Here is a 144,179-nt window from a genome sequence, read left to right on the forward strand (position 1 = left end):
AGGATATTTTATAAGTATTGGTATTTGAGCAGAAGCTGAAATAGTTTCCTGGAAATTCACTTTGTAAGAATCTATTGCATTAACTAATGACCAGTAGTCATTTTGGACAATTCCATTAAATCAATTTTTTGCATTAGTGACTAAAATCTATTATATTATAAATTTTTAGTAGAAGGGACTTGTAAGTTGAACAGCAGAAAGAGTTTGGTCGTTCTCCCTGTTTCCCAGCTTGAAGCTCTGCTTTCACCTTTCTTTTGGGTCCTGCCTCTAGGAGATGCCACTGAACGATTGACAGTGTAGTGCTTTGCTGTCCTGGACCACATTTTTTTTTCCTTCATACCTGACCCACCACCTGTTCTCTCCTTCCATCTCTGTTATGTCTCGCCTTATTCTCCTAGAAGCCACAGACTCTCTATTGATTCCCCATCCTGTGCCATCTCCGTGCTCCAGCAGTTTGCTGAGAATGAGCAGTGCTGCTGGCTGGAAGTAACAGGAGAGGCATGGAAAACGCCACCAGCCAAACTAAGGAAGAAGATAGAATGACATGAGCCCATCAGAGCTCAGCCACGTTGTGTGGAGAAGCACATAACTCCTGTTGCTGACATTTCAGTATTGTAATAGTACTTGTCCCTGTTAATTCTAGTCCTGTTTCATACTGCCTAGATTTAAAATAGTGCCACATGACTGTCCTGCTGCCTATTTAAATTATTGATGAATAGCTGTATTTAGGAAAGTGTTAGTGTGATGTTTAAACAGCTAAAAACTGTTTCAATGCCTCATCAATTTTTTTCCTTTTTGCAGCAGTATTTTGTAGTTCCCCCTTTCAGATGCTGATAAATTGCCTTTTTTGAATTTTTTTTCTTTGATTTCATGTTACTTGGGATCATTGTGACTTGTTTCTGCTTTCAGGTGCTGACTATGAAGGTATTGGTGCCGGCTGTGGCAGTGTGGGGACAAATAGCTCCCTCTCACAGTATCACTGCTATTATGATTACAGATGACCAGCAGACTGTAGTCACAGGAAGTCAAGAAGGACAAATATGTCTTTGGGATCTTTCATCAGAGCTAAAGGTTTGTGTCCATTGCGTTACAGTCTGCCAAGCAGACAGACTGGGGTTTTATCTTTTATTAACAATGGAATTATCCAGATTTGCACTTACTTAGATTAAGTTTTAAAGATAGCATCGTATTTTTTGTAGGAAACATAATAAGTAAAAAGTGTTTAAATTCCTATACGAGCAGCCTGTTATTTGCAGACTTGGGAAAATTTCTCACAGGTTATCATGACCTGTGGGTTATAATCTGGCATTGTGTGCTATGAGTAGTGGCAACAAGTAAGCATACCCAATTGTCATGATTCCTATCTCATAAAGTAGTCTCTTTTTTTTTATATAAATCAGTTATTGAGTAGGGCCTGTTAATTAAGAAAAAAAAAATCTCTTTATATAACCAGAGCACTCTACCAGGTTAATGATGGAAAACTTTCTAGAAAGATGGAAGAAGATCAAATACATATTTTTGATATAATTAAGCTGCAAACCTCCTGGCATGTTATTGCTCTTACTAACTCATATTTATTTTCCTGAGAACGGAACAGAGACGAAGCAGTCACAAGTTTTTATTCTGCATTTTATGCTTCTGTTCTTTTTTGATTTGGCTGCACCAGTTGTGCTTAATTATAGCTTGAAACTTTAGTTTGCACTTTCATGGGGCTAACTTTTCCCATGAAGGTATTTTGCACGCAGTGAAGCTAATCAAAGGGATTACTTTCAGGTGTCGTATGAACCACATGCTTAAGAGCTTTGCTGTATCAGTTCACTACTTCACTCTGCCCCTTTTGCTGCGTGGTGAAGGCCAGAGATATTCTACACATTTTATAATGTTTTATAACATTTGGTGCTCCGTACCTTCTTCGGAAGGTGCCATTGTTAGACTGCAGTGAGTACAAAGACTGTGCTTTATGCAAACACATCTTTGTACATTGCAGAAACATGACTGGAAAACATAAGCATATAAAGCAGATTGACAATTAGTCATTAATAACAATGTCTACAAGTAGTATACCTTTGCTTTTAGATTTCCTTTGTTTATACAGCAAATACGATGTTTAAGATATACTGTTGTGTTTTTCTCCTAGATTTCCTCTAAAGAAATTCTCTTTGGCCATACTGCTTCTGTAACTTGTTTGGCAAAAGCAAGAGAGTTTGAGAAACAACCATATGTAGTAAGTGCTACTGAAAATGGGTAGGTAACTGAATATTCAATTACTCATTTCTTAAATCATGAAATGTATGGCAGGTATAGGTCAGATTCTGCATATGACAGGTGGTTTTTAATCCACTTCTTCCATAATATGAAGAGGATAGCAGCTACTTAAGATAATGACTGTATTGCTTGTATACAACAGTCTAACAAAGAGCTCATCTCTTGGACAACAGAATGGTTTGGCAGATTCACATATCCAGTTAGTAGTCAGGAGAATTAGTTGTTCAGAAGGTCAACTAGGCCCCATTCAAAGGTACAATAACTGGCTACTGGAGGGAACTGGCGGTTTCAGAAGCATTTTAATACGGTGCTTTTCTCTGTTCCTTTCTGAGCTCAGTCTTGAGAACTGTATCAGTAAAAGAGGCTAATGTACTCTGATCGAGGTTATGCTTGCTCAGTGAGTGTGTGTGGAAGCACAGAAAAGACTGCCCTTGAAAGGCATTTATAGTCCTTGTCTTTGTTTCAATCTGACTTGCTGTTTTGGAGTACATCCTTTTCAGAGGCTTCTGAACTTGCAGCTTTTCTCCTATTTGTTTGTTGTGACTTGGCCCATCACTGTAGGCAAACTAATTTCTGCAGTTCTGCTTGGTTAGCATTCAAGAAATTTTTTCTCTTTGACTATGTGATAATTTTTCCTGCTGGGGTCCGAAGCTCATCTGTTCAGGATTTCAGGCCTTTCCATAGACAACTTTGTCTCTCAGCTCTAATGATATCGTCCTCTCATTTTGGGTTCATCTTTTCCAATTAACAAGACAGCTCTGTTAAAAACCTCTTCCCATGAACAGTGCCTGTAAATTGTCCTTCTATAAGGTGCTGGGAAATGTAGCTGAAGGCTACTACTTTCTCACTGAGAAGGTTTTTTATCCTTTCCAGCTGCTAGGATCTCTGTCTCATCTCTTCCTCTATCATGAATATCCAAGAAGGGATAACTTGAACAAACTGCTTCAGACTTCTTAATTTTCGAAGGCTAGACTGCCCCACTAGCTTGTGGTAAAAATTTCTGGTCGGTACATGCAGAAAGTAGGGTGAGAAGTCTACAGAACAAGTTCTGTATTGGCCTCCTATGATTCAAGGGTTCAGAGGTGAAACTATTTTTCATTTTAATTCTAAAGTTCTGTTACTGCAGTACGGTTTTGAGATCATAATGGGAGAAAAGATACTGTATTTCAAAAAAGCTGGACTGAAAGGCATTAAACAAATGAAGTTTTTTAGCTATAGGTGTAGGGAGACATTCATATCCTAGAGGTTCTGCCTCTGAAGGGATCATTTGGCTTGCTTGGGATGTGTATAGGTAGGACTGAATAGACTTCTGGCCCCTTTAGATGTTCACTTTTACCAAATTACTGCTGACTTCTCATCTGTATTACGTAAGGGCAAAGCATCCATCACTGATCCCTAGAAGGTCACAGCATGAAGTTGAGATAATTACAAATAGGAAGCCTCATCTTCAGGAGATGCAGTGTTTGTCGAACTGCATTTTCTGGCTTGTGAATCATTCACTTCTACCATTTTCAACCTTCCAATTCTTTGTATTGACAGTGACAGAAATTGTGGAAGATCCTAACTCTCCTTCTATTCCATTTCAGATTCTCTCAGGTGTTTGTATAACTGACTTATTCCAGAAGGATGACTATTAAACAGTATTCTTGCACTTTTTATATGGAAATTAAATTAATCTATAATGATTCAGAAGCTCTCACTGATGTCCTGTGCATGCGTATAGTATATGCTGTAAGGATAGGTTTATCAACATGTGGTATCGCTTGCTCCTTGTTAGCACACATAGTAAATTAATTACGACATGTAGAAGCTTAAGTTATATTCTGGTCTAGTTTGTGCATGTTTGCATGTACGTATCACAGTAAAGTAGCTAAAACAGTAAGGTTCATTGTAATTCTGATATAAACAAGGAGAAATTTGCTTCCTTGAAATGTTTAACAAATGTGATTAAACATTTGTTTTAATTTATGACTTTTTCTACAGTAGGGATATGTAGATTTCACTGCCCTTGCTCAGCTGAAAAAATGTAAATTAAGTAATATCTTTACATTTCCATACAATGTGAAAGCATGTAGATGAAAATGTAAATCACTAAGTATTATTTTTGATTATGATGAACTCTTTCCCCCACCCCCTGCCTTGTGTTCTTTAAGTCCTCATAAAGAAAATGTCAAGTGTAATATATAGTGTTATTCAGAAATTATTATTTCAGTTGTGGAAATGACGGCTTGCTGTTTAGATAAAATCTAAAAGCATCCAAGTTTAAAAATCAATTGCTGAACTGTGACAACATACCTCATACAATCTTATTTACAACGTTTAATTGGATTGCGTTTCAGTTGTTCTGTAGTTCCGTAGCGTGTTGCATAATGCCTAGATGAGGAAGGCTGACTAAGGCATTGTTCTCAAACATGAATCTTAAACGTAGTTAACTGTAGCTGGAACCTTGCGCAGATGTTCGGTTGTCAAGAGGCCAGAGCCATATTGCTAAGAGGTCTCAGGAAGAGCCTCACGGTGGCACTGTTTATTCTTAACAGAAGTTGTGGTCCCTCTGAGGAGCTGAAGTCTCTTGCTGCAGAAAATGCATTATGTTTTTTGAAACGTGTGGTTTAAGTTCAGTGAAATGAATCATTTTCAGGAGGATGTAGTTCCAACGACAGATAGTTACAGTGACGCGCTGATGAGCTGTAATGGCAGTATACCTACAATTTGTTGTAGACCAGAGTTGGCCTAAAGTCAGGTTTGTTGCGAGGCGACAGGGTATAATTACCAAAACAAAAAGAAACATATACTGTATGTCATCCCCTACTAATGACCACAACGTTTTCTTACCCAGTAATCAGTAACGAAAAGCTACATAAACGGCCAGACTGCACTTAAGTACAGCACTAAAGAAAATCTTGGTGGCACAAAATAATTCCTGCCAATTGAGTGGAAATTACAGAGAATAACATAAAGTTATCTTTGGCAGGGAGATGTGTGTTTGGAATGTCACTAGTGGACAGTGCATTGAGAACGCAAAGCTTCCTTATAGGCATACAGCAATCTATGTAAGTATAGCAACTTTTCATGGAATATCTCTGTTCTTTACATAAGGAGTTTTGCTCTATTTTAACATGATGTTTTTCAGAAACATACAATTTTAAATTTAAAGCTCGTAACATATCTAATAGGAGAAAAACATGTTGCAATGTAAGTGGTTCTATATCTATTGTTTTTTCTTTTTTTTACTTCCCTCTAAGGAAAGAGGGGAGACTTTTACGTTCCTCTGAACTCCTTAATTGAATCAAACTGATTATTTATGAGCTGCAAATGCCTGGAAAGCTGTATCAGTTAACTTATTGTCAAGTCTGGGCATCGGGTAGTGAAGTTGAAACTGCTTTAATCTTTACGCTTGTCCTGTGTTAAAATTGCTTGTAAACATCAGGTTTTTTGCTGGTTTTTTGATGACATATTTTAGAAGTACAAGCAATCTAGCCAAATAACTTGAGACAGTCATTGAAGATCTTGTTTTTAAATGTTTGAAAGGTTTTGATGGCTAATTACTGACGTCCAAAAGACTGCTCTGCCCCAGTTCAAAAAATACACTTTCATTCATTGCAGAGCTTGGGACAGATCACTTATTTTCTGGGCCAATTTGCTTCAACTATAGATTACTTCAGATAACTTCAAGTGTCTGCTTTGGACTCTGTCTAGATACACTGAATATCTAGATGTTGGAGTGTGGGGGTGCATTGAAATACGTGTGCGTGTGTATGAATGAAGAGCCTGATGTGTAGATTTGATTCAGGGAGATGGCTTATTTCTGGATATATTAGAAGACAATCTTAGGGCTCTTAGGTTAATTAAAGTGCTGTTTTTCTTCAGTGAGGGAGTCTAGGGTAGAACTAAACTTCCAAAGGATAGAAATATGACACCTCATGTGGTTCAAACTGGACAAATTCAGAATTCAAATGTTTTAAAGCTTCCAGAAGAAACAGTATTTTTCATAACACTGTTTTGGTTTATGTGATAGATTCAAACATAGTTGTTAATGTCAAAGAGAAGAGAGAGAACTTGGGTAAACTACCAAATAAAAATTAGAATAATTTATTAATAATATGTTTTTCCATATACGTGTATATATAAAAAAGCATAGATTGTTAAGAAGTTCTTTTTCTATAGTCTTCACTTTTGTATGTGTTTAAAGCTGATATATTCTTTTTACATATGTATGTATATAGCACACAAAACAATACTTCAATTATAATGTAATGGAGGTTTGTTATGATCTGTGGTATTACTTAATTAGATTTTAATAGCTAAAGTTATGGAGGAGTTCTGAAGAGAAATAGGCAGATCTGTCCTATCTGACAATCTTTGGTTTTTGTGGGGATCAGAGGCAGTATCTTCATTCCTATGCTTCAAGCAGGAGAAGCAAATACTTCTAGAAAATTTCTTTATTAGGAGAAATGAGCTAAACCTAATTTTGGCTAGGTAATGATTATCTTGGGCAAGATGGCTAAAGGAATATAGGAATGTCCACCAGGAAAACTTTCTTGAGAAAACATAATGTTGCTAGGAAGGGTGACTAGACTTAAAATGCAACCTTCAGATATTTATAATAAATAGAGGGATTTTTTTTTGTGAGGGTTATTTAGAGGTTGGAGGGGTTTTTTTGTTATGGTGGGGTTTTTTGTTATAGAAGTTTTTTCTTCCATGGGGAATGATTGCTTGTGGCACAGTAGTACCTGAGAGTATATAGATTCCTATAGAACGTTATTGTCTTGGAGGTTTAGTGCATGCTGATTTTGATAACTTCGCCACTGGTAATTTTTGCTTTACTTTTGGTTGATGTTTTATTAGGTATTAATTAAAGTACCGGCCTATCTGGTCTAGTATGTTCCTTTTATTCAGTGTAGGGATTCAGTTCTAAATAACAAATGTCAAGCAGTACCAACTGAATATTTGCCATTTGAAATGAAGTTTAACACCACGGTCAACTCTTAACCATTTGTGGGTCTTAACCAGTGTGGGAATTTCTCAGGACTGATTGATGATACAAATATCCCAGTTCAAGCCTAACTTAAGAGTGACAGTATTTTATAAATTACTTGTAAATTCTGTTCAAAGTGGCTGCTTATGCATTTATAGTGATTGTGTGCACAATTAAATTGATACTACACAAAATGTGAATGTCCTTGCATGTCTAAAACACCCAACAAAAATAAATCTTCATAGTCACTCAGTGCTGCTGTTATTTCTGTTCTTTAGTTCTTTGTTATATGTCTGGTTTTTCTTTTCTTTACATGATTATTGAGAAAGAATGAATCTCCTGAACACTAGGGCATTTAATATCAAAACAAGAATATCTTCAAGGAGTAGAAATTCTTCCTGGAAAACAATGGGAAATTCATTATGAAAATATTCATTATGTATCTTCTGTGTTCTCACCTGATGACTGAGGTTTATCAAGTAGAGGTATTTGTAGAGATCAGGCTTCTCAAGAGAAGAAGTCCCAAATTGTTCAGCAATTTATAATGAAAATTAATACCTTGATTGTGTCCAACCCCCCTAATATTTTGGCAGGCTCTAGATACTGCTTTCAGTACAAAGCCTCTCATACTAAGCTGTATGCCTGTATTAAATTGTTATAAATGCGTATGACTTGCTTGCACCACCAGCCAAATTGTGTGTGGTCACACCATTGCAGTAGATTTTTAGTAATGCTACAAGTGTTGATTATAATTCCATGTATGACATGCTTAATGTGAAAATTATGCACGCATATTTGTGTAGCTTGGTATGCTGACTCTGTTCTTTCCACTTGTACAGTATTACCATTGCTCATTCCGAATGACGGGTGAAGGCTGGCTTCTTTGTTGTGGGGAATATCAAGATGTTCTTATTATTGATGCTAAGACTTTAGATATGCTTCACACTTTATCATCATCTCAGTCTTCTGATTGGATAAATTGTATGTGTATTGTACACTCTGCAAGAATTCAAGGTATACATTGTAGACCTATTTATGTAGAACATTTAAATTATGATAAATTTTTTCTGTACAAATACTACAGTCCTACTAGATTTAATGTCTAATTATGTTTTACAGAGCTGTTACGTACGAGGTGTTAACATTTCATTGACAGCACCTAAAAAGGTGTTTTTAGTGCTCCTACTGTTGGTCATACGTTATTTGATATATTTATTAAAGAGAAAACCAAGCAGCCTCTAGACTGCTTGTAAGCAGCTCATTTCTTGGATATGAGTATAAATGAATTCTGTGATATTAGCAAAATTAAGGGCACATACCCACCATTCTGTACCTTATAACAAAATATGTCTGATTGAGGAAAATAATTATTCACTATTTGCTTGCATGTTTTGTATTTCTGCATACCAATTAGTTATTTTTGTGTAAAATCAGTATTTCATCTAAACAGAGTTCTGCAGAATCCATGTTTTAGTGTTGTATAGAACATCAGTATCTATGCCAGCGTTCTCTCAGTCTTAGGCACTGTTTGAACTTTGTTTCACGCTTAGTGTTTCACTATTGACTTTCCACAGAAGACTCACTGGTTGCAGTGTCTGTAACGGGAGTTCTCAAAGTGTGGGACCTGTCTTCATCTTTGAATAGCATACAGGTCAGTTTGTATGAAGTGTGAAACAGTGATTTGAACAGTAACACGGACGGAGTAATAATCTCAAGTTCAGGATAGTTTGAAGCAGAATATGAATAAATAAAAATATTTTGGGTATGTATTAAATGGGATTGATTAATTTTGTCACAAAATTCTGAAAACGCACCCTCGTGTTGCTGTTTAAAGTTAGTTGAGCCATCGGAAAGCTCTTGCCTTGACAACTGCAATATCTCTTCTCCCAGGCATTTTGTTTTTCCATATTCCATGTTGCTGAAGTTGCAGTGTTTTCCTGCTGTCATGATAATGTCACTCCATTCTTTGAACTCCTTCACTTCATCCTTTATAGTCAAAGTACTTCCTCTTCACCATTGTTACTTTCTTCAGAAGGTCCTTTACACTGTTTTCCTTGACCTACCTCCTATAGTGCTTTCTTCACTTGGCAAAGGCTCTTGCTGTGTCAAGTGCCCAATTTCTCCATCTTCAAACTTGCTTATTCCGTGCAATTTCACTTGACATGCACAAGTATTGGAATTGGAATATGATGGTTTGCGTTTGAATTAAACTCTTGATGACTATACACCTCCATGAGGACTGTAGAGCAGACATGAGGGAATGGGTCCGTGGCTAGGAGGGAGCTGGACTCGGGAACTGGATTCAGGAAGCATCGATCCAGGACAATCAGGAGCAACAGACAGATGAGGTCCTCGCTGGATGTTGGACATCGTAGAAGTGGGACGAGACCCTCGTGATCTCTGTTTTAGACAGAGTATGATGTGTATGGGATAGAATGCTTTGTTGGTCAGTTTAGGGTCACCTGTCCTGTCCTTGCAGGTGTGGCTGTGTTTCACCAGTTTGAGGATGGCCTTGGTTAGGAATAAGTGTACACATTGGCCTTTCTGCATACCAGTGCCCAGTGTTACCACTTCTGGAGAGTAACACTGTCTCACAAACATGCAGTTAACTTTTAGAGAATGAACTTGCTTAGAGCAACTGATTTCAAGTCACAAAACTGACTCTAATTTAGCTCAAACCACAACGATGCTGAAAATACCTTTGTTTGTTGTTGGTTTTTTTTTTTTTTAACCATCCATCCATACAGCAATAAAAAGCTAAGAAAATGAATTATTCTTCCACTACTTTTTAGAGGTGTTAAGTTTGTACGAGATATATGGCAACACTATTGATCTCAGATTGACCTGGTTATGTGTACAAATGGAAATAGGAAAGCAGAATATACATCAGCCCTTCTGAATCTCATACTGCCAGTTTATAAGTTGTAGGTATCTTTTTGACTGAGGAATACTTGGCAGATACCCATTACAGCAGATGCTATTTATGTCCTTCTTTTAGTCCTTCTCTGGATTCATTATCACTTTAAGTGAAGTCAGGGTCTGTGCCACGCTGAATGTCTTCTGTTTATGTGGTACTTGTTTACCCTTCTGTCTTCCTATCTCACTTTAATTAGGAATTATATGTTGCTTTGCATTTTGAAAGTGTGTATTAACAAGATGATTTTCAGTGGTTTGTTTTTACCCTGAAATTAAAAGCTCAGCTATCTAGAATAAATCTTATTGCTTTTTTCCACTGTGCTGCGAAGGAGAGACAAAGTGTGTGCGAGAAGGAATCAAAATCTCTGGACTGTATGAATTGTCAGGCAGTACGGTTTTGTACTTACACAGAGAGGCTCCTTCTAATTGTGTCCTCCACATGCTGGCAGGTATGTTACTGAGCATTGCAGGTTCTTTTTCATTTTGTTAATAACTTTGAAAAGCTAATGAGATATTTACATGCAGATAATTTTCTTTAAGAAAAAGCATTCGGTAATATAATGGTACACTTTATCCCTTCTCTGCTTGACTGCCTGACTGAGATGAAGTGTTTCTTTTTAAGGATGTATTTCTGCTTTAGAAGTTTAACATGAAATTGGCTGAGTAGAAAGGGGATTGCTTTACGTATTATTAGTCAGTTTGAGAGCATTGGGCATATCGTAGTCCCCTCAATTCATTTCAAAGGGAGAAAAAGATGTGCAAAAACTGGTTAAGTAGGACATAAATAATCACAGTTGGCAAGTCCTCAGTAACTAAAGGTCTTTGTTCCATCAGGGTGAACAGCCTGTGTTCCACTAATAGAAGCCAATGAACTAGAGATGCCAAATGGTATCACTTTTTCTTATAGCTATAAGAAAATATATGCATTGTGTAGTTACTGAAATTGTTATTAGTTTATTTTTAATTTTAGTCAAACTGAACTTTGTAAAAATTCTGTATTTCTCTTTCCTAACATTATGACATTTCTCTTAAAATAACCCTGAGGTGTAAGTGCAACTTGTGTACCTGATCCAAACGCTGCTGCTCTTGGCAGGGAGGAGCAGAAATTTCACATACACCTGAATCAACTTTGAATACTACAGTTGTAGAGTATCCTTGAGGTTTCTCTTGGACTGTTTAAAAAGTTTGTACAAGCCCACATATAAAGAAATTCCATATATAGTATGGATAGGTTTTTACAGAAAAATCCATGTAATATAGAGATGAATAGAAAACAATGCATGTTTTTCCACAAGAGGTGTATGTTTACTGTAATATCTCCCTAATGCATTTGAATTTGAATATTTTACTGCTTAATGCTTGAAGTAGTTTTATAGATACTTAAGTCATGTTGGATTTTTTCTTCTATGTTTTAATGAAGATACAGCTTTAAAATAACAATGATGGCAATGATCTTAGTCTTCACTGAGAAAGCCTTGTGGTATGTAGTGTAGGAGAGATTCACATGTGTGTTTGAGTGGCTTCTTAACCCACTTGTATAGTAACGAAAATACAGAGTGAATTGGCTAGAAACTAGGTAATGAATAGATTAGCTACAAATAATTTATAGAAATTCTTACTATGAAATCTGTTTCCTCATACCACTGGAATAAGCGATAAAAATGTGGCTATGATTACTAGGAATGTGAACAAGCAGGCAGTATCCTAGATTTCCCTAGTCATATCCTGTTTCAGCTTAAAATGGGAAGGTCGGAGGAAGCAAACAAGTCATATTTTTTTACCAGCTCTAGGAATGGGAGAGAGAAGAATTCTTGCAAGCAAAGAGGATTGTGTGTTTTTTGCTTTCAATTAATTGCAAAAAAGAAAAATCTCTGTTGTTCCCCAAAGGAAAAAAAAATAAAAATCTGCTTTAAGACGTGTGGTGATTACACCAGCAGATTGTCTTTGAAAGAATACAGGCAGAAGCATTTTATAGACTCTATTAAATTCTTTGTTGTAATTATGTGCTAAATTAGTTTCCTACCTTTTCATAAGAAGTTAATATTCCAGTAAATATTAATAATGAATGCAAGGCAAAACAGAGCAAATCCAGTCTGAAATCTTAGCGCAACAGAAGCCTGTAATGCTGCTTTTTTTTTTAATTTTCAGTTTCTTTGTCTTCAAAACATACAATTCGTTTCTGACTTGGTTTGGTAGCATGGAAACTGCTTTGGCTTTCAAAAAGGAGTCGAGATAATGTTCTACTTATTGCCCCAAGCCAGCTTGAATTAAAATGAATGTGCTAATACTATTTGTTTTGTATTTGCTTGTTTTTTCTGATCTTAGGTCTATGATTTCTGTGATTTCTCCTTGCTTTGTACTGAATTCTGTAAAAGTGGCCAGTACTTTGCTGGTGGAGAAGTGCTAGCAGCTTACAGACTTATCATCTGGACAGAAGATGGCCACAGTTACATCTACCAGCTGCTAAACAGGTGGGCTCAGATGGGAAATTCACACAAAAAGTTCAGGTACAAGATGAACTTTGGGAGGTTTATTATGAAAAATCTCTGCATGTTGCAAATGATCAAAAACCAGAACAAAACCACTTTGGCACTCAAAGATTTACCCTGAGTTTGACAGCCCTCAGTCTTTGTTTGACACAGCGGGGGACGTAGGAATAAGATTAGCCATGTAGAACGTGGGCAGCTGGTGCTGTGGTTTCAAAAAGTCGCTTGTAATTACTTATTCGGTAACTTTTAATTGAACTTGTGAATCAGGGATGTTACTATTCTCCTTTCTAAAAAGTATGACTTTGTAAAGCTTTTAATTTCTTTTTTTATCTCACGTGATGCAGTGGGCTTTCTAAGATCACATATCCTGCTGAGGGAAAGGTGCTGAAAGAAACTGTTTATCCTCATTTACTCTGCTTTACTGATGTGAAGGAAAATAAGGTAAATTCTTAAAGGTTGACAGTGAGTTTCAAAAGTTCATTCATTTGCAGTTATTATCCCCCCCAAAAATATATTGACAGTTTTAATTGTTCTATGAAGGCAATGAGTAAGACTTAGTCGTTCATTTTAAACTTAATTACAAACTCAGAGATGCTCATAGCATATTTTTGTCTTAAATTCTGGTGATGTTTACTTTTTTGCAGGGGAGAAAACCCTGGATTTTCAGCTATGGATTAACTAATTTAATCGTTGAAGTGCTTTTTTCTAATATTGGCTAAAAAAGGGAGGGCTTTTTGTTGTGATGTGGCTTTTTTCTTTGGTTTTTTTTGTTTTTGTTTTTTTTTTTAGCTAAGTAGCCTAAAATAGCTTTAGAAGCTTTTACTTTGAACTCTAAAAACATAAAACTAAACAACCCAAAACAATAGATAAGCCAACCCACAAGCAAAATGTAAGCAAATTGCTTAGTTCATGTTTTATTAAGAACTGTATGCATGTCTCAGTGCAACTACATAAATAGGTTCATTCCCATGTGCATCCGTCCCAAATCGAAGCAATTTGAATCTGTGATGTTTCATCGAGAATACTGTTATCTTGAGTCTTCGGAGGCATAACTGCATGCCTAACTTTCTTATAATGTGAGCAGATTGACAGTACCCACAGCGCATAAAATTAGACACATGACTCTTCAGGGCAATGGTCTCTGCTTGAAGAAGCCTCTAAGGCTAAGGAAAGAGGAAGCCTTAACAAAAGTAGGTCATCTTTATATTTCTGATTGAGAATTCACGTATAGCAGAGCATGTCGCACCAGCTTCAAATTTAGAAGTTACCACTTAGACAAAGTAGCTCAAGCGGTCTCAGCTATGTTGGAAAACTTACATCTTTACCCACTTTTTGAGTAGTGCTTTGTGTGACCACAAAGAAATAGGTAAGGAAAAGTAGTTGATTTCAATTGACTAGAATACTAGAATTAGGAAATAGGAGGAAAAAAAAAGTGGCGGGTGTTCTTTGGCAAAAATTGAACCAAAACTTAGATAAAAAAAATTTCTGTGGAGCTTTGGTTCTGGCTTTAAGTCTTATTGCTAAAACTGTTTATGAATAGTAGTTGTTGGAAGGTGTGAATTTTATTCCTGCTTGCAGTTGCGTTAGTTTGAGGTGTATTTGCATGTGAGCTCAAGCAGGAATTTAAACAGCTTCTGAAGATGTACAAAGAAGACATTTTTATTTTTATCTGACTAGAAATACTGTCAAATATATAGGTTTTCTAGTGTTCTTTTTTCTTTCGGTTGACTGTTATAGGCTCTTAGAAAGTATTTTTGTTGCATACTCTTGCAAAGCCTGACATTTAATTTTCAGTTGAAGGGCAATAGCACAAGCCTTTCAGTTTTCCCCCAGAATGCTGTGATCTTAAAGCAGATAGGATAACTGCTGAAGGATGCCAAAAGGTCAGATATCGTCAGGGAAAAGAAATAGCTAGAAACCCCTGGCTTAGTAAATAATAGGGTTACAGCAGTAGTAGGAAGCTTTCCCCAAAATTATGCAATTTTTTTATAATGTCTCCTGCCCTTCTCGAATATTTATGGCTTAATATTTCCATTACTACTTGAAAAAAATTGTATAGCAGACTTGTGAAACTGCAAGGCTGCTTATGTGACAACCCATTTTGATCTCTATTCTTAAATTATAAACTGAACCACATTACAGTGCAGTTGGTTATTGTGGAGTCTACTCCCAGACTTCAATGCTGTAAATAAAAAAGATCCAAAATATGAAGATGTTATTAAAATGTCTTGTAGGAGAAAACAGAGTCAAGCTGTATCTACGTTGTCTAAGAAGAGGTGATGGGTGGAACAAAACAGTTTGTGCTGATGATGTTTCATCCACACTTTCTACAGTGCAGGGTGTGCTTTGGGTGTTTTTGGTGTGGCTCCTGCACACTTCTCCCAGTTTACTTCCATGCAGGAAGAATCCTAATCTGGTCCTCCAAGACAGCTTCACAACACTACCCTAAGCATTCACTTCCAAAGTACATGCCTGACATAAACTCAAACATGCTAATGCAGACATACCTGAAGATTCCAAATTTTCTTAACTTTTGCAAAGGGTTTGAGCAATTAGAAGCTTCCCTTTAGACACCGCGCCTGTTGTAAATCATTTGATACTAGAAAATGAAGCTAATATAACAACTCAACAGCTAATATAACACCAGTACATTATTACATAGTTTGCATGTTACTGAAGGAGTCCTAAAGTATTATTTGTGGTAATGTATTGACAGGCAAAGAAAACCTACAGGCTTCTGGTCTTCATGGTTGCCATTCTTTTTTTATATGTTGATGATGCTATTGATAGATTCTCCATTTAGAGACAGTAAACCTAGGGAGTCCTCCTGTTCTGCTTTTCCATTTGGGATGTAGGCTTAGCCAAGGATGCTGGCAAAGCAGAGGTGATCTTTGAGGGCCTTGCAGTAGGCAGAGTAGACCCACTCTGAGCAGAACTTAATGACAGGTGAGGGTTCAACCATTATTTGTTTTATATTCCTGCAGCTTTTGATGTAAAAATCCTTTGCAATTAATTATTACATTATGTCCTCTTTTGTATCAGAATATTGATTTACTGTTCTTCTTGGCAGAGTTTTCCATTTGTTATGGGCTTCATGAATGAAAGAAAGGAACCTTTCTATAAGGTTCTTTTTTCTGGTGAAGCTTCAGGAAGGATCACTTTGTGGCACATTCCTGATGTCCCTGTGTCAACACTTGATGGTTCACCAAAAGGTTTGACACTTCTGTACTCTTGATACTGTCTCATTAGTTATCTCTAAGCCAACTTTCATGGGAACTTAAAATTGTCATGAAAATATTTTCACACTAGGAAGTGATGCTCATTCGTTCATTGGGTGATGATTGTATGTAGTTAGGAGCAAGACACTAACCAAGATGAGTGTTTAGAAATTCTTCGTGGAACTGAACAAATAGATGTTCCTGATTCCTTACTCTTTGTCCATAAATGCTTCTCTACCAAATGTCATCAAAATTTACTTAGTTGATCCTGCTTTTGGTTGTTCGTAAGGAGGTATAAAAGAAAGGATTTAGTGAGATGTGCTCGAGTGTTGGAATAGCAACTGCTGACTTTCCATTGCTAGGCTGAAGAAAGGTTAAGTTGGGGCAAGTGATGAAAAGATGAAAATGTGTGGTTTGCTTTTGTTTGCATTTTTCTATTTTGAAAAGAAAAACTAAAAGTTCCTGACTCTTTCCCCCCCACCCTCTAGAGATCCCAATTACAGCAACGTGGACACTTCAGGATAATTTTGATAAACACCGCTCAATGTCAGAGGGCATTATTGATCATCTTTGTGCATCTAAAGATGGAATTGAAAGTGCAGTTATCAGTTCCTCTGTATATATACCCAGTCTCGATAAGCTTGTGTGTGGATGTGAAAATGGGAGAGTTTTTGTAACACAAGGTTTAAAATCTGCAAGAGCAAGACTTTTAGAAAACATATCTTTGCTTAAAGGTAAGTTTTGTCCAAATTTGTCCAAATGCATCTTGGTCAAGCACAGAAGACTGTATGCTTCTGACGTCCCCTCCAGAGATCCCTGTGAAAGTTCTCAAAAAAATAGGGGTGATGATCAGGGATTGAATGAGGAAAATAGAAGATTATAATCGCCTTTCTCCCTCTGTAGCTGATCTGTCAGATGGCAGCTTTAGAGCTATCAAGGTGCTTTGTGCTGTTAGGAGTCTAATGGCTGTGGAGATGGAGTCACCTCAAAGGAGATAGATAGGATCTTATGATTGGACAGTAGTCACCTTTGTCTTTTTCTCCTCTAAAAGATCTTTCTGCTGAAGGAATAAAAGGGTATATCTCCGTAGTTGAATCTCAGAGTACTGACCTTTGACCTCCCTTTTAGGAACACGTACAGAGTTGTTTGATCCTATGTAAAAAAATTGTGTTTAGTCTTTTGAATCCCCTGACTTTTAGCAAGTGTACTGCAGAATATGGAACCTCTACGCTTAAAGAACTGAAATAATTTATGTACTATTCTGTTTCAGGTAATTTACCTTATAAGGTTCTGAATGGCCATAGTGGCAGAGTCACTTGTTTACTTTATCCCCATGATAAATCAGTAACATTTGATCCTAGCTGGCTGTTATCAGGGGGCCAGGATTCTATTGTGATCTGTTGGGATATATTTACTGGAGATATCATACATCAGTTTAATCTGCAATCTGGTCCAGTGACTGAGCTCTTGCAGTCTCCAGAAAACTACAGAGTAAGTAAAAGTGTAATAAATGATGTTTAAAAAAAACCCAGAAGTATCTCTGTGTGTGTGGATATATCTGTGTGTGTGGATATATATCTGTGTATATATATGCAGTTGCATACGTTCTTAATGCTTGTAAGGCTCTCTTTGGCCCTTTTTCTGGAAGCTAGGTAGGATTTATTGCTTGCTTGGATGGTGTTCAGTTCTTTATACAGGGCTGAATTTTTCTATGGGGCGAATTCCTTCATGTGTCATCAAAAATTGCAAATACTTCTGTTCCTGCAAAGCAAAATCAGATCCACGCGGTGTGAAATGAAATTATAACATACCCATTTTTTCATTAGAAGTACATTGCTCCTTTTTTTTTTTGTCGTGAGACCTGACATAATTTTGTATTGCACAAAGATCAGTTTGGTTTAAGGTTATTTTTTACTGCTTTTTCTTCTAAGACAACTGCTACTGTATACTTGGTTATATAATCAGTGTTTTGATAGGCTAAGTATTGTGAACAAGTGGTATTTAATTTTTTTTAAGGGAAAATCAGAAGAGATCATATGTTTTCCTATCAGATCAGTTGTTCAGCTAGCCTCTTAAAAGACATGTTGGAGGTGTAAGCGGAAACGAAAAGTCATTTTCTAAGCTGAGTACGTTATGGGAAAGAAATCAGTGGACATCTTTCACCAGGCTCATTAAAATTATGTGGCTATGACTGTGGTTACAGTGTTGAAACTGAAGTTTTTTTCTGTTTTGCAGTTAAAAGATGATAGCATAGTGTGCTGTGTGTGCAGTGATCACTCGGTAGCAATTCTACACCTTCAGAAGAGAGTATGTCTCTTACATGCCAGAAAACATCTGTTTCCTGTGAAGAAGATAAAATTTGACCCTGTTGAAAATCTGCTAATTGTTGGATGTGAAGACGATTCAGTTTATATTTGGGAAATTGAAACAGGTAATAACACAGAGAAGTTTTTTTCTTCCCTTTCCTTAAGATTTGCTTGACTCGTGGTGTTATACAAACCTAATTTATAGAAGACCAAAGCAGAAATACTAACTCATTGAATATGTTAATTAGAGTATAAGTGTTTATATAAACAAGCAAGAAATAAAGTGTTCGTGTGGTTCAAGACAGGTAAAATACTATAACTTAAGTCAGATCCTCACAATTAGATGATTAGCTGGCATTGCAGTGAATTGAGTAGAATATTTCTGGAAGCTATAAATAAAATGTAAGTTATTGTCTTCATTAAAAAGAATTAAGTTTTCAGTCCTAACAATCCCAAGTTAGAGCACGAAGTTCTGCTTTCTTCAGCAAAATCATAATCTGAGAAACCTTTTGAGTTAATTGATATTCAGTTAATAGTGGAAGATAATTAAAAAGCTCACTACTGGAACAGCTGCCCAGGGAGGTGGTTAAGTCGCCTTCCCTGGAGGTGTTTAAAAGACGGGTAGATGAGGTGCTTGGGAACATGATTTAGTAGTAGAAAGGTACGGTTGGAGTTGATGATCTCCAAGGTCTTTTCCAATCTGGTGATTCTGTGAAGTGACTCATCAGGAAAACTAAAGCAGAGTGTTTCACTCTAAACTGTAGATTCCCAGGTGATTTGAATGTCTAATACTGATTCACTAGGGTAATAAATGTAGTTATTCGAACTTTGACAGACAGAATTATTAGAAGCTGTAATGGTACTAGATGTTACAATACAGCTTTTCCATGCAATTCACAGCTGTGTGTCCTGGCAGGGTGGAAGTGCCTAGTGAGCCTAGAACCACTGAAATGTAGAACGTATTAATACTGTATGAAAATGTAGTTTTACTAATGTAACACTGACCATAATTTATTTTACAAGTTATTATAACACACTGCCTAGGCTGATGGCTTTGGACAAAAATGTCCCTTGTTTTAAAGTACAAAATATCTATGCTTAATGAGTGACTTGGCAAAATGAGTACAGCATAATTTACAAGCCTGTTGTGTTAGTGAGCTCTTCAATATCATTAAGCTATTGGCATAGGAAATGCCTTCTGGTACATATTCTTTTCCCAAATGTCCTGAGATGCTGCCTTAAAGGAAAAGGTTTAGGGTAAAATTAAATTGAGCTAACAGTTCTACTTGGTGAATTCAGTGCCGCTGCTGTGTGTGCTTGACAACAAGGAAAATTAATTTGACTCATTAATTTTATAGAGGCGTTAGGCCAAAATGCAGATTGCTGCACTTGACAATATAAGACCTAACAGTTTCTATCGTAGTACAATACTCAAGGCAGCCCAAAGGAGTTAAGGGTCTGGAGGCAGAAATACTTCTCTAATGCAACTTTATTTAGTGCAGCTAGACAACTTCACACTGAGGTATGGTGAATTCTCTGTAAAGCACTGACATTTAATAGCATAGAACTGTAGAGACAAAAATCGGAGTATACTTTTAATGGTCTCTTCTTTAGCCATAAAAATGCTGCCTATTTAAAAGCTAAAGATGAAGTAAAATTTATGCCACTACTCACGTGTATCACATATTCAGGAAGAATGCAGATGGTTATAAGTGAGGGGTTTTAATTACTGTTTCTGTATCTTTTGTTACTAGTCTCAACCAAGAATGGAAGCTACAGTCTGTACCTCTTAAGGAACAGCCAGAACACAATAAAAACATTTTTATTGCTGCATGAGCAATTAACAAATTAATATTTTTCCATTGCCATTATGCATTGGTGACTAAACGATGCCATATAGGGTGAATACCTGGGAAAGCCTATTAGGGTATACTGTAGTTGGTTTAATGTGAGTTATATCTGTATTGCAGAAGAACATGAGAGGTCATGGCATTGATCCTTGAAATTGGCCTGACCTAGCTCAAGAGCTGCATAGATACTTCAGTGCCACTTGGGCAAACAAAGCATAGTTCAGATGTATGAGAAGGACGTACACAGCGTCACAGACAAACCTCTGCAGAAACAAAGTGGCTTTTCATTATGATTTTTCATGTGTTGGCAAACGGACAGGCAGCCTTGCACAGTACTGCTTGCCTTAACAGTTACCTGTGAGCATGTTCCCTGACTCAGTTAAATAGGATAAAGTCTAAGTGGTAGCCTTCTGCTTGGACTCCCATTACAGAAATGGACGTAAGATAAAGTCTTTGTTGCTTCTGTCGCCAAAAAATGTGTTTCTGTATTTTTTTTTCCAGCTATACAGTTAACTTCATGACGGAAGCTTTGCCTGAATGAAAATCAGTGGAGGACCTGAGTTTGTCAGGCTCATATATCACTGTTTGCAGTTTAAAATCTGAACAGTGCTACTGTACTAGAGTTAATGGATAACTGGGAAAACAGCCAGTCTGTTTATGATTTCAGGCTGTGGATTAAGGAATTTCCTTGAATATTTCAATATTTACGCTGTTGTAGAGTCAGCAATAACTCAGTTGAATCTGACAGATGACTTTTCAAAAGTTTAGGGGCATCTGGTAGCTATGACTCTCTCAGTTATACCAATTTAGTTCCAAAACTGTCCTTCCATCGGGTAATTAAGAGGGTGACCCTTTCAGCAGATGAGAGACTTCATTATGCATAACAGCAGTTCATCATCCATTTATCTGACAGAGGCTGACATACTTTTTCAAAAGCATTCTGAAGTTTTTCAAATATTTGAGTTATCTTTTAGCAGGCTTTCATAGCAGTTCTTACACTTTATGAGGTGGGATAAACATTGTCAGAGATTAAGATCTAAGCCCGTACTACTTCATGTACCTTGTCATTGCCAAAGTCACCTTATTTTATATAGTCAATGAGTAGTTTCTTGAGGACAATGGGCTGCCTTTATTCCAAATAAATAGACATTTCAGCATAACTATACTTTTGGTATTTAACCCATTTCAACTGAAAATGGGTTAAATACCAAGAGTATAGTTGACTTCAAGTGGAATTTGCCTTATCTCACTTGAGACTAACTATACTTAAGACCTCTAACTCTGACATAGTAATTCGTTTTGGTTTTGTAATGAGTGGAAGGAAGCAGAAATAAGTATAAGTCTGTCTTTTCCCATTGACTACAAGTGGAGTCTGAAGATGAGTAGGAAAAAAAACCTCAAAGCTAATTGCCTGCTGCTGTTACAGGTCTAGAATGTGATAAATTGAATCCTATTCTTTCAGTCCTTTGGTTTATAGAACAAAGTAAAATTGTTGTTATTGCATGTGCATGTGGGTAGAGATACAGAAAACAATGCAGAAGCCATGAACTATTGAAGTAGTTTAAAGTATTTTGCCTAAATTTTAATATATGGATACAACAGCTTTCCATTATGGTGGAATATCTTTCCATGACAATAAATATTGATCTAATAGTACATTTGGAATATTAATATACCATGTGTACAAGATATGTTCCAAAGTTGTGTGCTAGAAGACAAATATGAAAATCAATAACAAATTTTATTCTAATTAAAGTGCAGAATATGGTTTCCAGTAGCCACCACTTGAAATCCACTTCAAGAAGGAAATGAGCTGTTATCTATATTGCTTTTGCATATTTAAAAACACTTCGCTTTTTTAAAAATGGTGCATATCAGTACAATAAGACATAGTAATAAAAGCATCAGTGTGGGGTTTTTTTCCTCATGTATACAGCACATGGCAGCGTGTCTACTGAGCCATATTTCTGTCTAATATGTATTTGAGAGTGGGGAAAGACTAGGTAAACTTTAAAAAGCAATCTTCCTTGCTGAGAGGTAGCGCTCTTCATTTATCAGAGGTAGATTTAGTCTTTCAGTTAGTACTAGTTTAACATGAATTTATTCCTCATTTAGTAATTCACTTTCTCCAGGCTTACAAAATTGCCTGTAGGGTCCTGTGCTTCTGGTCAGAAATTCAAGTCATTTATACGTTTGTAGGAGTAAGATGCAGTAAATATGAAATGGTTTTGTTAGTAAGGGGCATTATGTCGATCTCTGTGCAGTTCGTGTGGGTAGGCCAATGAACTTTAAGTGATGATAAAACCATAAATCTTCAGAAGCGTGAAATGGCCTAATTGTAGAAAGTGTTACTTGTAAGAAATGCCTATGGACTTGTTTAGTGAACTACTCTTACACATTTGGATAGTAAAAATGCAAAATGTGTTAGAAAGCTTTTGAGGAGATGCAAGTCTTTGAGGAAGACATGATATATGACAAGTTTTCATTAATATTAGGGGGTTGTGTATGTGTTTTGTTTGTTTCTCCAAGGAGCTCTGAAGTTTGACAGGACTTGTCTTAAAACATAATGTTAGGCTGAAACAAGAGAAATTTTACTCAATCTGTCTTGTACACACACTCACAAATTCTATACATAATTAGTTTACACTCACGCAATATCTTTGCTTTCCTTCAGTTTGGAATTGCACAATAAAATATTGGTTAGCAATTTGTTTACTGAACAGATTTATCTTCAGTTAGGTGCATTCAGATATGTACCTGGAATATGGGCCCTTAAGTCTGCTTGGTTGTAAAATAACACTTTTGTACTCTTTCTCTGATATTAGAACAAATAGGTCTTATTTGATATTCCTAATAGTGATCTTTCAAACGGTTATATTCCATGTAATTCCATCATCCCTTGTGACGATATTAAGTGTAGCCCTTACACAACTATGCCTCAAATATTTAGTACCCTGTTGCATTACTAGAAGGAGTTAATTGAAGACTCTGAAAGGCTTGGGTGTCCCCTAAAGGGAGCTTTTTGTATTTGGAAAAAGGCTCTAACGATTTAGCTCGTGTTCTTAGGTCATGGTCTGACCTTCAACATTAATAGTCAGGGCAGACACCATGTGGGTTGAGATCTTCTTGATTTCTCTCTTCTCTCCACCTTCATACTTAAGAGGCATCCTTAGAGAAAGGGAGAACCTGCATGGAGTGAGTTAACCCAGCTGTGCACTATTGACCTGAGACAAGATAACTTCTTGGGCCAAGGGTACTGTAACATTAAATAATTAACACTTAATATGACATTAAACAATTTCTGGTGTAGACAACCTTTCTCTAAGAAAGCAGTTCTGTGAAGAGATTCCAAGTATGTTAAAGGAAGCATACCCGATGCAAGCGGTAACATTCAGTAAGATGGCAGGTTGCCATTGTACTGTAGTTTCTCTGCACATCTTATGCTGACACTTAAGTCCCTTTCTAAAACACATAAAGGCTGAGGAAACATGTGCGGCATGTTTCAAAAATGCGAGTGATTCAAAATAATTAATGAGCATGAAGATAGATGCTTTGTGGAAGTTTAGCATTTGGCAGGTCTTTTTCTTTGTTTCAATTTATCAGCCTTAAATTAAAACAATGTTTCACCTTTTTCTTGTGGCATTTTTTTAATATATGTGAACCTTAGGTCAGTCTGTAGCTTGCACTTGAATATTTCATAGTTGTCTAAACCTGAGTCATTGTTTAGTAACTACTTATTCTACTTATTAATGTAGAATGATGAAAGGTAGTGGACCTTGGCAAACTTTGTCTCAAAAAAACCAAAAACCGCAAAAAAAGCCATGTCTTTTTGCCCAGTCTGCAGAAGCTAAGGAAGCTGTTTTGTACTCAGAACATTGAAATACCTTTATATTCGTCTTTTTAATGCGCACATACTTTTATGTACTTTGTGTTTACTAGGTTGAACATGTATGAAATTTAGCTGTATGTGTGTTTCTTATGGCTGATGGTTGATCTTCCCTTTGATTTTATTATTAATAACAAAGTAAGAGTGTATATATTTAAAATTAGAAATTTAATTGGAAATGAGAACTGATTGATAAGGTCAGTGCAGTCAGATAGAAGACTTCATATCAGGGAGGCTTTTCATTCTATATGTTCCTTTTTATTTCCATTCTCATTCCATATTTTAGATGGCAATAAGGAAATGGAGAGAAACTGCTCACATCTCTTGCATGTTCAGAGTTGGCCCATTCCTCCACTCAACCAAGTTTAGCACATCTACAGTATCTCAGCAATTCCTGTTACAGGATTATTGTTCTTTGCTTTTCAGGGTAGCTTAGATGGAGCCAGTGAAAGAACAGGGGAATTATAATGTCCCTGTTTCAGGGAGTTGTCTGCAGCAGAAATCCTGACGTGAGGACTGGCTGCATTGGAAAGCTGCTCCTTTTACCTACATATGTAATTTTTATTTGCATTTTATTTGATTTATCCTGTCTCTATTTGTTAGATTGCGTTTACTTTTGCCTTGATATTGGTGGGAAATATATGTGCTTAATGCAGTGTTTGTTCCGTGTTTTAAGACATTTGATATTGGACTGGTAGCGCTAGCAGTTAAGAGAAATTTTTCAAGTGACATATTTGACTTCTGTCTTGGAGCAGGAGACTTGTAAAATTCAAGCATCTTCTAGTGAGAAACATAAAATTTCTGTTTGCCTGGCTCTACCAGGGTAGAAGAAAGTGGGAGGGAGTTTCTTTTCAGATGAAATAAGTATTTACAGAAAGAAAGATCTTTTCAGAAAGTAGAACAGATCTTGACAGAAAGTGAAGCAGCCAATATTACAGATGCTACTTGTTCTGAAAGGTGAGGGGTTTGTTTTGGCTAGGAAAGAAAATGATTTGTTCTTGACCATGTGCTCTTTTAAATAAAATCAATTCTGAAACCATTTTTCATTCAGAAATCTCTATTATACTATAAGATTTAGCTGAGTTACTAGGTCACGACAGCACTGCGGTATTGAGGATTTTCAATACTTTAGCTGTGACAGCAGACAGAAAGCACTGGAGCTTGATGATATGGCAGGTCATGTGATGTCAGTGGATACTCGTCTTAAGGCAGGATAATATGTGTGACCTCCCCAATAAAAATGCATCATTCAGTAAAAGCAGAACCTGGAGAACTGTGTGGACAGCGCTAACACCAAGAGACACAATTTGTAGTACTTGGACCAGAAGAAGAATAAGATGTTGTAACAGTCTCTAGCTGTTCACATCTGGTGGTCCAAAGCTGCCCAGGAGAGAGAAATACTCCACTTGTCTATTCCTGAGACTTGGTTGCCATGGTCACAGCTTTAGAGAGATAAAGACTTTCTTTTCCTGTATTTTGTATGTATAGTGGGGGGTCATAGCAGTGGTGTTGCTGCTACACAGAAAACCATATCTTTTCCCTTTCATCCATTGTTATTTTATGCTCCTCAATCAAAAGCTTTTGGGCTAGTTTGTGTTTAAAATACTTTCAGGTTTGAGCATTGTATTTCTGTTCTCTTTCTTGTATGCCTGTGTACAGGCTCTGTCTTTTCTTCCTCTTATTTTTATTTTCCTATAAAATCAGAGGCAACACGTTCCTAACAAATAACAGTTTCTGGAACAATAACCACCTGCCCCAGTATTCTTTTGATGGTTTGCAGTGGTCAGAATGTCTTTGTCACATATACATACTTCCCTCCACACCACACGCAAATACCCACCCCATTTTGTTTCTTTTAAAGATGTGTTCTGAAATCACAGAATACAGTGCTTTTCTTTTATGTTGTCTCTGCCACTAACTCGCTCTGCAAATCAGTATTTTTGGCTCTTCAGAAGTGTAAAGTACACTGGATGAAATGAATACTTTATAATGCTTTCACAATCGTGCATCCCTTTCCATCACAATCACTTTCCTATGCAATTTGTAACCTTTTATTGGAGCTCCAAATATACACACAAGTCTGTACGTGTGTGTATTTGCATGTACAGAGGTCCGTGATTAAGAAGTACATGCAAGCAAGTTTGTTTTTATGAAAGGAACCATATTCAAGAAGGTGCTACTTATAGGAGGTTTGAGATAGCTGTTATCAATGATATACAAATGATTTAAAGATGAAACTCAGTAACTCAGACAACTCAGATCTTGTTTTTTGTTAGAAACATGTTTTTGTCCTCTTTTGCCTTAATTAAATGGTTCTATGCTATTATAAATCCATAAGATTATTCTACAGAGTAGTCTGATTCTGAGTGATGACTGGTGGTGAGGCACTCAGAGTTGCATCTGGAGGTAGCAAAACCTGTTCTGTATTTTTGATGTTCTGTCCAATACTAAGGAGTATGTATAATCGGGTCTCTGAAATCTAACACCATGCCACTGAATTCTTGGATTTATCACAAATTTCTTGTAATCTCTGCCTTAGTGTCCTGCCTGTAATAATAATAGTCTCTCTGAAGCACTTGATTCCTGTAGTTGTTTTATGCTCCACTTTAATCTGTGCAATTCACAAGAGTGGATATAAATATGCTTGTATAGTAGACTTGCTGCAGAAGATAGCAACAGTTTAGTCCTTCACACTTAACAATAAGGGAGAACAACTGCTTCCTTGGTGACTTTTGTTCACCTTTGCTCTGAATTATGCAGGGAGTTCTGTAAGGAAATAAGACATGCTTACAGCTTGAAAGACTGTGTTGCATGTATCAATCGGACAAAGTAATATTAACTGAGTAGCTGTACTATTTCCAAACTTGCTAACTTTGCAACCACTGTAATACTTTTGAGTGTTTGCTCATATTGTTAGTATGAGTTGCTTAATCTTTCCCTGTAGGCCTCTATAAATATAGTTTTTGCATTCCTGAAATGCTGAAATGGTGTGAGCAGGTCAGCTGTAAAGATCTTTGGGCAACTTGGTTTCCTTCCAGGAAGTGTTCAGTTCTGTAATGATCCCTGACACTGGCTGCAGATCCTTGGGAAGGATGAGGAAAACTATGTATTAAAAATGACTGGGACTGATCTTTGTTTTTTTTCAGTGCTGTATTATAGTAAACTGTCGTGTTCAACTGATGTTATAGGGGACAAAGAATCAGTTGCATTACTTTCTTCTGCTCTGGCTTTTATGGACAGGAGTCTTGGAATTAACAGAGGTGATACTACAGTGAACAGAAATGGATGAGTTTCAGAGAAATAATTTCAGATGAAGAGATTTTATACACACGTACGCACACAAACACTTACTGTATGAGATCCCTCAATCCCAGTCCAATATTTTTAGCAGTTGTTACTGATAGAACCTCAGTGTTATACATTTTTTCTGCTAGCAATGAAAGGAGAAATTCGTGTTGTATCACTTGAAGCTACAAAGAATTCAAACTTAAGGGAAAAACCATTTTGTGTTATAGCAGATATTTAATACTTTTAAAATCCTTCACATGTCTTTTATCTCTGCTATTTATAGGAAACATGCCATTTCAGCAAATTATTGAGTTTAATTCCTATAGGAAATGAGTAGTATTTAATAGGAGCTCATTTCAAGTACATTTAAACTTAGTTTAGATATCTTCAGTTATACAGTAGATACTATGACTGAAATTATTACTAAATGAAAATATTACTAAAATAACAGTTAAGGAATTAAACTGTCTAAAGTTGCACAAGTGATGAAATAGTCTTTGAAACATTCCTGACTACTAAGCTACGTGTAGTATTTTCAGGTGTTCAAAGCATGTCAGTGTTAAGCATGTTTTTTAGGAATGGAATAAAACATTTGAACTTTCCCTTGCTATTTGTAATCTAGAACACTAGAGGACAGCACTAAAATATTACATAAATGTGTTATTGTTTACACTGTTAATGACACAGGTGCTCTGTTAGGCCTTAGAGAAGGAAATGACACTTCTGAATAGTTAGGGCAGGTGTAATTTTTGTAATTTCCTTTGATCCTTTTGAAGACTGCATCTAGCTTCACTTATTATACAAAATATGTTAAGTTTCTTGTGGTCTGAATCTAAAGCATTTGCTGCACTGACCCTTTAGAAATTAAGTTTTATTATTTTTTAAGATAATAACGCTGTGGAAGAGACTCTGTAAAATTACATTTTTAAGGTCTAGAAATGACGAATTAGCTCATCCATAAATGTTTTGTGATTTATCTGCTTACATGAAGTGTACTATGTTAATACTGTGATACTTGCACTAAAATATGAAATAGTGTAGTCCACTGAAAAGACTGACTGATTCTGTTGTGTTTCTCTAGGCACCCTGGAACGACATGAAACGGGTGAAATGGCAAAAGCAATTTTTGCTTCCATTGAAGATTCGGAATGCTTAGTGGCAGGTGGGCTACCTCCTGTATCTCAAGAGCCAAGAAGAAATAGAAATGCTGGATGCAAACCCTCTAGCTCTTACAAGCATGGCATGGTCTCTTGCAGTCTTACTCATACAGAAAAATATCCGGATAAGGTAAGAATGAAGACTAGAGCATTTCTCAAGACCCATGCATTGTGGTCCAAATTCTTTACCTTGTTGTCTTCACCGATACGTAGCCCTGTGTAAGTGGTGTGGAGGTTTAGTTTTAAATTTGTAAAGCCTTGTTCTGACTGGCTCAATTTTTATGCCTTTAACACTGTTTCATAGGACGAATGGGAAAGGTGGGGGAAGTGCCTTGTGCAAGGTCACTTCTAGATTGTCTCTGAAGGCTTTCCTCAGAGTCTTAGCACTCAGACCCCATTTCTTTATGCCTATGGCTTGTGGTTACATCTAGTAGCAGCACCTTCACAACAATTCAACCCACCAGTTCAGGTGTATGTGCCTTGGGAAAAGCTCCTCATGGCCTTCCCATTATTGCTTTTCTATGAAACCAGAGGGTCCTGTTGTCAATAAATGCCAGTTTTTGGGGGGTGTTTGTTTTCTGTTAACATCATCGCAGAGTGCAAGTGCCTTACGTTTATAGTAGTATGATTAAATTTGGTGCCTTTTTGGTTAAAAAGAGGACTGTGATATTGCTTGTGAGATACGGGGCTGCAAAAAAGATGTATCAGTCTTCAGGAGAAACTGGGCCAGCACTGTACTTAGCTTTATGTAACAGGCATTTTTTTACTGAAGTAGTTAAACCAAAGAATTGACACTGATGCAAAAGATGCAAAAAAAAGCAGTAGAATGGAATAGCATGCTGAAATTAGTGTTAATGTGCTGTTAAAGCTGAGAACATGAGTACAGAGACATCACACAATGAGAAGTAAGGTTGAAAATGCAGTAGTCATTCCTTTTGGTTGTGGCATAGATTTATCTTTCTATCAGTTGTTTGCAGCTACTTTAGAAGCCTGTATTTGCTAAATGTAAAACCAATTATTAGTACTGCTTCTAATTATTACAATCTCAAATTCATTGAGTAGGTACTGCCTTATTCAGATAGGAAGATGGCATATGCATTTTTCTGAAAACACTTCTTGTGCGTCAGGAGTAAATGTATTCACTGAGCTCTTCACATGAGTGTGTCTTAAGAATACGTCCTTGATGTTGTTTGCTCACATTTGCCACTTTTTAATTTATGGGCTTGGAGAGTTCCATTCTCTAATAAATGGAGGAAATCATGTTTGCTATTCCTTAACCCAGATCATAGATAAAAAATATCTTCCCAGAAGTATGGGAAGATGAAAAATGCTTTTCCTGAAGTTGTGTGGGAAAAGCCTTCAGAATGGTCCTTTTTCTAGCTTTATTAATAGTGGTAAATTAAATACTATATATTGCAAAATTCTGTCTGATAAAATTACAAATTAATCCAAGTCCTCATGATTGAGTTTTCTTTTCTGGTCTTTATTGTGGCTATAAATTTACACATAACTTTGAGTTTACAATGGTTGTTGTTTAACTCTTAATTTTTAACTTTGACCTTTTACTAACCTTAGTTTGATTTCTCAAGTTCTTTTTGATCCCATTTTCTGAAAAGTCTTATTAGAGCGTAATCCCGCTGAACATGTTGTGGGGCAGATGGTGCACTAGTTGGCCATTGACACAGAATCTGATCTCACTGTTAGTTTATTAAAGGGAATAGTTTCTTCTTTCCTTTGTAAAGAGGAACAACAGAAAAAGTTATTGTAGTTGTGTTTGAGGTGTAGTTTTGGTCGTGCCTTTTAAGTAGAAAATTGAATTGATTTAAGTGGCTGGAAAGAAAAATGTGCTGCTCATGGAATATGAGAAAATAGGTTTTGGTAAATTTTAAAGTGTGGAGTTCAACATGCTTTGGGGTTTATCGTAATCTTTGATTAGAAATAATGTCTCAAAAAGGTGGCAGTGGAGTTGTAATAATTTATAGTGCTTTTCTTGATCAGACACGCATCTCGGCTGCTCTTCTTTCTTAAGAAAATATTCCATTTTCTTGCTTAAACTTTGTTGATAAGTTATCTTGTCCTAGTGGAAAATTTGTGTTGAGAGAATATTATTGATATCTCTTAGAAATCCCTATGACAGTCAAAATATCTTCTTTTTTATATCACCTTCGTTTTGTCATTGTAGTCATGTTACTTTAGACTGTTTTCATAACAAATTTAATTTCTATACTTGGGGAAACTACTTTTTGTTCATGAAAAATCTGTTTATTGCATTGGGTGCTGCTTCCCACCTGCGTTCCCATTAGAGCAGGTTCTGTAGGTGGGCATAGGAGATGCTGGAGGCTACAGAAAGTAGCTGAACCTGGGAAGAATGTAACAATAGGGCTCCCCTTAATGCTATTCCAGAAGCTCAATTCGGGCTACACAAAACGAGTGTGAAGCTTTACAGCTTTTTTTTAATGCTGTTTTGTTATTGCTGAAATAAAGACTTTTTATGAAGTCTGCCTTTCTCCTTAGTTCTTATGCAGAAAACATTTTAGGTTTTTAAAAAGCTCTGTTGTGAGTCTTTGGATCGTTGTATTTTAGCATCGTGAAATAGTCTCCTGAAATCTGGATCCCATGAAATTACCAAGAGTTCTGTGGATATCAGTTTGCAGCATTTCGCACCATATTAAGTCTATAATGATCTCACAGATGCAACTATCATGAAACTTTCAGATTATCAAAAGATTTTAGCTTGAGTGTATACAATGAGTATTTAATTATCAATTCCCTTCTTTGGCAAATTGTGTATTAGAAATTTAACAACCCACTAAAATGTTAATAACAGTTATGTTGTTTTTAAAAGTAAAAAAAACCCAAAAAACCAGAACAAAACAATGTGGTCAATTTTAGCCTGTTTAAGAATTACATTTTGGAAGATTTATGTAACAGGAAAAAAGTGAGGAGTAGCTATTCTGTCGTATTGATATTACACTTGCAATAGATCCTTTGTACAATGAGAATAGGCCCAGGAATATTGCAAGTAAGATTCAGGATTTTTTCTTAACTCTGTTTTTATCATTAATATTCTATTTAAGACAAAATAACATTCGCCAAATAATGATCTGTCTTCACTCTGTCCTAAGAAGAAAGAAGAAAAATATCCTCACACAGCAGTCCAGCTTCAAAGGCTTTTTTCCAAAACATTTGTCATCATGTAAATCACAGATACAAAAGCAGAATGCTTTGATTTCATGGTGTTTTCACCATTTTAATTCTTTTATTGTGCTGCACGTGCCAGTGGGAGTACCAATAACAGATGAGTGTGACAAATGCAGTTAACACAAGATCCATATTAATGTTGTCAAATCCCCTTGATATATTTAAACAGATTTTAATTATTTTCACTGTCAAAAGACCCAAATATATAGCTTAATAGTTCTTCAAGAAAGCTTTACTTAATATGTGAATGTAAAACTTATCATAAAAATGAAACTTTTATATTGGCCTTAGTCATTGACGTAGGGTATTCATCAAGTCAGCAATTTGTGTGGCAAAGTGCCATTTGAATAGTGTATTGTTAGAATACTTATGGTCCACTTGACAAGGGCTCTTGCTGTAAATAGTGCAATTTGACTCCAGCTGTTAAAGAGTGGCTTTGACAGCAGCCAAATAGAATGGAGATGCTTTACTGCACCGCAGAAAAATCAATATTGGGTTCTTGTTCATAGTAACCGTTTCTTTCTTTCTTTTTTTTTTTTTCAGATTTATAAAAGAGTATTGAGAGTTCATTTGTGGAAGTTTAAATATTATTTTAAAGTGGGTCTGTTTTATTTTTAGATTAACGTTGGTGAGGAATGCTTGTGTTTAGTAAACAAAATAGAAAAAGAGTGCTTTGTAGGTGTACATAAACAATGTGATAATGCAGCATTATTTCAACTCTCGGCTTATATGTGGGGATATTAGGATGTGGGTGCATAAGTTATGTAACTAATGACAAAAAATGATCTTTCCTTCCTCTCTCTAGTTTTTTCCTTTTTGTACTGCTACTGTAGTAACCCTGTCAGTTTTCTAAGCACAGAATTTTTTAGAGCAGATTTCTTTGTTGTTCTCTGTGTAACAACCCCCACAGATGTTGACAATCTGTAGTGCCATTGTAGATTTTCCTGAAGCGTACTCTTGCTAGTGCTGAACAGTTTTCCAGCAGTATTCAGTGACACAAGGTTGCTATGATACCTGGCCAGTAGCAATAGGTATTGAATCACTGCTCTTAATTACAATAGGCTACTCCCTAGATTGTGTGCTCATGGTGTTTATATGAAACAAGCTGTCATTATACATTTAAGTCGTAGTTATGTTTGAAATTTGGAGCTGTGTGAAAAGCTTAAAAAAAAATAAAATTAAAATGCATCAGTGCGTCATCTGAAGATTTCAGTGATGCACACGAAACGCTGGATGTGTCTGGCAATTGTTTTCCTGATGTTCCAGAAACCACTCATGCTAGAAAGTTTCCTAGCTTGTCAGCTGAAATAGTTTGGATGTAAATCTGTCTTTCTCATGCACCGACTTATCTAGTGATTTCAGTACTATAATTAGGGCTTCTTCTGGTTAAAAAATGAAAAAAAAAAAAAAAAAGCAGCTTTAAAAATGTATGCAATAATTACAAAACCTTGGACTGCTGAATTATACAACAGAAGAGCTAGACCAGATGAGGGAATTTTTTGCTGTGTGCATAAGATAAACAAGACAAGAGCAGGGGAAAGGATCGCTTAATTTATGTATGAACTTTTATAGGATTCCTACATGTATTTATTGCTTGGTTTATTCATTTGATCATTTCTTAAAATACTGTTCTTTGAGCATTAATGTATGGTGCAGAAGCTAGAGTAAAAATATCTAAATAAGGCTTTTACATAAGATAGTAAAAATTCTTTTTTAGTTATGCCGTTATTAGAAATAATTTGCTGGTGTACTAAAGTACCTGTTACTGTGACACTTGTAAACATATCTTAAATATTTTAAATCGACATACCTAGTATTAACTGTTCCAAACAACTTTTATTGTCTTGTACGTATTCTTCTCTGTATAAAACATGCAAAGGCAAAATGCTTCTAAACCAAGAAACAATGTACAGAGAGTAAAAATAATAAATAACTACTAAGTTATGTTGCTGCACAGAATAAGTAAAAGACAAATGAAGACTGTAGGACAATAGCAGGATTGGGGGTTTTTTTAGTGTAGTAAAGGATGCAGTTTGAAAACAAAATTGTTATTGTAAGCCTGGAAAATCACTACTAGTTAAATCTTACTGATGGAAAAATTGATAGAAAAATGGAAATAAGATACAAGCACAAATACCAAATAATACATATCAGATATGAAGTCAGGAGTGGTATCATAAACAGTGGTATGTTGGACATTGATTCCTTTTATTTCTTTTCTTTTGTAATAGTTAGAGTATTATTAGAAGGAATTACGGATCTTGATAATTTGCATGAAGCGGATTATTAAGAAAAAGGAAAGCAGAAAGCAGTGGACCGTTTTTCCTTTGAAGGTGGTAATCTTTGCTGTTGCTGCTAGGGCATTTCTATTTTCTCACAGGAACTTGTGTTCAGAAGCTGTGTTTAGTGATATATTAAGCAAAATAGGAAAATTTCAAGGAACAAAGTAGTTTACATATATGTATGTATGTATATCTCCCGTGACTAGGATGCTAAACATTTCAGTTCTACTTTTCCTGTGAAATTCCACAATCAATTATTTTATTAAGGGACCAAGGTAGCAACATAAGTACAGTGAAATAAAAACTTGAGAGTTATGAGATTAAATTGGTGCCAATTAAAAGGCCTCGTGATCCTGAAAGGCACCAATAGCCTGGACCATGTTGGCTTTGCTGAAAGTTACTGCCAAGACAAGAACTTGATTGCAGTGTTTTCTTCATTGATTTGAAGTAAAAAGCTGCCATTGTGACATTGTAACACATTTTACTCTTGCAGATGCAGATAGTAAGTAACACAGGCTGACAGAAATCTGAGAATAAGCCTGAACTATTTATTTCAATGCTTTGAATATTTTCCATGCAGTTTGATGAACTTTTTTCTCTTTGTTACTATACATAAGGTGACTGACAAAATTTTTGATTTACCTGCCTAGACAACTAATCAGACCCTGTACTAAAGCGAAAAAAGGTGCTAGTGTCCTACTAGAAATAATTCTAAGGTCAATACAATAGTCCTTGTAAAGTATTTCACGTTGAAAGACAATTTATTGAAGCTAACCTAGCTGTTGCCATCTTCCTCTTTTTTCTCTTCTCCCATACCTGGACTCCATGCTGCAGTTCCCTTCTCTGTCCCTTGGAAACTGTAGCAAAGTTCATATTTTGTTTTTTTAGGGACCTATCTTTATGGCTAGAAACATGGCTTCTATCTTTCTGAAGTGATGTTCATGATACCTTAATCTTCACTTGCAATTGTCTCTTTCAGTTCTGGCTGTGGAGCTGTGTACAGTTTGAGTTTTCCAATCTTACTTTTTATTTTTACTACTTTCTAGTCCCTAAGATGTGATTTCTTCTGTAGATCAGCCTAAAGTGATTTTTCTTCTAACTGGTCTACCCAATTCTAATAATTCTAGAATAAATCATGTTATCTGTGTTATAACCTGTACGTTTTCATGTTGTCCAGTGGTGGTGTTGAGAATTCTTCGCCATTCATGACAGCAGGATGATGGAATCTTTACGTTTGTGATGATAGTCTTTTCTATTCTAAACATTAAATTCCTGGCCTCTTACAGTTTAGTTCGTATTACTTAAGATAAGTAATTCAGATCTTTGACTTTCCTAGGTTTCAGTTCCACACACCTATTCAGAAAAAGCAGTGACTTGTTCAGAAATACACGGGCACATTAAATGCAATTATAGAGCTAGGACTTGCAACACTAAACCTTTCTCCGCAAAAGAACAGCTTTGCTACCTGCTAGCTTCCTTCTGATAACTAGTTGAATGTCTTATCTCAATTAAGTAGAAGAAATAAAGTACTAAGTTAAATTGTGGTTCTATTTAAAACAAAGCAAAAGCAGTTATTACATTTCCATTCTCTTGACATGTTTTTCTGTGTATTAATACTCAAACCTTAGTTTGTTCTGGTGGTAAGATTGGCTCTTGCAATACTTGTGGAGAAGATGAATCAGCCCGTCAGGTTTGTCCGCATCCTAGAATGGTATAGGATGTGAAGAAAGTCCAACTTACCTTTTCCTGAGTTTAAGAATGGCATTTTCTGGACAAGATTTTAATGTTTAAGAATTTAATCTCACAATTTCTTTAGTTCTGTTTCTTTAGTAGGAAGTCACTTACTTAGGATTTGCTGTAGTATTTTTTACGTACATAAATTTCATGAGTTGGGACTCTTTATAATTCAATATGGGAAAGTTGCTATCAGAGCAGCCCAGGGCAAATATGTTATTTCAGTTGGAGTCAGCAGCCAGCCATGAGCTGGTAACTTAATTTTTATATACGTCAATCCTTCTTAGGAGAAGTAAAGCTATATTCTCATACTTGTACCCTCCTTCTAAGGTCATGCCGGCAGGATCTCCACATTCAGCATTGTTCTCGGAGATATTTGGATGTTCGTTCATCCAGTAAATTGTTCAGTACAATAATTCCTAGATCCATGAGTGATCTGTGTTTTGTAGATTGCTGTAGCATTGTTTGTCCAGTTGATGATCTAGGAAACACGGGAGATGTTCCCTCTAATGACTCTTCTTCTCAAGTGCTGAATAAGGCTAAGATTGTTTTGGTTACCCCTCATCACCGAGCCCTATATATTTCAAAAGATATGGTTAGGAAATTTACTTCTACATTCAAGAGAAGTTAATATATTTAGAGATCGACAGAGTATTTGAATCTTTAGTATATAAATTAGTAAGACTTCATTTACAAGTACATTTCTTTCCCTTCTATCTAAACTTTTCATAGAGCAGAGACTGTCCATGTCAAAGACGGGTCTTACTTTGAGATGAGTGGATCTCCAGTTCATTTTTATGTTCTTTCTGTAGAAAAAACATTAGAAGAGGCTTTGTTAAGGGTATTGTTTTTAGAATTGCCTTTCTGATACAGCATGACTGAACAGGCAGTGATTGGTATTCTAGAGCAAAGCAAAAGTTGTGTGTGAACTTGTCAATATATCACATGTGTTTCTTCAAATCTTTTCCTTAAAAACAAAATGTAGACTTGTTTCCTGCTGTTGAAAACTAATGTGAAAAATATTCTGTATATTACCTTTACTCACCAGTTATTCTTTGATACGATGCTATAATTTGTCTCTAGGATAACTTTAACAAGTACATTTGCCTTCAAGCAGATGGAAAATTTAAGTTCAGTGCCTGTGATGAAAAGATAGACAGTGTGGAAATGAAAACAAAATATGAGAAACATTTAATTTTCATACTAGGTCTCTACATTGAGCGATAGATGTGTTGGCAAAATTTGTGCCTGGTAGATTCCTCTGGCCAATAATCTGGCTGATGCTGGTCTTCCATACATGATAAAATCGGGGAGGTTGTCCAGTTGCTTAGGCTGTTTATCATACAGCTTGAGCTTGAGGACTCCTTGGCTTAATTACTTAGATTGTGCCACAGACTCATCAGGAGTGCTAATATAATTACCATTCAAAGTGTTGCAAGAATAATGCTCTCCGCTGGGATTAAAAAAGAGGATCAAGATTGTAGTGTTGGAAGGAAAGAGGTTATGCTTATGTTGCAGTTAAATTCATAGACAGAGATTGGTGATGTGAACTCAAAAAATCTTGTAGCCTGTTCTGTGTGGGAGAGGGATTCTTAGGAGGTTCTGGACATCCTCAGTAATCTGACCAGAGTTGTTCTGATGAATAATATGAAAGTAATGTAAAACAAGTCCAAAGCTGTTTCTTTAAACCTAGTTCGTATAGGAAAGTTCATCATGAATTGACACCTTTGTTTGGGACTGCATTGGCCAAATGATGAAGCCTCAGGTCAAGCACGTGAAAGCAAACTGGGACAACACTATTGACTCCAGGCTTTTTAAACGTCGTTCCTGTCCTGAGGTCTAAACCAGGTAAATGAATAAGAGAAAGTTCTGAATGCCCCATAAAGAGGATTGTCTGCCCGTAACCAAGTCAAGTGTCTGAAGGTAAGGAATATGAATTTGGTGTAGTTGCGCCTTTACTCTTCACCCTATGCAGAAGTCCAGCATTTCTTTGGAGAGGCAGGCAGGCCTCACCTGTCTGCCCACTTTGGGTGGTGGTGGATACCTTTAGCAACAGAAATTGTTTGCACACTCCCTAAATTCTAAGCTCTGGGAGGTGTAGGCAGGGTTAGACATAGTGGCAGGCATGTGTGGATTGCAGATAGGACTTATATTGGATCAAAAGGTGCATATGGTCTTTACATGAGACAATTTGCATCCTTTCTTCCTATGCAGGTTCTTTTAGAAAAACCTATGTATGGTATCCATTTAAGAGTTATTTCAATTTTATACCTGCTGTTTGTTACTTTTTTTAACTAAATGCATCTTTACACATATTCTGGATTGTTTATCCTTTCAGCTGAGCACAAAAATAAGACAGCTGTGTATTTGCAAATGACAGCAAGTTGGTCGTTAGTAAGGCAGTTTTGACTTGCTGGTTGAGTTGGGATGATATTAGAGTGAAGGACTAAAAAAAATGTTTTGGGCATGTATTCCTGTGAAACTTCCATGACATCCTGAGAGATGCAGATCAGAATTTTACTTCTCAGGAATTTATTATTCTGAAAACCAAGCCAGGCTTATACAAACAAAAAAGTATCCCATAGTTTTATCCAATTCAAGAAATTTTCAACACTAAATCTAGTTAAGCCCGTATAACATTTGTTACTTGAAGTTATGAACTTAACAGGGCAGGTTTGCTGATGTGATTTAGCTCAAAAAAAGACCATTCAGTGTTATCATTGAACTGTATTTTTTCAGTTACAAATACATAAATATGATTGCAAGACCACATTTATATCTAATTAGTACCAATTCCTCAAGCCATCACCTAGGAAACTAGATGTTTTTTCATGTTGTATGACTTAAACTTTTGGTGCAGTCATTTAAAGCTTTTAAGAAAGGGATATTTGAGGTATTTCAGGACAGGGAAACTTGAAGATCAAGTCTTCTTTGAATGGTGTGTAGTATACAGCTGTTTTAGTCTTCTTCCACTTAATGATCTGTTCGGTTATGTGTGTTATGCTGCTCTAACTGACCAGTGTGGTAAAAAAAAAAGTATATTACATTTTCTTCTTTCTTGTCTTTTAATGATTAAAGTAATTAAATTAGGCTTTCTAAATTCAGAAGTGACTTTGTACTAACTAGACATGTAAGTTATCAAGTTTTTAGTTTTATCTGTAGAAGCTAGGACAAATAAATACAATTTCCTAATAGATAAAGAGGTGTTGTGTTCATGGTATGGATTTAAGATGTGCTGTTTGAAATCTGAGGTTTTTGTGGAACTTGCTAACAATATTTTATGCTCATAAACCAGTTTGAAGCCCCAAACACAATTTCATTTATCTTTATATTCTAAGCTTTATAGAGTCTGCAAAAGTGTCCATCTGTTCAGCCGAGATTGCTTCAAATAGTGAGTGGTCGGAGAGACTTAGCTGATAAAGGTCAAAGGAGCCTCTTGACCCTGTGATACTTGCCAAAGCAATTGGAGCATAGGGACTGATATACAGTTAGATATAGCTTGCTAACGCGATCTCCACTTTAATTGGTAATGATAGCAGGAATACACAGTAAAGTCATTGCTGAAAGAAAACAAAAAGTATCCAATATAGTAATTTATTACCAGTCAGTGGGTTTCACGCACTAGGTTGTTTTACCCCTGCAGTGGTCAGAGAAAGCGAAAAGGTACCCTAACACTTAACTGAAAATGGATGCCCTGCTGCTATCAGAGATGCATGGTGGTCAAATGATTGCCTGTGCCATTAGCTTGGTAATGTTTTCTCTATTGTAAACTCAGCTCCCCATGTTCTTCCTGTGCATCAGCTGCAGATTGAAGGCTTTTTCGTTTGTCTTCTATTTGTGCTGCCAATCATCAAGCTGCTGTCCACCAAGCACATTTCAAGGAGGCAATTTTTTTTTTTTTACTACTATCAACTACCATCTCTAGCAACTGAGGGCTCAGAGGATTCAGAAGTGAATTTAATGCTTTAATTTACGCTGTGCCAGCCATTTTGTGCATTGCTTATGTATTTGTTTTCTGAGAGAGTTCCATGAGACAATTGCATATTTCCTCTTTTGCAAAGCTGTGCGTCAGGTAACACCTGCAAACATGTGCCCCAAGCATAATTCTTTCTCTTACGTAAGTTATATGTACTGCTACTATTTTCTTCAAAAAGATTAAAAAGAAGAAATATCTATGCAAATCAAGGCACCTACTAAGCTATTGTGTATTTAAATAAATACATTTTAAAAAAAAACCAAAACAGAAACAACAAAGAAACCCCACAAACTGAAACCAGTAGCTGTGTTATTGCTTTCTACTATCCAAGTATAAAGCATCATGGTGAATACAATAGAGCTGTCACTGGCAATATGAGTTTATGTTTGAGCCCTAGGTGTGGCAGCCGCGCTTCAGTTAAAACAGTTTTTCCAGCTCCATGAAGTACAAATGTAAGAGACCGGCTGGGATTAGCTAAATAACTTTTACAAGCAGCTGTGAGGCATGCTTATTTTTTGTGAGTCTAGAGTCTGAACAATGATGAGACATGAGTCTGAGAAACGTTAGAAGCTCTGAAATTCTGTTGACCTCCCAGTGACTGTCATGATCAAGATACAGGAAATTCTTAGCCCTCAATACATTTTTTTTGTTGGCATGTTCTACTGGCCCACTCAACTCTTCCATTTCTGTAACTGAGGTTCTTCACCTTTTAGTTGTAAAAAACCAAACAATTCTACTGTCAATGTTCTCAATTGCTGCAGACTTAATGAACAGTAAGTGATTGAAACACATAAATACTTTCTACCTTTTCAGTTGTCTTTGTGGTGTTATTCAGGATTAGATTACGTCCCCAAGTGACAGGGGACAGGACAAGGGGAAATGGCCTCAAGCTCTGCCAGGGCAGGTTTAGGCTGGACATTAGGGAAAAATTTTTCACAGAAAGGGTCATTGGGCACTGGCAGAGGCTGCCCAGGGAGGGGGTTGAGTCACCTTCCCTGGAGGGGTTTAAGGGACGGGTGGACAAGGCGCTGAGGGGCATGGTTTAGTATTTGATAGGAATGGTTGGACTCAATGATCCGGTGGGTCTTTTCCAACCTGGTTATTCTATGATTTTATGACAAAAATAAATGTTAATTTCATTGAAAACATGCTGGTATTGTATTCTGAAATGTCACTTTTCAGAAACAATCATATCACGAAACTTCTTAAAGGCGATAAATTGCAGTGGTTTTAGTGATTTCATGCTGGGTTTTACTTGAAAGTACTTGTTTGCAAGGGTGAAGTCCTTTTGTTCATAGGAACTCTTCGCTGAAAACAAATGAGCAGACCGCAGGATGGTGGTGATTAAATTAGCAAATTTCTTTATAGTCAGTATATTATTAAGTAATTACTCTTTAAAAGAGGAAGTCTTGTTTATCTGACAGACTTTTATCATGTACTTAAGCTTGCTGTTTTATTGGGCTTCAATTAAAAGCCAATAGTCTAGTGACTGTTGAAATAGAAAAGCACAAATCTGCCCTAAAAACACAGACAAATAAGAGAAAGTCTCCCACTCCAAAGGAATCAGAAGCATCTCAGCTTCTGTTAAGGAAAGAATCTTCTATTCTCCTTTGACAGTGCTCTAATTAAACTCACCCACCACCCTGAAACCTAACTAATCTCACGTAGAAGTAAGTTGTTCACTTCCTGTCTAATATTTTCTTGAACTTTTGCAGGCAGCAACTAGTGGATAAAAGAGGGGACTGATCTTTTTTCTGACTTGTTTAACGTTTATGGATTAAAATATACTCTCTCTCTCACAAGTGATAACTTGAAGGAACACATTTAAATGCCTCTAATATTACGTAGTTAAAAATAATTAGAATCAGCAGAATAGTTCACATTTATGCTTTACACAGCAAGATTCATTCTGCATGAACTGGAAACTTTGAGGCCCATTTTCTATTACTTCTATCCTGTTATGTTTGGGATAAAGTGAGAGCACAGTGGATAAAGAAGGACAAAAGTCTGTAAGAAAGAGTCACATTTAATACTTCAGGACTTACTTTACACAGAAGTTGATACTACCCACACACCGTGAGAACTGAGCAATTTCTCTTTGGTGGTACCGAAGTGATGTCTAAGTATATTTTGAGTCTGGTTTGCCTTCTAAAAATCTGCCGTGTGACTCTACCACTTTATTTCCTTTATGTAAAATGAACGTCAAGACAATTCTTGTCAAATCTGTTTTTAGCACAAACCCCACAATAGAATTTATCTGGTCAAGAAAGCTGGTGCGTGGAGAAAGTACATATATATAAGGAACTGAAACAGTATGGGAATCCCTGACAGCTAATGGAAGTGTGTGTTTTAAGTGGAATAGTGTTCCTAGAACAAGTGGGATCCCAGGGGAAAAAGGCCTTTAGAGATGAGAAGGCAGCTAGGCAAAATAACACTTGAATTGTACTTTACATGAAATTTTTATGTGGTATGTCTGTCTTAAACCTGTTAAAGGTAATGGCATATACTGATGTATTTAGGGGCAACAGGTAGGGTAGACCCCTGCCCCCCCAACACAGGCAGACTTCTCCTTGGGTACTAAGGTGTTCTGATAAAGATCTGTAAAGGGAGAAGAAAGGAGGTAGAACAACAAGCTGGTAAGTTGTGGAGCAACACTAGATTCCATACCAGAAGAAATCAATTAAACTGAGTCTTTTTGTTGCCCCTGCTCTTCTCTTGTCCTAGCTCTTTAGCAGCAGACTAGGGAGCTGTTACAGAAGTGATACCTGCTACACATGGAGTACAGCTTGCCATTTCAAAGCCTCCCTGAATCCTGTTCTTTCCTGGATGTAGAAAGCTGCTTCTACCGTGGGTCGGTCAGGGCAGATGCACAAGAGTTGTCTAGAAAAGTACGTCACTTGCGATGTGGAGGCTGGTGGGATTGATTGCAAGAATATCACTGGGCTGAAACGTTGCTTCTTGGTATCTTTCTCCTTGTCCTTGTTGGCAGAGGTGAAGCAGCTAGACTGAACACAGTGCTGAGACTGTAGGCTTGTGCAGCACAATAAAAACATAAAAGTCATAAGCGCTTAAAGAAAAGGGCAAAAGCATCAATGAAGAATTTATACTCCCTCACATCTGCTGTTCCCCTGAAGGTAAAATATACCTCTTTAATAGATACAGCAGAATTCTGATAGAAGATGTTATGTGCCACGATCTCATAACTTTTCTGCTGGATGATCTTCCCGGTACTTTCGTGGAATGCTGCTTGGTACTGAAGCGTGATTATTGCTGTGAAAGAAAGCAGATGCTTTTCTACAGCCTTGACTGGAGTGTCTCTGTAATGAAAGTTTATTGGAGCATTTTTAATGATTCAGCTCTTTTTTCATTTAGTTCAGGTCTTGATAGGTTTTTAGTTGCATGCAGAAGTAATAAGATTTTTGCTCCAAATTACAGTTGGATGTTTGTTGTGGTTTTTTTTCCTCAAAAAAATGAATTATAAAATACCAGCAGTTTCATAAAAGTATCAGTGAGATGGGAGTATCAGGTTTGATGAGAGCAAGACGTTTGAGACGACATATAGGCATTCCTGCCATTAAACATTTCTGTGATTTCTCTGTAATAGTACATTTCATATGAAAAAAGAAATAAATTGAAAAGTTTACAATGCTCAGAGACAATATTTACAAAGTACTTAATTATTTTTTTTTTGCTTTAAAGGAATTTTATGTTTTAAAATGCAGGCAATAACTAAAATAGGTTTTAGTGAAACATTGAGATCGTCCTTTTAAAATTTTAATATTCATCAGCTGTTTCTGGGAGTGTTGTTATTGCAGACTCTTCATTGGGTGGTAGGTATGTTCTGTCCTTTTGTAATAAAAAAAAGGAGTAAGGAAGCAGCAAAAGAGGCTGCTATTCTACCATACCCCCCTTAGTGCTTTCTGAAGCCTGCAGAAGCTCTGTCATGCTGGGAATTCACACAGACATAGAAAGTTGTATTGGGGAAAAGGGCAGCAGGAGTGTGAAATGTTTTTCTTCTGAATGTAGAGATGCGTGAGGCGTGAATCCACTCCTGTAAGTGGATCTTGATTGGGAAATGAGATCTGAGGGAACTTGTTGTTTTTCTTCTCCTTAAAGGCTTTTGAAAATTAGCTGGCACAGAAGCCCAAGGCAAGGCATCTCTCCTGAAGCACTCCTGGGAAGCTGGAGTCGGGGAAAAGCAAGAATGGAATGTTTTCCTTACATAGAAATATCCAAAGGGCTACAGGACATATTTTGGAATTTCCCCCTCAGACTTGTTCTTACTTGGGATCTTATTCCTCCCTGCATATATCCTCCATTCACATGGCTTCATATGAATATTTTTCTTCATCCTTGTGTTTATTCTTGCTCTTGCCTTCTTTCCACTCGTCCTACTTAGTATCCAAACTGTAGTTCCTAAAAGAAAAGACTTCCTTATCCTAATTTTTCTTCTCAATTATTGTATTCTTTCTATTCTTTCTGTTTCTACTGTATGCTTAGACTACATTCTGTGAGTCTAGTGTCCAGGAGAGATTGTTTGTAATGAGCATTTCTGTGGGTAGGTTTTTCCTTGGTGTTTGTTTTAAGGAGCTGATTTTTAATGTGTCCAAAGACATCCCCTCTTCAGGAGTTTGTCACAGCACGGTATCTGCCCTGTGCCAAGGACACTGGGAAAATAAAAATGAACTCTAATTGTAGCTGTTCTCAAATCTTCGTTTCTACCAGATTTTAGGAGGATTTGTAAACAATTTTCCTTGGGTGTTCATTACAGCAATAGTCAGATGTGTATTTATACCAGCCCAGTTGTTTCTTCACTATGTGGAACTGAAATGATGCTCTGTAAATCTGTTGCTGTGAATGACCTTTAAAGTTGGTGATGAAGTACAGGGAACTTTAGAAGCATCCAGGTTGGAAATAGTGTGTCATAAGGACAAGTCAGATGTTCACAAGCGTTGTAGTAGCTCTGTAGCCTTTTACTTTCAATTATTTTTGCCTAAGGTAATTCATTTTATAACTGGGGATCTAATTAAGCAAGTTCTTTATTGTTGCTGCTAAAGTATATGCAACTTAACTCAGAGTTAAGTAACTTTAAGATAGTTTTTCATGCTGTGAAATGGCAGAAGGCATAGTCTTTATTTGACGTTTATCAAATTGCTGCAATGCAGATTCTTAAGGCTTGCAAGAGTTTTTGGCGTTATGGTATTCATTTCTCTAGCTTTATTTTTTTTTAAAAACAAAGCCAAAACCAAACCTTTTTTCTTTAAAACTTTCCTAAAAGCCTTTTAGTTTGAAATGTGACCTAGCCAAAGATATACAAGCCTAGAGTTTTGGCAAATATATATGCAATTTATAGAATGGCTGTGTAATTGAAGGTGCTAGGGAGCCTGTATTATAGTATTGACATGCATATGTCTCTGTGTAGCTTAAGCTATTTGGAAGAAAATCCTCTTTCCTTAGTAAGAAGTGAGTGAATATAATTAAGTTTAACTTAATGGAGTTAATAGATTTGGCCAAAATTCCATATGTAATTCTATACTAGTATCTTGGAAATTACAAAACGCTATGAACTTGTATTTGGACACTTAATATTTTTCTTACAGTTAACTGATACCAGCTGCGTCCAACAGCCCTTTACTATTTTGCCAGTTAAAACAAAATGGAACAATGCAAACTTTCATGTTCTCTTATTTGATGTGGAAAAACTTGAGGAAATTCTGCTGTCATCTCAACTCAATGGATTAAAGTCATCAAATTCATTCCACAGCCATGACGCCCTAGAAAGAGTCAAAAGTACTACTGAGAAAAGGGCACTGACATTAAAAAGAAGTAAAACTGCTGGCTCCGTATCTCCAGTGGATGGGCAAGTAGATGCTGTTTGCTCCGACCAGGTCTGCAGGGATAATAATGCAGCTAAGCCTTTGGAAGAAAGTGGTGGTGTAAAAAGACAGAAAAAAATGAAGAGTTCAAGAAAGACTAGAATGCAACCATCAGGAAACGTTGATGTGAATGTCACCATTGATACAGCTAAACTGCTGTTGTCGTGTGTCTTACCATGGGATATAGATAAAGAAATAGATAATCTTTGTGTTAGACACTTAGATATCTTGAGACTTCAGTGTCCTGTGTCTTTTGGACTGATATCAAGTGAAAACCACCTATCGCTAATGTTGCCGGGAGGGAAAGGTACCAGTTGTGGTGTGCTAGAAGAACATACAGAAATTAACTACTTTCCGAAAAGAGTGCTTGATTTGTCAAATAAGTACCTTGCTGCAACTGAAGGGCAAGCTGGAAAGAAGGATGGACTCGAAAACAATGCTTCTGGAACAAAAGGACTGGAAACAGTATTCTTCTTATTTAGCAGAGTAGCTTTAATCAACAGGATAATGAGCATGCCTTCAGAAGTTACTGGTGAAATCGAAAGGTAAGAACATTTTTGTTATTTGTCTTTTCTTCCTTTATAGTGGCTAAAAAGTGAAAAATATGAAACAAATACTTTTCTTAAATATAGACTTCTTTCTCTAGAGCTTTTTATAGGACATTCTTTGAACAAAAGGTGATTGGGGTAAAGTTAAGTGTTTTTATACTTCTCTGTTTAGTAGATGAGAAAAGTGACGCAAGATTTTTTTTTTTAACAGAACAAGAACTTGAATTATCCAGCTTCACACTTCCATTTTTCCAGAGATCACTCCTTTCCTTACAGTTTAGACTAAGTAGAATAATGAAGTCTCTTCAGGCACATTTTGAGACATGCATTAGCACATTTGTGCCATTTTAATTTCCATTCCCTGTAAGCAATATGCTTCCTTTACCATTAAACCTTTGGCTCCACAGATAAATAAAACATGCGAGACGAGAACAGTCTGTCCTAGTTATACTACCAAAAGTAAAACTCCCTCAGTGAAAATAGCAGCTACTGGGAATGAATGCCTCATCAGCCCTTACCTTGTAAGTCCCATCCAAAGTAACCATTTATGTTACTCAAAACAAATTGACTAAATGGCTTTTCAGCATTAAAGGAAAAATAGCATCCTCAACATTATTTAGAGCATACTAATCAGGCAATAGATATTGTTCACAGACTTCTGTTGTTCAGCAAACCTAGGTTGGTCTATATTTATCATACTAGGGGCAATTCACTTCTGTGTTGGTGATGCTATGGCTCAGAGGCAAGGAGGAGGACAAAAAATATTGGTCCTGATGCTGCGAGTATGTGTGCATTTTCAACAAAACTTTAGGCATTCAGCCTATCACAAGAGATGTGCACCGTCCCACAGGACAAACACACGTTTCCCAGTTTCTTTTACTGCTAGTCATATTACATATTGGTCCATATTCAACACAAGCTCTCATATGAAAGATTGTTTCCAGGATTCCACATTGAACATGAGTTCCTTTCTGTGCAAGAAACAACTTTATGCTTGCATTGTGTCAGTTGGAAATACATTGTGTAGTTGAAGTTAGTCATCATACCAGAATCAAACATTTTTCCCAGGCATACATATTCTCTCTTTGGAACATATCTCCCATAAAATTAGAAGCATTAAAGATCACAGAATCATAGAATCGCAAGGTTGGAAAAGATCCACCGGATCATCAAGTCCAACCATTCCTATTGCAAGAAAAAAGGCCCTGTCTTATTTTTCTGAAAATTGAACTACCTAATTTAAAGTTTTCTGCAGAAGATGTAACACCATAAAAATTAGCATCACTTGTAGAAATAACTGAATTTTTGTATGAAATAGAAGAAAAATTCCCATAAAGTTTTTGTTACATAAAGGTTATTAATTTTATTTACAGATTCTGAAATGTTTTATTTGGGATTTTGACATGATTTGGTTTGGATTACCTCTTTTCCAAGAGCTGAATATTATACTTACTTCCATCTGTCTTGTAGCTAAGTTTTAGTTCGGTGTCATTTGTGATGCCCTAACGTAGGTGACTGCCTCCCAGTGGCCTTATCTGGATAGGAGCACTTGAGTTGTATCCATTCAGTTCTTTTCTTGGATTTTTTTTTTTGTTTTGTTTCATTTTGTTTGTGGATTTTGGTGTTTTGGGTGGTTTTTGTTTTGTTATCTTTTTCCTGAACTCCATATTTTCCTGAGTTCCTAAGCAGCAACTGCAAGTACTATGGCTCTGTACAGAGGTAATATACAATTCTTTTTCCTGGCCTTTCTTTCACCTCTTCCTCTTGCAACTAATCGGGGTCTGAATGAGCTGTCATAAACTATGTTCATTCATTCATTCAAATTCTTATATGATTTACCCTTATTCGTAATTTACTCCAGATTCGTGGTTGGAATAACTTTTCTTTGTTCCAATGAGTTGTTAAAATAATGTGCTTTTGCATAAATAAAAATTTGAAACATAGCAAACACTATTTTGTCCAGTTTGCCTCGTAGAGAGTTGGGGCTGTTCAGCCTGGAGAAGAGAAGGCTCCAAGGAGACCTTAGAGCAGCTTCAGTACCTGAAGCTTAATGCTGAAAGCTTTCAGACTTATTTAGTATTGCAAGGCTCTTGAAATAGTATGATTTACTGTTGATTGTAGTGAATTGGAATTTGAAAGGAGAATTTATTTTTTTTTTAAATGGCACCTAAATGCATTTTGTGCAGGGTCACTGTAGCTAAGTATTTAAAAGAAATAGTTTGAAACAGTGGAGGGTTTGGAGCAGTTTTTCACTTCCCTTCCCCTCCATACATATCCTTTATATTTCAGGGGTTAGGTTGCTGAGTCAGTGACAAAGTACTAAAGAGTAACAGATATACACTAAATTGTAGCCATCTACTGAAATTCCAAGTATTTGAACAACAATCTAAATTATTTAAAACTGAAAAAATGGAAGCCTATAAAATAAAGCTGCTACTTTCCCTTGAACTTTTTTTTTATGTATGTAATGGAAAAAACAGCACCAAGTCCTTTGTGAAAATAATATTTTGAAGCAATTTTTCATATTTTCTTTAATGCAGCGTAGAAGTTAATTATAATTAGTTTTGAGCCAAATGCAAAGTTCCTGCATATGGATGGTACTTTTTATTACTTGCGTACATGTCAATGTTTCAATACCAGCTTGTGGGCAAAAGGATGCAGGTGACTTTTGAGAACAAATAGATAGTAGATAATGGATAGTACAGTACCTACCTTAAAAAATCCACCTTGTGACCTGAGATTTTTGTAATTATGTTCAGGTTTTGTTTAATAGTTTCATATCCTTTTAGTCCACAGAAATCAGAATCCATATATGACAAACGTCGAAATATTGAAGCAGTAACACCTTCATTCCCCAGTTTTTATGGAGAGTTACCAAGCAGTAAGTATATGGAGGAGTGGCAATATTAGCTTCTAAGAGTTATATTTTTATGTACTTTCGATTACTAAAATACATAATTTAACTTCAATCATGAAAAAAAAAAATATGTTCTTTAGCTTTGAGCAGGACTAGTTTGCAAATAAACAAACTAAATTATTCTGTTTTCTTATGTGAATAGCACAAAAGCAAGTAAACAAAAAGTTGGCTGTTAAGTAATGCTGGAACCAAGCGTATTTTTTCTGTGATGGCAAAACATTCAGCTTAGTTTCCGAAGACATTTTCTGAAAACCAGAAATGTAGTAAGACAAACACTTTCGTATCCCGTGCCCCATCTTCCTCATCACCATTACATGCCTGCCCAGTAGCTGAAGGGGCCACAAGAAAACTGGAGAGGGTCTTTTTACGAAGGCTTGTATGGCTGTAAACTGGAAGGGGCAGATTTAGACTGGACAAAAGCAGGAATTTCTTCACAATGAAAGTGGGGAGGTGCTGGCGAAGGTTTCCTAGGGAAGCTGTGGCTGCCCTATCCCTGGAGGGGTTCAAGGCCAGGTTGGATGGGACCTTGGGCAGCCTGATCCAGTGGGAGGTGTCCCTGCCTGTGGCAGGGGGGTTGGAACTGGATGATCTTTAAGGTCCCTTCCAGCCTAAACTGTTCTATGATTCTAAACCAGCACAGCTGCCACTTCAATCTATGCCATGCTTTGAAAGTAATCTGAAAAATCAGGATGGGTACTAATTACTCACGTGCAAATCCAGCCATATTTTATCTTTAACTGCAGGCATAACTGGTGAGACGCTGTCTATGTGGCATCTTGACCACATACCAATTTTGTTGCCATGTGGCAGAAAACTAAATCAGGTGGAACTGTAACTATGCAAAATGTTGTTGGATGTATTTTTGCATAGACTGAACAACTATTTTAAAGGCAAACAAACACATGTTCATGTATTGTCCATTACATTAGAAAATTGTGATGAAAGCATAATCTGAGGGCTATTGGGCCCCTGTTTAAAAAATAATAATAAAAAGAAAACCTGAACTGATTTACAGTAGGAATAAATGTTCAAAAACTATATTGTCTCAACACTTTGTGGTATGTTGCTGAAGTGAAAAATTAAAAATATTAAGTATCTTCCTATTTATGTACTTCTATGTATATCATTAGTTCATAAACTATGTGTATGTTTTTTAGGTAGAAGTAGATATCATTCCTTGGACTTCATGAGTGTTCCATTGCTGAAACTCATCTGTTGCTGGAGTGATCAGTCTATAAAGGTAGGAAATAGTCTGTGTCAGTTTATACTGTGTAGTCTTTAGGTAACATTCACTGTAATTTAGTATTTGGAGTCTCTAATGTTGCATAATAGATGTGGATTTACAGTGAAATGATTGCATAGATCATGCAATTAAGAAAGCAGATGGAAAGCAGACTATTATTTCAATAGAAAATATGCTATTCATGAAAGTACTTTGCCTTAAATCCATGTTTAGATGTGGAACTCTCCTACTAGTCTTTAATCTAGGTGATCTAGTTCAGAGCACATGTTAAAAAATGGCTACGTGTTCACCAACAACCAGGTGCAACTTAGATTACAAATGCCTTTTTATGCTCCAGGAGAACAAAGGCCAAAATAAAGGCAGTGTCATATACCAACGTGTTATTATAGAAGAAACAGAAAATGTCTTCTTAAAGGCTACGTAATTAATTCCAAGTCCTTACTTATTAGAACACTCTTGAAGAATTACTTAGGAAAGTAAGTTATGGGTTCCCAGGTCAGATACAGCTCATACCTATTGTTAGTGAAGAATCTGATGTCTTGAGAGATAAATTACAGTTTCTTGAGTGTTGACAGGTAACTATGAAACAGTCTGAACAGTGAGAACTAGAGAACATTTTTCATTTTGGAAATATGCATTTAAATAAAGTTGTGTGGTTGCTTGAGTGCTTTTAATGTTCAGGAGTACAAAGCTAAAGACAATATGCTATGACTGCAAGGGATTTTATTCCAGAAAAGGGAAATACCTATTTCAAATTTATTTTATGATGTTACTTCTAAAATTGAATGCAACTCTGTGCTGCATTTCGAGTGCAAAGAATATTTCCCAGACCTGAGGTATGCAGGGGTACTGCAGTAATAGTCCCCTGTTCTGTTTGACAAACAGTAATGGCTTCTGCAAATCTTCACATTCAATTGAATTCAGATTTTTTTCTTGAGCTTATCAGTTGTTTGTTATATCCCCATTGTTTGCACATCTTCTGCATTATTTAAGCATTCTTCTTCCCTCACAAACTGTCCCCCTTTCTCTTACAATAAGTGGGATTTTTTTTCATTCCTGCAGTGCATTTGTATTTATTTTTTTCACTTCAGTTACTTCATTGCCATTAATATCTAAAAGAAGGTGGGATTAATCTGAGATATATTGTCAAGGACTTTACTTTCATGTTAAGGCCATTGCAGAGACTTGTTCTGATAAGCTGGTAGCTTCTTTACTTATGCCCAAATTGGCAGTAATATCCCCAACAGGCTCTGAATGCATTTGCTTTCATAGCATTTTGCTCTACCTCAAGTCATCTGACTTCAGTATAAGTGTCTGGACAACTCTCCTGACACTAGATATCCAGAAGTTGAGGAAAGCAGGCTGGATAATACAAGCCTGATGCTTTGATTTGTATTTTTTTGCTCCCCGCTATGACTATATTATGGAGGTATTGGGGGGGTAGTTCCTTCAAGGCTCAGCCCTGTAGAGGTTACGGCCTGAGCAATAACCAGGCATGGTTTCTATTGACTTCTCTCCTTAGACCCACTCACTCATTATAAAGAGAATAGTAATCCTTGGAAGTAATTGATAAAGTGTAGAAAGGAAAGCCATTATAACTTAGTACAGCTGTAACAGTACAGCTTGCCTCAAGTTTTGTTCACTTGCCTTTTTTAATTGCTCTCTGGTATTGATGCTGCACGGTCAAACAATTACCTTTCACTTGCTCCTTAATACCTGTATTTATAGTTGGACATATGTTGTTTATAGTTTCTTAGGCATAGAAGCAGCATAGTTTCTGTCATATTTCACAATCTCAATTAAAAAGCAGCCAGTGTTTGCAATTATGGATTAAAAAAATGAACGTGTATATTAGTAGCCAATAAGATGTATCCCGTGTGCGTGTGTGATCCAGCAGGACACTGAAGATAATGTGGAGACTATCAGAAAATGACAGGCGCTCATGGAGACTTAGAATCATAGAATCTCCAGGTTGGAAGAGACCAACCGGATCATCGAGTCCAACTTGTTTTGTGTTAGAAACAGGCAAAGCTTTGGGGCATTTTTCAGTTTGGTGATAATGAGAGATGAGAAGTATGATTTCTTGTGGAAGATGCCGTGAGAGGACGAAATAGTGTGAAGCCACACTGAGCACAGTGGAAATGCATATCCAACAAAGTAATAGACACGTGGCACACAGAGATGTCCAAGTGCCTCCACAAAAACTTGTTGTGCCATTTGCTACAGGTTTTTATTTTGTTTTCAGGTGGAGAGGAGATTTTGTTTATGAGGAGATTACATGTTACAAATGCTCTCTAGTTGACATACACAGCGCTGGCACAGGAAATTAATATCTGATCCGCATTAGTGGCAGGTTGTTAGCAGATCAGAACACCATGAAAAACACATGATGTGTGCAGTTCTTTTGTGTACCTCTGTAAGACTTTTTCGTCAAAAGTTTTTCCCAGGACAACAGCAACGTGTCTGTGTTTCCTTCTGTTTCTTAATTATTGTAGATATATTGTAGGAGGCTGCTCTAAAGTCAGGATCCTTAGTCCCCAAAGCTCAGGGTCGTATGGATTTGAGGAATTGGAAACTGCCTTTGGTTTCTTCTGTAAAATAAAGCGTTGTTATAACAAGATGAAGGTTTGTGCTATGTCAAAACACACAGGGCTGGGTTCACTTGCTGTGAACTTTCATGCTGTGGACCTGACTATGGTATACTTGTCTACAATAAAGGATTTTGTCACAAAGGACACCTACAGCCTTTGTTCTCTTTAATGATTTGAATTTACAAGGGCAGCTAGAAATGTGATTGAGGACGGCCCACGAATTCACTGTACTTCATTAGTGAGATGAAACTGTCCCTCTTTCGAGCAGTTTGAGGGAGCCTGCATATCCACTTCAGTTCACGTTAAACTTAAATAATTTTTAATAGATGATTTATGATAGAAATAAGATATAAACTTAAAATTTTCATATTCAATTTAAATTAATATTTCAGTTGAGGTAGAGTATACTGTCCTGGAACCTTTAGATTCTCTCTGTCTTTCGGGAAATTTTTTGTATTCTTGTACTTGAGAATTAACACCTTCCTGAAGGGGGAAAATTGTGTTTCTTTTCTGAAGGAAGTACCAAAAGAAGAGAAGATATGCATGCTGCCTTTCTGCACCATGCTGAAATTTAGACTGAGTAACGATTGCAAAAGTTTGGGTCTAAGGTTTTTGTGTGCTTTTATAAACATCTTAGGTCTTTAAAATGTTTTACTTCTCATGGGTTTTCTCTGCTAAAGTAAAGAGAAGAGAAGTGCTATGGTAAGGACTGTTAATAGTCTCTTCATAATTCCAGCAGATATTCCTTTTGGATAAGACGAGTTTAAGGAATTATGTTTCTCTGTGTTGGACAAAAAAATATTGTTTGAGCCAGAGGAATAGAGGATCATGACTAATAACAAAACATTCTTTAAGCTTTTCGGAGAGAGGCTGGATACCAAAAATTCTAACAAAGTCAAAATACAAGGTCATTATCCAGTTTGTTTTCACACATTATAGAAAAAAGATGAAGATATGAAGGAGGAATTTCTTCACTATGAGAGTGATGAGGCCTTGGCCCAGGTTGCCCAGGGAAGTTGTGACTGCCCCATTCCTGGAGGTGTTCAAGGCCAGGTTGGATGGGGCTTTGAGCAACCTGGTCTGGTGGGAGGTGTCCCTGCCCATGGCAGAGGGGGTGGAACTGGATGATCTTTAAGGTCCCTTCCAATCCAACCTGTTTTATGCTTCTGTGATATTTCATATTAGCTGTTAGTACCATGTGCTTTACTAAAGTACATTGTCATGACCTCTTGAAATCAAGGAGGCAATGGATGACTGATTCTAGTCATTCTAATCTAGATATTAAAGAAAGTGAATGCTTAATTAGTGGAAAGCAGTCACAACTGACACCTTGCACCATTTTATTGCTATCCGGTTCTCAATATTTGTGTAGAAACCCATGATTATCACTGAAAAATACCTGGAAATCTTGACTTTCTAATGACCTTCAATGGAATAGTCTTGAAATTTTGTTGTGATTTTTTTAAATTGTCAATTGCTTAGATAGATAGTTGAAGTACCGATGCCATCCAATAATAATTTGCATTTATGACAGATTATTGAGGCAATGCAAGCAGTGCTGCTGGCAGAAGTTCAAAGGACTATGAAAACCTTGCGGAAGACTGCAATCTGTAGAGAGCCATTGGCCATTGTAGAGAATGGAAATGGTAAGTTGTTGTCACTGCCAAAGTCTGAAGAGGGGGATTTGCGATACATTAAAAATGATTCCTTGTCATGTAGATGGCAAATTTATTGGTATATTCTTTTAAAAGAATTTGCTCTAGTACTCAGAACAAGTTAGGAGAATGAATACATAATACGTTATTTCTGTGTGAGACAAGCCAAATGCCCTATTTCAGACCTTATCAGGTTATACGTGTTCTCTTATGATTGTCAGGGAGTTAAAGGACTTTCACACTCTGATCATCTCTGAACATCAAGGAAGAAAACATAAAGTTTCTTTGATTGTATTACAGTTCTGGAATTGTAAATACATTGGCAAATAAAGGAAGCAGCGTGTTTGAAATAGAATCAGTAAATCATATTGGAAAGAAGTTTTACAAATTTATCTTTTCAATGACATCAGAAATTATACAGCACTAAAAATTAATTGCTTAAATTTTATAACTTCGTAATGTAATACAGAATATTTTATTTTTCTTTTAGAAATAACCTCCCTGCAAGGAGATATCAAATGCATTTTACAATTAGATCATTTAATTTTACAAGAAGCTTACTCTTTGCAACTTTACAATGGTGCTAATGTTTATGGTAAAAAAGATTGAACCTGAATTTATGTTATGAAGTTATACTCATTTTTTTTAGCCCATTAGCTGAGTCTTAAAATGAAGTGACCTAAATTTTAGATCCAATCTTATTAGTGAGCCTTCTCTTGGGAAACTAATTTATAATCTCATTGAGTGTGTGTGTGTCTGTCATGAAAATTTGTTACCGATCTGCTTGTTCCAGGATACTAAAAATGATCAGTGATACTTGCTTCAGGCCACGGAACAAAATGGTGTCTCTATAATTTGCACTGTTGGAATATGGTGAAACTCAAACACTTTGACTAATTATCACGTATGAGTTTATATTTTGCTTACACTGAAGATTGCTTTGAATCATTTTATTTTTATGTGATTTGGGACAAGATGCTTTATAACTAAAACATCCCCAGCTGAGAACTTCACATGTGGATTTGAAATCAAATTTCTTGAATTTTCAGGCTGTTTTTCAGTGTGGTGTTTTGGCATGGGTAACAACAAAAATTAGACTAACTGGATGTCGCAATTACAGATATCTGCAAACTCCAGATGTTTTTAGGTCCTTGGGTTTGTTCCCAAACCATCTATACTAGATTAAAAAACATTTCTTCTATGTTAAGAGTGCAGGAATGATTACAAGAGTCTAGTAGTCAATTGTTGTTTGATTCTAATTAAGTATTAAGCCTCACACAAGTCATGAATTGCTTCAGCTTTCCAGTCTGAAGGGGGATTTGGTTGTTTCTATGTCTAGTAAAAGATTTTACCATCGTTTTGTTCTTAGCCCTATTACTTGAAGGTTATTCAACAAACAACTAGAAAATTGCTTGGCTAGAATGAGCGCAGTATTCGTGTGCATTTATACTGTTTAGGACTTTGCTTTATGCTTCGTGATCTGAACTACAGAAATATGTCCTGTAAAGCAGGGTGGATTTTTTGACATATCATTGTTCAGCAACTTAATGTATTCTGGAATAGACAAAAATTATATTAGAAAACTAGGAAAGAGACGTGTGAGTATTTAATTTCATATTAGCTTTCTTTTTGTTCTCATTTTCATTCGTATTTTACCTTGTTGAACTATATATCACAGTATGTAAATGGCACAAATATTCTTGGTTTGGTTTGTGTGGTTTTCTGATAGGCACTGCAGAACTTGATGGGTTTGTTCAGAATTCAACAATTATTTTGTGATTTCTAATATGTTAAAGAGTAAAACTATTTGTGGCATGTAATGATATGCAGAAATTAAAAACCAACACAGGACTAAGCCCAGAGCGAGTGTAATTACTTAGACAAGTAACTACATCTGTTCTCAGTTTTTCATCTGATCGGTATGTCATCTTATATCTCATTAAATACTCGGTATTTATGGGTTGTACAGTAGCTGTCATCTTGTGCGACATCAACATAAAGGTTAAATATTGTTTCAAGTATTTAAGTCATAATTCAAGACTGGGATCGTGCACTCTGACCCAAAGTAAAAGTATCTGAATCTTGGCCGCTGTCATCATTGTATTGTATTGCATTTTTGTATAATTGGAATTCATAGATTTGATCTGAGACGTTTAACCTTGTTTAACTCAACAAATTTCCACTGAAGTCAATAACAATTTTCTTTAAAAAACAAACACAACTTTCAGAATTTTACCTTCAGTGTTTATTATCTTTAAAGTTTATAGTATATTATGTAGTTGCTTTCTCAGATAACTCCTTACTCCTTTAGGAAGCTCCTGTATCTTTACTTCATGGCTAAGGGTGATAGCATTCAGGCAGCAGCTTCCCTTGCTGAATAATTTAAAATGCTGTATTTTTCTCTGTGGATCCGAACAGACAGAAACGTTTGTTAAGTGAATAAATAAAAAACAAAACAAAAAAAACCAAAAACCATAATATATATTTTTAGATACAAAGATAATGAATTAAAAAAACCTGTTCCTGTAAAGCATGACAAGGGGAGGGTTAACTGTGTTCTGTCCTAATACATTCTCCTGTTGTTGCTAAAAGGAAATATAAATGCAAACAGTTGCAATTTCTTTATGTTGATGTCATAGATAATCATTTTGGACCTATTCCAAACATATTGATAGCAATCTTACCATTGATTTCTGCAAGCTTTTCTTCAGTTCTTCAAAGAAGCTGAGGTTTTCCCTAATTTATTGTTTTTTAATACGTCATAATCCTGGAAAAGTACATTGCGTTCTACCCTTCTTGCCTTTTCCCTGAACACTGATAAACTCTGGTTAATGTTAACTGTTTCGCAGGTTGTGGTATTTTTTTCCACTGCCACATTAAATCAGAGGCAGTGATTTTAAAATCTTGGGTATCTATTTATCCACTTCAATTTGCGTGAGAGGAATTAAGTTGGATGGCATTCTTCACTCATTTTTCATTTTTAGTATTTCATCTTATGACGTACATATCTAGTCCATACCCAGTGCAGAGTTTCTTTGATCAGGGAAACATGGAAATATCGAAGTATTTGCCAAGGTGAGAGTTAGAAATGAGATTCTCTCACCTCCTGGTGTGTGGTGTCTGTGGAACCGTGATCTTTTAGCTACTGTACTGAAGCAGTTTCCCATGTGCTGTCCTTGGGTGCCTATTTCTTCTGATCCATAGGGAGACAAATCTCTTTTCTGTGAGGCAGCATTATAGCATTTGCGTTCTGCTGGAATTGCGTGGCTAAATCTTCTGCAAAACATGAAGAACAGGATTTATTCACCTTTTAAGAAAATTGTGAGGGTATTCAGTTGTCTAGGATATTCAATTGTTTAGGATATTGACGCTCAGATATTAAATTAAGGAATCAATTTATGTGATATTCTAGGAATGCGAAAAACTGGAAGAGTGAAAGGAAAGCATAAAATAGAGCCATTATTTCTAAATACAGAATATTATTTTAATTGCTTCTTAGATTTGTGAAAAATCTAAATGTGAAAAAACCACACCACTAAGTCTAGCTTGCAATAAATTCTGGTTTGCACTTAAAAATTCCTAGTTTAAGAAACAGCTAATGATTCAAGCGATTAAGTATATTTGAAAGCTATTAGCTATAACCTTGTCTTTGGTATGTGGTTTTGGAGCTCTGTAAACTATTCAATTAAATAAATTGGTTCTTGCAGGAAAAAAAGCTTCTGCTGATAAATACCAGAGTGAAATTAATGGTGGCAATTGAATTCCATAGGTTAGTGTAAAGAATTGTCAAAGACTTATCTAGAATATAATAATATGTTTTGTTAAAATGAGGAATCCATTCGGTAATGGTAAATCAATGAAAGGTGGGATATAACAGCTTCTGTTCACTAGAGAAGTGTAGTGACCTGCAGCAGAGGATTTCAAACCCTTCTATTGTTTGGGTTTCAGAAATCCGTCCAGTTGCAGACGACTTCTTTATGTCAACTCTTAGGAAGTCATTCTGTGAACCTGTCTTTCTTTATAGCAAATGAATCTCCTTCCCTGCCTGCAAAGCCTTATGGTTTTGTCCTGGAAGTGCAGATAAGGAGAAGGGTTGTTCTGTCTCTGATTTTTTCTTTCATACTGTCATCTTGTTACAACTGATTGCCTTTTCATTTTATTCCAAGTATACATTCTAACTGTCTGTTTAAACAGACAGAAAAGACCCAAAAGAAAATCCTGGTCCAGAGTCTACTTGAACTGTTGATAACACAAGGATTACACAGGATTTCAGTGAAAACTTATACTTGGTTCCCTGATTGCTGGGGAAATAACTTTTAGGGGTGTAAAATGCATCTTATTTACTGTAACTACGTTAATGTCATTTGTATTGTTTGTGTTCTGGTGAAATACTACCTGCCTAGGAAAATTGAACAACATCTGAGGAATCAAGTTCTGCTTAATGTCTTTCATTCACATAAAAGTACATCTGTCCTTTCGTCCTTACACTTCCCAAGTTTGGATTTGGGCTTATGATGTATGGGATGTACTCAGTCTTTGAACTTGTTTGCCTTGCTGTGGCTGGGTTCCATATCCAGAGTGAATCAAATAATTGAGCAAATTCTGGAAAAAGGTGTTCAGACAGAATATGCTTGAGTCCTAGAAATGGGGTAGGGTGAGGAACAACAACCTCAGGGAAGGATTTCTGATAAACAAAAGAAAAGGCTAAAGGCGAAAATGGGATACAAAGAAACCAGAGGTAAAAAAGTCTAGGAAAATGCAGAAGAAAAGAATTATAAGAGAAGCATGGCAATGTTACCATCTACTAAAGATTCCCAGTTTTCCAATGGAAATCACAATCGGGAAACTGCTGTTTTTAAAAATCAAGAATAGAATATGATCCTACTTCTTGTATGGTAAAGGTTAGTGAGATTAGTTGGGACAAGAAGATGAGAAATTTTTTACAGTGTACGTGATTTTGAAATGAAAGAAAGTGAGAAAAGAGAACATTAAATACACGAACAGCTAAAAATCCATGTATCGGCAATGTGAGTTTCAGAGAATATGAGAGAAAATGCTTCTTTTTTTTAGCACATTCAAATCACATGAAAGAAAGACAATTCAGTTGTCTGCAAGAAAACCAAAGACAATAAGAAACATCTTTCATCATGACATATCCTAAAGGAAAGCAAGCAAAGGGTTTCTCTTAGGTTTATAACCTATTTATTTATACTTGCAAATTTACTGATTTTATTTTTTTTTCATATGTACATATTTGAAGGAATCTAAGGTGATTTACCCTATGCAGGCTGTTTAAAGATTTTATTGCTTTAGAGGAACCAATAATACTTCCTGCTGTTTTCTCAGACTAGTCAGAGGTATTAAGTATCTTCAGTTTAGCATATGGAGGATCTACAGTATGTCTCCAGAGCTTATGCTTCCACTAGTCAAAAAGTAAGTGCAATAGAACTAATAGACTGCACTTCGTGATGAAATTACCCTTGCATGCACCTACTCTAAATTATTTTCAAGAACAACATTTCTACATTGCATCATAATTCTGTTTGCGATATGTAGCAAGAGCTGGTCTGGTCAGGTCAAAGTAGAGTCCTGATCATATAAGTTGAAATCTGATTCAGGCCACTGTTTTGATGAGGCAAGTATAAGTTTTGGTAAAAATGAGTGAGAATGCTCACGTGAAGAAGTCTTTATGCTTCAGGAATTCTTTTCATATATGGATCATCCCAAATGTACAAACTGAAATGCCCTTCTGAGCTTCACAGTATCTGTGATTAAAACGTAGCATTTCAAATTAAATTGATCAGAACTGTTCCTTCTTTCTATGTAGTATCTGTGCATTGAAATATTTCCAAACTTTAGTTTTAGCTCTAGAGCAACATCTGAACAAAGCACTTCAATCAGATTTTCTTTCAGTACTGGTTGGACTTTGGGCTGCAGATGTCTTCCTGTCTGGCGTCGCTCACATGTTTTCCAGTTTAACGCTGTTCTTTTAAGTGTTACAGCTTCTGCCTGGGTTCTTTCAAGTTGTTCTATTCCTTTACATTCCCATCTTCCACTTCCCCTTTTTCCAAGAAACAAGAATGATTTGCAAAATGAAATTTCCTTTTCCTGCCCACTCTGTTCTTCTTATCAGTGGAAACATTTCAGTCAATAAGAACAATAAGTTTTATAGATGGAATTGAAGTTTTGTGCTCTTGAACAAGTTCATGCACGTAACAAAATTCATTAAACTATTAGACTTACTTCAGGCTCTCTTAAAAAATTCTTTGGCAGGCCAGTTTTGTGTGTGCGTGCATTAGCAATAAGCAGTGTAAGAAATGATTGTATAATCAACATTTCATCACTTTTAATGAGAATTAGATTCATCTGTAATCTCATTTTAGTCTGTGGAACAGCAAACCAATTAATCTAGCATTTGTGTGATGAATGGACTTTGAGTATAAGCTGGTCACAGCGGTAGCTTTCCTCTGTACTGAATATGCATTAAAAATGAGTGTATTATATCCTAGTTTCATGTTACAAATATTTCCAGTAAAAGAATACAAATCAATGTTATATTTTTGCATCTAACCTGCGGTTTAACTATACCACTGTATCATATCCTATATATCCAATTAAAACTGTATTATGATCCAGTAGTCCTTAATATTAGTAAAGGAAGTAAGCTTAAAGACTCGTTCTAGAACTACAGCTTATTTCATTCCATGCATCATATATTTTAACAGAGAACTCCTTAATGTAACAGAAATCAGATTTGGTGTGTATTTTTACACAAAATCAAATTGTACAGGCGCCATCTCGGACTCTTCCAAAACATTAGGAAGGATAGGATTCACTGGTCAAGGAGGCAGTAAGGATTACGTGTATTAGGAGTTCAAAGCACAATATAGTTTTGATAGTTTTGTTTTCTGTGTTCTTTTTTTCCTTGTTTATGGAATGGGAAGAATCTCTATTGTACCTTCTATGTAGATCTTTAAAAGTGAATGCTCTCTTTTGTAGAGCTGTTAATGGGGGCACAAAATTATCATTAGTTAATTTTTTGTCTCTACGGACTATTTAAAAGTTTGTTTGCTACAGGCAGAGTGCAGCACAAGTCTTACTAAGATTTGAAAGCTGGTTCTGAGTGGGGGCTGCAAACTAAGATGATAATGAATACAGAAACTTTCCCATTACATCTGAGGAAGTTTCTTCTCAAATTTGAAGTGTATCAGCACAAGATATTCCTCCCTCTGTCTCTTGGAAAAATTGGACTTGTATCACATTTAAGATACCTGTCACTAATTCCCTAAAGGCCAGGTGCCTGTATTGTTCTCCTATGACGGATGTTAGTCACATCACCTGCGGCATTAGCAGAAGATGCTCAGATAGCCTCAGGAAGGGGTTGTAGTAGAAACCAGAATTTAGGAGGTATTTTCTGTTGAATAATTAATGGCTGGTATGTGTATTCTTCTCCACCACCCTCATATCAGGATAAGTTTAGAATTTCCTTTTTCCTTTTCTTTTTTCCTTAAGATTAAGGGGTAAATTTAAAGGGAGAATAGCTAAATTTATCTGACACAAATAAAGCACGCGTGCTTAGTTTTATGTAGCAATAATGTTCTGTTGCTAACTTTTCTCTTTCATTTGGAAAGGGAGTGCTGTCAACACTTTGCATCTCACCAGACTGGAGAGTTTAATTCTGACAATGAACATAAATCTTTGTCTTGCCTGAAAAGGCAATCTATTTTTTTTTTACATTGTTATGTAAGTTAAGTAGGCACTGGTTTTAATTTGTGTTTTCAGGAAAGAGTAGCATTTTTCATATAAAGTTAGGAAGACCTTTGTTCCTCATAGGTGTGTCCCAGATTATCTTAACAGGTTGAGGCTGCCCTCAACCCACAGGAAGTGATTTGTTATTTCATTAGTATATGCCTCTGGAAGGTTCAAAAGGAGCCTCTTTCACTCCTGACCATTGTTATCTATGTCAAGGCATGATAGATAGTATATTACATGAATTACACTGCTGGCAATAAACTATATTAAGGATTAGTAAAAAAAGACCGTGAGTGTAAACCTGTGGTTTTCTTTAATGAAATGTCATGGTTTGTTTGCATGGCTAGGAATCTTTTAAAGTAAGGCTTGTGTGTGGTTAAGGATATTTTAGTGACAAGAATGCTAGAAATAAAGCTAAAGAATCAGTAGAAGGTTCAAACTAACAGACATGGCAAGCAGATCTACCTCACGTGTATGGGAACAGCAGGGCATGTCACAGAAAAATAGAAGTTGACAATGGCAGAGAGAACCATTATTTCCAAAATCCTTGTGATAATTGTACGTAGCAGCAATATTTGCAAAATAACTTCTCTGTGTTCTGTGGCTTATGATGGAGTATTTTCCCTCAGCCTGGGGCAAACTGGTTTTTGTGAAGGGTCTTGAATGGTCAACATGTATGCTGAATTTTAGTTATGCTCTAAGATAGCTACTATACTATAAGGCAGTGTTCTTTTTCACTCTTTGACTGTAGCTCTTAATATGTGCCTTTTACCATTTGTGTTCTACACCTAAAGAGAGTTTGAGGGATAAGGTGACTCTGAAATAATACTCCCCTTTTCCCCCACTGCCTGCCCCTCTCAATTCCTACCAAAGCTGATACTGAAGTTTGTACCTTACCTGTGTGACGTGGATGCTTCTTTTTCCTAAACCGATGAATGAATAAGATGGCAAGCATAATCTACTTTGTGGCAAAGCAAGGTTGATAATTTTTGGATAAGCAATCAATTATATTACAGAATATTTTCCACTTTAAAATAGATATTTTATTTTTTATTAATACATGTAATTTTTATTATATTTATAGATCTGTGAGATAGCAATATAATAATACAAAATTAAGAATTTGCAGTGCTTTTCCAGCTATCTTTGCGTGATATTTGCGATTATATATGAGATTTTTAGAATAGGATGTGAGGGGGAGCTGTCCCTCTTATAAAAGATACTGCTATAGTGTTCAGTTGTTTAAGGAATCAAGCAGTAAAAGCCTCGCAACAAAACAAAAACCTTTAAGGACCTTGTTTATTGGATTCTGTTGGCTAAAACTGCCAAAAATAAATTAATAGCCGTTACCACTGCAGTGCTTTTTTTGTTCAGAAGAAAAATATCTTGACATATTTTTTCATTTTGTGATTGGTGCACATTTCAAGGGTATAAATTAATCTTCAAAGGATCCTAGGGAATATCTTTCCTGGACACTTCACTTATACATCAAGTTGGCCATGTTAGCAATCTAATCACAAACCTGTAATTCAGTGGACAACAATTTCTTATTGTGAACAGCATAGCAGCTTTTACTATCATTTAGGTCAGCCTCAGATTGCTGATGCACCATATGTTTCAGGCCATGGATGATGGATGGTATCCTCTGGTGCCCATCCCTAAGTGATTGGAAAGATTGAAGACACACAGTTCACTTAAGCTTGCTTACTATTACATCAAGTAATCAGTGTGATAGGCAAACCTGTGCTCTTTATGTCACACTGCCCAACTTTCTGCAGGGACATTGTGTCAAAAAAACAATCTAAGAACATTTCCAGATGACAGGCCAGTTACTAGAACAACCATTTAACAACTGGATTCATCTAAAAAGCTTAATAACGTGGAAAAGTCAATATGGGTTTTTAAAACACCTTTATTTATATGAACCAGACATGATGTTTTGTTTTTAAAGGGTTTTTATTCCAAAATTGAACTTATGCAACAAAAAGATGTAATAGTGCAATCCTTCTCGTAGTTCAGCCTTGAGAATGTCAAAAAATAGTGCTCCCAGAAAAAACCACTATGCTGAAATAGTTCTAAATGCTTTAGAAGTTTGTAAAAGTTTTTTGGCTATAAGCACATAGCATCAGTTTAAATTCTAAGACAGAAATCTTTTTTATTTCTGAATGCCTGTCTCTTCTGATGGCTATCAATGTTATTTTCATTTTCACCAACTCCATTGGACCGATATCCAAAATAGGCAGTAAAAAATATCTTCCTTTTTGTCAGGCTGTACTGTGGGGAGGGGTCTTTTATGTCATACAAGAAGAAAATCCTAGAATCCTAAAAAATCTAGAATCCTAGAAATTTTCTAGAATCCTAGAAAATCCTAAATCTCATTTTGCATAAAACGCCTGCAAGACTTGCAGGTTGTATGTTATCAGTCAGAATAAATCTGGCTAAATAGTATCATAGGACGTGATTAAAATGTTATCATTTAAAGCTGATTCTGGTGTGTGTTAGTGCAAATGGGAGGGGAGGTGGGTTTGGGTAAAATAACTGAGTATATAAGCCAAAGTATCTGTATACCACCTCAACCATGAAAAAAGAGCTGGGCAGTTCTGTGAATTCAAACCCTAAAATGCTCATCTAGCCTGTTATTAGTGAGCACATTTTTGTGTACACATTTTCTAATTAAAAAGCATAGCTACAGCATGCACTTCCATTAAAGGGAATTACAGAATGTTTTCCTGAAGTATCAGACGCTGGGTTTTTTTGAACACTAAATCCTGGCAGCTATTTTGCTGTTCTTTTTTTTCAGTTTTGTCTCAATACCTTTGCCTTCCTTGATCAGTTACTGGTTTCACAGTTATTGTATTGACCTAGTTAGGTGACTGTGGCCTAGTACAATATAAGTACATTTTTCATGTTTGAAGTGTGCAGTTAGAAGTGCCAGTAAAAACAGTTTAAAAAGCATTTGATAACTAGCCACTCTAAAGTGAGAATTTCAAGGCAGGCTTCCTCTTGTCAGCCCTTCGATAGCAGAGACACTGAATTCCATAAGCAGAGACAATTTAGGCAGCCTCTAAAGTAAATATTAAACTAAGGTAATGGAAAGAAAAAGCTATTCTGAGAAAGAGACTTTGGGGAGCAGTGATTAACACTGACTTTAAAACCAAGTCTGTCAGAGGTGGGGAGGAAATGTGTTGATATTAGTGAAGCTCATCGCTTAACTGCAGAGCAGAAATTGTTAGAAAGCTGAGTAAGAATAATTCTTTTAGGCATTGCCTGAATACATGAACCTGTCCATGTTAGAACTGTGCTTTTTGTGGTCTCTGACACTTTGGTTGCTTACTGAGACACCTCCTGAGGAGACGTAACTTTACTGGACTTCACTATAACTTGTTCTGATCTGAGGATGCTCCAACTTAAACCCTTGCTGGAGCATTAGCGGTGAGAGAGTAATGCAAATTGAAGTGTACAAGTGAATATAAGGGGGAATGCAAGTATTTCAAATGCAAAATGCTCAAGATTAGAATAGTTCAGTTAGAAGGGACCTGCAACGATAATCTAGTCCACTACTGCTTTGGCTTGTGAATGAGAGAGAGACTTGTAACTAAGCAAAAAGAACTTTAAATGTCTGAAACCACATTTTTCTTCAAAGTAGAGTTGATGAGAATGAGTGAGAGCAACTTCAGGAACGATACTTTCGCAACCCCGTGAGCCAGATACACAATAGGAACTTTGACTCTGATTTTGCCCTATTTTAGTTAGACTCACATACTGTGAGAAATTCTTTGTGGAATTCTTTGGTTTTCTAAAATCTAAAGGGTCAGTCAGTGTAAAAATGTCTACAGGATAAATAAATAAAGTCACAGTGCCCATGTCTTTTCTTTCTTCTTTCCAGCTGTTCTGACTAGGATAACAGTGAAAATATACTGGTCATTTTCATTCGAAAATACCTTGTTGAAGTTAAAACCAGTGCCTAAAACTGCACTAAGGTATCCAGAGAGAGGGCCAGAATCCCTGTAAATAGGGTTTAGGTATTTAAATCTGATTAGCCTCCTGTGCTTGTGTTAATATCAGAGAATAACATGGGGCTCAAACTCCTGCACTGATCTTAAATGTTGCGATCTACGTTTGCTTCACATTTTGACAGTTTGTGAGAATAGTGACAAGGATGGTCTGGAGTGAAGGAACCCAAGCCCTGTGTTTAAGAAGTCTGGAAGCAACTGGGTCGTGGTGTTTGGCTCTAAGTTGAGACTTTCAAACTGAAAAAACAGTACAGCCTCAGCCAGTTTGAATCACATGCAGCTAAATGTCTCTTAAAATCTGAACAAAATATTCTCAATTCCAAATAGAAAAAGTCACTGCTCTTACCTGAATTTTAGTATCCCACAAGTCAGGATTGTTTAGGTGACTGTAAATGCTTTATATTGGTCAGGCAGTATTGGCTCCTTGTGCTTAAAAGGAATGTTTTATAGATATCACAAGCATCGAGGTAGGAATTCAATTTCTGCTAAAAGCAAACGCAATGTAATAATCCTCAGATTTTGCAAATAGGTATTGTATGAAATTACTAGCATCATGTCAGTGAAGAATAGAACCACACCTAAGCCATTTGGAAGATAGAGGCTACATTTGGAGGAAAGTAAAACACTTCATTTCTGAGGGGAAGCAGCATAGCAGGTAGATTTTGGCTGTTACGTGCAAAGAGTTTTTTTCACCTTGTCTTTTAGATGAGGCATGTGTCCCCGAACAATCATTGCAATAAGGCTGTTATAAAACTGATGATATTTTTTTCATTTGCTACAGTTAAATAGAAAGGAGATGAAGCTTTTAACTACTGCAAGGTGCTGTCCCTTTTAAAATCCTGTAAAGATGGCAGACACTTATGTTAAACACAGTGGATTGTTGGTAAAGTTAACCGTGTGCATCCAAAAGTGGCAGAATATGGACTAAGGTGCAACCTCAATCTGTGCTGTAATAAAGTAGCTGTTCATCTGTGGTCAGAGATCGTCATGAAAGACCTTGAGTTCCTTCACTTTATTTTGCAGAAAGGCCATCAGACAGCTTTGCATCATCTAACTCTATCAATCAAGGACCTCAACCACTGCTTTCTGCTGAAAGCTTTCCTGTTTGGCTCTGTTTTTCACAGACAGCTCAATAACTTGTCTGTGGAGCTGTGATAAATGTACCGTGTGCTTCTAAACTGTCTCTTTAACACTGAACTGAATTTCAGCTTGCAATGCTTGTGACTAATTGTTTTCATCAGAAACATTTTATTTATTTCTAATTATTATTCCATAGCCCCTGATTATCTTTCTTCTTTTTTTCATTTATTCTCTGGCAGTGGTAACATTTTAAGGCTACCCTGTGTACAGTGGACTGCTAGAAAACTAGATTTTACTTATTTAACAAGCTGCATAGTATAAAGCATAAAATTAATGTGAACCTGTATGAACAAGAAATATAAATTTCTAATACTTTTTTTTTTTAGCAAAGTAGATATTAAGCGCATTTTTAAATCTAAATTTTGTTGCCGCTGATTTCTGAGCCAACCCTAAGTAAAATATTCTTTTTTTTTTTTTTTCAGTATACATAAAACAAGGCTGGTATCACAAAACCTCACAGTATTTGGATGCAATTATCTGGGTTTGTTGAGGAGGCCCAACATGGAGCTATTATGGCAAACGAATAACTTCTCACTCTTGAAAAAAGGTGGTTCTTAGATCAGGTGGTAGGTCAATGGCAGGGCAGGGTGAGGAAACTCTTATGGCAACTGTCTGCAAGTGAGCTTCACTACCGATTCAATATAAAAACGACTTCAAGGTTAGTAAAGGTTATGGGGACAAATATGCAAAATCTGGAGAGGCAGAAGGGTTTTTATAGTTGGATGCAAACTCCACAGGCAAGAGCATAGCTTGTGTATTTTTAGTGCTTGACTTATCATAGAATCATAGAATAACCGGGTTGGAAGAGACCCACCAGATCATCGAGTCCAACCATTCCTATCAAACACTAACCCATGTCCCTTAGCACCTCGTCCACCCGTGCCTTAAACCCCTCCAGGGAAGGTGAATCAACCACCTCCCTGGGCAGCCTCTGCCAGTGCCCTATGACCCTTTCTGTGAAGGTCTTACAAAATCCAAAAGAGAAGACCAAATGAAACACAGCCTAATGATTGAGAAAGTGTAATGATTTTTGACAAAAAAGCATGTAAAATATGTTGTAGTAAATTAAGGTCCTAATAAGGAATCCAAATAAAAGCCTTTTGATGTGTGTTGCCAGACATTTTGCAGTGTGTGTGCAGAGAAACTGTTGCTCTGAAACTAAGAGAAAAAGGTTTCAGTTATGTTTATCGCTGTCATAATCTGCAAGTTCTTCTTAGGAAATTCTCGGCTGATTAGTTCAGGCAACTTGCAAACCTGTAGTATGCATCAAAGGAAAACATAATGTTTTTTGGGGAAATGACATATGAAATGACTTATTAATAGAAAATAAAAGCTACAGATAGCAAAATCTGTTCTGGGACATAAAAACTGGCAACTGGGACTTCAATTTGGCCCAAAGTTAGACAAAATATACTAAAATTAAGAACTAGTTTTTTCTCTTGAGTTGTTTTAGTAGGAGAAGAAGAAAAAGCATGAGGCATGTTAATTGCTTTTGGGAATACTCTGTTCCAGGTTAAGAAGAATAAATATTGTATGCTCTGGAAAGATTGTTGATCTTTAGTGGACAGTACTAATTTACACGTTCCTCATTTAGAGCACAGAAGTAATACTAAAAATGGATCCTTTGGTAGGTGTTGTAAAAAAATACATCTATTGGGACAATTCTCATTGTCCGTGTCACTGCATAAATGTGCAGAATAGGAGATAAAATGGAATGGCGTGGTTGTACTGCATGAAAAGCAGGACAAGTAGCAGAAAATAGCAGCCCACGATGCATTAGCTGTCACTAGAATGGCACAGGGGCAGAGGGTACATCAGAGCACAGCTAGAAGATTTGTTTAACAAATTTAGTGTGTAGGGATGATTTTCTGTTAGAGAAGAATTTCCTGTTATTACAGTGCCAGTTGGGTATAGTAACCTTTCTGACTTCTCCTTCCCATGTTTATACCCTTGGAAGTGCGGAGTGAGAGCCACTCCATAGTATGCATTTTTTGATCCTGCTGAGAAAAGCCAAATAGAATTTCTGCTTATAGCTGATCCCGCTTGGCAAATCTCCTGAGCTGCTTCTCTCTCTCTCTCTCCTTCTCTAGCATTTTCAGATATTGGTTAAGAGATGTGTCTTAAAACTGTGAATCTAATCCCAGTGCTTCACACTGTTTTACCTGTAAACAATTAACATAAGCCCAGATGATTTATGTAATAGGAGATGTTCTCTGCTATGCAGAAGCTTCTGCTGGTGTACAGACCTGTAGGGTCTTGTCAGGTGAAAATGGCTATGAGGCTATTGTGAACAACTCTTTGGTGACTTCCGAAGTGACTTGTACTCTCATAGCTATAAAATAGAGCAGCCATAAAATAATCTGGTTGGGTTTTTTTACTTTTGTCATATTCTTCAAAGATCCCAGATGTATCCGTTTTTGAAGAGAGATGTGCCTTTGGAATACCAAGGCACTGCTCAGGAGAATGGAGCAGGGAAGGGGTTAAATTAGGAGCACAACTGTATATTAGACATTGATAGCCCACTACAAAACTCATATAAATTGTAAAGAAGGAAATCTAGCAGATTCACAAAAATACTCATATTATCTAGTGGCAGGAAAGGAATCAAAGCAAAACTAAGTACATTTTACTGACGCATTGGATGCAGTAAAAAATTCTTGGCCATGTGGAGGCTACTGCTCTCTTAAACACATGAAGCAAAGCTACAGGCAGATTTTTGAACAACTTTTATAATCTAATCTATCTATAATCAAATTTTATTTCAATTGTATGCAGGCTGGGAATGCAAAAGCTGGTTACTGTTCCTGGTTCCCTAAACGGATGCAGTAAGATTTAGAACCTGGGTTCACTAACAATGCTTTTAATTGGTATCTACACACAGTACTGAAGTCCCAGAATTGTATTCCAGGCACACGCTTGACTCAGTGAAAAATTGGGATAGATTATGTAGAGACAGTGTGTAATTCCCCTTGCAAAGTCCTCACAAGCGCAGAGGGAGGATGTGTGGTCAAGACAATCCCTTGTGCCAGCTACCCTCGCTATTGGCTGCTACAAGGTCTTTAGAGGCAGTGATAAATTTGAGGGTAGTCATCTGACTTGCCTTAATCAGCACTGATTAGAAAGATCTAAATGGCTCCTGGCAGCCCCTAGATCAGAAGGATACAGATGCACTCTCTGTAGTGGTAGGCCAGTCACCGCTATGGAGGTAAATTCCATCTATAAATGTCAAGGGTAACATTACAGTCAAAAGGTGTGCAGTGACACTGAGAAGAGCTGATACACTGTGGAGGTATGAGAAGAACGTAAATAGCACTCTAAATATTATGAAGTTATTAAGGACATCAATAATGAGGCCTTTTTGGCAAGGCCATCTTCTTTTCTGTTGAATTTCTCTGGAAAGATACGGCATAAATAGAGGTAAGCTTAAAGACAGGCAAGAAAAATTAACAGGCTTCTATATAAGTGTAATTTTAAAGCTGGTTAGTTTAAAGAGGAGATAAAGAGGAAAGACTGTTGTAGAAGTATACAGAATTAAAAAATGGTTGGAAAAAGTGAACAAACTAGTCTTTCTTTATCCTTTCTTGTAATTCAAGAACGTGCAGTTAAACTGAAAGGTTGAAGCTTTAAAAATTTAAAATAACGTGTTTCTTCGTAATAGCTATCACCTCAAATTCCTTTTGAATGAAACGGTGCAGCACTTTTTCTCCATCTCCAACAAATGTGGGGTTTTTCTTGAGTTGTTAAACAGCAGTTGCTAAGTAAGTTAAAAATAGCTCATGCAAAGTAATATAGAATTGAATAGAGCACAATAACATTTCTATGTAGTTTTTCATGCAGCCTCTAGACTTCAGTGTCTAAAGGGCATCCTCTGTAAAAGCAATTATGGTGACTTCTAAAAGGCATCAAAAAGCTCCTAAAGCTTTTCTAGTTCCTGTAGCTAATTGCATGCACAGTGAAGTATTTAGTACATCAGGAGAACCCAAGCAGTTATCTTTCCTTATAAGTCAGATCTCAAAAAACCTTCACCAATGTTTTTCAGAAATTTGGCCTTACATTGCTACTTGATGCAGAAAGTAAGCAAACTTATAGGTATATTCCTGCAAATTCATACAAGCAGCAATCACATACCTGAGGAATGAGATGGCATTTTATGGAGCTCAGACCCAGCAGCAAGAGTGAAGTCACAACTTGATGTTTCCAAGGTCTGGAATGGAGTACTGACCTAGGCCATCTTCACAGTGAAATCTAATGGTGCGTGAGAGGATGAATTCTAGTATACTGCCCTTTCTTCTTCAGGAACCATCTGCTTTGTAGCAGTCGAATTGTAGATGAAGCGATCAGCACAAGAGTTTTTGGCCTTGCATGCTCTATGCTTGCCTTTTCCTCACTGAGTAAGGGAATATGATGGCTTGAATTTAAACAAAATATATGGAAACTGTTCTTAAAAGCAATTTTTGTCAACTTGCATTAAATCAGGTGCCAAACAAATGCACCATGAAAATATATCATTTTAGACTACGTCCACTGAATGGGAACCATATAAACGAGAAGAAAGGCTTTAAAAGAAATGTTAGTCAGGTATTATATTTTGTGGTTAAAGGCCATCTAGAAGAAGCAGTAAAATAATTGTTGTAGTTACACTTCACTGTAAATATCACTTTAATTTTTTATGGCGCAGATTATTTCTGAGTTTATTTTATATACTGCATAACACTTAAATGTCACTGCATCTAAACCCGTTATCCAGGAAGCTCATTAGTTGAGCTGTCTGCGTCTGTATATCTGCCATCAGCATCTGGTGAGAAGGCTGCTGCTGACCCTGCCAGACTTGGGTCGTGAGGTCAGCAGGTCTCATTTATTATTCAAAATTGCTTTCTGACCTTTTATCAGCTAGGTCAAAGAATGCTGCATTCTCCTTGGTTGAATTTTATAGTGAAATCAGTATCATGCACAGATAATGTAATTACCGATTCATGTGAATCTCATCCCTCTCTTTCCAAAAATGTACTCACTTTGAGGTTGATGAAGTTCAAAGATTTGCCCGTATGCTTCCAGACCACGTGTAAACCTTGTCATTCGTGTGAAATAACACATGTAACTTCATATCTAATTCATGTTTCAGATTGTGCATCTACTTCCCACTGCTGTGGTACTGAGACAGCTCAAGGCAGAGCTCCATGATTGGCAGATGACCTCTCATTTTTACCACTCTCATTCTTTTGGGTAGATTCCTCTTACATATTCAATATCTGTATTCAATATATTTTTGTTAGTAGCTATATCTCCCTCTTCAGCTACATCGGTATAAAAGTTGAAAGGGCAGAACTTAGAAGAACTGTAAAGCAAGAAAAGCCAATAAATGTGAAGGTAGTTTTCTTGGAGATTTTAACACATCCTGGGAAGAGAAAACACCAAGAGTCCAAAATATTTTAAAAATCTTTTCTGATTACAGATGTGATCTAGATCTAGGAAATCACTGGCCAGTCCCAAACAGAATCAAGAAGAACCTTGGCAAAATTAACAAAGAACTGATTACTTGACATTTTTGTTCTATGGTGGATAAATATGAAGCGTAAATGACATTACAATAAGAAAAATATTTTATGGAATTTTAGAACACGAAACTTTGAAGAGAAAATGAACCATCAGGTCTTAACAAGTCATGCTACAGTATGGAAAATTGGAAACCATAAATGGCAGATTGGTTCTTAAAAGGAGCTGTGCAGTTCAGCATTATTCGTCTGGAATGATTTCATCCTTTTTAAAGGAAAGAGCCAAAGGTCACATTGGTCTTGCCCTTGAAGCAGACAATATGAGATGTCAGCTTGTGCTTTCTGACACTGCATATGATGAATAACCTTGACATAGTAATAAACAAATAACCTTTATTAACGTTTATAAGCACAGTGAAGTATTAATGCAATATATATTTCAACAATACGTTGTGAGTATACAGCCTTCATAGAAATAGATTTCCTCTAGTAATACTGTAGTAAATTTATGATTTGTTAGGTATTGCTGTAAAATATATATTTGTTAAATAACAGTATGTATAACCTGAAATTTTCATAAACTAAGAAAAGTACTTTAGACAGGCAGGCGCTGAATTAAAATTATGCAAAAAACCTGAACATCTGTATTCATCAAGATACTCAAATTGTTGTGAATAGTTTCTTTTTAGTGTTTCAACTACCTGTAGTCAGTTGTCTCTGAGTGTAGCTCTGTCATAAATCAGAATTCAGTCAAGTTATCAGCTGTTCTCTTCTGGTATTTCCAGTAGTAGAAAAATACACTTATGTACTGGTAAGATGTCAAGGTGTGCGTAACGTTTGGTTGGAATAAGGTGTTTTGTTCCAAGCGTGGGAAGCTGGAAGTCCAGTGGGGAGAGTTACAACATGGTGTAGTAGCCATTTTATCAAATTCCATAGCTCTAAAGAGCACTCTTGTATTCTTTATAGCTGTCTTGTTGGCACATTAAGGATGTTTGTTGTTTGTTTTTTTAATTGAAAATTAAACAAAGCTACTGGTTATAAATAAAATGCAGGTTAATATTACAAGATAGTACTTAACCCTGTGCCGAGATTGAAGTACAGAGTTTCACTTGATCGTAAGTAGTATTTGTATCTTGCAGGTATTCTGTTATTTTATACATAATGTTTGCTTGCTTTAAACTACACATCATGCTTCTAAACGAGTAACTATTTCTAGTACAGGCAAACGCTGTTGAGATATCTCAGTATTCTTTCGGAATCTTTTAGAGGTATCTCTATGTAGTGTTACATGTGAGTTAACCCCAGGTCCTACTCCAGCCTTTATTATTATTATTTTATTATTACTCTTTTGTAATCATGGTACAATACGTACTCAGTGTGTGTGAGAGTTTGAGAAACACCTTCTATCTTAACACTTGCAAAACACGCTCGCACATATCCCAGTATACTTTACGAAGAGAAAATGGGCATTTGTCATTCCTCCTCCTGCATACTGTGAATGTTGCAGGTCTGCAACAGATACTTTGTAGGAGGTGTGTGAGGGGTGTGTTTCATAGTATCATAAAAATGTTTTAAAGGATCTAAAACTTAGATTGGAGAAATGCGGAGAATGGCGTGCCGTTGCTGTAGATCATAGAAACCAAGACCACTAGCGAGAATTCAAAGCAATCATACAATAATACAGAAGAGAGTAAATGAGAAGAAAAATGTACAGAAAACATTACTAAGTACATTAGTGACAACAGGTTCAACTTCATCTTTTAACAAATATTTACTGCTCAAGGATTGACTTTTCTTTACATGTATCCGTCATTTTTCCTATTGTTCATTAGGGTTAAGTGCTAGAACTAAATGAACAAAGAGAAAAGACAATCCCTTTGTCTTTACATTGAGTGTTAAGTGAAACTTCTTAAGAAGTGAGAAGTGAAGGAAAGAAAATGAATATACATATGAAAGAGAGTGCAGTCCTAAAGAAAGGAATAAAAAAAAAATCTGCTCTTTAGTGGGTGGCATTGTAAGAGTAAAAAATAAGACAAGAGGAAAGTAAGCCCTGACTATTCATTTGCACTCAATAGCTGTCTTCAAAACAGACCGAGTGGGTGGTTCTTCTAAACAACATTTTCACTTTACTTTAACTCTGAATGACTGAGTCATTCCTTCAGAATGGAGCCTGAAGTGGCAGCTGTGAATGTGATTTTAAAAGTGTCAGGTAGATAATGTGTTTTATAATAATACAATACGATAATACTGCTGTAATCCCAATTTTGTAAATCTGAATTTAACTTTTGACGTGATAAAATTTTGTTAGTTTTATCTTTAGCCTTTTGGTTTTTCCTAGGAACAAAGAGTTGTCTCCAAAAACAAACCTAGTCACTAAATGCCTTACACAAACAGCAAATCTGTTTTCCTGCTCTTGAAGTTTGATACGTCACATGCACTGTAGATATCGTTTTGTGTAGTGCCACAAGAATTCTTGCAATTCAGTAGCAGTGTGAAAATTGAAAGCGTAGCTCTTCTGGCAGAGGTAGACTATTCCTTTCTGTAAAAACCATTAAGTCACAGGAGCAGTTTCTAGCCAGGAGCTGACCTGCATTTGTTACTTGGCTGTGAAACAGGATGTGCAAAGACTGGGCTACCTATGAGCTTCAGCAGGCTTTGTATGTTTAATTAATCATTGAAATCAAGTGTACTGCTGTGCTGCAGCTGTGTGGTCTCAAAAAAAAATAGGACTGGGAAGGCTGAGGCTTTATATTGGAGCTCAGTGTTTACTTGGGTTATTTTGGAAGTGATCAGGCAGGTTCCAGAGTGCTGCTTATATTCTGGTGAAAGCGAACTTGCCTTCTGCTCTTTCGAGCATAGCTATGGAAAGTCATCTTTCTTCTAAAACATTTGTTCTGGTCTTTTTTACATATCCATCAGAATTTCTACACTGCTTGCCACCTTGGCCAAACTCAGGTTGTGGTAAATCCATGGCAGCTCTATTGCTTTTTACAAAAGCCCATCTAATTAACAGAGAGGGGAACACTGCACCCTGAGCAGTCAGGGAGCACCCTGGGATTTATTTTACAAGATTGCTGTGTTGTCTGTTAATTATGCTGTGGCCATTTCACTGTTCTTTTGAAACAACGACCAAGATACTGCTGCACATTTGTGCCTTTATTTTATGCAGGAGGCCTTTTGGCATTTCCACTTCACTCATCTTACAAGCTGGAGTGCAACTCGGTGATCTTCTGAACTGGCAGTTTTGTTTCCTGAAACACTAAATTTTTTTTTCATCCTTCTCTATGTAGAAGAATATATATGACTGTCCCTAGATTCACCTCTGATTCTGTAGACAAACTGGTAGATGAAAGTGTATGGGAACAGAAACAAATCAACCAGGAAAAGAAAAGAATATCACCAATACAATTTTGAAGTACATGCAGGAGACAGGTAAGATGCTTCCAAGTGGAATTTCTTGTTGAAGACTGGGTCATTTCCACATAGATGGCATATGTCTGTTTTTCCTGTGTGTTTATTGGAATATAGATGTGCACAAATAAACACCCTGGAACAGGCAGGTTTCAGAATGTCTAAATAAAGATACTCCAGATACTTTTGACTAGCTATATTGCAAAAAGCAATAGAAATCTTTGCTTTCAGAATTAACCAGAAACTAAGGATTAGACATCAATGAAAAGATCAAATTCTAACCAGTGACTTTGCTACCGCAATAATAGATTCAGTATATGTAATGCTGTTTCACCAACCTTTGAAGTTTTATGGCAAATCTTATGTTACCTTTGGGGTTTCTCTGAAAGTCCCAGTTCTCGTAGCAAAGTAATGATACGAAAGTATTAACTTTTACTGAAAGCAAAAGAAACCCAGAAAAAAATGACATCTTCCTGAGGGGAATAGTGGCTTAATTCCCCAAAAGGCTAACAATTAGAAAAATATAAACATGAAAAAGAAACTAAAAAAAAATCTTTTTTTTAAACGTCATACCTATGGGGGCTTGAGTTTTACACTAGAAGTGGGCAGTACCAAAACTGATCACAAACTTCTAAGCTTGGCAGCACTGAGCAGCATGCTCTTGTTACATTCGACCAACCACATTTAAGCAAAGTGCAATGAATTTGACTTCGAAAAACATCCTGACACCTCTTCATCTAGTGTTTCTTCCTCACACTCTCATGTAGCACTTGAATGCACCAAAGAGAGTGTGGAAGATCTCTCACTTGTGTTACTACTTTGCTTTTCATCCTCTGTGGTGCTTAAATCCGGTATGAACGTGATCTTGTACCATGTTGTGGCACTGTGCTTTTTAGTTCCTCACAAATGTGGTTTCACACAGCCTCTGGACCACAAACACATGTTTTGTTTTCAGTTTCAGTAGGAGATTAGCTGCCTTAAAGTTAATCTAGATTCATGCTTCTGTAGCAGCCCAGAGCCATTGTCCATGTATACAAAATAGATTCCCACCTATACAAAAAAACGCACAGCAACTCCTGGTAGCTGGTTTTTTTGCGAAAAAATACAACATTATATAAATTTGTCAGATTCTACTTTGCTGCCCTAAACACCAGTTCACTACAGATCTTAATCATGTAACTGGAAATCATTAATTAAATCTTGTGCAGCCAAGAATCATGCATAATGTAACATGCCTACTGCAAACAGTTTGCTCCTGATCATTTAAATTTCCTTCTTGCTCTCACAGACATGAGGAGCCTGTATTTGAAGTAGTCCCTGATGAGATTTTGCTTTTACATCCTTGGAGAATGTCCTTGTGCATATTTATAGGACAAAGTAGAAGGATTACATAAGTGGATTTTTGCTATTACGGTATTAACTATAATCATTTTAAAAAATACATACCTTGGCAGAATATGATCACTTATGCACACCTCAGTAATCTTTTGACTGTATGCTCTAAGCCTTTAAGGAATAATACTACGATCGGTTCACGTGTGTGAGAGAGCCACTTTTAAACTGAACATGCAATTCTGTCTGAAAATCAGGATCTCCGTATCTTCTATTAATTTTTATGAAGAGGAATTTAGGAAGCAGCCCATTCTGTAGCACGGTGTTATTCCTTTAGTGCTGCCATGGTAGTGGTATTAATTGACAGGCTACTACATCAGCACTCAAAAAAGCAATTTTTTTTAAAGGACAGGGACAGAATAAGGAAGTGGACTTCACAAATTGAAAACTGCACAGCAGTTTCACTGCAAATCATCTACCAGTCATAGAGTGCTATCCAATTAATCCATTACTCTTAGAAGAGGAATCCCTGTATATCCAGGTACAATCCTTGCCAAATATCTGGACACAATCATAGGCTTTTAGGATTACAAGTAACATAATAAAGGATAATGATAAAAAATTAAGCACACCAATACAGAATGCTTAGGTTAACTGGGCCTGCCATGTGCGCTACAAGGCAACAGTCTGTTAGGTTTAATGTGAGATTAAGGCATTGTGTAACCTGCAATTATGCTGTTTTTCATTAAAAAAATAAGATGATTGGGCTCAGTAGGGCCCTTCCTTATATTTACCTCTGTTTAATTGGATTGGGAACTGCTTAAACATCTTTGAGTTGGAGCTTATAAGAAGATGATCCCAGCTGTTTTTCGAAGCTTAAGACAGCAGGCAGACAACATGATCATGTCAAGACTCATACTGAAGCCTTAATCCTACTTTTTCATCAACTAGCACTACAGCTGAGTCTTTAACCTCCTAAGTACTAAATGTGCTTTGGATCTCTCACAATACACTTGCTGTCAAATTTAATTGTCTAATAATATTAATTTTTGTTTCCTTTCTGAGAAGAACTTTAAGGAATACTTTCTATCTATCTGAATTTGGAGACCTATAGTGTAAGCCTGTATTTTCAGTCCTTTTAAAAATACAATTTATAGGCTTGCACATGTTGAAGTCTGTTGTTCTCTCAGGATGCAAGGAATTGCATTGACCTGTATCTCACCTTGTTATAACATAAGACCCAGTAGATTGGTAACTGGTTTTCATTAACCACGTATTACTAGGTTGAATATAGTTTTATTTTCAATAGGAAAGAAATGGCAACAGCATTATTTTTATTCAGGTGTTTTTCCAAAGAACTGTTTGCATGATGGAAAGAAATTTACCAAATTGCTAACCTTAAAATTCAATAACTAGAACATTATTTAGTTTGATAATCCTGGAGTTACATAAAGATTAAATGTTCATATGAACGTCTCTCCTTTTCTCGCCCTGTCCTCTCCTCTTCCCCTCACCTCTCTCTCCTCTCTTTTTTTCTTTTCTTTTTCCTCATTTTTTTCTCTTTTATTTTTTTTCCCCCTCTTTTCTCTCTTTTCTTTTTTCCTCTCCTCTTTTCTCTTTTCTTTTCTTTTCTTTCTCTGTCGGGTTGTGCTCTGTTTTGTCCTGGTGACACAGGGCTGCCAGCAGGAAAGCAAGCGTAGTTAATGCTCAGCTGCTCAAACCAGTCAAGCAAGCTAGCAAGTCCCAGCTGTGCTACTTGATGTTTTTTGATTGCACCTAGTCCTCAATCTGTGAACTGTTTTCTGGACTTAGATTCATCAAGCTCTGCCGCTTTAAAAACTCATGCAGGCAGGCATCCTAGGATATGCCATTATAAGCTGCTGCCAGGGGATCTTCTAGGAGATAAATGGAATCTGTGTGAAGTAAATTAGTGTGAACCAGTCAATCTGTGTGTCAGCCTTGAGCCACATCCATGGGTAACTAGCTTGCTGACTGAAAAGTCCACTGTCTTTTGCCAATCAGAGGTCTCAGCCACAGGAAGCAGTCCTATACAACATTAGTTTCTTGGAATAATGCCTGTTTGACAAGCTAGTGAAACTCTTCAGTATACAGTACTGTACTGCCCGAGTTTACTTATTGCTTACAATTGAACTGAAAATCTTTTAAAGTCAGATAACATTTTAACAGTAGGGAGCATCACAGAAATGTCTTGGAAATAAGTACTTCCACTTTCATACAGCAGCCATTCAGCAGAATCATGCTGTGCTGCAGTTGGCTTTACCTCCCTATCAGCAATACATCTTCAAGGCCATAATGCAAAATAATAACAATAATCTGGCCAGAAGAGGTTAATAAAGAGAATCTGTGTATATTTTTTTCCCCATGGATTAAGCTATTTGGACACTTGATGGAGAGAGTATGCAAGCTATAGCATTCACATTATGCAGGGGGATATGTCAGTGTCATAACCGTGCTGTGCACTTTTGTTTCATTTTGGTTTGAAAAGCAAATTGAGGCAATCTTACAGCTACAATTCCTCTGTAGAAATGGATGGAATCAGAATCCTCTGAAAATTCCCTGACTGATGACTTTCAACTTGAATACCAGATCAATCTACTCTTGTGAAAATAATAATATTAATAATGTCAATAATGCAATTTAAAATATATCAAATCTTGCTTTATTTGTGTGTTGATAGAAGTTAGTGATACACTGATAGGCAGTCCTGGCTGCAGTATGGACTCTCCCACACCACTGATCTAAGGGGCAGAAACCAGGGTGAATTTTGCTATATATTTTTAGAAAATGGAATAGATGAGGAGATGCTGTATAATTTAATTAAGAAAAAAAAAGAAACTACTTACCCAGTAACTACCAGAGCTGAAATCTGTGGGTTTTATCTAATTCCTATAAGAACTGGGTTTTCATTGTCTCCCAGTTGCTGTTTGAGAAAAAAAAATAATTAGAGATGGATAAATAATGTTGATCAAATGTTGATCAAATAATTCAGTCTTACATCATGTATGGTTAAAAAATGCTCTACCACACATTTAGGGAAATTGGAAAAAAAGAAATTTGGGTTTTCTAGCCAGAGAGGACATTGAGAAGAAAAGCAGCGTGTAAGGACAGAAGAATTAATTAAAGACAGTTTGAGGTTATGTCTTCCTGTTTTAAATCCTCCTAAGTTTTACAGAAGCATATGCTTCAGAGCTGTGCAGTAAACGTTGTGTGGGATTTTATGGGAAGGTATTTTATTTCTTGCAGCAGAACCCACTGAGACAAATTTAACTAGTTAGGTGTTTTATTATATATACTACACAGAAAACATGGACAGATTCTGGTATAAATCACAACTAAGATCAAGACAATGCTTTAAAATTGAGTGAATGTTTCATTGCACTAATGAAACAAAAATTGGATGTCCTTTGAGAGCATAATTTGTTACACGCCATTATATTTTAGTTGAGAAAAGTAGGATAGTCCCCCAGGGTGAATAAAACTTCAAAGTATATTGGGAAAAGAATCACTGAAAATTTCAGTTTTCCTGTCTGAAGCAATGCTGTCCACATAGATACGAGGATGGAGGAAAATGGAGTTTCAGGAGTTCTTTAATTTAAAATGTATAAAAACCTGAAAAGAAATTTCACACTTAGAGATGAGAAAAACCTTCTTTAGTAGTAATTCACTTACCAAGTGGAATGAGTTTTGTTTGCATGTGACTTTACAGAGTGCAAAAGCTCAAGGTTCCCCAGGTGCAAGGATTAGTATACCTGCAAACTTGAGTTCCAGCTCCTATATGCTGCATCAGTCACTTTAGAATAATAATGTGTTTCTCCAGGTTAATTTCTTAATCCCTCTTTTAAAATTAAAATGTAATGAAAACTGGACCAGTGTGATATTTAATCATCAGAAGATAACAACTGGCCGTTCTCAATTAAATGACAACTACATATATCAGTGCAGGTGTTTTTAAATGACACTAAAAATTATGAAAAGAACAGCGACTGATGTCTTCTGTCAGTGAGATGAATTAGTGGTTTATATGGCCTGAGAAATGGTCTGGAAAAAAAATAGGGTTCAATTCAATAGGACAAGAGCAAGGATCTAGACTCAAGGTAGGATTAATCTTCTGCAAAGAGGCAGGATGGGGAAGAAATAGCAAGGTAGCAGTTTCTCAGAAAAGCATCTGGATCACAAGCTGAGCATGAGTCAACAGTGTTCATGCTGTGGCACAAAGGCAGACACCATACCAGGCTCTGAAAACTAGAGTATCACCTGTAAAACCTGTGAAATAATTGCTGTGCTGTACTCTGCACTGATGCCACCAAGGCCACGTCCCCAGCCTATCAGCCACCCTTTGGGCTGGCACACTGCTCAGTGGAGAGTGCTCCCACCACCTAGCAGGGTGGGTGCTCCTTACCCGTGGGGTAATTTCATTATTTATTCTCTTTCCGAGTGATTGTGGTGAGTGCTGCTAATATTTCATTCACCATTTCACAAATGTTTTCTGCATTTCTCAGATTATTAATTAGTGAAATAGTTATGTCTTTGAAGGTTGGCATCAAAATACGTAGAAAAAAGTAAGTGAGGATAGCAAGCCTCAACCTGGAAAAGCGATGGTCCGAAGAAGATAAAGGAGAGGACCATTCAGTCACAAGCATCAAGGAGAGAGTGTGCAGGGCTCGTACACACATCTTTTCTCATACGAGAATAGGTTTCACTTTGAGCAAACAGGGACATGCGTGAACACGTGAAAAGAGATGCCTACCTACGTGATAGAACAGTGGAGCTTACCATGTTCAGGCAAGTTAGGATGTAGGATGTTAAGGATGCAAAAATTCTACATGCTAAAGGGAAAGGTGGAGAAGTTTGCGGAGCAGAAATCTACTAAAGGAAAAAAAAAAAAACAAACTGTTTTGGGGTTTCCTGAGTTTCAAATTGGATTTTAGGAGATATTTCTGTCTGGTTGTTGGACTCTTACACTGATGATATTTGGTCTCAGCAAGGACCATGTATTCTTACGCTTTTAATGATATCTCTGAAATGTGCTTTTTAAAATAGCACTCAAAGCATTTATTGCCCAGCTCTTCATCAAGATTCTTAGGTGTAATATGGTAAGTGCCTGTAGATCCTATCCATGCCAGAAGTGGCATTACAGCATGATTGTTTTATCTATTTAAAAAAAAAAAAAAAAGCCAGGATTTTGTTTTCCTTTGCAGCTTTCTTTCATGCTGTTTCATTTAGACTCAGGTTGCTTTCTGTTCTGTGTTGTACCTTTAATATATTTATCACCTATAGCCTATCTTGCCTAATAGTTTTTGATTGAAAAATAATTTTTATTGCCCTATCCATTTGTTTTGAATGACAAATAAGTTCTTATTTTCTCTGCAGACAAACTGCCTTTAAGTTACTATTCCATGTTATCAATAACAAAGGCATCTTATCAGAAAATGCTAACTGGTTATTCACTCATGTTAGGCAAACTCTTCTCCAATGTCTCTGCTCTCTGAAAACTGGTGTGCAGAGTAGCTTTTTAGAATTTACTGTGCAATATTTCCAGAGTGGAACAAGGCTTTTCAGAGTTTAAATATAACATGTGGAAATAAATGATAATGATAATTAGTTATTGTGATTAGTGGTTAACGTATATTCGCAAAGAACAGCTTATCACTTAATGTTTTCTTCACACACAGAGTCTTCTTCCATGGGCTGATCACAAATCAGTGTGTGATCTCTTTTTGGAAATCATTTGGTTTTATGTTGTGGAATTTGAAATGTTTTGAAACTAATCACATAAATGCTTCATTGAATACTATCATGTTATGACATCCTCTTACTGTTCTAAATGCCATACCTATTTTTAATGTCTTTTTCCGTTTCAATAATGTAAGAGAATGGGCATCAAGTTCAGTAAACAACTCTTAAAAGCTTATTAAGATGTATCAGAAAAAAATTGCCACAATTCTCAAAATTGATCCTGAACAATGAAGATTTATGTCATTTTTATATGCTAAGTTGAAGGTCATTTGCCTCAATGAAATCTGTCCTTTTACCTTATTTCCATGCTCACAAAGGTAATTTCTACTGTCCATGTAATAACTGAAACCACATTGCACTGAATAGAATGAAAATATTGTTGGAGTAGTTATATTGGAAATTGTCATTTCTTAACTTTTCTCCAACTTGTAGATTTGGGGCTCATTTATACTCCGGACATTTGGATCACTTTGGCTACCTAAACTGGTTTTCAAATGGAAGCAGAAGTAATGTTAAGGTCCCTTTAAACCCAAAGTAGAACAGAGTAGTCTAAGAATGAATAAAGATCCCAGTCTTTATGTTTAAATACCTTAAATTCTATCAGCATCCTAGGTATAAGCAATTAAGAACAATATTTCACCTATTGACATTGGAACATAAAATCCTATTCTCCTAAGGGAAAATACAGTAAAGTATGTGTCAGTGTTAAGATTTTTTAAAATATTTTTTCATGATTACATAATGCCATTTTTCACTTTCCCTCCCTATTGGGGCCAGACTGTTCTTGCCTTATTTTTAACTTTTCAATTCCCTTTGTTCTTTTGTGATATTTTTAAGGAACCTTCCTCTTCAAATTGAGCATATATGATGTGATGTTTTAAAAAAGAAAGATCTGAAGGTCTCTGCCTAGTCGTGCTCAGTGCGTACACTGATTGTGTAACTTCATAAACTAGGGTATTGTGAAGTTTGTTTACGCGAGTATTGCTCGGTGAAGTACATGTACTTCTGTGTAAGTGACAAGGCTAAGGTATAGATCCCTCACTCACACCGATGACAGGTCCTAGCTGGTCTCCCGGTTTGCTGAAATATGCACTTTCCTCCCTTCAGTTTCCTGCTGAACCTCGTTCTTCAACAGCTCATTTTATATAAATGTCTAGAGGTCTGCTTCTCTGCCCCTGAAAACCCTTCACGTCTGTGCTTTCCACACTCTTTCAACTGTTCCTTATGACTCCTTGCCACCAACTATTAGTGCAAATATTTCATCATTTTTTTAGTCATTTGTCAGCCATATCAGCTCTGCCTGTGATCCCTGTTTTCTCGTTTTTTGTCTTTCTTGGCTTCAGGTGACTCCATTCCCTCCTGAATCTCCCCAGATCTCTGCAGTTTCTACTCAAGAATATCAACTGGAGATCCTCCTGCTTTGTCCAAGGGCCTTGCTGGCCTGTGTCGTCTTCTTTTTTGTTCACTTCACACCTTGCTTCTGATGAGGAGCAGCTGAGAGAGTTGGGGGTGTTTAGCCTGGAGAAGAGGAGGCTGAGGGGAGACCTCATTGCTCTCTCCAACTACCTGAAAGGAGGTTGTGGAGAGGAGGGAGCTGGGCTCTTCTCCCAAGTGACAGGGGACAGGATGAGAGGGAATGGCCTCAAGCTCTGCCAGGGGAGGTTCAGGCTTGATATCAGAAAAAAAAATTTCATGGAAAGTGTGATTGGGCCCTGGCAGAGGCTGCCCAGGGAGGGGGTTGAGTCACCTTCCTTGGAGGGGTCTAAGGGACAGGTGGATGAGGTGCTGAGGGACATGGTTTAGCGTTTGATGGGAATGGTTGGACTTGATGATTGGGTGGGTCTTTTCCAACCTGGTGATTCTGTGTGTGTATATCACCTGTGTATGGACCTGCCTTTAGCTGTCTTTTATTCACTATGTTCTGAGGTGCCTTCCCTAACACCACTGCTCAGCTCTGCTTTGTTGTAAAATTAAGCAGGTTAGCTTAAATTATATAATCTACGCTGAAATGGTCTGGGACAGAGGGAGGGCACTTGAACAGGTTTGTCCTCAGCCCATTCAGGAGCAATTCCAGGAGGTGCATTCATAGGACCAAGCGTCAGTCCCAGTTACAAGATGGCATTGCCATGCTTGGTCCTGTGAATGCATCTTCCCACGTTGGTTCACTGTGAGACTTCTTTGCTGGGTGAAAATGCACCATTCGTTTTGAAATGCTGATTCTGGATTTTTGGTCACTGCTACATCTTTTAGAAAGAATATCTCTTGTGATTTTTCTCTCTCTCTGTAGATATATAGCCATACTTTTTGTTTTCTCCCTTTTATTGTAGGATACACTGTTGGAAATGTTCCTATTGCTCTGACTTAAATTCATACAGCTGTAATGATCCAATCTATCACTCAGCATAGTGGAGCTGACTGCTTAATGGGAAGAACTGTTCTAGAAAAAATGCCCAAATATATTTGAAACAAAACAATTTTTTTTGAAAATAACAATATGCACACTTGTATTTTCCAGTTCTTCTTTTTGAAGTGAGAGTCTGGGCCTTCAATTAGTGTATTTGAAAAATATTTAACTGTAAAAATCAGAAAAAAGTACAGATCTCTTTGAAGATATTTCTTCCTGCGCGTCTCATAGCATTTTCACGTGCGAACAAGAACATTTGTTATTTATTAGAAGTTATTCTTCAGTGTCAGCTCACCTCATGCGGATTGTTGTGTAATCACAATGGCAAAGGCAAAAACTAAAAGTCCTCTTCCTGTGCTTAAGTTGACTGTTAATACAAGTATACCAGATTTTCGTGTTTAGAAATTTTACAAGTGTTCAGTGCTTCCTGAGCAGGGTTTTATATACTGGTTAACTGCCATCCAGGGCAGATTTTTTTAGCCAAATTTACTTGGTTGTGGGGTTTTTTTTCCTTTGAAATGCACGATACCAGTGTCACAGATATTATTTATTATATTTTAACATTACACTTCCAAGGATCTAATTCCATAATTGTATTGAAGCCCCGATTGCTTCAAATGGATTCTGTGTAGATGCAGGAGTCAAGAATGATGGAACCTTTTGACGACCTGGGATCAATAGCTGCAAACCAATGGAAAGCGCAGAGCAATGAAGTGGAATATGTGTCTTTTGAGCTCTTCCTGTCTGAATAATGCCCTGAGGCCTTGTTGAGTCACTCATCATTTTGGAAAATTTAAATGAGTGTTTAAATTATGTAAGTCTTCAGCAAACATTCATTTGGTTAAAAAAGGCTAGAAGGGAACAAATTTCTTGTTTTGAAAACAGGACAAAACTACACTGAGATTGTGTATAGCCATCAATATCCCCATCCAGGTGGAAGTTCAGAGCCTTGCTTAGTCTTCTAGATATTAGAAAAAGATAAGTATTTTCTAGTCACCACTATTTTCTTAAGAAAACTAATCAGCTGAGTGTTTTAGTGGCTCCGAAAAAAATGAGATCTAGTCTTTACTGAGCTCTTCTTTATTGTATTGTTTGATAACTGTAATTTATCTTCAGGCTATATTTGTGGCTCCGTATGGAGATACGGACCAGAAGAAAGGGAAATGGACAGTGACAAGGGAAATACCTCTCTTCTGTTCAGGAAAACTTATGTGGGCTTTGTTCAAAAGCCGAGTGAATTAAAAATTCATATAGAGACGGATAATTGTTTCTATGAAAATTAGCTGCTCTGAAATGAAAATGTTTTTTGGAATTAAGTAAAGAAGAAATCAAATGTAGTAATCTCTAAACTGCAACTCAGTCCGGTTTTTACTGCACCTTGGTTTATCACTAGTTTTATTATTCATTCTAGGTTGTTACATACAACATATTTTCATCTCAAAATGAACACAATTTCTCTCCCTGGTGAATGACTCCAGTAATTACAAACCTGCCTAATTGATCTTTCCTATTGTTTACCGACTCCTTCAATGAAACAGACAAACACTTTTTATGGCTTCTAAATTATTTTCTTATTTTAGGATTCTATAAGAAAAAAAAATGAGGTTTTTTACTTCAAAGGGTTCACATTTAAGCCAATGCCTCAAACTTCTCCCTTAATGTATTCTTGTCTATAGATTTTTCAACTGTGCTATGGTTGCATGTAAGTACTTCGAGTTTCTGTTTTATTTCAGTCTGATATTTGTGTTTACAAGTTATGTCTTCAGCATTGAAAGCTCTGCGGAAAATCAGGAAATGTTTGTTTTTGCATAAATTACATTTCTTCCTCCCCCTGTTTTTATTCTTTATTGCTGCAGTCACTGTGCCGAAGCATGACAAGAGCTCAAACTCAGCCAACTTCCAAGATGTGGAGGATACACCTGACAGATGTGTCTTGGAAGAGTCGGAGAGTCCAGGTGAGAGGCATTTAAAGACAGTCACCAAGTATCAAGTGATAAATCTGACACAGCTTTTGGGTCTGTAAAAAAAGCACATTATAATGCTGTTTCCTTTTTAGCAGCTGCAATGTCAAATTAATGGTCACCTCCAGGGGTCACAGTGTGGAGCTGTTATCCTTCCCTCTTTCATCAAGAATTCAGGTCTTAGAGAGGATAAAGGCTTTGTGACCAAAAAGAAAGCTGACACTACTAGTTCATTATAATTAGTTTTGGACTACACTGCTAACTTAATATATGTACAATGTCTGACCCTTTGAAGGTAGCTGGAGATTATGAAAAATTAGAAGGACGGTATATACTGTAGTTGAATGTTGCGGTGGACACTCAAACACCAAATCTCTGGAGGAAAGAAAATTGGTGATGTTAAATAGCCCGATTCTTTTCTTTAAATCAGCTCAAAATCATGATTTCATTTTAACAGCCTTTAACATTGATTCAGCTAAATACAGAAACATCCATAAAGTGCATCCTTTTCGGTGACTAAAAGATTTATCTTCATGTAGTTTCATTATCTTTCTCGTTAGGGAACATCTATGAAATTTATTAAATGAATCCCAAAGAGAAACAATTAAATATAAAGTGTAGCAAGTCACAGCTGATTAAAAATATCCTGTGCAAATAAATATTATCTTTTAAGCAAACCATGAGCTTGACCTACATACACCATATACGTAACCTGCACGTAGTCCTCATTAGTGAAAGAGTTAAACGTATTTTTTCACTTGATATTTTCCTTCCCTGCTTTATCTGGTTTCTGTGTACCCTCTTGCATCTTTGTGTGCTGATCCGTGTATCATATTTTTGATTCATCGTCTCTGCGGCCTGTCAGCTTAGTTAAGAGATTTCCAAATCTTGCAGCCTGTGCTGACAGGGGGCAGCTGCCAACAGTCCCCTGATCCTTCCCAAAGGAACACTGCTGAGATTTAATTTTCAGTCAAAGGGTGCAGTCTGAAATCCATGTCAGGTCCCCTAAGTCATCTCAGAACCCAGATAGGACCCATGTCTGGGGGATTATATTTCAGCACACTCTACTCCTCCAAAATTCCTTGGGAGTTCAACTGCTGTCGTATACCTGATTTGAACGATATTCCCTTTTCATCTTTTCCATGGAAATAAGTGCCAGTATATGTTAGAAAAATTGAAACCGATGAATTGTGAATCCATATTCATTTTAAAGCAACATAGACTCAGACTCAATGCTGTAGTGCAGAAGCCAGCATGAGATTTAGAAACAAATAGATAGTCTAGTTGAGAAGGAGCCAAGTATAATTCCTTAGCACACCTACAGTCTGCGGTGCATGGCATGTCCTTCAGAAACTGTCTGTAGACCCTTCGACAATGATTATGGGCAAAAATGTGGATTGTCCCAAGTTCTGATCTGTTCTGAAAAGGGAAAGAATTAAAACAAGGTGGCACTAAAGTGCTCAGGTGAGAATTAGTGTACCTTAAAGATAACATTAATTTTAACCTTAAATTGATTCTGAGTGGCAGAGTGTACGCATTTGGACAAGAGCTTGTGAATATCCAGTCCTGCACTCTGCATATCTGTAAGAAGTAATGAAAAGAATAAAAGCCTGTCAGGAGGTGAATATTGACTGGCAAAAATACATGTTGATAAAGCATCTAAACTTAAAAACTGTGTTCCATTCGGTCCATCTGACATCATTAAACTAGTAATAAACAATGAATTACTCTGGCTTTTGTTTCTGTCCATTCCTGCATTTTAAGACATCTTGTCTTATAGGTCTGAAAACCTCAGGAGATTTCACTACTGGTCTCACTGCTTTCCACTGAGAATTTGTGGCTTGGTTGTCATGGAGACATCGTATTTCTCCAAGAATTGCTCATATTGATCCGTGGACAGGCGTAAATGGCCAGGCGAATGTGAGGAGTAAAGGGGGTTGGGCAGTACTATAAAATGACCAGAGGTTATGGGTCGGAAATAAGCTCATAGCAAACACTTAGGTAAAGAGAAAGAAACAGTTTCATTTTGTTTCAGGATTTCGTTTTTGCACTTTATGCCATTGTCTTCTTTCACTATAGACTGAAAGAAACTTGTTAGTCACTTGTCATGTCAGATCTTTGGTGCTTGTCCTGACACAGCTGTCAGCCTTCCAGCTCTGTGCAGTTCAGGGACACACAACAAAGAGCTAGGAACATGAATTATTTATTGCTCCTTGTGCGGATGAAATTCTGTGATAAGAAATTAAGACACTTCTGACAGAAGTGCTTGTTTGAAAGGAAAGATTTGGTAACACAATACATTTACTTAAAACTTACCACTTATTTTAGTAGCAAACATTGAAACAATAACGTGACATTTGGTTGGCTATGATTTTTCCCTAGTATTTCTCAGGTGCTTTAACTTTGAATCATATCTTGGACTCTGAGAGTGCCTGGGAGGTCAGCAGCTGCTTTGGTGAAACCTGTGACTTTAGAATCTCTCTCTCACGCATATTCAAAGTCTGGGCGAACTTACAAACTTCATTTATCAGTTTTTATTAAGAAGCTTATAAATGTGTTTTGCAGTCTTTTGCACTTCACTTACAATACGTTGTCATGCGTAAAAATTTTATTATCTCTTCTGATGAAGAGAAGGTGAAAATATGACAGTATACCTGCAAGGAATTCTGACTGTTCCTAAAAAAGGGTTCTTTATTACGACTTCTAGAATCAGGAAGGCTGTAGAACAGCCGTTAACAGATATATCTCTGCATTGTATTTTCTAACAGTGGAGGGTGTAGTCTCGAACCTTGACATTAGAGTGAGAGTTATTTTCAAAGTGGTCTTAATTTTCTAAAATCACATAAAGCTTACTCTGCTTATTTAACTTTCACATTTTCTGTGTGTCTGCACACGTTTTCACTGCTCTGGATGTGGGCCTCCAGCAATTGTAGAAAAAGGCATATACTCAGATGAATAGCAGGAATCCATTTGACTACCCAAGACACCAATCTGAGATTTACCTGTGATTTCTTGCATTCAATGTGTGATCTGAACTACTTTCAGATAGGTAATGAAACCCCTCAACCTGCACTTTTCTCTTGGATAATTCACAGTAAACACTTTTCACATGTGATGGACACAGGTAAATATCAGACTGCAGTTTCTTGTCTAAGTGAAATGGATTTTAGTTGCTCCCTTCATGTGCCTACAAGCTGCCATTATCTGTGATAGCGGCTCATGTCTATTTTAGCCCACACACAGAGGAGATGCTGGGCTTCTCTACCTGATGCCTAATAGTAGGTTTATCACTGCCATTTTCCCCACATGCTGAGGACTACTTCTGTTTGACATGCAAAGCTGTGGCTTTTCAAACTTGTCTCCACTCTGGCCTTGAATATAATAATCAGATAAGAATTACAACAGCTTTTTGTAGAACTTGACTTTTAATCATACCAAACCCCCATAAAGGGGGATTTACTATCACTTAGAGTACCCAGCAGTGTTTTCCATTTAATCAGACAAATTTTTCACGTTTATGAAACCTGAGAAGGAGGCTGAAACTGAGTGAACATGGATGTATAAGTTAGATTTCTAGGTCTGAGCTGTTTGCCCAAGTTTTCATGTACAAACAATGGTGGAAGATTCACACCTTCAAAGGCGGATTTTCCTTTGTCTAAAGGGAGCTGCTTGTGATTGTTTTAAAGAGGATTGAAAATGCTCTGAATTTTGTCAGTCAAAATCTAAGAGAATTGTAGCAGGACTTGACACAACTTGTCTTAGCTTTCATATATGGTGCAATCCCACTAAGGGCTTTGCAAGTATTGCTTTTGTGAGAAAAAGGAATAGATTTGAGCTGGGGTCACAAGAAACAATGTAGGCAGAGGTGCCCCTTGCCTCTTATTTCCCCCGGCAGAGATATTGCAGTAGAGTAGGCAAGAGATTGTTACTTCACTTGGTAATTGAGGGAAACTGAGACTCCCTAATGGAAGATGGAGTTGGAAGCTGTAGACAGAAATTATGGAGTGTTTTCTATCGTTTGGATGAAAAACCATGTAAATAGTGAGAACCCTGTATGCTTATGGCCTTCAGCAGCCAGACAGTCTGTGCCTGAGTCCGCTGGTCCCCTCTGTAGCTCACAATCTCTCCCATCCCTTCATTCCCAAAGCATTGCTCATATTAAATTTTTCCCTCCTCGTTGTTTGACTTTTGAGAGCGGAATGTAATTCTGGGTGCATAACAGAAAATCTAAGCAGTTTTCAGAGTTTCGCTTCGTTGCTTGTCCTGGATAGATCTTGGCATAAAGACAGGAAAGATCTTAGAATCATAGAATAGTTTGGGTTGGAAGGGAACTTAGAGATCATGCAGTTCCAACCACTCTGAGATGGGCAGGGACACCTCCCACTGGATCAGGCTGCCCAAGGCCCATCCAACCTTGCCTCGAACACCTCCAGGGATGGGGCATCCCAGGCTATACCTGAAATACAGCCTGTGCGAGACAACTGCAGCAAATAGAAATTTCAACGTATCAAGAACATCAGATTCTGATTAGCCACAGCGTGCTTAAAACTACAGCACAGAAATTGTGACTATCTTGTTATCAGGCAGGTTAGAATTACTCTATCAAATATTACTAGTTCCAAGTTCTGTCCACTGGAGAGGGCGTTATTTAAATCAGCCGTGCGTCACATGTATGGCTATTGATCAGTACACAGGCAGAATGTAAAAGTAAATATTCAGTAAATATCCCGCTATGAAGCATCCTAGAAAAGCATGATTTTTTTTTTCTCTTATTTGCATCATCATGAAAAGTCAGTAGCATTAAATGAGGACAAACTCAGGAATGGAGTGCTGGAGGTTGTTGATGAAGATGCATGAAGCAGGAATAGGATGCGGCGTAGGGGCAGCCCACCGATCACAGGCACAGATAGCCCAGACTTCCTCAATGACTCTGTATAAAGTGTTAGTACCTAGGAATTATTCCAGAAAAAAAAATCTGGAATTTCCAATGTAGGCATAGATGAACCCGTAAGAATTTCACTGCAGTAGATGTAGTGTCACATCCTATCAGCATTCTGGGTTACTAGTGTTACTAGTGTCATAGATTTTGTTTTGTTTGAACAGTAAATTCAAACTGTAAACCCAGAAGACTACATAGTGGACATCAAGAAAATGTGTATATCTCTATGTCTGTGACACAGACAGAAATGATAGATAACATTATAAATTCACAACATATCCATTACACTGGGAAAAAACAGTATGTGCTGCTTTCTCAATGTTCACGCACTTGACTTACGAAAGGTATTGTATCTGTTTAGGCAGTGTTTCTAATACAAGTAATATTTAAAATTCAGGTTGTAAATATTACCATGTATCAAATAAGAAGAAATCGTGCAGCTAAAAAGTGATAACTGGGAGTTCTTTTCTGTGGAATTCTTCTGAGCCATGACAGAACTAAAATAAAATGCCTTAATAGTATAACATTCTATTACTTCTGTTTACAACTCTTGTGGGGTTAGTTCTGCTGAAAGAAAAAATATATAATTTGAAAATTATGTTTGCAGAGGAAATGTAAATAGTCTATTAATTTAAAATAGAAATTATATTTCTGCTGATCCCCCACATTTTTTTTCCTTTAAAACGGAACAGGAAGAAGGGTAAGGCTGTTCAGAAGAAAAATTTTGAGGAACGTGATATATTCTCTGTTTAGGGTTCCATGTTGCCTCTTGTGGTTATAACATAACTCTTTGTAGTTATAACATAAACAGTCTTCTGGAGGTAGATTTGTGAAAATTTTTACATTGGTAGGATGATGCTGAAAGTTTTCATTCCATTACAAAGATCATAGAGATTGTTGCTCTATAAAAAGATTGTAAAATAGCTGATTTCTTGAAAACAAAATCTTGCCTAAACTGTAGAATCATTAAGCCAGAAGAATACATTTCTTTTCCAGATGAGATGAAGCCACATCCCTGGATATCTAAGGTGTGCTCCTGCAAGGTGTGTTAGAAAACCTGCTTAGCTAAAAGAATCAGAAGATGCACAAAGAACACCCAAGGAACAGGACATACGTGCCGTGGACGTGAAATGGCTTGTTGTTTTTATTATTGTATACCTTTAAGAGTTCTTTTTCAGAAGAAATAATTTCCATTAGCTTCTTTACGCTGATATGTTGCCTTCTATTCACACTTCCATGACTAACAGATTTACATTTATTCTATTAAATTTAGATAGGCCTAACAGAGAAAATATCAAGTCTTTAATTTCAGATTTTTTGCATTATTTAATGTAGTGAGCACAGATTTTACAAGTTTGATATAAATAATACATTTGCATCAATTTTAATATTCTTTTACGTACATCAAATTAAAATTTGTCTCTCCTTGCTTTTGACTTCTATTACCAGTAACATTTTAACACTGAGTAAAACCAAATGCATTTGAAATAATCAGAAAATTTGTTTGCATTTAAAGGAAAAATGCACATTTTTAATTATACATGGAATATTTAGAAACAAGTAAAATACAAGGATTGTTCTGTGCACAGGAGTGCATGAGAAATTCATTATAAATCTGGTCATGTCTAGGATGTTAATTTGCATTTTCTCGAGCGCTACCATCACCGTGATCTGTAGAAATGTAGGACTGATATAAAGTTGGAGAAGCCCATTGGAGCCCTCATCTGAAATTACATACATCAGTGAATTTGTCTTTGTGCTCATTAGGAAAAAGCAGCTGTGTGTTTTTGTCTTTAAGAAAAATATATACATATCAATTTGTTTGGTGAATATTTGCAACTTATTAGACTCATTTATCACCTGACAAACTGGGGAATTTTTGCTGGTTTGACAAAGAATGGCCAGTAAGCTCGCTTTCCCAGGAGCTGGAATGCTAATGAAGTAAAAGGGTCCTGGGGATGTGCTTGTCTGCATCTGTATCTTATGATGGAAACCGTGGGCTGATGTTATACTTCCTAATTGTCATGTTAAACATAAGCTGCCTTAACTAGGAAAGTGAAGATTCTTCAGCATGGAAAGATTCTTTAGCAATGAATCTCCTTCTTACTTGGGGGAAGGCATAGTGACTGCAGGAGTGACAAACCCAAGTTTCTGTTGCCGTGCTACGTATGGCTGGAATTTGGTTAAACATGAAACCTTATTTCTTCTTTATTTATATTCCATGAGTCCATATATCTAAGTGCAGTACATGGCAGCGAGGTCTTCAGAAACATTGAGTGGAAGTGCCTTCTGAGAAGTAGTATTTCAGTTTTTATTTAATATGTCATTAATATAGACTACAATCCAAAAGAGAGAAAGGTATTTAAAGCTATTTTTCTGCAGTTGTAAATCCCATGCAGAAAAAATGACATCTTGTAACAGAAAAGTCTCTGATTTTTACACACTTAGTATTTTTCAGAATCAACTTTTCTTATTCTTAGAAGGCATTTTCCTGTGTTAAACATACCTTTGTTTATATAAGTAAGTTCATATTTGACTTCTGGGTACTAAACAATCTGGATGTTGAATGTTACGGCTTCATTCTTTCACTTATTGTGCCGCGTGTCTGAAATAATTCAACTGACTTGTTTATATTTATATTATATGTATTTATATTACTGAGAGCAGAAAACGTCTTCTGCTGACAGGTATTCTCCTCTGAACTTTTACTGTTAAATGAGAGTTGCAAACATCAAGAAGGCAAAAATAAAATTGCAACTATAACTGGAGGCACTTAGTAATATTGCAGGAACATTGCAGAGGGTAAAACAAATGGCAAATAAAGGATGGACCTTGCTGTCTGCTTTGCCACACGTCCTTGTCAACAGTCACTCTGCTTTGCTGCAGAAGTCTTCCATTGGCATTGAAAAGTCCATTTCCCAAATGTTCCTGCTTTGCATCAGCATCTGCTTGCTTGGTTTCCTTAAAAGTATTTCTGCTACATATTTTAAATACTGCGGGTTTGGGGTCTCATAACTCAAGGAACTGGCATTGTCTGTAACGCCCTGTACTGCTCTAGTAGCAATTACGTTTGTGCAACACAGTATTTGATTGCTTGTCTTTAATTCTGCAAAGCAGTGCACATCAGCAGCCTGCCAATACCGACAGCCCTGTGGAATGGATTGTGCGCTGATGATTGGTGTTTGGCACATGCTTGTGTGTGCTTCCTGCTAATTATAATTACAGTATCAGTAAGGTAAGGCAGGAATGTTTTTATCAGATACATTTATTTCCCAGTCAAGCAAATATATTTCCCATGTGGTCTAGATGTCTTTCAAACAACCAACTTTACAGTACATGCTCAAGATGAGCTCTTGCTTAGAATGATCTTTTTGCATCAAAGTGACAATTTTAGAGCTATACACAAAAATACGCATTAACCTCCTGCAATTGTTTCTTATAAGACATAACTGAAGAAACATTTCTGTACTAATGCAGTCTGATGTACCACTGTATTCATGCTTATGGAGGTGGATTTTACAAAGAAGTTGCAAGGTAATTAAGACTATATTTTTCTATTGAAGGAATCCTGCCAAAAGGAGTAACATGCTAATAATTACTTGTCTAAGTTTCAGCTATGGGGTAAAAACTTCATTAATACCTAGACTGCTTAAGGAGTGACGTTGGTTTTTTGTTTGGTTGGTTTGTTTTTTTTTTTAATCCAGAAATCACAGGGGTGAGGTTGGGTTTTGGTTTTTGGGGTTTTTTTTAATCCGGAAATCACAGGGTCCAATGAACTGTAAGGCTTAAGTTGTGGTTTCATAGTCAGGGCAGTTTCTCCCCAGTCTAGCCACATACTTGTATGTCTCCTTGCTTAATGTTTGCTCTGGTGCTTCTGTGACCAGGCCACGTCAAGCCAAGCACTGGCCTCAATACAAAACCAGAGGAGGAACAAGCAAGCCAGGCTAGGAACAAAGCAGAATACCACGTAAATGTGGGACAATCCACACACGTACAACAGTGTTCTCTCAGCACGGAATTGGAGTTTTAGGGAGCTATATGCAGAGGTCTTCCTTGAAAACAGATTTTCAGCTTTCAAATCCTATAGGCATTTTTTTTACATTATGTGCATAACTCATTATGTTATTAAAAAGAAATTTCAAAGAACTCGTCATTTAGTACAAGCCCAAAACAAAACTCACTGACATCTCTTTGATTTGAGGGATTTAGAGTTTTCCAAATGATTCATACTTGCTAAATGGTCACTGACCTAGATTCCTGCCTGGAAACATCCCTAAACTTTGAAGTGATCATTCATGGCTCCAAATCTAAACATTATATCTGGAAATCTTCTGTGCTATTTACATTTGTGCATTTGCATTGCATCCACATTCCTGATGGGGGATCTGTGAAGATCCGGTTTCTCCCAACAGATGTTCCCACTGGATTTTGTAGGCCATTCTTCTTGCACGAGGAAAGGGTGCAGAGGAATTTCAGGAGCTGGCCCTCTCTTTCCTTTCATAGGATATGTAGTCTGACCTGCTAAGCAAAGCTCATAGAAGTATTTCTAGAGTTTGAGTTGGACTATAATTTGAATTCTTAAGTCACCAAAGTGAAGAGTCATCAATCTTATTTTTGAAGAAGTAATAATGAACTTGGATGCAACATAAATTTCATGCGATAACCCAAGACTGTCTTATTGGAGACCATGGAAAGTTTGTTTCTTGAATGACACCTGCTGGAAAGTCTAAAGTGTGTCCAAGAGCTGTGCTGCAGGACAGAGGTATGTTAACATCAACGCTGCCTTTCCTGCCTTCCAATGAGTCTGAGTGACCTCGATACAGCGTGATGGGTAAGTACAACTATCGCTGTCAAGGTAAGCAGTGGGAGTTGGTGAACAATATGAAAATTATGAAACCTAAGAAACATCTGCTCATGTTTTAAAGTGGACTGTGCATTTGATAATTCCCATACAGTACAGTCTTAATAGCACTTATCACTTTCTTTTATGTATTTCTAGATACCTTAGCTTGAGAAGACAGAGTGGTGCAGCCTGAATTTACACAGTGTCTTGCAAACACAGGGATAAAGGCTGTTTTTCTTCCTCTGGCAATACTCTTAATAAGATAGCTGTGAAAAATTGCATCACTGGAGTAAATAGTGTATGGTATTTCATTAAGTATGTTACTCTTTCAGTTTTTACAGCAACTGTTAAATTATCTTTTTTTTAGCATTTGAAAGCTTAATATTCAGCAGAAAAAATATTAACAATATCCAACAGTAGTAAAAAATAATGTTTTCTTTACTTAATCTCAAATTTTATCTAAACGGTGTATAAACTTCTTGATAGTAAGGACCTGGGGAAATTTTACTTTAAGTTGTGATGAGTTTTCCACACAGAAGCTCAGGGCAATAAAAGATTCTGTTCGGTTTCCAGACTTTACAATGACACTAGCAAAGAGACTTACAGCTCTGCCCAGTAAGTGCAACATGCATATATTTTTTTTGTTTGTTTTGGTTTATAGTCTTCCTGCCATGTAGATGGCAGCAGCACTCAAGCCTTGAAATTCACTCCAGCTTTTTCTTGAGTTCATTCTGAAGCACCATGTTTAAGAATATTAAACCACGATTACTTTAAAGGTGGATATCAGCTTAGTTACATATAGAAGCAAGTTCATATCACTATTTAAAAGGCAATGTGTCATATTTGTATGAAATTACACGCCACTGTTTGAGGGTTTTTGTACATTATGATGTATTTTCTTTCTTTAAATTAAATTGCTAGTATTTGCTCTGCAGCACTCACTTAGAGGACACACAGGATGTTTCTGAAAGTTGAAAAATGTTAATATTTGTTGTACTGGGATAGTCCCCACGTTTATTTCTTTGCAAAATGAGAAGCAGCTTGCAGGTGCTTGGGCACGAAAGCTATTGACTGTGGGCATCCTTGATGATACAGAGAGAAAGGTAGTGGGGTGCTCGGTGTAGGATTTTGTACTATAGACTCTACTAATCATACTGCTTTATGAAAGATATCATGAGTTATCCTGAAAAAAAAAAAACCTACAACATTTTGAAGGCCTAAATATCTTAAGCTTGGCATAGCGTGGAATTTTCTGCACGCTGACGTTTACTTTGGCTAAGAAGTAGAGAGGTTTTGAAAGAGGAGCAATGAAACTGAGAACTAGCATCAAAGCTGCCTGGCAGCCTCAGTCTCTGCAGCATCAGCCGAAACCTCAGGGAGGCTTTGTTGGATCATCTCCAGGCCCTGGGAGATAAAAGCAGGTGTTACACACATGACTGTGCACAGAGGAAAAAACACTAGCACTAAAAAGCATGATGGTGGTAGTTCCTTGAACTAGGAAATAATGTTTAAATGATGGAGGCAAACGTTGATGTTTTAGTAAGGTGTCATACAACGTAGCTCAGCTCTAACTCCCTCAGTGCTTCTTAACCAGTATCAGCTGGAGTAACAGGGAGATTTAATATCCAAAGGACAGCATTTCTCATGCTGTGGGATCCTGTGTGGGGATGCATTTGGTTGAGGTTTAATCCACATGGAACATAGAACCAGCTAAGGCAACTGGGAAAGGGAGCAGATTGTGACACTTTATCCCCATCCATCCAGCTGCCCCAGCAGCAGACTTGGACAGGTCTGTTCTAGCCTTGTGAAGGATGATCTGGGTGAAGGAATTGGATGTACCTTTAGTTAGTTCATGGATGACACTAAGCTGGGAGGAAGTGCTGATCTCCTTGAGGGAGACTGAACGTGAGCCAGCAGTGGCCCAGGTGGCCAAGAAGGCCAATGGCATCTTGGCTTGGATCAGAAACAGCGTGGCCAGCAGGTCCAGGGAGGTGATTGTGCCCTGCACTCAGCATCAGTGAGGCTGCATCTCAAATCCTGTGTTCAGTTTTGGGCCCCTCATTATGAGAAAGACATTGACAACTCAGGACATTCTGTGATTCTGATTCAGAAGCTGGAAGACAAATGGAGAAATATCCTTCTTATGCCTTTTTATGTGGTATGAAGTAGAAACCCTCTGCCCGGTGTATCATCCAGGCACTTGTGTTCAGGCAGATGGTCTTCAGAGGACAGAATTCCGCACTGGAGGGTCCGTTACATCTTCAAGCTACATTCAGTGGATGATCTGTAACCAAACCAGCTCCTAATGCCTGAGACAGGAATACTTGCAAGGCCCTACCCTGGAGAAGTTTTGTAAGGTTATACCAAGGGCTGTGATCACAGCATTTTGTAACTAAAATATACAATAACAATTACATAGTAAAAAGTTTGGTGGATTTCTCTTATCCCTGCCTAAACTTTTTAGACTGAATTAATAAAACTACTGAGCAATATGATATAAAAACAGAGAGCTACCAAACATGGCTCTCCTTAGAGATATTCGTGCAGAATCACCTTGAGATTTGCAGCTATAAGAGTTCAAGATTTTAAATAAGTTGATGAGCAATCGCCGTGGATTGCATACCTAGGGAAACATCAGAGAAGACATCACAAGCGAAGACTCATTCCAAACACTGTTTCTTATATTTGTTGCTTTAGTTATATGGAGTGACAGCCCAATGAATCACCGGGTGGTCTTTTGTTCTGACAATTTGGGTATTATCCAAGCAATTAACAGACAGTCAGACAGTTGCAGTGGCTAGTGATTAAATTACAGAGGTTCTTTCATGGTTTCCATAAAGAAATCTCCCGGAAGAGTTAGGTGGATCCACCATCTATCATATGATGAACATGTGTCTTGTTACGTTTACATGTTTATTCATCTAAATACTTAAGAATATTGTGTCACTTGAGAAAAGTTGGTGTTTGAAAGACATTTAATGCTTTTGGTTTCTGCTCTGCTAACCCTGTGCTTGAGGAGAATTTATGACACTGTTGGGGTAAACCTTTAGCTTTTTTTTTTTTGTGAGAAATTTAAGAAATATCTTTCCTCATGTGTTGAGCCACATCTCTCACTAGCTGCATAAGTACTTCACCAATATCATTCTAGATTTTTTTATTAGAAATTGCCTTCTCTGTTATTTAAGCCCTTTAAGCAGATATGATCTGTGTTAACTTTTTGCTTAGCCCACAAAACATGCCACACTGTGTTACTCTATTTTTTTTTACAATGTCTTAAACTATAGAAGCTCATCTGTGTTTCTGCTATTTGGCTGTTTCTTTACATCCTCATGCCTGGGACAAATTTATCACCGTCTTCCCAGATTTTTGAGGTTTTCCTTTCTCTCGTGATAGGCAGTGGTTAAACTTCCACAGGGAAAGAACATGATAGAAGCAGCAATAAGGAAAAATATAAAGAAGTAAACTCTATTAGTCAGAGTAAATATACCAGCATGGCCAAATTATGATCACACTGACCTCCAAGCTGCACTCTGATCTTTTATGGTAATTCTGAACAGAGCTGTTGAAGGTAGATGTAAATGTCAATACTCTAGGAAGACTGGGAATTTCTGGGAGTTTGCATAGGACGCATATAGCCACAACCACAATTCTGCAGATGTTGAGTACAGTACCCACTGCACTGAGCTCTCATGTGGCGTTCTTGAAAGGGGGATGGGACTAGAAGATTAATCTCAGCAACATTAAGTTTTCTTAAGCATTTAGTCCTTTTTTTCCTGGGGGTAATCTTTCTGGATTAGCTAGGAAAGAGCCCTTGCTGGTTAGAATGGAGGGAACAAGCTAGTTCTGTACATTTTAATGCTTTACAGCTTCTATACTAAAAGACACTGGGAATAAGAGGGCAGCTTGCGTGGCTTCCTTAGAGATAGATTCAGCTTCCTTGCACACAAAGGTTTTGCCAAGGTTTTGACAAAATGAATCCCCACACTTTCTTATCCACCGTTCAGTCCCAGACCACATCCTCCAGCTGCTTTTACTGAGCCAAAGCTGCTTCCAAAAGGGCTCAAGGGCATCACATGGTCAGCAGCAATGAGTGGGTTAATACAGCCTGGCTTCTGCTTCTCTCAGATGTTCAGGAGAAGATAATGAGGCAGGGATAGAGCCTGCAGGTTAATGAGATACCCCAACCGGCAGGCAGAAATCTGAGAGAGAGACTTGGGAAGCAGAAGAGGAAGAGGGAATGTGAGGATCTTTATATTCAGGTGTTACTAAGCTGAGAGAATTGCTGGGGAAGGATTGTTTTCCAGTATTATAAAGACGAATTGATTTGTTAGAGCATAGCTGAAATTACTTATCTACCTGGCAAAAATAGTCTGCCTTTTACACTCCTATTAAAATCAATATTAGACTACGCTCGGAACTCTGTTATGCTAAAACAATGCTCCCCCTCCCTGAACTCCAAACAAAACACCAAAATCAAAAGGCAGTTATGTTAGGATAAACAGTGGACTCCCCCTAACAAATTCTAACTACTGCTTGGGTAAGCATCGTTAGAAACATCCGTCATGCATTTTAATAAAATCTAGTAATAAAATGAATGAGTGGAACTTAGACAGCTATAGAGAGGTAATACAGTAAAACAAATGGCCCTGCTGCAGGAAGCTACTGTATTTTGCTGTTTAGAACATCATTGTGAAAGCAGCTTACCTTTATGTGGAATCTTTTCAGTAATCCTGTGCTGTAAATGATGCAGCCATGTAAATAACTGTGACAGTTGCACTTTGACCATATAATGTGAGCAATAGCTAGTTCTCTATAATTGCATTGTCAAAAAATTCCTCCTTCTTATCAGTATGCGACCTCCTGTTACAGACAAGCAGAATACAGAGCAATCTACACAGTCTGCAGCGTTCAAGATGCTATTCTTACTGTTATTATCAGCAATGATGATTACCTTCAAATGTTCAACAGTAAATCCAGAGGAATAGATGGAAACGTTTCTCCTAAGTGGTGTATAACAATACCTGACATTTATATAGCACCTTTCATCTGTAAGAATTCCAAAGTGCTTTACAAAGTCTGCTGGGATCACTTCACCCAGCGCTGAAATGTAGCTATCTCTGTAGTGAAATTCAAGTTCTATTCCACCCCAATGCCATTGCACAACAGTGTTTTTGAAAAAAGTGACAACTAAGTGGAGTGCATTGAACTGTTCTTGTGAATGCTATGATAGGATCCTCAGCGACAGCCAGTGGTTAAAGCTTTGGTTTGGCATCTAGAGCAAAAAATAGCGGATACTTCATCCTCCTCTGCCCTCATTCACCTCCTTTCCAGCAAACACACTCCTATTCTCTTTCTGTTCTTCTCAGAACACTGTGCCCTCAGTGAGAATAGCAGCTGCAAATATACTGACAGTGCCCAGGTTTTACTTTGTTTATCTTACCTTTTACCAGCAATCGCTGTCTGTTGTAATACTGCTAGTGAATGAAGTTCTACTATTGAATTCGCACTAGCAAGTCTGGGTGCCTGGAGTTACCCTTAAAAAGTAAGTAAGAAGCAATGAAAATACAAAGCTTAAAAGTTTAAAGGAAAAAAATGGGCATAAGTTACCTACAACTGTGTTTCTCTGACAACTTTGGTCAACATCAGAGTTAGATGCTGTAAACCACTTATTACTATAAAAGTAAGAGAAAAATTATAAGTTCTTGAATGTAGTCTATTTTCTCCAAGAAGCTTCATTGTACTTTTAAAATAGAGACAAACTGAAAAGTGAAGGCTAATGTAATAGCAATAACTCTGAATCCACCACAAGATGTTCTAAGTGGCATCTTAAGAAAGCACAGTGTGAATACGCTATCAGAGTTTATCTTGCACATAAATCCAAAAAAATTCTACTACCAGAGAGACAGTATTTTTATGTTTATGATGAACGTTTGGTTTCTGAAACATACATGTTATGATGTAAAATATCTCCTATTAGAGATGCTAAATTAAAATGTTTAATAGGTTTTAAAATGCAGCAAAATTTAAGGTTGCAGTTTTATATTAAAAACTTGATATTTACTTGCTGTGACCCCACTGAAACAGGCTCATTGATTCTAAAATATTTTGAGTTGTCTTGTATGTCTGTATATGTCTGTGTATGTGTAGATATTTACATATATCCACTATTGCATATTCCATATTTTATCCTGTTTTATAAGTGAATGCGAAGTTACTTTATGAAATGTCAGCCATAAGAGTGGATGTGTTGACACTTAACTCTTCTCAATGCACGTAGTATACACCAATTTTTATGTGTGTTAGCCCACGTCCATCCATAATCAATAATACTGCCTTATCTAACTCTTCTCTATTTTTATATACTTGTATTTTTAACACTCTTAAAGATATTTTAAAGATAAATGGGTCTGAGTTTGGTCCTGACAATCAGATGAGAACAAGGCAATTGATAGAGTTGGCTCCACATTTGAAATATTAACCCGTTACGAGGCAGGTCTTAGGAAACACGCAAACAAAAAATAGGAGCATCTTACTACTTATTTTCCCCGTCTTCAAAGACCACATCTTTGACACAGAAATTCATAATTCTGCTTTTTATATTCAATTGTTGTTTGACTACCTCATCTTCCATAAAAGCCATATCGTCCTTACATTTTCCACTTTTTTTCCCTTTAGTTGACAGACAGTTGCTAATCACATGTATAATACCCTGAGCAAATTTCAGGCCATATGGGGATAGAATAGCTTCCTGCATATTTTACCCCCTTCCATCCCTGTTTTTCCCACTTTGTATGAGAGACTGGTTTGCATTTGTGAATGAATGCTGTGGTGCATGTTGTCCTCGATAAGATGACAGATCGTGTGAACATTAAGGCTTTAAATGTAGATGGTGAAGTTTAACAGGGGCTTTCAAATTCACAGGTACAAAGGCAACATTCACTGCTCCCTCTGCGTGCTTTGAAGCATTCTGCATAGAATCTGCAGAGTACGCCCAACAAAATATTCTTTACACCAATCCTGGACTGATATTTTGCAGTTTGCCTGGCAGATAGGACAGGGCAGCACTCTGAATGCAGCACTGGGCTTTGCTGGTGAAGTCTCTGCTGTGGTGAGTACAGAGATATCAGAGTCTTTATCCAATATGTAGCAATGACGTGAGAGCTCCAGAGAGCTTCTTTTGAGAAGCATCATCCGCTCCTGAAGCTGGCTTTAGAGTTTTAAAGATCTGGCGTATGGATTTTGATCTCCGAGTTGCCTTAACAAAAAGCAAATTCCCTAACTTCCTCTACAAGGTCTGTTTGACTTTGCTGGAGGAAGAAGGCTTGTTCAAAGCTAGCCCAGCAATCATCATTCATCACACTGTCAGTCACGCTCAGATACCAAGGTACCTTCAACAAACATTTTGTAATGTAACTTCTTAGTTAGTTATTAAATTAGTGTTTCCCATGAAGTTCCAGTAGTGATAGGACATTCTGTGAACTTTATGGGATTTATATTAACTCATAGCAATCTTTACAAGGTTGCCAGATGGTGTAAAGAAACTAATTATTAGCTAAATCCTTCTTAGTAATTTAGAAATATTGATGAGTGCTACTTCAAGTTGTTGTTACCAGCAGAGTATTACCTACAGTTCTTTTATACTTAACGTGATCTTACTTTTCCTTATTTCATATTTCTTAATCTGCAAGATACTGTTGTTATTTTATCTCTGTCAAAATTCATTTTTAACAGCTGCTGAAATTGAGTCCTGCAAAAGACAGTCATCAACTATAAAATGAGTCCTGAGTCTAAAACAGGTGCTGCATTCTCCAAAATTATTGTAAATAAATATAGTTACAGTAAGTATGACTGATATTGGAAAAGTTATTTTCTTCTAATCCAGTATCATAGGAACTGATTTCACAAACACTTAGTACGGCCTCATAACAAGTATGTAGCTTGTCTGAAACAAGAGATTTAGTCTTATTTTAGCATATGGAGAAAAGTTTAAAAACATTGAGACTTTGTTCAAACACTGTCTTGTGTACAGTTCAGGAAGGTACATACCTGATAACGTAACAACAGTACCACATGCTCCTGTTCCCAGAGAAGCTGTTTACTCAACGCCTAAAGCAAGGCTCCGTTTTGAAGAAAACTTGACAAGGACAATTTCTTACTTACCTTTACTAGCTGACAAAACACAATAATAATAATGATGGGTGGTTGAATTCCAAGCTTTCATTCACCTGAAATACCACAGAGCAATTTATAAGTATTTGTTCTTTGCTTTCACCATGGTATTACACAGCTAGATGGGATTTCCAAAGAAGCCCAAGAAATAAAGCACTCAGCTCTCAGCAAGAGTTACTGAGCTGCATGCAGCCCTGCTTATTCATCAGCAGCAATGCTGAGTTTTTCTGAGACTCTCTGTTTAGGGGTGGGAAGACCACCCTCCCGGCAGTTCCTTGCATCACCCCTCTCTTTGCAGTATTGTCACGTGCACTGGGCACTTTCTGGAACTGTACATGGATTTCCTTTATCTCCTTACCTAGAAAGGACCAGCCAACCCTCTAGAGCAGTTTTGCTCTTTAATCCATCCCACTTCTCTTCTTTTCCCAATATCTAACCCCTCATCTGCTTTTCCCTTTTGCTGCATTTACTTAGCTGTGGATGTCTGAGGGGTGTGAGAGGTGCTTTTCCCTGAGCAATCTGAGAGGCACCAACACAGAACCAACCCTTGAAACCTCATCACTGGCAAGAGAGTGGTTTTCTGCTGATATCTGGCCCTGATCTGTATCTGGTATTGGAAACAAACACTTCATCCTTCCCCACACATTCTCTCTGTGCCCAGTTACTTCTGCGCTACCAATATTAATACAAGAGGTTAACATTTTGTGGTCAACCTTTTTGTGGATATTCAAAATATCTAATAAATAAGAGAGACATTTATTTAGCTCTAGAGAATCTGTTTGTAGGTGTTTGGGATTGAAGCACAGTAATTTTTAGCTGCTTGTAGAGGTGTCTAACCAGGGTCGCATACTAATCCAAACCACCAAAGTAACAGCATTGCAAGATCTAGCATTTCTGCATTTTTTGCCCCATTCTACAGACGACAATTCTGTGTCATAAGTTTAGGCCTTTATCCTTTAGCTGGATGAACAGCCCTGGAGAGCAGTTAGTTGCTTTTGTGAGGAAACAAAAGACTCTCTGAGCTCCAAACTCATTTAGGCAGCAAGGTACAGGATTTTAATGGGTTTTCCTACACTTTTCAGGATGTGTTTCTGTGGTTTCCCACATTAGATGCTAAAATGTTCCTACAGATTGAATATTTTTGTATGGCAAGCTGGTGTGCCCATCTGACTCACCCTCTGGATCAGTTTTGAGCTGTGAATCATTTCTTCCACGGTACCTTTTGAAAGACAGAGGTATCAGTTGAGCAAACCAGAGCAGGCGGTTTCCTGTAATCATCTATGCCATCATCTGTGCTGGATCATGGCAGCGGCTAATCAATAGAGGAGTATTTAAATATGTTAGAGCCTGAATCTGATATTCTACATGTTTAACTGCATAAACAGATCAATGGGAGAGGATTGATCTCCATTGATATTTGGCAGTTTTCAAATACAATTAAACCACATTTGGAGTACTGAAAGCACTTGAAATAAACAACTGGGTGCTATTTATAATTTAAAGAGCTACTCAAAAAATTTGATAGATCAAGTGGTTGTTTCAGCAGTGCCATTGTCAAGGGAAAAGTTGAAATCCATATGCTGTATATAAATAGCAAACCGAAATTAATGGCACATTGGAATTCAATGTGTTCTTTAGCACGTATTATTATATGCAAATATTTCAGTATTTATGATGATAAGGTTATGCAATTAAATTGTCAGGAACTGATATATATGAATGATTATACCTAAGCAGAATCCAGGACTGGAATTATTTATGAGTAAGCTGCCCATTTATTCATGAGGTGGTGTTGATAAAATGGCAACTTCAACTTTCTCACATTCCTAAAACAGTGGAATTCAGGAGTTACCCAGCTGGATTTTTGGTTTCACTGATCCCTAATGGCTGCAATCCCACCGTGTCTGATGATGTTCCAGCAATTCCCAGTATTCCGTAGCACCTCCGAGAGCTGACACCTGGCATCTCCGTTGTCTCTCCTGAGAGCCTGGCACCAGGAAGGCACCAAGCTCTGATCCAAACCTATTTGCTCAACTAGCAACAATCTAGGAATGTCCCTGTGTTGCCTTTGAGGACAATGTCATTGTCACCACAAAGGCAGTCAGAGAGCCAAAGGCTGCTCAGATTGTTGACTCTGACATGCTAAGTAGGTAGGTACTGGAAATCAGAAAAAGAACCAGTGCCCACAAGTTTTCTTCCTGGCCAATTTAACTGAGTTACACCAAAGTTAACTAGAAGAATATTCATTTTAGGAAGTGAGATTTATTGACCGTTCTGGTCTCCCTCTGGGCAGTTTCACACAGCAACACAGATGCAGTCGTAATGAAACCTAGTGTGAGAGCTGAGGAGCTGATCCAGAACATACAAGGCGATTAGGTGATTCTTTCTAAAGAGTTCTTTGCAAAGAAAGGCTTATGGTTTAAAGCAATTGGAAATACATAAAGGAAACTCGGCTCTGTAAGACTACTCTGTGCTGTAAACCCAGAGCACACCGCTGTAAACCCCTGTTTCTGTAAAGACATAGACTTGATTTATTACAAGAACAATGAATGTCAGCTCAGTAGTACATTTACCAGACAACTTCAGTGTGAGCACGGGGAGATGTATTTTTACACTTTATGCTGACAACATTCTGAAACATGCCTAAGCAGTATCAATGTGTTTTTCTTTCCCAGACACTTTGAAAATATCCCATAGGTTTGTGCTAATGTCCTTATCCTGAAAAGCTGGGAAAGTGATTTCTTTCTGTACCATTTGCCTAATCCAATGCCAACATGAAAAAAATAAGGCTTTTGTTGTGATATGGATTGAGAAGAGGAAAATATAGTAAGCTCCTTTTGCCCAGGAAGAAGGACAGGTTAAGCAGCACAGAGACAGTAGGAATTCCCAGTGTATGTTTATTAGCATTGGGACACCGCGATCCTTAAATCTTTAAACCTTCCCAAACCCTTCCTAGTTTCTGGAGGGTTCAGAACATGCATGTGACTGTGTTAACTTCTGCTGAAAGTATATCCGTATTGTTACTGAGGGTGCTGCTTTTTCTGTTAAAAGTATCGGGAATAATTTTACCTGAGAGGCTATTAGAGGTTAAAATTAAGAGGATATGTTCAGTATTAAACTCCAGACTGTTCCAATGGCCATGGGTACATCCCACTACCACTCTGCATTGCACAGAGCAACACAGTGAAAACTGCACAACACAAATACTTCGACGTTTTACCTGAAGAGAAATGGTGATGACTTATAGTACACCCTAAATAATATTTCTTCTCTGTGCTTTATCTGGACTTATAAATGCTTATGCTTCTGGATGCAGGAAGAGCTGTTTGTTCTCCTCAGCTGACAGCCTATTAAAAAGAAAATAAAGTAAACATATCAGAATTAGTCCCCTAAAGCTTCCATCAAGCCTTCTGCCATGAGCACTTTGCTGCTGTTTTTGTTTTTTTCCCCTTTGCCAGCTTTTGGCACTTAGGGGCAATCTGTCTTTGGGACAGAGAACAGCATCACTCTTCTTCCCCAGGATGTATGATCCAAGAACTAAAAATAGAGGCTATCTAGAACATTATCAGAGGTCTGCATAACAAATACGTAGCCAAAAATTGTTGAAGAAGTCTTATTCAGGTGGTGAGCAGTACAACATACTTAAGAAGAAATACAAAACCTTACAGCAAGCAACTATGAGAACTAATAAAAAGAAAAAGTTATTTCCTTACCCCACCCAGCAGTGGTCGATTCAAATCCTGAACCTGGAGCAGTTTTCACAGGATAACTCTGATGAATTTTCTGACTTTCGATTACATTTCCTAAAAATAACATTCCAGTTTTATTGTTTATCGTCAAATGTTAAGAAAAGAAAAAAATATCACCAGCAGAAAAAAACACAAGGCGTTGTTTCACATGAATTTTTCTGTAATGACTGTCAAGCAATGGGCTTTAGGACCTACTGGAAATGCAAACCCTCTAACAGCTTTCAGGCAAGCTCTTGTTTTCAGCTGATCATTACTAGTTCTGACCTTTTAAATCCTCTGCTGCTAAGGGAGAATCTGGTCTTTACAGAAAAGCTGTTCTGTATTCTATTCATAGACAATGGAGAACTTAACTATATTTACTGGTATTTAACATATGGAGCATATTTGCCTGGAAGGTAGATGAAATCTCCTACATTTAAGATCAAATCAATTTGAATTTTTGCAGAAGTCAATGTTCCGTAAAATCAAAGAAGAGCTTAATTCTACTATTTTTTTCTCTGTCAATCAACTGTGTAGTTTCACATAGCACACTTTGCGAGCCTTCCTCCCTGAAGGAATCCTTGCACGCACAAACTTTCGGATGGGAGGCAGGGGCACGACTTGGATCTTACTCATTTGAGTGGAGCTATGAATGTTTATATCCAAGACAAACTGTATTCTGTAAACTTCATATTCTTGTTTTCCTTCCCATTAACAGTCTCAGTCGTATTGCTGAGACTATTCACACAAGTGTCTTGCCTGTTTAAAGTGAGGCTCTCAGGATCAAACTCCTTTTCTTAAGATGAGATGTATCCAATTTGGAACATCTAATTCATGTGCTTCCAGGACTAAATAGAGAAAATAGGTTCATGTGATTTCAAGGTGAAAGTCTGTGTGTCTTCATTCATAAGCAAGTGCTGCTACTTCAAAGCAGAGGAGATTTGCAGGAATCAATGATCTGCAATGTCTTTTTGCTTAAGGTGTAATTGCCATCTAACAGCGCTTAGGAACTTTGTTATCGCAGAGGTCTAGGAAACACAAGCCCAAAATACAACTTTCTGGTTGGGAGGTTTCTAATACTGGAACATTGTCTTTGCATACTACTAACCCACAGCCTTTTTCCCTGGAAGTCTAAACAGGAGAGGAAAGAATAGGAATTGCTGTTGATTTCCTCTTCTACTTTTCCTGTGAAACTGTGATACAGCAGCTCTGAAAATGACATTTATGTTGTTAATATTTTTGTCTTTATTTTTAAATGAAGATATTGAATATTTAACTGTGCTGAAATATGAAAATATATAGTCAAAGTGCGATAGAAAAAAAAGAAAATTTAGTATTAACTGCCTCCCTTGGTCTAAAAGAAGAAGGATTTTCTTAAAAAACCATGGAAACAAGAACAGAGAAATAGTGCAGAAAAATGAAGAAAAGTTGCAAATTCATATTTAATGGATTTTTAAGTGACACTATTCATACTGAAAATGGAATAGCCGGTTGAAATGTGTCTAGCAGCATTTTCTGTTCCAATGAAAATTTGTCAGCTACTTGAGTGAATGATTTTGAATCCAGAAGTTACAAGAGGCATCTTGCTGGATGCTTCTATTTTAATCTTAGAAAAACACATGGCAAACTGTAAATTTCTCTTTATGTTTCACGTTATTTAGTTGTTGGGTTTTTTTGCTTAAAGAAAACAACTGTTTAAGCATATCTTGGTTAAGATGTCTTGATGAGTGTTTTTGAAAACCAGTGATGTCTTTGAATAGTATTTGGAGGAAATAAGCAAAGAAATGAGAATTTTTAAAAGAAAAGAGGAGAGATTGTTGGGTTTTTTTCTGTGTGATATGCCATATATTTACTAACGCATTTCCAAGCCAAGCCTTTGCCATTTCTGGGTGTGCCGTATCTTTCAAGAAAATAAGGATTCCACTTTTATTCAAAATAGCCCTTCCTAACCTAGCATTCAAAAGAAACATTCTCTCATACTTCTGAGTTGACAGCTCTTAACTTGTCCCTGGATCCCGGGATTGGAATCTGTTTCCATGTAATCTTGCAGGACAAATTCACCTCTGATGTAAATGAGCACGGTTCCACTGAAGTCAGACAAGTTGCTTTCTCTTGCACCAAGGCTTAATTTGATCCTAGATATTTAGATCACTAAGCTATCCCCTCTGGCTTAGCAGTTCTCCAGTTGAAAGATTACTTTCTGACTGTGAATGCAAATAGTCTTTTTACTCTGGTAACTGAAGACGTAATAAATGAGTTTCATGAAGTGCTTCACAGGTGAAAGGAGACAGCCCATTGTATTCTGGAAGTGTCTCTTACCCTTCACGTGAAGAAAAGTAATTCTGATTGAATGAAACTTTAGTGTATTTTTGTGACTTCTACATCACAACCAAAAGAGTTTGGACCTTTAGAAATGAAGGCAACCATTCTAGCTTGTTTCCCTACAGCATTCATTCAGCTCTGAATCAACAGAGCTTGTAAGCCTCTGACATACAGATCGACCTGGGGAGAAAAGGGAAAGAAGGATGTAATTGTGCCAATTAATCTGGAAGGGCATCTGAGAGAACAATGCGTTTAAAGGAAGTCTGATTCTGATCTTGGTTACACTAGAATAAATCTAGAGCAATGTCACTGAAATCAGAAGATCATCCTATACTTGGTTTTAACCTGGATCAGAATTTGGCCTGGAATCATTTATTCATCCTGGACTATCCTTGGTAATTCTAATCACAGCTCTCTAAGGAGAACATCAGTGGTTGTAATTAACATCAAATATTCCATACAACAGCAAATATTTTGAATGGCTAATTTAAAAACCCCAATGAATTAACAATGCTGGTTTGCTACTTTTGCATTTTGCTACAAACGTCACAACATATTTTGAGAAGGACTGTGTGTGGTGCTTATCAGGAAGGGAAGCAGAATCAGTAATGTGTACAGATCTGATTAGCAGGTTTATTCTCAGACCTGTTATATTCTGTAGTCAGGACATCAGAAAGCAAGGGAAGGAGGAGGAGCAGGTGCTGATCTCTTCTCTCTGGTGACCAGAGGACCAATGATAGGACCAGAGGGAATGGCAGGGGAGGTTTAGGTTGGATGTTAGGAACAGGTTCTTCACTCAGAGGGTGGTTGAGCACTAGAACGGGCTCACCAGAGAAAAGCAATCATGGCACCAAGCCTGACAATATCTAAGAAGCATTTGGACAGTGCACTCAGACACAGAATGTAAATTTGGGGGTTGTGCTATGCAGGATAGGAGTTGGACCCAATGATCCTTGTGGGTCCCTTCCAACTCAGGTCATTCTGTGATTCTGTGTCATTCCATGATCTCCAAAGCAGAATGAAGACAATTTGTGTGTCATAGGGAGTTCTACGGCTAGAAGAGGAGCTCTCATACGCTGAGCTTCCTGTCCCATTGATGCAGAAGCAAAGCCAGTCTGTCTGCTCACTCCTCACGTGAGAGGGGCTGCAAGCTGAGGAGACAGTTGCGGCATCCAGCCTGTGGCCTCTGTATGTACCTACAACACAGAGGAATGCAAGCAGGTGCCTCTCATCTTTCCAGTCCCACTTCTTGATGCAGGATTTACTGGGCTTAATGGAAGACACACCGACGGCAAAGCCATAGCTAACACATAATTTAAATAATCCCTGATTAACTAGTGAAATGATAATTTTAGGAAATATTGAGTAAATTTGAAAGTGTGAAGTCCCACTGAAACACAGTATTGATTTGATGCCTTTTAATCTGTTAGAGACTGTAACTAGCAATTCTATTCACCTATTTAGTCTTCCCAAGTTATTTATTATTGACCAGAAATAGGTCTGTATGAGAGCTATTGATACACAAGTGCCAGATACTGCCTAGATCTGAATGGGGGAATGAAAGCTTGGAAGAGAACCTAAGACAGATCTGGATTGTAGTCAAGGCTGCTTAGTTGCGTGTTTTGCAAGTCTCTCCATGTTATCACTTGCATAGTGCAGCTTCCTGGAATAGTTTCCACATAAGTACAATTGTTCAACTGTAATTAAGTACACAATGTCTTCGTCCCAAGCCACGTGTACAAACTCTGGCCGTAACGATAGCCATTGCTGGAAATATTAGAAAGAGAAGGCGGAGCTACTTGCTCTGTCTTCTTGTCTTTTGAAATGATAGTAAACTTTTCAGTCAGAAGTTATGCTGTTTGGTGTAGAGTAAAGGTCTGGGAATCGCTCTCGGCTGCCTTCAGCATGGCCATTTTCATGGGTTCACTTGCTTCGTGGGCAAGGGATTGAACGTAAAGTGCTATAACCAAAATTTTCCACTCATTGCGTTGAGGATTAGTCCTAGCTGATCAAATTGAAGCCTACTGGGATTGTATGAGTCTCTTAAACTTGAGTCTAATGGCTGCTGCCATTGTTTCTTTGACATTGGCAGACACAATGAGACATTAGGTCGGGATTTTAATCCACCTCTTTTCTTAGGAAAAATGCAGTTGGGAGATTTAAGATCTGATCCTGTAAATTCTGTTTCACACGAGCAATCTCACTGCAGATTAAAGACTAATCATAGAAGGATTTGGAGAACTGGGCCCTTTGATTTCTCTTCATGTTAAGGCTCTCTCTTATCTGGATCATCCCGTTGATTATCCTTCTCCATCTTTTGCATAGGGCTTTAGGAATAATTAGAAGGAAATAAGATTTTCTGACTTTAACTTAATCAGTAATGTGTGCTTTGAAAAGTTGCGTTTTTACATGACAAAGAATGCATCATCCAAAAGCAAATATCTCCAAGGTATTTGGACTTGCTTCTAGCTGACAGCTTGGACATTATCACAGATATGTGGCTGCTCTTTGTTCTGACTCACAGACGTTGTGAATGTTTGATAAATGTTACCTTTTTAATTCTTGATAACATTATGAAAATGTTAAGAAATGTTACGGCAGATAACCTTTGTAGACCAAACAGCTGCATTAACCCTGTGAAGTTAATAACTGACTACAGGACATTTACTTAATTTTACTTTAAAAAAAGTTTTGCTCACACTGCTCAAACTTTCCCTTCATTTTTATCTCCTTTTCTCCAAGGCCACAGATAAGATTTTCCTCTTACTTACTTACAGGTCACTTTTCCATGACATTCAGGTCTGCCTACAACAAAAACCAAATATTTATGGGTATGTGGGTATGAGACACTATAATGATAAATGCATGATAATACACTAGAATGAAAGATTTCAAGACAGCAGTGTTTGCTGTCTGAGCTGGACGTTTACTTAGTCTCTGCAGCCAGGAGCAGGTACTTGGATATAAATCAGATGAAGTGTTTTTGAATGAATAAGTCTATACTCTGAAGTATGACTTCAGGGATCAGGACATATGGGTGCTCAGGTGTCATTTTGCAATGAAAGCTGCTAATGCTTTCTGTGCATGTCTAAAAACACTTTGTTTCAAGGTTGTGCTTCTGAGGATATAGCTCTGCAGGTTTCTTTTAAAGAATGAAGTGCTAAATAATGGATTAAAGGCTAAAAAAGGATTTGAAAGGTCTTCACCGTATTTTTAGCACATTTCAGTTATACTTTTCAGTCTTTAGAAGCACACTTCCAGCCTGTATTTAAATTTGAAGCATGTCACAGCATTGCATATTCTTAGAATGATCAAATAGGCTTGGAAAAAGTAATGTTTAACCTTCATCAATTATTACACAGAGCTTCTCATCTAACAAAGCAGATGTTTAATTTTAAGCATGTTAGTAGCCACACTAGTTTTATCCTTAAACACTTTGCTAAACTGAGGACATAGTGGGCTCTCATGAAATTCTCAAGTCCTGCAAAATATATAAACAAATCATTTGGTTTATGAAGATTAGTAATGCATGCAATTTCCAAAATGTTTAAATTAGATGCTTTTGCTGCCTGACAACCTAAATAGAAAGTCTCTTCCTCACTTTCATCATTAATAAGAACACGAATCAGGTCCTCTCTCTCACTGCCTCTCAAAGGAATTCTCATAGGAATCTGCCAGTGAAAGCACAAGTTTCACTCGTGTTGAGTGTTTGTGAATTGCACATTTTTACTGTGAAGTGCTTTGCACGTGGAGCATGGGCTTGTTTTATACAGGGGGAGGCTAATTTTGAGGCTTTAAAAAAATCATCACTCTTCAGCTAAAAATAAGAAAAAATAATAATAGGGGTTTACAGTGTTTATCTGCTTCTGCTTGTATTAGGGAAAACATCAGTAGCGCAGCAAGAAGGAAGTGATAGTGCTGTTGTTAATTGAATTCATTAGTGCTGGCTGTCTTCTGTCATCGTCATCAGCAACATGCTGATGTCTTGTTCAGAGCCCTCATACTGCAATATTAGGGGGTAAAAATGTCAGTAATTGCTAATTGTCCTACCAAATCGTTATCATTTTGTGCTGCTATGTGAAAATGGCTTAACTTACCAAGGAAGCATTTTATTTCCAGGCATGATTACTTGACTTCCACAATTAAATATATGATGAGCAATATGCTTAGCCATTGTTGCTCAAGCTGTGTTTTGAAGAGCTGATAAACTTCCATCCTATTTTTAAAGCAAATATTAGAAGCAGTGTGTCTATAATGAGTGGCTTAGCTCAGCTTGTATTTTTTTCTAAACTACTAATATTCAAATAAATGTTCTTACCTTTAGATTTTACCGAGATATCTTTGATAGGATTTATTAGAATGCATGTCAATCAGGGCTCTGGTCAGAAAAATGTGCTCATTCAGAAACCTTACTTTGGAGAAGTTTATTTCCTTCAACAACATATTGTAGAATTTATAATTTACTTGCCAAGAACCACGATCTCTGTTTAAATTTATATTTATGGCAACAGTCCTAGAGATTCTCAGGGAACCTCCAGTATACTCTTGTATTACAGAAGCTCCAAGACATAAAATGTCTGTCACCTCATAGAGTTAGTTTTATGGAAGTTTTTTGTTTGCTTGTTGTTTCATTGGGGGTTTTTTGATTGTAAATCATATTAAAAATGGCTGGTTGGTAATGTAGTGCTTGGAGTTACACTGATAGCCTTATTCCCCAAGCCTGCAGATCACTGTCTTTGGAGAGCAGTATTCCATTTACAGAAACCACAGAGGCTTCTCCAAAAGGAATTATAGACACAGAAATGTCAGGAAAAACTATATTTTTAAGCCATCACAATCTGGTGCTGCCATTCCTTTTTCATATCCTGTTACACAATCCTGCCAGTTTATGTCACCTTACATAATTGTGCTGCTTGAGACATATTTGGAGGCAGTAGTTGAGGGTATGGGTGGAGCACAACCCAGGAAAATCTTGTCTCCTTATTATTCGTCTGTGTACTGAACCAAAATAGAATCATAGAGTAGTTTGGGTTGGAAGGGACCTTAAAGATCATCCAGTTCCACCCACTTATTTTGCTATTGGAACCCATAAAAGGTCATAGGAATGTCCGACCTACCAGATTTGCAAAGGTTAAAAGAGTTATTTCCAGGTGTGGATGTTATGGCATCTGGTTAATAAGAATGTTCTTTCAGGATTTAGCTGTTAGGAAGAGTCGCAGAGTCCAAAAGCATCAGCAAAAACTGTGGGAGACTGAGCAGTCCTAATTTTTGTGTGTCCCCTCTCTGTCTTATGACAAACCTTATTATACTAATTTCTCAGCTTGTACAGTAAGCCCACGGCCATTCTTGCTGCACAATATGAATGACACCGTCTCTTCTTTAGATTTTTGTAAAGTTCAAAGTACAACACAGACAGAAGAGCTGGAGAAGATGATTGTTTATTCCTTAGAAACTATTTACTACCAGCTCATAGAATCATAGAATCATAGAATAACCAGGTTGGACGAGATGCACCGGATCATTGAGTCCAACCATTCCCATCAATCACTAACCCATGTCCCTCAGCGCCTCATCCACCCGTCCTTTAAACCCCTCCAGGGAAGGTGACTCAACCCCCTCCCTGGGCAGCCTCTGCCAGGGCCCAATGACCCTTTCCGTGAAAGATTTTTTCCTGATGTCAAGCCTGAACCTTCCCTGGCAGAGCTTGAGGCCATTCCCTCTCGTCCTGTCCCCTGTCACTTGGGAGAAGAGCCCAGCTCCCTCCTCTCCACAACCTCCTTTCAGGTAGTTGGAGAGAGCAATGAGGTCTCCCCTCAGCTACCGGGGTTTGAAGGGTCTTAGCCCATTTAGATTTCTTTAATGAATTAAAATTAGTGTTGGTATCAGTTCTTATTTCCAGTGTTGCAGTCCTTTGCCTTTTCAGCTGTAGTTTCTTCTTTTTTAACTTGACACCATTTAAATTTTAATCTGAAAAACTAAATTATTTCTTTTTGTTTAACAGAGTTCTCATTTCCCTTGTACACACTACTGTGGCATCACTGGAGATGCGCTTAACTGCGGTGATTACGTCTGTTGAAGTGGACATCAAAAGACCATTTAATCACTTGTAATGTTTTCTCCTTGCCTGGGCCAGGGTTTCGTAAGGGTAGAGTTCTGCTAATGTACACGTCTGCCGGGAAGCTTCCCAAGGTGGGGCACGAGAGATGCTAAGTGGCAGAAGGAGGATGAGTAGAAGCCATTAACATTTCCCCAGCAAGGTCAGATTTGATGTTTCCTTTGTTTGTAGTATCCAAATTAAGAAGGTACTCCTGGGTAATCTCAGGCTGGTCACATCCCCTTACTATTAGCCACCCATTAACAAGCTGATTGAAAAGGACCCAGCACAGCTTACACAAAGTGCTGACTATTTTCCAGGAAGACCAAATTTCTCATCAGCTTCATCAACACTTCAGACTATCAGTATACAAAATAAAACACTCTTGTTCTGAAAGGCTATGATCACAGGAGAAACCTTTGCATTCTTTCTTCTGTTTTTTATTGCAAACATGTTTGGGGAAAGAAAAAAAAAAAAGGTGTTATCTTGCTCTTCTTTTTATTTTTTTTTTTCCTGAAGCCAGTATTACCAGCCATTTTACTTGTACTTTACTATTATTATCTAGGTGATGGCTGTGACATGTTGATCATATATGGCAGTGAGAAAATTGATTTCCCTCAACAGAAATGCTTCCAATTTTCCCTGGGCCATAATTTTATGTCCACAACAAAATAAAAGGGTCATTTTCCTTAAGATGAGGGAATTGAAATCTTTGATAAAAGCCATAGTAAATGTTGTACTTTTGATTGCGGAAACTGCAGTTTTCGCAAACATCTCTCCTGTCTGTTCTGTGTGTATGTGTGTTTCTGGGCAGTATGTGGGGGTGAGAAAAGGAGAGAGAAAGAAGGCAAAAACACCTTTTGGAAAGAATGATGTTGCTTTAAGAAGTTCTGCAAACATACAAATTCTTCCTGGACTCATTTGTTTTCTCAGGGAAAATTTAGGACCCTAATAGTAGCTTTCATTCAAGTTTCTCCTTTTCGAAAAAAGACTCTAGTTAAAGTACTTCTTCATCATCTGGTTTTAGTTATGATTGCCTAACTTTCTGGTATGATTTTAAAAAATAGATTTGGAAATTTTTTTTACGATTAAAATTGTAAAAAAATATTTCTTAAGAGATTACAAAAACAGTGCACTGATAAAAGAGAAAATTAAATAAACTTTTTTCTGAGGAAGATCTCTGCTATCTTTAAACAATTTTGTAGCTATATTTATTAAATTACCATTTCTGGGAAAATACAGGTGCTTTTGGCTGACTTAAACGCTATTTAAGGGTGATTCTTCTCTTAAAAAAAAAGTCTTTAAATATATAATAGAAACTTTTCGGATGTTTGTTTCTTCTTAGACTCTCTACATTCACAAGTAGAGAAGGTCTGGAAAGTTGACCAGGCATTCTACAAGCAGGATTGTTTTCATTTATATTGGATTTGTTCAATAATCTGAACAAAACATATGGTGGATCCTTGAATATTCAGGAAATCTTGAAAACTGACCTTTTGGTACTCTTCTACATTGATCTTTTATGTCCATAGTCCCATGTGTGAATGGAACCCATCTGATGTCTCACTAGAAGTTTTTGCCTCTATAAAACTACCCTCTTTGATACCTCACTTCTACAAGATGAAAGATTCCCATAATTGGCCTCATCTCAGTTTGGTTTATGGAGCGGCAAGGGAATTATGCCCAATCAAAGTTGTGTTTCCAGAATTTATACTGAAGGCTTGTTTGAACAAGAGGCAAAGCATGAACAATCCTTTCCCTATGACTGATTTGAGTCTAGTACCTAGAGCCAGATGTAAAGAACAGCTATTATTTTGACTGGAAAACATTATTGGATAAATATGAAGTTTTCTCTTGCTTTCATTTAAGTGAGACAGAGTTTACTCCGTGTGATGGCTTGATGTTTTTTACTTGGCTGCATTTATCCATACATTCATGATACTCCGTGTTTTCAAAAGCTCATGGAAAGCGAAGTGTTCGATATCCTTTAAATCAGATATTTTTCAGACTTTCTTCTGCTAATAGATGGGGCAACGTATGCAAGAATCCAGAATATAAGAAACATAGGAGTGCAAAGGTTAACTAAAACACTGAGGTGCTGCTAACATCTGAAGAGAACAGCAGGTGAAACTCAGGACTCCCCTTGCATGTCACGTATGTATTGTTCACAGCATCCAGAAAATGTGAATTTGACAGAAGAGTTAATCTTGTGATCTCTTTCCTTAATTCATCTGTACTCAGAGAGAAAAGAGACGGAGGTCAGTTCAGACAGGCAGGTTGTGATTGTTTCACCAAGGACAGAAACAGGCGGCAGTAAGTCATGAAATAAGGGTAATGTTGAAAAAAACTTGGTTTGAGATAGTAATTTTCACAGAGCCAAGAAAAGTAATTCTTCTTTCTTTTTGACTTGGAAGGTATGTTTTGATTAATATCATGTTAAAAAAAGATCGTAGTTCTCATAATTTTCTGTAATAACAGTGGATTAGATTGCAGCAAGCACCAAAAAGGAAGGAAGTCCATATCTTCTATGTAGCTACAGTTGGGAGAGCTTAGTTACAAGAGGAGACTTTTGCATTTTGTGTCCTCTGCACTGTATACGAGAGAGTAGATGGGATCAGCTGTGTGAATTGCTGCTGATTTTTGCCCCCATGCATGATTTTCACATGCTGAACTAGTGGAAAATATACAGTCAAGGGAAGTGCATCTTAAGGACAAAAGGAACTCCACACTGTGTTTAGAAGTGTTGGGAAAGAGTCACAGATAAAAAAGGAAAGAGCACATGCAATCAAAAGCAAGAACCGCTTTCTGGTGGAGTGAGCAAAAGAGAGGTGGACGGGTTTAATATGAAATTATGTCTCATCAGATAGAGCAAGCTCCGTAGCATAAAAAGAAGGCACTTGAGAGGCAGAAATAGATGCTAGAATGAGGCTTTTCCTTTTCTTCCTAGAATAGACACACTCTTGAGCTCTCCTCTTAACTCTTACTTCAGAAAATTGTCCAGAAAGAAAAAGTTTGACTCTGATGTGACATTGATATCAGCATTGATAATATTGGTGACATTTGCTGTCCTCCCTCGGGGAAAGGAAGAACTCAAACACACTGAAATGTTCCTGGATAGCCAATAATAGCCTCATTTGATTGTGGAGACAGACAAACGTGTTTTACGTGGACTGTGCTTTGCCACTCTTTGTTAACTGTTTGGAAATGTGAATTGGGGTTTATGGTACACTGGGAGCAATCATCCGTTACAGCTGAGATTGGGTGATGGGAAATGAGATGGCAAAAGGGACAGTGTCTTCTGGAATACTGAAATCAGCCAGAAAAAGAGTACATGGGAGGATTCATTCATTTTTCCAAAATACAGAGCATGCAGTTGTCAAAGTACAACTCTTCAGGGTTCCTTGGAGCATTGGAGACTACCCAGTTTCACCCAGGAGGCAGATTTAGAAAAATAAAACCCAACTACCTGATTACTACGTACCTAGTTTAATAATAAGGTTGTTGGTTCTTCCTAGTTTAGCTCAGATTTGCCGCTTTAAGTCACCTAGATCCCAGATTGGTCTGGCCAAATTCCAATAGCCCCTAGAGGAGCAAAATTTCAAGTAGCAAATACTTTACAAAAGGCATTGTTTCTTTGATTATAACTGGTATAAATAGCTGCTGTTCCTAGTCAAAATAGGACAAAGGCATTGAAAAAAAAATCTGAATTGAAAGGGTAAGAAACTGACGTTCTGGAAAAGTAAAAATCATTTTGCTACATACTTATGAAGAACCTATTTGTGAATGTGCTGCTTTCCAGTGCCTCAGTTCACATTCTATGCTATCTTCATGAAGGAAAGTAAAATTATTTGCCAGCGTCGTCCCTAACATTTTTTTGAGAAAAAGAGTAGTGTAGCATTTCTGTTTAGAAATTAAGTCCTGAAAATCAAGCATACTATAGGTAATAATAAGCCCCACCCAAAAGGGCTGCTTCTGAAAGTTCGAGTCTGACCAAAACATAAATCATCCAAGCCAGAATCAATGCACTGAATTTCCTAGTTCTCTGTTTTATGCACAGTTCTTCCAGCTATATTTCTTGATGTGCAATAATGTTACCAGAAAATATATTTTCTATTAGTAGCCAAGGGAATCACTGAAATAAAAGACATTGGTAAATGAGAAACAAACCGAGGCAACACCACAGGAACCCTGAACAGCAGTGGGGAGGTGGTTGGCACAACCAAGATAAGATTCAAGAAAAAACATCAGAAAATATTCAAAAAAATAAGGCAAAGCTTTTTCCAGATTTTTTTGGGATGTGTGCTTGCTGCAATAGAATATTCCCCCCTCTTATCCTTCTGTTTGAAGTGGTGGAATATCATAGGGCTATAGAGTAAGCACAAACCAGTGCAGCAAACTCTGTTCCACATCCATGTAAAACATTTCCTTTGTGTCTCGGCTAATCATATATAAGTTACCTAAGCCCTTTCTGCTGATGGAGAGTATAAATGGGACACAGTGGAAGAGAATGGAAGTAATAATGTTGTACCTATGTCTCTGTAACTTGCTATGCTAGCACAGGCTGTATACTGTTTATCTATTTTAAACAATGCAGAATTTGGCAGCTTTTACAAGAAGGCGGCTTTATTTCTTTTGTTTTTTTTCACAGATTCCTCTCCATTTCTCCTCAGTCATCTCATCCAGCCATATCTCATAATCCTGTAGCATCAGATTTGGTGCAATATTATTGCATATTTTTCCTGAAGATTGCAGACAGAGATTGTGCCTTTGGGGACAGCAAAATGTCAAATTATTGCTTCAGGAGCTTAGAGTGGCAGCCCTACCATCAGGTATGTAGGTACAAATTTTTATATGTGAGAGAAGTCTGATTGCTTAGTCCTCACCATAAAAAAAAACCAAACCCTCAAAAATTCAAAGCTAGGTGTTGGAACCAAAAGGACATTTCTAAAACTAAAGCGAAGTCCTCTACCTTTCCTTTTTGATGAGTAACAGGGCTCAGTGACTATAATTAGAAGTGATTTGGCACCTCAAAATGCAGTAGGCAAGGAGTTTTTTCAAAACCACTATACATCTAATTTACATTGACTGAAGATCCCACGAGACACCTAAATACCTCTGGACAACCTTATTGTGTCAATTCATAAAGCTTGCTTATCTTCCTCTTTCTCACATTGTGCAAATTCCTGATTTTTACCACATGGAACACTATGAATTCCCGTTCCCTTGATTAGGAGGGACACAATTTTCAGCTGTTATAGGAAGCCTTTACAGGCAATGCTTTCTTTTTCTTTCAATGTTTGCTTTTAATATTTGCTGCAGTTCTCTGCAGCCATCCCGCTGCTGAGCACATGGATCAGATTCAGATCAAGACACTGTGATACAGCAAGCTGAATTTCTTAACTGACATTCAGTTCTCTCCCTCTGCTGCAATATACAGCTTTCTGTTCTGCTAAGTGAAAGTCAGAAACAGGGGCCAAGTGAAAAGTGATTTTTTTCCCCACTCTTTCGCAAAAACAACAAAAAGGTTGCTTCTTTATGTGAGAAATTCTTTTGCTCATCTCTACTGGAGATGGAATTGTTTATTGTATTGACTGCAGATCATTGTGGGCTGGGGTTTAGCAGCTATTCCAATTTATCTCTATCAAAGACTAGGGGAGCTGTTTTGATATATTAAATACCTTTGCAATTCTTTTCTCTTCCTTCCTTCCTTCCTTCCTTCCTTCCTTCCTTCCTTCCTTCCTTCCTTCCTTCCTTCCTTCCTTCCTTCCTTCCTTCCTTCCTTCCTTCCTTCCTTCCTTCCTTCCTTCCTTCCTTCCTTCTTTTTAGGCACTAAATTTCAGCATGACTATATCCTGCAGTGGAAAATTACCACCCATTCAGAAATGTGCCTTGTTGCATTACAGTCGTATATTTGAAGACTCAAAGCTCTATCTGCAGCACAAAGACAGGCTCAACAAATGTCTTAGCATCTTTGTTCCTTTAGCACAACACTTTATGGCAGCATTTTGTACTTGCTGTAGTCCAGGTGTACTTGGGAAATGAATATTTTTTGGCATTTAGCTTGTCTAACAATTACACATCTTCATTAAATTGGAATTTTGCAGCTCATATCTCTTTGAAATTGTTTCTAATAGTGTCTGAATTACTCTCTGAATGAATGAATGGATGGATGTTTTTACAGCACCAGATGACAAAATTTACTGTGTTCTATCTCTTTATCAAAAAGGTTGCCTGAGACAACATTTAAAATAAGATGATTTTTTTAGACCAAATGCAGAGAGGCACATTCCTTGTCAGCTCTGCATGTAAGATGCAAAAGGTAAGAGGATCCAGCTACACCTACCCTTTTGGGGAGTGGATTGTTAAGATTTTCTCTCTCAATATGCGCTTGGATCCACATTAGAAGCAGTCAGAGGCTTTTAAGGGGAGAAAATCTCAGGACAGTGTACAAAATCAGAGCCAGGGTCGTGACCTTGACTATTGATCCAGCCTCTCTTATTTCCACAGCTTGCTGAGGCTTGTTCTTCCAACCTGCTGGTGTACATTAGAGCAGAAATCCATAACATGGCCATGTTCATCCAAGCACAGGAAGAAACTAAATTAAATGTTAAAAAACAATCTGAGGCTAGAGTTGGAGACAATTCATCATGATCCTAGACGTCAGGCAGGTAGGATGACCAAGAGTTCCTCAGCCAATAGACCCCAAACAGAATATGGAGGGACCTCACTGCCTCATTTGTCAGGTACAGAGCAGATAGTCGGAAAAACACTGAGGAAAATAAAGTCTACCGAAGGTCAGCATTTTAATTCCCAACCATGCACAAATATTCATCTTTTGGAATGCAGCCTGTAATTGAGGTTTAGGGGGGATAGGGAGGGAGATAAAAAATTATCTGATATCGATACATTAGCAGTCAGATTTAGGAGAAAATAAAACTTCGCATGGAAGAAGTGTACTGAAAATTGAGTCCAACTGAGTTCTTGCCACTCTGGAACCCAAGTTTAGGTGAGAGAATTTGACTACAGACTCGAGTAACATATTATAAACAGCAGTCAGTCACTTTTCCACTTTCAGAAGTTATCTCAGTGGAGTGCTAACCTTTTTTCTTGATGAAAGGGTTTTAAAGGAATATAATCTGTGATGCACAGAATTAACTCAGCATGTTTAACAAGAGAATCAGTGGGTTTGTTGAAGTGTTTAGAACTACGATTTGCTGCTTCTCAAGCTGATGTTATTTATACTGAACACAGGACTCATCTCTTATATACTTGTCCAAAACATGTAACCTAAATAATACTTTTCAAATGGCAGGGTTTTTTTCTTTTGGGGACTACAAAACACGCATACCTTGAAAGTACCGTGCAAATATTATGGTGATTGAAAATAGTCACAAACCCCACTGCAGTCTGCACAGCTGCTGTTCTAATTTAGCGGGCTGGTGAAAAGAAGGACTTGCCAGTTTTGTGAACATGAATTACATTTCCTGTTGTGGTTGAATTGTGTTCTCTCTCAAAACATTGATAAGCAGGTATCTGAGCTGAAAATAGTCTACTGTCCTTTAATTTTATTCCTAAGTTATGTTACACTATTTGTGCGTTATCAGCATGTGCTGTTAAACCTCATCATGCTGAATGCCAATCTGATGAAACATAATAAGACATAACACAGTTTGACAGCTAATATTTAAAGAAGAAATCTTATCTCTCACTATCTAAATAGCAAAGGGCTTCCATTCAGACACACACAGATTCTTAGTGGATATCTTAAGACAACAGTTAACCTGAGATTTCTTGGAATGGTTCCCCAGTAGAGAAAGCAGCTTTTTACCCATGCAATTTTAAATGCACTCTTAAAAATTGTTAGATTCACACTGAACTATTTCTGAACTATTTTATTAATTTGTAGTGCTCTAAGCAAGAAGATGTAGGAAATATGGATGAACTGTTGGAATTGTGTTCCTTAGACCCCTTTTATCAAATCCTCTGCAATATCCAAATCAGAGAAAGTATTTTAACAAGCCAATAAAAACTGAGGTAATTTCTGTTCAACAGAAGTGGGAAAGAATTGGTGTATCTTAGGTATAGTGGTTTGCTGAGGATAAATTCCTGGATGCTGTGCATCACAACTTACTCTGTTTCCTTGCCCAGCTCTTTCCAGTTGGGCCCTGGTGATTATAAATCCATTTTCCTTCATTATTATTGCCTTTCACACAGGCTTAATAAAGTAAGCTAGACTACATCTTTTACTGCATCATATAAAGACTTTTGGACATTGTTACTTGATCACATGGATTTCTGAAACACCATAAAAAAAACACATTTTCCCATTTCATTTGGAATTAGTATTCTTAACTTTTATACCCTGTTAACATCTAAAAAAAAATAGATCTGAAAATAGTTTTGTGGTCCAGTACTTTGAACACTCCAAGGACCTGTTATTTTAATTGTTTGCTTAACCTAGCTGTGAAATTTGACTTGCTTTTTTATAGCACTTGAGCCCACACTTCTGTTCCAAATACATCAGTGCAGTTCCCTACTGCTTAGGTGGTAGGGGAGAGCATATCCGATAATTTACCTTGTTGGAGTCCCAGTATTTTATTTCTTGCATGAAGGAAAGTGGCATTAATATCTAGGTGTGCTGTATTAGAAGTAGAACAGGGGTTAAAAGTAGGACCTCAATTCATTGTGGTCTCTTTATGGACTACAGTCCAGTAGAACTCTATAATATTTTGCAGTAAAAGAAATACCATTGAGAGTAATGTCTGAATCTTTTTTTATAGTATTGCACAGTTTTGATTGTCTTTTTTAAGACATCGCAGTAGACTTAAAGGACCATGACAGATAAATGCAGTCTTTAAAGCTACTCATGCATTCTTAATGGACGCCCTGTTAATTTGAGGTCTAGGTCATGAATTTGAATGCCATTCACTAAACACCTCTTTGTCAACAAAAGCTACTTTTCCCTTAGGGTAAATTGTAACTCATTAATTGTAATTAAATTAAACATACACGACAACTAGAAAACCCAGAGTGCATTCTGTGAGGAACATCAGTCTAGCAGTCTGTGACTGAATACTGGGATGTTCAAGGGTTTTGCAAGTGAGAAGAAAATATAAGTCTATAGTTTTAGTAACAGGATGAATAAAGAGGGTACATAGTAAATATCTTGTCCATTGCATACTAAATACAACAAAAAAAATCACATTAGAAGTCAGTTGGAGATTTTTGCAAGTAAAAGCCAGTAGCCATGATCTTCAAGATTATTTACGCCCTGTATATCAACCCTAAGAAGACATAAACAATTTTAAGCCTGTAGTTATGTTTAGAATAGTGATTAAACTGTGTTAACAGCAGCGGCCTTTGTATTTGGAAGCTCTGTATAATCCATCCTCGGGTCCTAAGTTAAATCAGTTTGGTTGTCAAAGATGAGTCCCTAATGGGCAATGGTCCACATCACAAAGCCATCATGTAATTGCCACTATTTGGCATATTTGGCAGTTCCTATTAGGAGAGGCCCAGGACTGAGCTAGTACACTGAAGCGTTACATCATTGCAGACTGGAGACAACAAAAACAAGAATTGGGATGAAAAAGATACACCGGTTCAGACATTTTTTTCCTGCAAAAATGTGAAAGCAGTTTTTTATTTGGGAGATTTGCAAGCTTTTGTCATGTCTCTGCACGTTGATTTCTTTTTTTTATTTAAATGGAAGTGTTTGGATTTCTGGGTTTTAAACATTTTAATTTTTACAAAAACAATTTTTCTTTCCCATTAATTTGTTAAAATTGTTATAAATTCATTAAATGCTTTCCATATTTGGGTGAAATAATGTTTTTATTAGAATGTTTAGTTTGCTTTCATGTGGAAAGATATAGTTGGCTGAGAATCATTGTGCTGAAGTCTGATACACAAGAAGAGCGCTATGGTGCATACAGATGCTGAAACCGCATTTGTGATCTGAACAGTAAGTGGTTAACTAGAAGACTGAGAACATTCAGAAACAGCAGATAACTGACCTTGTATTTTTTGTTCAGCTGAGATATGTGCTTATAAAAATTCAGTTAACATGGCCTCTGCAGTTTCTTCACTGCAGCTCTGTTGGGAGCACATGTCTCTATTTAAAACATGTGTGTTGTTTAGCATCGCTATTTGTATCAAAATCCCCACTGTGAATAGTCAAGTGACAAATATTAAAGTGGGGAACTGTGTGTAAACAGGAGCACTAGGCCCCTTTGAATGTATTTGGAGAATGTTAAATGGGCTGTAGGGGGAAGACATAGCACGTGGAGGGGAAGATACACTTCACCTCTCCTGTGTTGTTTACTCAGAAGAAACCTAGTAATGTGCCTTATTAACGAACACCTCAGTATTGCAGGTACGTGAGGTCTACATGAAAAGTCATCCATGAACTCCTGCATCTAAGGCTTATTTCACGTTGCCAACTTTACTTTTCAAGGATCTCTCTCACCTTCATCACTGACCTAGTCATGAGGAGAAGAACGTCTCATCAGCAATAGACATACCATTTCTACAAGTTCTGATTCAAAGGGGCAGTTGGACGAACAGACTGGCAGCACTGTAGCAGGAGTTTGAATCTCTCCCTGCTGTACAAAATGCAAGCTACTGTGCAAGCGATATGAGTACATGGGAAATGCAAACTCCCAAAGAAGGCTGCAAAGCAGAGAGAAACAGGAAGATAAGTATCAAGTTTGCTTCCTTCACTGGCATTAGAAACATAATCTTGAGAAAAAGCCACTGCCTGGGAGCTAAGCAAGCCTTGATGCAAACGCTGGCTCTGTCACAACTTACTCCTGAGGTCTTGGATTTAATAAACCCAACCAACTGTGGGGAGTTACTTTTTCCTGCTTCAAGTTGCAACATAGCAATGCTTAGGTAATACAAGAATGAAGGCCATAAGGATAGGAATAATCCTTACAGTTGACAGAGCTTTGTCCAGCTTTCATTCACCTCCTGTAAAGGAGCTTGGCATGAACCCCTTTCATAGAATCATAGAATCACCAGGTTGGAAAAGACTTCTTGGATCATCGAGTCCAACCATTCCTATCTGCCACTAAACCATGTCCCTGAGGACCTCGTCTACCTGTCTTTTAAACACCTCCAGGGATGGTGACTCAACCCCCTCCCTGGGCAGGTTGTTCAAGTGTCCTGAGAACTTGCTGTTCAAGCTCTAGAAACCTCTGTTTTACTGATAAGTAAACAGAAAGCGAATCGGATTATGTACAAGTCAGTCTCAAAATCAACATGTGAAATCCTTTGCTGTTCACTTTCCATTGTAGACTCATCTTTCCCCTTCTCCGTCAGTGATTAGTGTCCCATTGGTTCAAGCCTGTCAGCTGTCTTACACATTTTATTTGTGTGACTCAGTGATGATCAGAATGTGACATACCTGTTTTGCTTTCTAAAGTGTTATAGCCTCCTCCTCATAAAATGTATTTTTGCTGTGGAGTACACTGCTGCTTGCTTTGTTATGTACCTCTTTTTCTCCTCTAGTTTACTACATATGAAGAAAAACTGCTTTCTGAGTCCTGACACTCATACACACAATCACCTCCTCTCCTGGTATCAAAACCCAAGAGAGGATGCCCTTCTGCTGGACTTCTGATATTCTCTAACTAAATTCACAATTTGGAAGAAGCGATAGGGAATTTGTTAAGTGCTAGTGCAATATTTAGTGTGAAGCTTTGCCATGGTGCTTGGCCTTGTCTGGAAGGCTTATTAGTGTAGAAAATGCTCGTCATAGTTCAGCAGATACCACTCTTCTGCAGACTGGTTGAACTGAGAGCTTTGCAACATAGTCTTTGGGTGGACGCAGCCTTGAAGCTTCCTATCCATTTTCCCAAACCTCGAGGTTTATCTTAAGATTTAGAAATATGTCAATGGTCCCTGACCACAGATTCTTATCTACCCAGGTGGCTTCAGCCACTCAGTCACAATGGGCTTTGTTACTGAAAATGACCTTTACTCATTAAACATATCATTCACATGGGACACATTACAAAATTTAGGTTTTGTGTCCTACTGGCTCTATTTTTATTGATGAAAGAAATATACCTGACTGGTCATCTCAGGAAAACCCATCCTTTACCTCTGCAAATTCTAGACATCCCATAGCATGTATCATGCCATTTGTAATTACAGCATGATGACAGTGATCACGGCTTTATCACTGTGGTCACAAGAAAATAATGGAGGTTCGGTAAGTGCAAACAAAATACCCCTTGCTGGCACCCTTGAGGAGCTGCTTGTGACCAGAATCTAAAGTCACGAAGGACTGCAGTGGACTGATGAAGGGGTTGTCACAAGCTCCATCACCCCAGCCTAGTCAAAACCTCTGTCTACTCCCAGACTGAGCAAGGGGAGGGGACAGCAATGCCACTGTTTCTGATATGATTTAATATTCTGTAAAAGCTGCTGCAGATGTGAAGAACAGGAAATCATGGTTAAAGCTGGTGAAAGAAAATGGTTCACAGTGAGAGAAAGCACTAATGTGAGTAATACATCTTATTCACAGGTTGGTGTTAGCTTGCTTAGGGGTGTCAGCTCTCTGGGTGTCTGGCTATATGATTGCCATTGTTAAGTCCTGTCAACTATTTGTGATTTGATGAATTATATGAGTGCTCTACTTCTTCATAAAATGAAGTTTTATGCAGATACATCAGTGCCATGGGAGATCATTGCTAGGCTGTTCCTCCAGTGCAAGCATCTCCTGTCCAAAACACCAGATCAGACATTAGCGAAAACACATCTCCATTACAAATAAACAAAAAAAAAAGAATTTAGTAGGTGATTTCTATGTCTATAATGAATCTGCAAAGCTATTTGTAACTAACAGTATTAACATTTCCTTTCCTGTGTCAAGAATTGATGTCATTTTTTAATGGGGGGGTAGGGTGTGTGCGTGAGTGTGTGTTTGTCTCTAATAGACTGCCTCTCATGTCAAGAACCTGCGTGTTTCTTGGCAATTTCAGACAAATCCAATGTTCTTTTCCACTTGCTTAGTTTACTATTGAATGATCCCAAATAAGAGACAAGATTCTATGGAAAAGGAAATTATTTCTGTATGTGCAAAGAAAATATTAGCAGCCGTCTTCAGCAATTTTTATAATGGTTTTGCAACAGCTACTTATATTGTCCTATAATGATGACAAATGGTGCCTTAAAAGAATTCACACTCTCAAGGAAGGTGGAGCAGAAAATTTTATATTGTGAAAGCTGTGTACTGGATAAAGTAAGCTTTGCTGAGACAGCCAGCACTTGCTAAGTGCTGATCAGCCTCACCTGGGGCAGGTGGAGCCCCTCATTAACAGAATTTCAATGTTTTGCAGAGACTCACTTGTTAAAGGTAAAATTTTTAGAGAAAAATTAAAGTTAGCTAAGCATGTTCTCACAATTAGAAGTATGACAGCAATTTTGGTGGATGAACTGTGTTGGTTTGGTGAAATCTCCATCTAAGACGGTGTTTTCTCCGTGTATGATACGAACATGCAGCTACTGGGGAGAACTCAACCAAGGTGGGTGCTCTCCTCGAGACCCATCTCCACCCCAGAACATGCCATGGGGGTCTCTGGGACACCTTGGCACTGGGGTTTGGGTGCAGCAGTGTCAGGGCACAACCAGCCCCAGGTGGGACCTCCCTGCACTCTGACACCCTCCACATCAGCCTGACCCTGCCCTCAGCTGTGGGTCAACACAGCCTTGCCTGGGCACGGCTCAATTTTCAGCCAGCTGCAGTAAATTGTGTGGATGAGGGGCCTGCCTGGGTTGTGACGATCACATCAGAGGTGGAAAGACGAGAAAAGGCACCCAAACTCCAAATGCCGGGGTCAAGGCCTGCGCTGGCTGCTGGTTTTAGGGAAGACGACAGGCACAGCATCAAATCCTGATCGAACTGCGACAGAAAACCCCAAACATTCCAGTGATAGGAACTTCTTCTTTCCTTCAGGTGGTACTGGGGTAATATCCTGCTCGTTAGGAAGTGCAAACGTGCTAATGAGCCTTATTAGAAGGACCACATGCCCCTGAGGTTGCCCAGACCTCTCAGGGCAGAGACGCTGCTGTGCGGCTAGAGGATTGCTCGTGGTGCGGCCTCAGGAGATGGTTTGTGCATGGAAAAAAGGCTTTTGTGCATGGAAGGTGGCAGCTCTGGGCTGTGGGTTTCCCAGAGCCGAGGGGCAGCTGCTTTGCCCTGGGCGAACCAGCTAAAGGGCTTGCTCTGCAGGGCTGTGCAAACGTGTATTTTCCTCCTCGTTGCTGCCAGGCCAGGAGCCCCGCGATGGCCCAGGGTTATTCATCTCCCTGCCAGGCCATCAGGAGTGAAGTGAGCAGCAGCCTCTTGTCTCCTGTGTCCTGCGGACAGAGCTCTCTCCGTGTAACTTATGAGCTGGCACTAGTGGCCGTAATGACTCTGGAACAGAAAAAGGAATACTTCAAGGAGCCGCGCTGACAAAAGAGGACAGATAAAAGGCATCTTATGCCTTTCTACAACAGGCTGCATAAGGACACTTGAAAGCTGGAGTGGTGTGTGCGGTACCTGCTGGGCTGTCAGAGGAGAGCGGCTGAGGCGCAGGTAAGAGATCTGTTGGGTGCTGTGGGTGCTCACCTCTGCTTCGCTTCGTATAATCAAATCCCCCTGGACTGAAGAACTGTGTAACTCTGTGAGGAAAAGCTATAAGCAGCGAGGCATCATTGAGAGAAAATATTGAAGAAAGCAGGGCATGTGGTGGAAATAGTGGGAGCAGGACTTTGTTGCCGCATGTCTAGCTCCGCTACCATTCTCTCGCTTTGGTTTCTTCATTTTGCTTTCTTGGATGTTTGTTTATGGAAAAGTAAAGGCTAGGAAAATTGGAAGCAGTGGTGTGTAATTCAAGTAAAGCATTTCACCTGTTGCTAGAGTTCTTGTTCACTGTAAAGTGAGGAGACAAATATTAACAAACCTTGATCTTCTTAGGGGTTGATGCTGTAGTACAGATTAAGGGTTAAGATATTAGACGGCAGAGATATTAACTGTTTTGCATCTGGTTGTACAAATGAAGATGGTGGAGATTTACTTAAACTGCATCAGATGTTTAAGGATAACAGATGAAGAATTAGGAAGTGTGCAGATTAACACGAGTGATGATTAAGAAAAGCTTATAGGCTCTAAACCCTATTAATGTTTCTGACAAATGACAAGTGATACAAGAAGCATATGCACAAATGTAGCTTGTAGGAGCATGGAAACAGGCAGAGCAAGGAGTTCTTGGTTCAATTTTGGGCCCTGAACGTTACTGCAAGGATATAATTAGCTGTGACAAATTCCCAGTTGTGTAGATACCCTTCATCTATCTTCTTCTCTTCGTATGACCTATTACCTCTGAATTTGTTCATTGGATGTCTACTGCTGGTTGCACAGTATTCAGAATACTCTGTGGCCTGCGGGGTATTACCTAGTTGCCTAAGGCTGCGTAAAGTTGAACTTGAAAGGGAAACCTGGGTCATCTGATTTTTAAATAACAAATGGACCTCCTCCTGGCACTCCATTCTTAACTTTACCTGCAACAAAAATGACTTCTAGTGTGGACATCATGTATTTTTGAAGAAATAATTGTTGTAAGTGTAAAATATAAAGGTGTGGCAGAAGTTTTACAGGACTAACTGAAACAGAAGGCGTTATCTGTTTGAAAATGGCATTTTTACCTATCTTGATATATGAGAACTCTTACAACTAGCATTAGGTAAGTCATCACACCTTTTTTTTTTTTTCTGGGACCCACTCTATGACCTCTGGAGAAAGGAGAAGGCTCAACCATACAGATGGCCTCAGGGGATTGGGGGGATGATAAGAGGCACTTGTTTGAAATTTGACCAAAAGAAGAAGGCTGTAAGACAAAAATCTGAAATTTTAGGGCAGAGAGGTGGGCAAACATGTGGCTGAAGATAAAAAGCCTGAAATAAAGAAGAGAAGTATGTGGCAAAAAGAATTTTATCTACTATTCACCAAGCCTGGGTCAAAAACTGTAAAAGTAAGAGCAAAAAGGCAGCTGCAAATAGTGACCTGGTAATTATTGAGGGAAGTGGGAAGCTGTTGGTGCCAGGGGAGTGCTGGCATTGGTCTGGCAATCTTGCTGAGAAGAGGGGAAAAAGGGAAGCCCCATGGCAGGGCTGGAGAACGCAGTAAATTCTGTGAAAAATCCTGAGATCTGATGGAGAGGGATATTTTGGTGGGAGAATGAACAGTGCCAAGGTAGGAGGAAATTGGGTGGTGGTGGTGTGTCATGCTCCGCTGTCCTCATGAGAGGCAAAGGGGAATAAAATAGCCAACACGGTTTTTCTGAAGCTTTCTTTTGCTTTCCTCATTTCCAAAGCCTGATAGTCTGCCCTACTTGACAAGGGCTCAAAGGTTGCTCTGGCTTCTTTCCACTCTTTCTCTAGCCATAAGCATGGTTCTTCTGACTCCTTTACTTTCTGCTCAGTGTCCCCCCATCCCTGGAGAGCCCTTTTGTGCCTGTGAAAATACCAAGTGAATGTAATTTGAGAGAGCAGTCAAGGGTGTTGTCATCTTGTAGCCTTCATGTGGAAAATTCTGCTTGCTTTTTCCTTTTTTTGCACTGAAAATATTACTAGAGGGATATAGCATACTGTAAAAATGTTATACAGCCTTATGTACCCCTTGATTACAACTAATAAAAATTGAAAACCAGGGTGATGGTCACAACTGAATTCACAAACCTCTTTAAGGCAATATTTAAAAGGTACTACTGTTATCAGTGTGTTATAACAGTTATAGCTGGAAAAATAAAGGGCTGGCTTCTCCCCTGGTGTATCCTAACTTGAGTAGGGCCCCAGCAGTGACTGTCAGGGTGTCCTGGCTCACAGCACTGATCAGAGGCTTTCTTCTCCTGAGACGCCATTGGAAATGCTGCTTCATTTTTTAGACTGTCAGTTGACTGAGTCAGAAATTAAGTAACGCTTTCCTTTTCTCGTGAAATTGTTTTTTGGTAGATCTTTCCTTTCTCTACTGAAATTGTATTTTTATTTCTGTTAATCCAGCCTCTTCAGGTATTGTCTCTTCTCATGCCTTTGTGACATAGAAGTTGAGGTTCTCATACAGTGTTAAGCTACGTACCCTGAAAAGTGACTCTGGTTTTGTTAGTTTACAGACATAATAGTTTCAAGGGAACTTTTTGCTGAATGGTGACTGAATACTTTGTTGATATAAAGAGTTGGACTCTAAAATACCAGATCTGACCCAAGAGCTAATACTCTGCGTTTTGCCTTGGTATAGGAGACACTTTGGATTGCGGCATTATACTCAGGTTGCTAAATCTCATTGAATGTTTTAAAGGTAATTACCATTTTATCAGAAAATGTGGTTTACTGGGAAACTACATAACTGAGAGAGCTGGGGGTGTTTAGCCTGGAGAGGAGGAGGCTGAGGGGAGACCTCATTGCTCTCTACAACTACCTGAAAGGAGGTTGTGGAGAGGAGGGTGCTGGCCTCTTCTCCCAAGGGACAGGGGACAGGACGAGAGGGAATGGCCTCAAGCTCCGCCAGGGGAGATATAGGCTGGACATTAGGAAAAAATTCTTCACAGAAAGGGTCATTGGGCAGTGGCAGAGGCTGCCCAGGGAGGGGGTTGAGTCCCCTTCCCTGGAGGTGTTTAAGGCACAGGTGGACGAGGTGCTGAGGGACATGGGTTAGTGTTTGATGGGAATGGTTGGACTCGATGATCCGGTGGGTCTCTTCCAACCTGGTTATTCTATGATTCTATAACAGCAAAGGGGTTTGACCCTAGGCCATATGTGCATATGCAGACCATATGTGTATCCACTGACTAAGTACCGGCTTTCAGTGTTACCTTTCATATTTTGATAACCTTGCTATTTGCATTATTGACCAGTATAATGACTTTTTTTTTTTTTATTGTCAGATGAACAATATTTTGCCAAATATGCATTGTGAGAAGAGAACTGGGGAAGTAGTCTCATCCCTCCTCTGTGCTGGATGCAGGTTTAGCTGGATAAGCTGGGGGAGCTTGTGGGAAGCTGTGTCCCAATCTTGAAGTGGCAGCATCTACCGATCCCTCCGGTTCCGGAGACTAGAGGAGGGCAGAAGGTGGCTTCCAGGCTGAACAGCAGCAGGAGGAGGACAAGTCATCCCAGAGGGTATCAGGCTTCATGTTTTAACCTAGAATTAGTACAGAATCTCTCTGCCTGCTGTTCAGAGTTACAATGTTGAGATCCTGGCAGTTCATAGAGTGCGGTGACGGTCAGTGAAAGTGAATCTAAGGCTGTTGCTATGGGGAAGTGAATGTTACCTCATGGCAATGAACTGCTAACTCGGACTACAGATTTTATAAGATTTTTTTATAAGTGATTTTCGGGCTTGGAGAGGTAACAGAAGTTCAGCTGCTGGGCTGTGCTTTCAGAATACAGCATTAGGAGGAGACAAAGTTTGCAGTAAAAATCTTTCTACTAAAGAAGGCTTTGAACTAATATTTTTTCACAAAAGTTGATTTCAAGGGGGTAAGGGAAGTTTAAAGAGAAAATGTAAATTAATTTGACTATTCCATGTCTCAGGTTTGTTCCTTAAAACTATTGCAGTAGCTGAAATGTGTTAAAATGCTGAGGCAAAAATTTTCAAAGCTCTAAAAAGGGCAATTAAAACTGAAAAGCAAATTACGGTAAGAACATGGGGTTCTTTTCTTTTAAGTTAACTACAATAAATTGGTATATAAGCAATTTTAAACATATTTGAGCAGAAAATGCATACGGGAGCACCCCTGTATTAATTTGAAGTCACGTTCCCTTCTCAGTGCAGTGGTGATCGTAGCATCACCAAAGACTAGTGACCAGTAATGAATGTGTCGCACTCGAAGATCCCTCCAGGGTTCCGATTCAATCTTTTGAGTTATAGGATCAGGACAAAATGAACTATTTTTCAGGCTTGTAAATATGTGACAAATGACAGTGCAGGAACTATTGATTCCAATCACACTGATACAATGTTTCATAGTCAGGACAGACCCGCTTTACAAATTACTTGCAAGTTGAACAGCAAAGCCATACATAACATGCTTCAAACCGTATCAATCTTCCAGGGTGTTTCTGTCACTAGTTGCCTTCAGATTTGAATAAGGTGCCCAACATTGAAATGTGTGTTTTAAATATTTTTCTGGATGAAGTCGTTGCAGCAGTATTTTGACTTGAAGCCGAATCAGACAGTGAGACTCAGGCCACTCAAGCAGGCTTGGGGCTCTTGCACAGCAGCAAGCACATATTGTCATTTATGTAATGATGGCAATGTTTGAATTGACTGTAGGTATGTATAAAAGGCTCTCCTCTCTGTAGAGGTTGTTATTGCAATTATTGAAGTAGGATCATAGAATAGTTTGGGTTGGAAGGGACCTTAAAGATCATCCAGTTCCTTTCCCCCTGCCAGGGGCAGGGACACCTCCCACCAGACCAGGCTGCCCAAGGCCCATCCAGCCTGGCTTTGAACCCCGCCAGGGATGGGGCAGCCACAGCTTCCCTGGGCAGCCTGGGCCAGGGCCTCATCACCTTAATTGTGAAGAAATTCTTCCTTATGTTTAGCCTGAATCTGCCCCTCTCCAGTTTGTAGCCATTGCCTCTAGTCCTATCACCACAAGCCTTTGTAAACAGTCCCTCCCCAGCTTTCTTGTAGCCCCTTCAGGTGCTGGAAGGTCGCTCTAAGGTCTCAGAGCTTTTTCTCCAGGCTGAACAACCTCAGCTCTCTCATATGGGAGGTGCTCCAGTGCTCTGATCATCCTTGTGGCCTCCTCTGGACCCGTTCCAACAGCTCTGTCTCCTTCTTATGTTGAGGATTCCAGAGCTGGACACAGTACTCCTGATGAGGTCTCACAAGAGAGGAGCAGAGGTGCAGAATCCCCTCCCTCCCTGCTGGCTGCGCTGCTTTGATGCAGCCCAGGACACGTTTGGCCTTCTGGGCTGTGGGTGCACATTGCCAGCTCATGTCCAGCTTCTCATCGACCAGCACCTGAAGTTCTCCGCAGGGCTGCTCTCAATCACATCATCCCCCATCCTGTATTGAAACTCTGGATTGCCCCGACCCAGGTGTAGGACCTTGCACTTGGCCTTGTTGAACTAAGAAACTCCTAAAGATGAATCTAGGACATCTCAGCTGAGACTGAGGAGCTGGTTAAATTATGGGCGTCTTTCTTTAAAACAGTGGGCACTTTGGAAAATGTGGTCAAATTTTCTGTGTGTTTCTAAAGCTAAAATTTTCATGTGATGTAATCTTGATAAAATATATTATGAATATTTTAGACTGCAGGTGATAGAAAATTAATAATCTTGTGGAGGAAAAAAAAAAGACAATAGTGAACAAAGGAAAAATCATGTTGCATACACATGTTGAGTTTTCAGTCTTCTTCCAGGAGATGATCAGAGGAGGTAATTGCATATGACAAGTTACTAATGTCACTTAACATATTAATGAAAACTGCTTAGATGCTATGGTAATGAAGGCAATACAGTAACCCATGTAAAACAGAAAAAATGTCTCCAGTCTATTATCTGTTGTATAAAAATAAGCTTTTGGTGGCAGTTTTTTGTTACAGCAAGGGACCTATAGTATTTATAATACTTGACATCTCCTTCTGCTATATAGCGAAGTCAAATGAAAGCTGAAAATAGAACACTCTGGAGTTTTATTATTTAGGGATAAAATTACGGGAGGTTTAGGAAAGCTCCTTTGATTAACAGATAATAAATGGCATACAATGCTTTTCAGTGGGATATGAATAAATAGCTTCACCTGAGAACAGCTCTTGGTCATTAGTAGTCAGTCATCTTCCAAGTCAGTTGTGCAGGAAAACAATAAGAAGAAATATCAATGTTCCTAATGAATTATTATAGTGTGCTTTTTGGTTACAGAAAGGGATTCAATAATTTGAGCTATGTTACCATTATTTCTGTCTTCCGGCTTGCTATTATTATCCAGAATTCAGCCTTCTTCATACTTATCACATACTTATCACATACTCACCTTAAAGGAGCCCCGTGTGATGATTTATTATAGATTTTTTCCCTGCTGCTTGAAGAAACAAGCCATCTGTATACCATAAAGGTATGATAAAAAGCTTTACAGTGTTCTCTGTGAGGCAGATCTAGACAGTTATTACAAAGAGAAACTCTTGTTTTAGAAGGTACATCTACCACTGTGAGCTCTGTTGGACCAGCTGGGATGTAGTCCCACTCTTTGCTTCACACCCTTTTCCCTGCTCACTTCTCATCTATTATTCTTCTCCATTAAAGTGTGATAAACCAAAAGGCAAGAGAGGTTAGTGAAACAGTAATACTACAACCAACCTCTCAGTAGAAAGTCAAGCTCCTGGCAAGGCTGTAATTAACTAAAAATGACTTAACTAAAATTAACTAAAAATTAACTAAAAATGACTAAATTCTTTACAGAAAGGGTCATTGGGCACTGGAACAGGCTGCCCAGGGAGGTGGTTGAGTCACCTTCCCTGGAGGCGTTTAAGGCACGGGTGGACGAGGTGCTGAGGGATATGGTTTAGTGTTTGGTAGGAACGGTTGGACTCGGTGATCCGGTGGGTCTCTTCCAACCTGGTTATTCTGTGATTCTGTGATTCTGTGATTCTGTAACTAGGGTTTTGTTTGACCACGTAAATGTATTAAACTATGTCATTGCCTCAGTCTACTCAAGCCAGGTCAAGCTTCATCTACAGATCTCACCAAGTGAAGTCTTGGTTCTGGAAGCTATTTTAACTGCAGCATGCTGCTAAATCTGGGCTGTAATTGCCTGGAGTATATTTGGCTATGCAGGCTGCAGTTATAACCCACAAAGAATCCAGCTTTGCCATGCCAGGTCAAGCCAGGCTTGCGGCATCCCAAGTGAATTTTTCCTTAAGCTGGAATCCATTTTTTACTGCTTCACTTGGTTGATCAATGGGTCCCATTCAGTGATAATATTGACTTAGAAAACTAGCTCAGAATGTCAGATGAAGTTCATACTGCTCCAGTCTACAGGAGGCAATGGTAATCATCAGCACTTTACAGCAGCACGAAATGAAGAGTTTTTATTTAGTCCTTTCCTGAATCTGCAGGAAGATGCTGCTCCAGTGTTCTGTTATAAGTTTAGGGAGGCACTTAACTACAGATTTTCACTAGCCTCTGTTACGCCCTTTACCCCTGTGCTTGCTATTCTATAAGTGGCTAGGCTCACAATTTGTGATCCGATTTTCACAGAAAAATCTGTCTGCTTGGCATTGCGTGCAGCAATTGGTTTATAATCTATTGCAATGTGACATTTCATGTTGACATCCACATTTTGAAAAGGGAGGTTCACTTAGGCCTCTTTTGTTTCAAAAAGCATTGTTATGGTAATCTTTGATTTTAGCTAGTAAAAAAAATTAAGGATGAGAATAATGTATTTTCTTCCCTTTGAATTGTCCACAGAAGATTTGTGTTCCTGAGTTTTTGCCTTTTAATGGTGCAGTACCTAGGATAAATAAACCTGGTGAGGTTGAGGGATAATGCCAAACTTGCCAGTGACAAGCTGTGGGATGACACTCCAAAGTTAGAGGATTGAGGTGCTAGTGTGGGTCCTCAAACTGTTTCTGGGACATGCTAGCTATGCTGCAGCACACTTGAAATCTTAGAGATGAGCCAGGTGTTCCTGGGGTAATAAGAGCCAGCAGGGAAATTCCTCGAAAGACTAAAGGAGTGTTTCTCTTTGAAGATGACACAGCTGACAAGCTCACCTGAAGTGCCTCTACACCAATGCACTCAGCGTAGGCAACAAACAAGAAGAGCTGGAAGCCACCATGCTGCTAGAAAGCTGCTCAAGCAGGTCCACCAAGAGCCAGTTGCCTAGAAAAAGATCCAGGTGGCTTTTGAATATCTCCAAGAATGGCAGACTCCATAATCTCCCTGGTCAATCTGTGCTGGTGCTCAGCCACCCTCAGTAAAAAGGTATTTTCCTGATGTTCAGACAGAACCCCTAGCATATCAGTTTGTGGATAGAGCCACTGGGAAGAGCCTGGCTCAGTCCTGTTTTCCCCCTCCCCTCAGGTGTTTACATACATTGATAAAATACCCCTGAGTCTCCTTTTCTTTAAACTAAATGGTCCTGGCACTCTCAGCCTTTCCTCATAGGAGAAATGCTTTAATCCCTCAGTCATCTTTTTGAACCTTCATTAGACTATCTCCAATACATCTGTGTCTCCACAGTGTTAATTTGTCAATTCCTGGATTGTTGGCCAAGATCTGTGTCTGTACAGTGTATTTGGGCTTCTAGCCTGCCACCCCCTTCCCTTATAGAGACCCATAAAAAAGTGGGAAAACAGGTACGTGTGTCTCCTGCAACATTCAATTCCCAGCTGTCACGCTGTGCACTCAGCCATGTGGAGAATTGCTGAACTTAAGCATGTAACAAGAACCTTTAATCTGTTAATTTATCTTTAAACTCGTGGCATTAAAAAGAAAATCCAACTCATTCTGTCTTTTAAAACGTGAGATTACTGCCTGGATGTAGCCACAGTAGTGAACGCTAGGGGTTCACAGCAGTGGTACCCAGAGTCCCACTGCTTCTTCAGCCTGTGCTGCTGGTAAGAAGGGATTATGTCCTAGCAAGGTTTTTATCACAGCCTGAGAAAGGATATCTTCTGCCTCTGAGCTGGCACAGAGGGTGATACAATTGTGAGGAGGCTCCATCTGCATGCAGACCTTGGGAGCAGCAGATGGCTGACCGCCGTTATTAAACTGTGCATCTTTCCCTGAAGAATTAAGGTTGTCTGAGTGTAATAACCTGTCCTTTTTATCTCAGGTTTGTCCTCAAGCAACAGTTAAAAGGGGGAAAACCGCTGATAAAATATTATCCCTTCATCTTGGCTACTGTATTTAGATCTTTTGTGAATTTTGTGTGACATAGCCAAAGAAAAGTTTAAATAGCTCCTCAACAACAAAATTGGAGGAAGAGCAAGGGCGAAATCTGTTTGGTTTAAATCAAGTAAACTGTATGAACAAAGCTCTGGTGTGTTGCCTTTCTACAGTTACAAAGAAAGAGTGGAACATGTGTGACTTAGTATCACTTCGGTGCTGCCAGGATTTTATGCAGTCACTGAATGAGCCTCCTGTAACCTTTGGCTCCTTAGCGTTTTTCCCCACTCAGAGGGAATGTTCTTTTATTATCCCTGAAAACATAAAAAATTATTTCATTTAAAATTAGATATGTACATCCTCAGGTGTCTGCTGTATTTCAGTAATACTGAGTAATGCCACCCCTCTAACTGATGAAATGCATCTGTAATAGAGCAATATTTTTTAAAGATATGATAAATCGACCTTTGAAGTGTCCACTACTTGTAAATTCATCAGACATTATTTTAATTTTAATAGCTTGAAGTCCAGTAATACTGTGCTCATTCACTCAAGACTTTTCTACTGAGAAAAATAACTTAGTGTAACTCATATTCTCCAAAATCAAAACTGTTTTTCAATGTGGTGTTTCCAGAATGTTGTAATACGTGTATATATTTCAATATTATTCAGTTCTTAAGGCAGGGTTTTGTGCATGATTTTGCACAAATAGGTAATGTGCCATTACTAATAGCCTACTTTTTAAACCATATCAAGCAACTTCTCCCAGCATGAAACAAATTAACTATTGGGGATCTAAACCAGAAATCATTGATAGATCATGGTCGGGTCTTCAGGGTTAGCTTGAATCATAGTGCTAGGGGTGAAAGGTCAGAACTTCAAATACTTCCCAATTCGTTACTTCCTTTCTTAATAACATTCACTTAGTTACAGCTGTTACTACTTCCAGGCCCAAATGTGTGGCCTTGTTTGGGGAAGGTAAAATCTAATTCAGGGAAAATCTACGTGTGGCTTCTCCTTAACTTTGTAGCTGAAGCATTAAATGATCAAACCAACAGCCAGGTCACTTGTACGCACCGTGCAGGCACAGCTACCCAGTGCACTATCGCATACATTAAAACCTGGGTAGGGCAGGGTAGAACAGGAAAAACTCTCTTTGCCCTTTGGTAATGATCTATTTTGAGTCTATTGAAATAAAATTAGCTGAAAATTGAAGGACTTGGGATGAATTCTTAGCTGAAAGGTGTTTTCTCATCCCACAAGGTGCTAAGGGACATGGGTTAGTGTTTGATGGGAATGGTTGGACTTGATGATCCGGTGGGTCTCTTCCAACCTGGTGATTCTATGATTCTATAACATTCCATTCCTGTGCAAAGTCAGGCTCGTGGATTGGTGCAGGCTGTATTGGTACACAAGCTCTGCAGAGGTCTGCTTTTTAAAGGCATGTCCCGGAGTAGAAGGGACATTAGCAAAGTCCAATAATCCCTTCCTGGCAGGTTCGATCCCCAAGGGGCCAATTCATTTGGCATATATTAGAGCAGTCCTCTGGCTCATGGCATGTTTCATGAGGATGCAGAATCCAGCCCTGTGGCTGAACTGGCTGGAGTGGTCTAGCCTGCTGTGCAGAGATATGAAGTCTTAAAGGTTCCCTTCTGTGAGCACCTTTTCTTGTGGCTTCTTGCCTTGGAATAACTTGCACGGTTTGTTAGAAGCAGTATGCGGGGCTTGTGTAGGGTATTCTTCCAAAAGAATGTAGTGCTAACCATCGCCTTCAGGAGGCAAGGTTAGTTTTGTAGCTTGTAGTCTTTTAAAGTAGTGTTTTGTCTTTTGCCTCTGTGTCGATGTTTTCAGAACCTTAATTTAATCAATAGTTTACAAATGGCTGGAATTAAATGTCAAGTGAAATTTCAAAATCTAGGTAAATGCATTACCTTTAAATAGAAGCTCTCTTTTCCCATTTCAGGTAAACAATTAGTGTTTGGCTTTCTCTAATTTTGTTGTCCTTTCAAGTGTTTTTATTCCTCCCTGAAAATGTTTTGTTCCTCTTCTGACTGATCAGTATTATATCATCGTTTGAAAAAAAAAGAAAAGCCATGGTGTTTTGGTGAACTTTTATTTCGTTTTGCTCATTTCACTCTCAACGCAGCAGTCCCTGAGCTGGTAAATGGTGTAGTGTACCCCGAGTGCCATGGCTATTTCTTTCTCCTTGTGAAACATTAAAGGTTAGCTCTACTTAGGTAACAGGTAAAAGCACACCTGGGTCCTGACTGCAGCTTTCACCTGGAAACTTGTTAAATGCCAGCAAAACATTGTGTTCCCCAGAGATAACACCTTATTTACTTACCTAAAAAGGACTTGTAACTCTGTCATTCGTTAACTATATGTTGATATAATTTGTCTACTAAACAGATATTGTTTAAAATCTCAGCCACTTCTTGCTCCTTGTATTTAAAGTTCAGATGTTTCTTTAGTCCGTAAGAACAGTTAGTAATCAGTTTAATGAGCTGTATGTATTCCTTTTCATTCTTCAGCACACTAAAAGAATGAACTATGTACCCAAGTAAAA

The 144,179-nt window shown here is 37.7% G+C and overlaps 1 protein-coding gene across 2 annotated transcripts; it reads left to right on the top strand.

The window, feature by feature from the left end:
* Positions 1-912: 912 nt before the first annotated feature.
* On the top strand, positions 913-94,610 carry WDR72 (WD repeat domain 72). 2 transcript variants are annotated; one of them, XM_069866856.1, is made up of 19 exons: positions 913-1,071; positions 2,138-2,244; positions 5,237-5,315; positions 8,080-8,254; positions 8,815-8,891; positions 10,486-10,605; positions 12,482-12,627; positions 12,990-13,086; positions 15,716-15,857; positions 16,352-16,597; positions 17,134-17,354; positions 18,099-18,294; positions 28,275-28,480; positions 45,144-45,964; positions 48,757-48,852; positions 50,046-50,124; positions 54,253-54,364; positions 87,531-87,629; positions 93,571-94,610. In XM_069866856.1, the coding sequence occupies exons 1-19, from the start codon at positions 919-921 to the stop codon at positions 93,624-93,626; spliced, it is 3,228 nt and encodes a 1,075-aa protein (XP_069722957.1). In that variant the 5' UTR covers positions 913-918; the 3' UTR covers positions 93,627-94,610. The 2 variants fall into 2 exon arrangements, with proteins under 2 accessions (XP_069722957.1, XP_069722958.1); XM_069866857.1 differs by having other exon boundaries at positions 1,021-1,071; positions 2,138-2,224.
* The last annotated feature ends 49,569 nt before the right edge of the window (positions 94,611-144,179 follow it).

This window comes from Phaenicophaeus curvirostris, chromosome 12 (genome assembly GCF_032191515.1).
Source record: "Phaenicophaeus curvirostris isolate KB17595 chromosome 12, BPBGC_Pcur_1.0, whole genome shotgun sequence".
NCBI lineage: Eukaryota > Metazoa > Chordata > Aves > Cuculiformes > Cuculidae > Phaenicophaeus > Phaenicophaeus curvirostris.

What these genes read in the sequence shown, in the direction of transcription:
- WDR72 (XM_069866856.1), top strand. Translation starts at nt 919, where the DNA reads ATGAAGGTATTGGTGCCGGCTGTGGCAGTGTGGGGACAAATAGCTCCC. An exon ending in ACACTCTGCAAGAATTCAAG is followed by an intron (nt 8,255 to 8,814) that starts GTATACATTGTA and finishes GACTTTCCACAG; the next exon opens with AAGACTCACTGGTTGCAGTG. An exon ending in AGTCTCCAGAAAACTACAGA is followed by an intron (nt 17,355 to 18,098) that starts GTAAGTAAAAGT and finishes TCTGTTTTGCAG; the next exon opens with TTAAAAGATGATAGCATAGT.